The following is a 105,684-nucleotide window of genomic DNA, read 5'->3' on the forward strand; positions in this document are numbered from 1 at the left end:
TTTACCTTTCTCCTGCTTGGGAGAGCTTCCCTCTGCTCTCTTTGGCTTGTTCTTGGCGATGTGTCTGGGCAGCTCCAGGGAAGGGCTCATCCTCATGACAGCAGCACAGGAAGAGGATGGAACACCATCATTTGTTAACAGAGGCTGCTGTATTGGAGCCCCTGTGCATCCCCAGAGGCCACCACCAGCAGGTGCCAGGGGTGGCTGACAACACCAAGTGGCTTTGGGAGGGTTCTGGGGGTGGTCGGTGGGTGGGGAGGGACCCTTGGTGACAGGACCCTTGTGGATGTGCTGGTCACCTGGGTTGGGTGGCAGCGACTGGGCAGCAAGGGGGACTCAGGGACATGGCAGTGACCTGAGGTATAAGAAGGAATAGGGAGACATGGCAGGGCTGTAAAATACAGGAGATAACCTGGGAATGTGGCAGGAACATGGGGGGACAGGGCACAGTCATCCCACAGGGTGCACAAGTGCATGAGTGCACAGCCATGATGCACAGGGCACGTGGAGGGATTGCGATGCTCAGGGTACGTGGATGCACAGCCTTGGAGCGCAGGGGACAGGAAAGGACTCTGATGTACAGGGGACACGGGGGCACAGCCCCGGAGTTCAGAGGACATGGATGTACTCCGATACACAGGTGACACGGTGCACTGTCCTGGAGCCCAGGGAACACGGCTGTGCAGCCCTGGAGCTCAGGGGTCACTGGGGCACAGCCTTAGAGCACAAGGGACACGGAAGGACCCCGATGCACAGGGGACAAGGGTTCTCAGCCCTGGAGCACTGGGCGCACCGGTGGCAGCGCTGGTAGCTCACAGTTCTGGCGCTCAGCGGACGTGGGAGGACTCTGGTGCACTGGCGACAAGGATGCACGGCCTCGGAGCGCGGGGAACATGAAACGACTCTAGTGCACAAGGCACGCCCGGGTGCCCAGCCCCGGAGCACGGGGGGCATGAAACGACTCTAATGCACAAGGACACGCAGACGGCTGCCCAGCCCGGCGCTCGGGGGACACGAAAGGACTCCGGCGCACGAGGCACACGCGGGCGCCCGGCCCCGCCGCGCTCCCGCCCCGCTGTCCCGTTGCCGTAGCGACTCCTCCCGGCGGCCCCGGCCCGGCGCGGCCGCTTTAAGAGCGCGGCGCCCGCGGCCGCCCCCGCCCGCCCGCCCGCCGGAAGGGGCCCGAGCCCGCGCCGCCGCCCGCCCGGCCTGCCCCAGGTAAGCGCCGGGGCCGCCCCGCCCCGCCCGGCCCCGTGCCCGGCTCCCGGCCCCGTGCCCGGCTCCCGGCCCGCTCCCGGCCCGGCTCCCCGCGGCACCGAGCGGGGGCGGCGCGGCCGCTCCGGTCCCGCCGCGGTCGGAGCTCGGGGCCGCCCCCGGGGCGCCGCTGGCGGGACCCCGCGGGGCTCGCGGTGTGCCGAGGGGATCGCGGAGCCGCGCCCGGGGCTCGGTGGGTGCCGGGGCAGTGTCCCCGCCGGGCCGGGGTCCCCGGGGCGCCCCGGGCTGTGCGCGGCCGCGCTGGGCTCGCTCCCCGCGGAGCCGCCGAAGCTGCGGGAGCGCTGCCCGGGGCTCGGGGCAGGGACGTGCCCCGCAGCTCCGCGAAGGGACGCCGGTGCCGGGGCTTTGTTCGGCCTCTCCGCCCCGCCGGGAGCGGCCCCGCTGCCGCCCGGGGGCTCCCGCCGGGGTGCGGGTCGCGCTGCCCCGCTCCGGCCCTTCCCGCCCGTGGTTTCGGTTCCCGCAGCCGGACCCGAGCCCGGGCCGGTTCCGCGGCCCCGCCGGCGCCTGCCGGGGCTGGGCGAGGTGGGAGTGAAGCCCCGGGGCGCTGCGGTCCAGTTTGTTCGGCTCGGGTCCCGGGACCTGGTTCTTCCTCGCGGCTTTGAGAGCTGGGTGCTCGTGTGCCTCATGGCTCCTTTGCCTGGGGTCTTTCCCCTTGTGGAAAAAAAGAGCTTTCCGTTTTCCTTTTCCTTCAGCAGACCTCTGTGTGAAAACTTTGCTTTTAAACTTTTATTGTAGCCTTTGTTGGTTTATGCCACTGCTTGTTCCTTGGTGTGTTTCCCCTTCCTTTTTTTTTTTTTTTTTTTTTTTTTTTTTTTTTTTTTTTTTGTGTTGGATGTGCTGTTCCCTTGGCTGCTCTGACTTCTAAATACTCTTTAATGGCGAGGTAGGATAGGGAAAAGGTAAAATATGAGAATCTGAGACTTGTTTTGTGTCAACTTCTCTAATTGAAATGTTCTAAGCCAAAGGGGAAAGAAAAGAAAAAGTGATCAAGTGGAGCCCAGGGCATTTTGCTTTGTTGGAGGCAGAGTGAAAAAACTTATGCGGGAATGACTGAGATTTTGTTTCACTTTATTTCTCTTCTTTTGAGGCTGAAAGATAAACAAGCATTTTGAAATGCTTTGGTTTAAAATGCCGAGCTCTTCATTTTCTCTTCAGCTGACTCCATTAAAGAAAAATCTTTTCAAAAAATGTCGAAGCAGTTCTGTAGTTGTGGAGCCAGCAGCAGTGGTGTGTGTGGGCAGAGAGGCCTTGCTGCTCTTCCATCAGCCGTTCCTGCCTCGTCCCTGTGGACTATAAAATTAGAAAGGCTCCGATGTCCATTCAGTCTGATGTCTGGGTAGTGTGGGCTGTGGAAATCAAGAGGAGCTCTCTGTGAATTAGCTGCTGGGCTGCTCGTGGCTCACTCAGCCTGTGGGTTCTGGCCTCTGGTGTATAATTAAGAAAGTAATTGTATTTTAAGAAGCCTTAAATCTATTATCCAGGTGTGTGCTTGTCCCCTGGGCAGGTATCAGGTGGTGTGAGCTTTCTTTTGCTGTGAGCGAATGATCTCTTTCCTTCTGATGGTTGCAGGCTGCAGTCTGAAATTTGCAGCATCTTAGAACCACTGAGTTTGAGCTGGAAAGGATCTTTGACGCTCTTCTGGTCCAACCCTCCTGCAGTGAGTAGGAATATCTTCAACTATCCCAGGTTGCTCCAAGCCCCTTGTCCTACCTGGCCCTGGATAGTTTTAGGGGTGGGGCAGCCACAGCTTCTCTGGCCACCCTGTGCCAGGGCCTCACCACGCTCATTTCAAAAAACCTGCTTCCTCATCGCTAATCTAGATATCCCCTCTTTTAGTTTGGAAGATTTACCCCTTGTCCCACTTAAAAACTTTAAGACCTGAGGCTCTCTGTGCTTTTCATGGAAATGGCCCAGGTCATCTCCTCCTTCCCCCAGAGCTGTCTCCTTGCCTTTCCAAGGAGCTTTTGTCTTTCCAATTCCAGTCAGTGTCCAGGAAGGCTTTTATTTGTTGCATCTTGCCTGAATTTGCTTTATGTGCACACTGAGAAGCCCAGCCGTGGAGAGTACAGGTCTGTGGTGAGGGATGGAGAGCCAAGAACAACTCCAACTGGCTGTAATTGAAAACTGTCAGCTTTGCAGCAAAGGAGGATGTTCAAAGCATGTGGCTTGGGGTAGCTCCTCGGATAACGCCGAGTGGAGGACTGGATCTTCTGTTCTAAAGAAAGGCAGAATGTCCAAATCCCGGGGGGCCCAAAGGTGAGATGGCAGGAGGGCTCTGGATGGCTTTCCTTCAGAGGTGCTGCTTGATGCTGTCCTGCACCATCTGCTGTGGTTGCTGTTGTTCTGGAGATGCCCTAAAGTGACTTAGAGTAGCTGAAGTATCCAAGTATCATGGTGTATCGGAGAGCTCTGCTTGTTCCAGGTTCCTCACCCTTCCTTCCCTTCAAAGTGACTGTTTTTCCTGGGGGTTGGGTGCAGTGGGGTCTGTGCCCTGCAGGGACTGGCAGAAGGTTTTTGGGTGACCAGCAGAAGGTTTTTGGGAGACAGGCCCAAGAGGAGAGCAGTGTGCCCGCCCAGGTGTCGGGTGCATTGGGAAACTCTTGGCTGGGCTGAGGCAGCACGGGGCAGGTGAGGGCATGGGAGAAGCCTGGGCATCCAGGAGGAGATTGGAATTTGGGAGAGAGGCAGTTCTAACAGGAAGCAAATGCTCACTGTAGCAGTAGACAGCACAGAATAGCTGCTTCTGCCCAGTGTGGGTGAACTTGGGGCAGTTCCTTGATGAGCTTGTGGGTAAAATTCACTGTTTCATTCCCCAGTATGCTGCCATCCTCCTGGGCTGTTGTATCTGCTGGGGTTTGCCAGACATTGCCTAAACTGCTCTTAAACGGCAGCTGTTTTTGCAGGTTCCCAGTTACTGCACAGTTGTTCTTACTGTGTTTATTTTAGTGGTTATAAACTGATTTTTAAAAAGGACTTGGAACTTGAGCTGGAAAGTCTCCTTTTTCTTTCATGATTTGGTTGAGAAGCTGCACCAGAGGAGCCAGCAGCTGAGCCCTTCAGTATTACCCCCGTCCCTTTATACTTTGAATTTTCTGAGCTGGGGTTTTCCAGGAATTTGGGGGCAGTTGTTCTGTACCTTGATTTTAGTAGTGAACATCAGTTTGGAGGTGGGGTGAGGGGGGTGTCTGCTCTTAATCTGGTAAAATTAGGAATTTGGCTGGAGAGTAAAAAGTTTGAAGGAGACTTTTTCTTCCCCCATAACATTTTGTTTAGCCTGAGTGTTTGCAGTCAGAGCTATGTGTTTCTTAAAGACACAGGAAGCATAAAGCTTTTTCAAGGCAGTTATTTCAAATTGCTGTGAGCTTCACAGTGTCATTTGGAGCTGGAAGGTGCCACCATTGACCAAAAAGCTGCAGCATGACTGTGATCCTGCATTGTCCAGGGCAAAGTCCCTCACTCTGATTTCCACAGTGGCATCAACAACTATGGGCTGAGGTGTTTGGAGTCCTTATGCACAGGAACTTTTGTAAAGAAGTTACTTCACATGTATAAAGTAGCTTTTGTACGAATACAAATTGAGGGAGAACCCAGTGTGATTAACTTTTTCCTCTGCTCTCAGGATAATAAATGTGTGATGCCTGTTCTTTGTTGCCTTCTGTTTGTTTCAGAAGAGTTACTTCTGCAAGTTGAACTGAAAATAGGTGCTGGAAAGTGGTGAATAATCCAGAGCTGTGAAGAGCCAGGGGCTCAGTCCTCCAGATCTCCTTTGTTAGAGACAGGCTGGCTTTCCCCCACTCCCTCCTGTGTTCTGCTGAACATTAAACAGTGATTTCTATGCAAGAATTTTAAGCAAAATCTTTCAAAGCACTTGAATGACCAGCGAGGGGCAGCTGGGAAAGGGTTGCCTGGGAGATGCTGCTGGGAGCAGCTGAGGCAGGGTGTGACAGCATGGAAGGAAGTGAAGAAGGCAGGATGCTGCTCTGATCTTCCCTCCCTCCCTGCTGGGTGCAAGAGGGGTGGTCCTGCTCCTGGCAGCTCGGGGGATGCAAATATGACCGAGTGTGTGAGCACAGGACTCATTCCGCTCACCACAGTGCCCTGGAGAACCAAACTGGGAGTGCAGCCTGGGAGTCAAGGGCTGCACTTTGTCCTACACTCTGCAGTGCTGTTTCCTCAGGGTTTGCACTGGGGAGTCAAAAAAGGTGTTGCCATCTGGGCGTGTTGTAGCACAGGGAGGATGTCGGGCTCCTGGAGGCTCCTGCGGCATCTCCAGAAATTCAGGTAAAATTCTGTTACATCACTTTGAGCAGTCTTAGGACAGAGCTGGGATTCCAGGGAGTTTATTGCTTGTTCTTTACTCCTCTGCAGAGCTCCCACTGTACTGGTTTTCCTGTCTTCTGGTGCATGTCTTGGGTCCCTGTGAGAATTGTGAGGAAATGCTGAAATACACATCCAGAAATTCAGAGAATATTCTGGTTTACACACAGAGATGATCACTGTTGCATGTTTCATGAATTGCTTTTCTGGATGCTGCTCAGCTTGCAGCTCTGAGTTTGTCCTTGCACTCTTTCAGTGCCTGCTTGAGATGAGTTTTGCTTGAGAATGTGAGTGTTTTCAGGCTATGGAGAAAGCCAATAGGATGCTGCAGTTAGGTGTTGGCAAACTGTCCTGTCTGGAGCTGTGTGGGAGGAGAAGTGGTTTCTTGGTTGTGTGACCCCAATGGGGAGAAGAGCAGCTGGGGTTTAACAAAATGGTTAAAACTATATAGGCCCCCAAATCCTCCAGAGACTTCTCTCCTTTCCTAGAAGCTTCCTTTAACAAGCTGATTTCTCAGGCTGATTGCTTGCAGATGAGATCATGCAGTGTGTTTTGCAGGGAAAGAATCTGAGCTTCGACTGGTGAGCCAGGAGGTTTTAACACGCAAGTCACATGCCCGGTGTCCTCATGGCACACACCAAACCCCAGGGTCGGCCACAGGGTGAGCTCAGGGTGGCTTTGTGCTCCAGCAGGAGCTTTCTGAGCACAAAACACCCGGGGATGCTCTCTAGTGCTGGGGCTTGCTGCTTGGACAGCCACGGGAGATGATGGCAAGGAAGTATTTCATCTTTCCTGAGCTCTGTTTCTCTCTTCAGTGTGTGTGGGGTTGGGATAAGCCCAAGTTGAGGGAAGGCTCTCATCTGCCTTAATTCCACAGACGTTTTGCTGCTGGCTTCAGCAAAGGAATTTATGTAGAATTGATGGTGTTTTTTCTGCTAATGCATGAGAACATTCTGAACAGGGAAGATTTGATGGTAAAGTTCTGCCGCAGAGGATCCCAGCAATCTCTCGTCTCACTCTCAGAAGGGATGCTGGTTTCCATTTCTCTCGCTAGCAATTGGGTTACTCTTCCAAAATAACCACAGCCATCGTTTGAGAGTGTTGAAAATTTAGCAAAGCTGTTCTGAGGTGATGTTGGGTGGTGTTCCCAGCATAGGGAGCTTTTGTTGCCAGTAGCTTTAAAGTACAACCTGTTCTCACAGGCAAGGTAGGAAGGCATCTTTCTGATGCCAGAGCTTCTCTGTGCCTAAAATCACTTCTTGCCAATCACGAAGGCATTAATTATGCAAAAGCGTATTGGGGGTAGGTGGAGCTTTTATTGGCTGCCGAAATAGGAGCCAAAGAGCCTCTTGATCCCAATCTCTCTTTAAAAAAAAAACAAAACAAAACAATGGAGTCAGACTAGGAGGGGAAAGTTTCAAATCCCAAACTTTAAATCTATCAGCGTTTTCTGCAACTTGAAGATGGGAATGTGTAAGGCAAGATGTGTTAAAACCTCTTACTACTCCATAGCTGTGCTCTGCCTGTAGTCTCCTCTGGGTCACGCCTGTGAGGTGTCTTTTTGAAACAGATCATTGAAAGTAGAATTTACAGATGAGCACAGGCTTGATGGTATTTTTTTTCCCTGTCACCTAAGCATGTTTGTTCCATGGGAGTTTATCAGCAGCTTCTTCCAATGTTTAATTTCACACAGGTTGGAAAGTCAAGCGCATGAAAGTGGAAAACTCCTGTATGTAGGTTATCAAACTTCATTTGGCTTCCTTGAGAGTGTGTACTAATGCAAGTACTACACACAGCAAATATCTTCTTTTTATGTGATATGATTTTATTCTTTAGGTAAAATGGTGGTGAACACAAGTTGCTTTGGTTCCATGCCCTTACTGGCTAATGATTCTTTCTTTTGATGGAAAGGACTGGTAGAACACTAGCTGCTCTGATGGATGGCAGTGAGGTGGTATATTTTTTGTAGCTGCTCCACCATTTCACCCTTCACTCTGCTCCCGGATGGGATCCTGCTGAGTGTGTCCACCTGGAGCCTGGCTGATGGTCATCCCAGGCCTGGCAAGGGTACACGTGGGAGGCGATGATCTGTGCTCTGAAATGTGCTGCCCAAACCTTGTTTTGTCCATGACGTTTCAAGTGTGGAGCTGTTAGAACCCCAGCCCACTCAGAGCTAATGCTTGCAGAATGCATGACCGAGGAATTAAACTGGGTGGAGTCATTCCAAAATTTGGATTTGGGGCCTGTCTTCTCCTAATGCAGCAGCTTTGGGTGTTTGCTTGGAAGCGCTCCCAGCATGGATGATGCTCTCCTGACCTGATCTGACTTTTCTTTCTTGGTGTTTGGGTGCTGTGCCCAAATCTGTCTGCAGAGCTCTGCTGTGCAGAACTCCGATGCCTAATGGACCTGAAACAAGTCAGCTCCTGTCAGGAGGTGATGGCACAGAGATGATCGGCTCCTGTGTGCCCTGGGGGAGGGAGGAGGGACAGACAAGCAGAGTAAACAGTTGTGTTTCTTCCCCGGCACTGTCCTGTGTCCTGAGGCTGCCAGCTGCAGTTTGCAGGCCAGAGGAATAGGGCGGGGTATTTTCTTCCAACCAGATGAATCTGTGCTGTGAAATTGAGGAGTTAGTTCAGTTTCTCTGGGAATAGCATTTAAGGTGTTAAAACGTCCCACCCATCAGTAAGAAAGAGCTGCTCAAGAACAAGCAGATACAGAGATGGAGCTTGCAGGGCACACCGCCTTTGCAGCTCTTCTTTCTCCTTGGAGAATGAGAGTTTGGGCATGTTTTTGTTGCATTTATGATTTGATCGTGGTGTCCGTCATTTGTGTTACCCTCCCAGGGAGAGCTGAACTAGCCAAGCGTTGGGTTTTGTTGTCCATCTTGATTACTGTTATGTTATTTCACTTGTGCTTGTTTGTTTCTGCCTGTCAAAAGGTAAAAAAAAAATAAATACTGTAGCAGAAATAGCTGGAGTATCAGTGCTCTCCAATGGGAAGATGTCAGCCTATGATGAGTGCTTTTCCCTGAGCTCAGCCTGTTTCTGCTTTTCTGCTGCTCCTGACAAGCTGTCATCTCTTCGTGCTGGGTAATGCGATCTTCCAGGAATGTTTATCTTTCATTTCTGCATTTGTAGTGGAGCTGAGCTGGGGCTGCTGGGAATGTGCCTGCAGTGCCCTGTTGTTGTTTGGGCTGAAGTGCTGCCCATGCGCTGCTGAAGGGAACAAATCAGACTAGCAGAGTTGCCTCACTTTTCCCTGGATGAGGGTCCCAATGCTGTGAATTCATCCTGGGGACTTTTTGTTTTTAAGTGCATGTGTTCTGCCTTTCTCTGGATGGTGATGGATATTATTGTAATAACTTCACAAAGTGTCCTTCCTCTTTCCATGGGTTTGGCGCCTTCCATCTGCAAACTTGGCTAGCAGCAGTCTTGTATTTCTTTTATGTTTTGGGGCAACCTGGACAGGGCTTTACTCTGAGAAAATGAGCTTAGCTGGCCAGCAGCATGTGTGGATACAATGGGTGGACATCTGGAAGGAACAGTACTGATTGCAGCTCCTCTGGTGACCAGAAGCCCTCTTTCATCTCAGTGCCAGCAGCTGCTTCCCCATCACCCTCCAGCCAGCACCTCATGTAGACACACTGCCTTCTTCCCAAGGACTGAACCCACCAGTGATTAGTGTGGTTCAGTCTCTGCTACAGCATTTTTTTTGGCCTTCTCCCAGCACTGGAAGGACACCAAATAGCAGCAGTGCTGTTGAGACCTCCCTAGAGTAAAGACTTAAAGTGGGAAATGAATTTTCTAGTTGCTTCTAATGTCTTGAGAGCTATTGGTTGTCTGGCTTTTAACCTGTGTTCTTGGATTATTGCAGGCTATTTTGTTTGAATGCATGGCTGAAGCTAAATTACCAAAAAGGAATCTCTTGTGGTGGGTGTTAATTGGAGCAAGGGCAGTGTGACGCAGTGTGCTGACCCTGTTTGAGACCCATGCAATATGTCAAGGCTCAGATCCTGGCGCTCCAGTATTCCTGCCAGTACAGAATTAGCCCTCATTGTGTCAGTGCTGAGGTCTCTGTTAACCAAGCTTTTAATATTATCTAGAAGGATCTCTCCAGACCAACTCGATGCAAGCATTTCTTGTTGGCAGTAATTGCTCTGCCTCTTCTCATTTGCTGCCACACAAGGATGGAAGCACTGGTTGAAAGGATATCTGGAGGACTCTGGCCTGACCTCCTGCTTGAAGTGGGACTGTCTCCAGCATGTGAGTGATCAGCTCAGCCATGGCTTTGTCTGGCCAAGTCTTGAACCTGTTGGGGATGGAGCAGGGTATCACACCAGATCAGCTTTTGTTTGCTTTTGCTTGGAAGTTTTACCTAGTGAGCCACCTTGGAACCTGGGTTAGGCATTTAGGCTGGAATGACCTCATCCTGCAGGTTTGAAAACATTTAAGTGAGCTGTGGGAAATGTCCCAGTAGGGCTAATGTAATGTGTAATGGATCCAAATCCTTCTGTCTTTTCCGTGCTAACATGGGAAACATGAGCAGACCCTCGTGCTGTTTCTGCAGGAAAAGGCAGGGATCCTGTTAGGTGGTTTTCCTGTGTTAGCATGGGGAATTGCAGGTGAAACAGTGCCTGTAGGACATGTGCTCTTGCTGCACTGAGCTCATGGGTGTTTTCCCATTGGAATTCTGTTTGTCAGGAGGCACAGGATGAGCACCCCTGAGCATCCTTTGCCCCAAGGCCGTGTGTGGGATTGATGTTGCCCAGACTGAGGCCACACATGCACAAGGCACACAGTTGCCTTTTATCCACCCTCCTCAGCCCCTTGCCATGGGGGGGGGAGGGTTTTCCCCAGAGCCTGCTGCAGTTCTTTCAGACAAACTCCCATGAGATGAGTGTGTGCACATCTGAGTTACCCATCACGGTCCTGCGTGTTAAAGGGAGCAGAGCAGCAATCTGCATCTGAGGAGTAAACTTGCCTTCTGACATGCCACGAGCTTCTGGACACAGTAGGTGTCCAGGGATGGCACGTAGTCAGGCCAGACCAGAGGTTTGCTGCTGTGTCTGGGCTGGGCTGGATTTCTTCAGACTGAGTTGTGGATTGCAACACCCCTCGTGCTTGTTTCGGCCGGGAAGCCTTGCTTGGAAGGGAAATGGCTGAGATGGAAAGAGCTGCTGAGGTGGTGGAAGCTTCCTCAGCCAAAGCCTCTTTGCTAGACTCAGCCCTGGATCCCTGGGCCGTGCATCCCCTCGTGCAACAGGAATTATGTGAATGCTTCATGGGCACTGAAAAGGAGAGCTCCTGTGGTCTGGTCCTCATCCTGGCACTGCCATCTGCTCTGGAGATTTGTGTTGTGCTCCTGTTTGAGTGCAAACCAATCCTTGTGTAGGATGACTCTGTTGTTGTGGAGTGAGCAGCAGTGTCCTTGGGTGGGTTACAAATTCTCACTTGCAGAGGGGCCCTTTGGTATCTTGCACATCTGAACTCCTCCTGCCTTTTGTTTCCATGCCAGAAAGGGCAGCCAAAAGGGCTGGGAGCAGGGGCTTCTGCGTGCTCTGGTTATTTGAAGATGAGGGTCCTTGCTGAGGAATCACAGAAATGTGGGGATCACTGTTGTCAGCTGCTCTCCACGTGCTCACTCTGGTCCAAAGTGCAGAGGTCAGGTTTGGGGTTATATGGCCAGAGGGTCCTGGAGCAGCAGCTGTAAAGGGCTTCAGGGGGGTCAGGGACAGCCTGACGTTGGCTGACAGCTCTTTTGTTACCACCAGTTTTTCCATGCACCGTTTATTTTTGCAGAGGTCTGTCTTTGTGTGCTGCAGGGGGAGGAGCTGTAGGGGCATTGCTGCCACAAGCTGAGCTCTGCCCATTCCATGGTTCAGTTGGGTTGGTGTTCCTTGCTGGGAAGATGACATGGCTGCTGCTGAATCTGTCCCTTCCCTCGTGCTGTTCCTCCTTGATGAAGCTTGCTGCCAGTGCTTATGGTTTGCTTTGGTTTTTCTGCTGTTGTTTTCCGTGTACCTGCAATAAAATCTCTGGTGAAGGATGCTGATTAGTTTTTCTCTGAGCTGGATGTGGAATTGTTACTCAGACATTGATCTCCTCAGATCCCCACAGCTTGTAGTTTTGAGATGTGATATGCCAACATAGATTTATCTGGGAAACTTCTGGGAGAGAGGAGGAGATGTGAGGAAGTATCACTGTAGGAGAGACAGCAGGACTTTGTCCCCAGCAGTCCCAGGACCTGTGTAGCTCTGCTTTTCAGAACACCCTACACCATCTCCTTGCTCCAAACTCCTGACAGGGATGATGGGCAGAAAGAGCTGCCTGCGGCTGTGGTGGGAGGAACATGTGAAGGATAATGCTCAGAATGTCAGATAATACCTAGTGCTTCAAGAAGAACGGCCAGCTTTGAAAGAGGCCATGTGCCTGCTGAATACACCAACTGCTTCCAGAGACTAGGGGTCAAAGCCCCAGAGCAGAGGTTTTCTGGCTTGTGGGAGTTGAGCCCTTCCTTGATGTGGCAGTGATCCTCATCTGCAGCCAGAGGGGTTTTGGCTCAACAGGCAGACAAGAGATGTCTTGCTTGGGCTGGTCCCGGTGTCCAGGGACAGGGAGGGATGTCTGTTTGCAGATAATGGTTTTCTCTGCCCCTTTCTCGTGCTTGCGTCAGCGACGATGGCCAGGGAGAGTGTTTACAAGTGTGTCCTTGCTGAGCACTGCTCTGTGCCAGCAGCTCAGCCCTCGTGGATGACGTGTTCCCTGGGCCTTTGTCATTGCAGCAACTGAGGCTGAGCTGAGCTCGCTGCCCTGGTCCTGACCTGGGGTTACCCCTCCTCACCTTCAGCCTATGATGGGGACCCTGTTGTTTAAACAGAAGGCAGATGGGAGGCTGCTCCTCTTTGGGGCTTTCCTGGGAACATTAAAGCTCTGAGAGAGATTTTTGGAGCTGGGGAGGACTCGTTGTTCTTCTGTTGCCACCTCCCTAGCCATTCTGACGCCTGGGAGAGGGAGCTGTGGTGGCAAGGGGGTGCTGAGGCCTCTGCCCCCACCTCCCAGCAGGACAGGGCTTTGCCTGTGTGCCCAGGAGCAGGGAGCTTGGCACAGCTGGGGACATGAGGATGTATCTGTCCCATGGCTGGGCCAGAGGTTGTCCTGGTGATTTGAGAAGTGACTGGGAGGCAAAGAAGTTCTGCTCTGGTTTTTGCCCTCTTGAGGACTCTGATCATCTCTCTTGAGAGCAGGAAAAGCTTCCTTGGGACAGGGTGAAGGGAATCTGGTGGAAGGGAAGTGCTTCCCTCGCAGCCCTTGTTTTGCACCCCTTGGGAAGGGTGTGTCCCACATCAGGTGTCTGTAATGTCACCATATGCTCTGTCTTGTCAGCTCTGAGCCTTACCTTACCCTGCAGAGCAGCTCTAGTCAGCACCTGGTATGTGGAGATGGTTTGTCAGGATGTCTTGGAAGATGTCATGTCTCAAACTTGCCCTCCTTATCATGCCAAACCCTGCCCCACTTCCCTCTTCTCCCAGGTTTATGGCTGGAAATGGATTTCTTTGCAGTGGAAGGACAATTACAGCAGGGCTGGGCTGAGCAGATGTTTCATGGGGCAGTGGGAGTGAACACACACTGGGTAAAGACAGGGCAGGGCTGCAGGGTGTAAACAGAGCACTTTTTACAGCAGCCTTCTGCCTTCCATCAAAACTTCCTGGAAAGGTGAAGGCAGGAGCTGGCTTTCACCACTTCTCACTGAAAGAATAAAAAGCTTTAACATTGTGCAGGTCCAGCCTCCACAGCGGGGCTGTCCTGTGTTCCTCAGCTGTGTCTGTGTTTGGCCCAAGGCCACCTAGGTGATGTCCTGGTCCTGTGTGACAGGAGATGTTGGTGCTCACAGGACCTCCAGCTCCTGCTGGAGCCTTCCTGGGATAAGGCATGTGGGGGTCCTGCCACAGCTGGGCTGGGTGGGAGGTGTGGAGTGCAAGGCCCATGAGCAGAGCTCCTGGGGAGGGACTGGAGGTTTTATGGACCTGTTGTGCTGCAGCTGCAGGAGAGACCTGGCAGAAGAAGCTCTTGGGTGCTGTTTCATGATGTTCCTTGTTCGTGCTTGGATGTGTGTTTCCTTATCACTGTTGGTAACTGGGGAAGCTGTCTGGTGCAGGTCTCCTGACGTCTCCACGGTGGGATTTTGTCACTTTTCCTCTGCAGGAGCCTTGTGCTGGGTACAGAGGAGGGATCTTCTAGGCCATCAATCAGTCTTGAGCTGTTTGTGTAGTTGCCTTCACCCCAGTGATAACATAACCACAGGTGTTCACTCATTTATTTCTCCCAGTGCCACCTGACTGGGGGTGACTTGGGGTCAGCAAAAGGCAACTGCCCCATCCCAATGTGATCAGCTCACCAGTTCATCACCCACAAATTCCTAATTCCTGCTTTGCTGCTCAGCATCGCGGGTTATTTTTAAGCGCTGGGAGAAAAAAAAAATTGGAAACCCTTTCAAGTCATTATTTTGTGTTTTGTGAGTTCACCTCTTATCTCTTGGAATGCCTTTGGAATACTTCTGGGATTCACATTTTCGTATAGATGCCTTAAACCCAACGAGTTTGGCCTGCATTGGGGTAAACAAGCTTTTGTGTCTAAATTTGTATGTGGAATTTAGCGTGTGCTAATGAGTCTTCATCTGTTAATTGGATGGATCTTTTCCAAGGCCGAACAGAATCTGTTGGAGAAACAATCCCGGTGCCAGCTCTGGCCTGAGCTGGGTCCTGTTCCTGTCTGCTCCCTCGTTAGGAACCTGCTCGTGCTGAGGAAAGCTGTCCTGTGCACAACCAAAACAGGGCCTGTTGATGTTATTCCTGGTCCTTTGAGAAGATGACTTAGTGGTCACATGTGCTGCTATGAGGTCATTAGGAAGTCTCTCAAATACCCAATTTGAGAAGCAATGATGCTATTGCAGAAGTATGCTCCCTCTGCGATGTGAGATGCAAAACTCTCCCAAGTACTTGAGTTTGCAATAGCTCTGAGTGGGATCTGTTATTGTGCATATTTGGGTTCATTCCAGTAAAAAAAAAAAAAAAGAAAAAAGAAAAAAAAAGACTGTTTTCTGCTTTGCTTCATCCCTCGATTGATTAGTGGATGTGTACTGTGGGATCAAGTTACATCTCAGAGGGCATCCAGCAGAGAGCCTTTTTCTGTGCTGAGCTGCTCAAGTCAGTCTGACTGCAAGGTCAGCAGTTTTCCAGCAGTGTTTTGTGCCTCCACAGCAATGTCCTTCCCCAGGGAAAGGAGCGCCTCAGATCTGTTTGTGAGTTGAGCCACTGCTCTTCCCAGCACCACAGGGAAATCGGGAGCTTTTCCTGGACCCTTGATGTTGTTTGTGTGATATGCATCTGCTTTGGTGCTTTTATTGATGCCACTCCTGGACTCCCTGTTCCTGGATGTCCAACGTTTCCTGCTGCCACAATCTGCCCTGTGTCTTGCAAAGGGAATTGTTTGATGCCAGTTTACCCCAGGGGCCTGTACCCAGCTTGGTTCCCGTGTACCATTATGTTCTCAGGGCAGGCATCCTTGTTTTGGGAGGAGAGTGCCATGGAAGGGCATTATCAGAATGAGTAACACCCTTCTGGAGCAGGCAGAAAGGGACCTGATGTCTTCCCATGTCCACCCTCCTGCTGCTCATGTCCCAGCCATCCGTGAGCCTTAGGGACTATCCCATCCCTCTGTGCTGAATAACTCACTGATGCATGGAAAAATTACCCTGGGGTGAAAGAGAAAATAGTTTTCTATGCTCAGACCAGAGGGGGATTGTGTGACTGGGATGGGGCAGGGAGGAAAATGGGAGCAAGGTGGCACCTGACTGCATCTCGCAGCTCACAGCTGTGTTTTCCAGTTGGGACTTAGTATGGGCACGGTGTGCTTCATGTCTGCTTGCTTTTCTCCTTTGGGATACCCCAAATACCTGCTGCTTCTGTTGAGGCTTTGCTGGCATTCCTGCTGGAAGCTGGTGCAGCCTGTGGGGTTCTGCAGGATGCGCTGAATGGATGCTGTCCCCTCTTCACCCTCCTGCTGCGGAGTTCCCGTGAGTCCTGTACAACGCTGGCGTCACTTCCCAGCCCTGCTCTGCTGGCTCTGGGAGGAGTCCTACCCCTGCCAGGTGTGTGAGTGAGAGATTGCAGCCCTTCCCTTGCCGAGCAGCTCCCTGGCAGGAGGCAGGCTGGCACCTGCATTTCCCCAGCAGGCAGGGTCAGCACATTCCTTCTGCTCTCTGGTCTCCTGTGCTGCCGTGGTTCCTGCTGGCTTTTATCCTGGTGCCCTCAGAGGTTCCTCTGAAGCCCCAGTGCCCTTCTCATCCACGTGAGCGTGGCCCCATCCTGCTGTGCCCTCCAGGGCTGTCCAGCAGAGCCCACACGGGTGCTGGGGGTGGAAGGGCTGTGCAGCCCAAGAGCAGTTCTGTGGCCCCTGAGGTGTGTTTGGGTGGTCTCACAGTGTCACAGCCTGCTGGCCCTGTGACCAGCTCAGGGTGTCCCGCTGCAGTCCCGCTTGTCCTGTCACCATGGAGCCACCCGCTCACGACATTCCTTGGTAATTCCTGTCACCCTTGGTAATTATCTCCCCTGGAATGCCACAGCCTGGTTTGCGTTCTGTATTTCCCCTCCGTTTCTGTGTTTTTAGAGGAAAGGCGCTGAATGTGATGTGCTGTTCTCAGCCAGCTGCACTGGTGACCTCCCCTCCTGTGGGGCCCTGACCTGAGGACAGCAGTGGGGTGAGCTGTTGTGACGAGCACGCAGAGAGCCCTGGTGTCACAGCTGGCCTCTCCCTCTTCCAGGAGAGACTTTTGGAAGCAGAAGTCCAAATGTCCGAGAAGTGCCCGGGGTTATAATAATTCTGTCGGCTGGACTGGCTAATAAATGACTCGTTGTGTTGTTTTTTTTCCCTTTCCTCGCGGATGGCACCGCCTGGGGCGGGATGAAGGTGAGGGGTGCTGATGCTCCTGCCGGGATCCTCCTGGCAGCTGTGTTGAAGCAGAAGGTGCAGGCTGGCTCTGCGGTGCCTGGCCTTGCCCCTGGGACTACACGGGCCCTGCTTCCTGAGCAGGAGAGCTGCTTTATGTTGTGGTTTTACTAAATGAATTCAAAGCTTGGCCTTCCTCCAGGCAAAGTCTAGGCCAGGTGCCAGCGGAGCAGCCCCCAGGGAGAGCACTGGAGCAAGGAGGGGCCAACAGCAGGGAAGAGCCGAGGAATCCAAGAAGGCAGATTTGCCTAGAAAACAGCTCTGTTTCCATCTGCTGGGTCAGGAGTTGCTATAGGAACCGGGATGATAGAGGCAGGGCCATCTCCTGGGCCTGTCTGTGTGTGCGGAGGGAGGGAGGAGGGAGGAGTCGCTCAAGTTTGAACATATCATGTGTGTGCTGCTGGAAAGTTGCGAGGAATGTCGAAACGACAGCCTGGCTCAACCTGTGGAGCTCCAGAGAGACACAGCAGTTGTTCCCCGTGCTCGGCAGGCCCTGGCAGAGGCAGGTAGGGTCCTTCCAGCTTCACCTGGCTCTCAGCTTGGCGTCAGCTCTCTCCCTTCTCTCCCCTCCCGTTTCTGTCCTTGGGTGAAGCCGTGCTGGGAGAGGTGGAGGGGCTTCGTGGAGGTGGCAGTGCCGGGAGGAGGTGAAGGCTTTTCTGCCCGGGCTGCTGGGCTCAGGGTGGCTCTTGGCATCCCATTTTCCCTCCCGCAGCTCTGGGGGGGTTCCCAAATCATGGGTGTTCCCTCAGGGATGTGTGCCTGGGCACCTCTGGGACGTGCAGGGTGTTCTGTGGGCGCTGCCGAGGTGCCGGCTGGGGGGGTTCTGGGCAGAAGTGCTTTTGGGGGCTCTCAGTGCAGTGTTGGAGCTCTGAGGTGCTGCTGAGATGTGCCAGGGCTCAGGCTGGGCCAGATGTGCAAAAACTGGAGCTGGCAGCCGGTTCTTGTGGACAGAGGGAATGTGCTCCAGTGCCCTGAGCCGCAGCAGCTCCTGCCCCGCACGGGCTCTGTGGGTGAGCATTCACCTCTCCTCCCCAGGAGAGGCAGACCCTGTCCCCTCCTGAAGCACCTACTGCGATTTTGGCCACTGTTAAACTCTCCCTGAAACATGGGAGGATGAATATGCAGGAAGGTGCTCCTGAGAATCTTTATTGTTAGGGTTAATCATGGGGCTCTCCAGTAGCAGCCCCTCCGGATAAAATCTTATTTATTTCCTCAGTAAACCCATTTTTTCAGGTGCTGAGAACTTTCTGAAATAGCTGTGTTTCCACCAAGAGCGTTCCAGGGTCGCTCACTGCTCCACAGGTATTTCTTTAATAGGTTTGGCTGAAATTTCATCTGCTCTTTTTGTGTCACAGAGGATAATCTCTTTAAAAAAAAAAAAAAAAAGGCGGGTAGTGTTGTTTCTCTTTTTGAGAAGCTGCACAATAAGCTGCTGAAAACTGAAATGTGATCTCTGTCCATGGAGGCAGAGCCTGCCAAACTGGCTGGGATCACAGCCCACCTACTCAGGCACCCATCCTATCACAGGCACAGGAAAGCCCCAGAGTGCAGCCAGCTGTGGGATAACCTGCCCGAGCAGGAGCAAACTTTCTGGTCACATTAGTTACTGGTTTGCTTATGCCTGGCTAGAGGAACATTTATCTCCAGTGTGCTCTTGTTCACTCTGTTAATGGAATCGCAGATGTTCTTATTATGGAGATCTACTTCCAATATTTTATTGAATTACTCCCACATTGCTCTGTGGCAATATGTCCCAGAGGCTCGATGCACATGGTATGCTGTGGAATTTCATTTCCTCAGTTTTAATTTGTTGTTCTTTAATTTCAGTTCCTTTTCAATATGGGAAAGAGGTAAATGGAGTCCTTTTTTTTTTTTTTTTTGGTTTGGCATCATTGTTTTACATGTTTCTTTTTTCCCTTCTCATCTCTCCTGTTCCTCTTGCCTTTGCCTCTAACAATACCATGATTTTTCCTATCTTACATGTAATTGCTAAATCTTATTACGTCTCTGTGGGCTTCTGTTTTTTGTTGTCTCAAGAAAATTTAATCAGAATTGGTCATTCTGCCTTGCCCAAGCTGTGAAATACTGCTTGAGCTTTTTTTCCTGTGTTCTTGGCTTTGCCTTTGTTTATAAGCAGAACATGTGCTTTGATTGCTTGAAATACATTGTGGTAAGCAAAGATCTTCTCTGAGCTGTCTCTAGTCATTGTAGGTATTTTGCTGGAATGTTAAACTAATGACAACTTCATCTCTGTACATGGGAAGTTGAATTTTATCTTGCAGAGCTGTACTAGTAAATAGTAAACCCAGTGGAACATGGCTGGACTTGCCTGGAAATCCTCGCTGGGGTCTCCAGGCTTGGTTCTGTTTTTCAGGTGATGTGTGAGTGTTGCCACTCACTGCTCCCATCTCTGCCAGGCACTTCATAAATTAAACTTTTAAACCACTTTGGGCCATAAACAAAGTTTGCTCAAGCCAAACGCAGCAGCTGTGTGTACCCAGGGTTGGCTGCCTTGGCTGGAGGTTGTGCTCAGGCTCTGGAGAAATGGTACCCACTGAGGTCACAGCCTGTGTTGTCCCCTCTGGCTCCTGGGGTGCTGTGGGAGGGCTGGAGCACTTCCCACCCCCTGCATTTTGGTGTTTGGAGTTATTGCAATCCGTGGAATGCAGTGAAGGATGATAAGTTATGCTTCTTTGTGATATTGGAAAGGATTCTTGCAGTCTGGTATCTTCCTGTGGCTGTAGGGCATGGCTCTCCATTTTTATTAACATTTTTTGGTCCTACTGGCACAGAGCCCATAGTGCTCCTCAGGGGAAGGGGAGGGGCTCTTTGCCAGCTACAGGTGCTCTGAGTTTTATTTTTACAAATATGAAGAGAAATTTCAAAACTCATAAAATGTAGCTTTTGATAATATCAGCATTTGTCGTGGTTTGAGGGAGACTAGATGGGCAGCTCAATTAGTAGATGTTCTAAAATCCTGTTTCTGGTTTGGTTTTAACTGAACTCTCTCTTGGAGTTTGGCTTCCACCCTTGCAAAAATCAGCACTTCTCAGGTACTATGTGCAGCTCTATGTGAAGGTTTGCTTCTCTTCTGGTTTTGCAAAGAGCTTGCCTCAGTAATCATGTTTTAGCTTTTAAATAGGCTCAACTACGAGCAATTTGCAAAACAAAGGTTGTAGATAAGGACCTGTTACTGTAAAGTCGGTATTTTTGAAGGTAGGCAGTTGATAAGTAAAGCTAAAGATAACTGAAAAAGCACAGCAAATGTATCATGGGGCAATGAAAAATATTTTAATATCTGTAAAACAAAATAAATTTCATCAGCGGTGCTTGTATTGTAGTGAAAGATTAAACTCAACTGATTGCTGATAACAATGCAGAGAAGTAAAACATTTCATTCCCATTTTTGTGGAGAAGCTGGATGATACTCTCAGAATACCTCCTGTTGCACGGGTAACCAGGGAGGGTGTTAAACCCAAGATAACATTTCAAAAAGTCTTTTGAAACCTGAGCAACGCTGTAACCTGTTTGTTTAAAACAAATTGGCAAAGCAGCTTTCTGAATCCTGGCTGCCAATTTGTAATAAATCTGGGAAGACCAAAGGAGTCCCAGAAGTTTTGGGAAAACATAAATGTTGTAGCAGTGTTTTAAAATGGAGAAGGGAGCAGGTAACCAGCAGGCAGTGGAGACCAACCTCTGTCACGTTAAAGCAGGAGCATGCTCAGCGATCCCTGAGCTCTGATGGAAAGCAGACCACGTCCAAAAACAACCCCTCAAATTGTGGGTTTAATGAGATTCCAGCACTGGTTGCCAAAAGTAGCTGCACTGACATCATATACCTGGATTCTGGGGGGTGCAACCCTGCTGTCAACCAAAGGCTGCTGCTCCCAGGAGGCAGAAGAGGTTTGCTTTGGGAGCAGGACTGTGTTGGATCCCCTGGGCAGGAGCTGATCCCTGGCATGTCCCTCATGCTTTCCTGCATGCCTCAACACTGCTGGTGGGCTTTGAGCTGAGGAACACCCACCTGAGCAGTTGTGGTGGGCTCTGAGCTGAGGAACGCCCACCTGAGCAGTTGTGGTGGGCTCTGAGCTGAGGAACACCCACCTGAGCAGTTGTGGTGGGCTCTGAGCTGAGGAACACCCACCTGAGCAGTTGTGGTGGGCTCTGAGCTGGCAAACGCCCCCCTGAGCAGTTGTGGTGGGCTCTGAGCTGGCAAACACCCACCTGAGCAGTTGTGGTGGGCTCTGAGCTGGCAAACACCCACCTGAGCAGTTGTGGTGGGCTCTGAGCTGGCAAACACCCCCCTGAGCAGTTGTGGTGGGCTCTGAGCCTTTTCCCAGCCCCTGCCCTGTGCCAGGGTGGCAGCCCCAGTCTCCCTGTCGCTGCTCGGCACCGTGTTGAAGAAGCTGATTTAGAAAGTGCCACCTGATACCCCTCAAAAATAGTTCCCAGTGGGAATGTGATCCCTGCTCTCTGGAAGCAGAGGGCTGAGGAGCTGTGCTCTGCCACACTCTGACATCACGGTGGGATAAACTCAGTTATTCCCTGGGCTCCCTGTGAACAAGCCAGTGGGAGTCATGGCACAATCTGACTGGAGCTGTCTCACTGCTTGGAGGAAGCCTCTGTCTCACCGGGGATAAACTTGGGAGAAAATATTAAGTAAATTAATACAGAATCTTGGCTTCCCTGAGCAGGCTGATGGAGTCAGGGTGGTTTAGTTGGGACCGGAGGAGGCTCTGGAATACCCAAGAGCAGATTATCAAGGAGGTGCATAGCACGAGGATTGACAGTCTGATGAGATAACAGGAGTTTCTGCCTTGTGATAGAGGGATAAAGTTTTCCTTCTTCAGACAGCTGAGCAGTGGGAGAGGTTGTCCAGAGAGGTGGGGGGAGTCTCCATCCTTGGGGGCTTTTAAGACACAGCTGGACAAAGCCCCAAAGCCCTGCTCTGAAATTGGTGCTAACGCTGCTTGGAGTAGGAGGTGGGATTAGATGCTCTCCCGGGGATCTCCTCCAGCCCAAATAATTCTGCGACTCAGCAACCTGATCTCCTTCTGAGTGCAAGTTTGAGCACAGTTAAGTAAAAGGTTATGGTGGAGCCCCCTGAGAGCAGGGAGGGAGGAAGGTGGTTTAGATTGAGTGCTCTTAATACCCCATCTGTCATCTCTGTGGTTAACATGTCGTGGGGATGGTTGCTATGTGAGACTTTGCAGTGGAAGATTGTAGGTCTTGAGAGAAGTATTGCTGACTTTTAGTTGATATATATTAAGGATTGTCAAAAAAAAAAAAAAGAAAAAGAAAAAAGCTGGAGAGAGATGCCAGTGTTTAGGAACAGTGAAAATGTCAGTGTGCTGAGTGCTCTTTGGGCCTGTCAGGGTGGGAAGGAAGCTCTGGAAAGGGACAGGAAGGGACACTGCTGCTTGGGCAGGGAGAAGGGAGGTACTTGGAACTGCTGGTTTGTGCACAGTCTTGTTTTCCTGCCACTTCTGTCCTACAGAAACAGTGGCACTGGAGCCTGGAGCTGGGAACTGGAGTCTCTGCAGCTGAGGGGCTGTGTATTTTGGAGGGTGTGCTGGAGGCTCCTCTGCCCCTGCTGCTGGATGGAGGGTTCCTGGGGAATGGCCATGTCCTGAGCAGGGCCCTGGCAGGTCTGGCTGCGTGGTGGGAAGTGCTTCCAGGTTCCTCAGTTGAGATGAGCACAGAGTTTCCATGCCCTGGGTTAGTGGGAAACCTTCGGTCTTGGTTTAGCTGATCTAAAACCCACCACTGTGGTGCAGTGAATTTGCATTTCCTTATCTTTGGCTTTGTCTTTCTAATGGTTTCTAATTTTGGCCTTGTTACTTGGCTGGATTAAATGATATTTAATGCATATTCATTTATTCTCCAGTCTGGTTTTGTGACAGAAGTGCTCTGGGCACTTTCACAAACTGAGGACACCCCACTCCTGTTGGACTGGCTAACAGGCAGTGGGAAAAGTCTGGAGGATTTATTGGTCTTGTGCAGAAAGAGCAGCAACTCTCTGGGCTGCAGGTAAGGCACTGCCTCCTGTTTGAGTCCACGGGCTGAAGCTCCTCCCGGTGTTAAATGCTCTGGTGTGGGTGTCTGCAATACTGGTTTGCTCCTGAAATCCAGCAGGAGTGAGGTGTCACTTTCCTCATAACCCCATTAAGATGTTTGGCTGCAGCATGGAGAACAAGGCTCAAACCCTCCTCGGGGCAGACCTCCCCCCCACCTCTCAAGAAGTACACCCAGGCCTTGATGGGTCCCATTCTGCTGCTGCCTCAGACTCAGCTCTGTGGTGTCCCTGTCCCCACCCCAAGTGTCACTCCTGAATGTTGTCCTTTTAGTCCCACATTCCTGTCTCTTGTGACAGGTCTCCTAATGCCACCTCAAAGATGATGCTGGAGCCTATTCCTGTCTCAGTTTCCCTGTTCTTGTGACTTCTCACGTGTATCTTGATTAACCCAACCCTTCCACTGAAAGTCTGTTTGCTTTTATCTGTCCAGCCCTGTTGCTGCTCAGGACATCACTTAGTGGTGTCACTATTTCTGCCCAATGTCCCCCACTGTGTTCCTGACATTGCAGTGGGCTTTTCCTCTTTCTGACCATCTCGGTTGGTGCCTAAATCCCAAATCTCCTTTTGTAGCCTTGCGCCTCATGCCAGGAGCTTGCTGGCCCTGCCCAGCTCCCCTGTTCCTCTCACACAATGATTTTTGGTGTCACTGTTGATACTTGGTTTGTCCAGGTGCCATCCACGTGTCATGTAGAGACCTCTCCACTGCTGCCTAATCGAGGGAGAGAGACATCACACTGAGTTCTCCTGAGGGGAAATTTGGTGCCTTATTTTCACAGGGCTCCTGCACAGGCAGCACAGGCTTGGTCCATCCTTCACTCTCCAGCAGTTCTGCTGGAGTGGGTGGCCACATTCTCTGCTCAGCAGGCCTGCTCTGTCTTTTCACTCTTGTGCCAGTATTTGAATTGTAAACTAAGCAGAACATTTTAAAAAGTGATCAGAATTCTCTCTGCTAAGCGTTTTCATCACCAAATTCTGTTTGGTCCAAGCTGGAGCTTTGTGTGCTCTAGGGGAAGACTGCTGGGGTCTCTCAGATCAACTCTGAGGCAAAGAGAAATGCTCTACCATTGTTTTGGAGCCAGAAAAATTGAAATCACACTCCCCAGCCTCTTATTTCTTCAAGCATCAGCTATTGCCCTGATTATTAGCTTTGCTTCTTCCCCACTGAATTCCTTTTGGAATGCTAGGAGATGCCATCCAGTCCTCCTGATTGTTCCTGGACCTCTTCTGAGGATGCTTTGATTCAGGACAGCTCCTCCTGTTGCACCCAGAGCTCTGTGTGTGATACGCTCTGTGTCTTGCCCACGACAGTGGAGTTTCTTGGTGTGGCTCTGGGCACCTGGAACAGGATTCCTGCAGCAAACCCTCAGGTCTCGCTCCGGGGTAATGATCTGCAAAGAAACCAGTTAAAACAAATGCCTGTTTCAGTTGGGATCTAAAGAGGCTTGCAAACATGCCAGACCTCCGTAATGGATCTCTGGAGGGAGAACAGCACCTGGAGGAGCTCCAAGTCCCACCTTCTTCATGCACATCACTGAAGAATAGCTCCCTCCTGTGCTCGCTGAGCCTTTGCTGTGCTGGGGACAGCGCTGGGTCACAGCCTGCTGCTTCTCTGTGGAGGCATGGACTGGCTTTCCAGGCGTGGTATCTGCTGGGTTTATTGGGGAAAAGTGCCCTCTTTTGCATTTCTTGGTGAGTTTTTCAACAAGTAGATTTTTTTATTCGCTCACTCTCCCAATGATTGTAACAGGATTTTATTCTCCTGCAGCCAGCTGTTAGCAATTAGCAACTTGATCCAGTCGGGCCTGGGAACAGAGTTTAACACTTTCTTGCCTCTCAGAGGATGTTGCTAATCCTGTTTTTGCTGGTTTTGGGCCTGTGCTGTAGTTTTGGCACTTGGTGTGTATGTGTGGGCAGGGTGGGAAGATAGGCGCGAGTACAGCAAAGGTCTCTAATGCAGCTGAAAGAAAAGTATTGAGCCATTTACACAGAAAAAGTCCTTAGTAAGATGATTCCCAAGCAGTTTGTACAGAGGGTTGTATTTAGTAGTAATTTCAGTGTGTCCTAGCTCTGGGAAGTGGGCAGTTTGGGAATCCAGTCTGCTCCTGGATGAGATTAGGAGTCAGCACCAATCAACATCAGTAGTTCTTCAGTGATTTCTGCAGCTGGAGCTCCTGAGTGGGGCTGAACCTCCTTCAAAATGTTTCACCCTCTGAAGGTGTGAAAACACTCTTGTTGCCCTTGCTGAGAGCAGCAGCTGCTGTGGAGCAGTAGAAGCTGGGAAATGCCGTTGTTTGCCCCCTCTGGGCATCACCTCTCCCGGGACTCACTGACAGGCACTTTGGTGATCCAGGACTGAGAACCAAATGTGGTGGGAGAAACAAACCCAGCAGAGCCTGAGCCAGCTGCTGAGGTCCCTGTGCAGGGCTGAACTGCTGGGAAGAGTTCACCTCTGCCACGCACAAAGGTGAGAATTCATGTTACCAAACTGGGAGGGACAGGACTAGTCCAGACCAGCCTTTTCCTCTGTCAACAATGGAGACACATCCAGAGAGGATTCATCCTGCTTGTCTTGGATACTCTTTAGGTAAGGGCCCAATTCAAAGCCAGCTTTTGCCGGCACAGAGCTGCTGACAGGTGAGCTCTCGATCGGCTCTGGAGCTTTCCTTTCTTCTCCTGGAGGCCAGACTCCTCTATGGCCACATCTTCCAATTCTGGCTTGCCGTTCCCCCAAGCCATGCTGTTTTTGTGGAGCTGCAGAGGTCCATGTGCCCATCAAGCCCTGAGAAGCCCCTGGTTCTCAAGGTGGCACCTGCACCTGTCTGTGCCCCAGTCTGTACCTTTTCTCTAATGCTGGTTGCTGGCTCGGGGGCAGGAGCTGAAATGGTGCTTGGGCATTTCTGTGTGACTTCCCTCGTCCCCACACCTCATTCCTCCTTTCCTCCTGATATTTTACATTCTGATCATCGCATTCAGGTGTTTAAGTGATGTGGCTGGCTCTGTGGCAGTACAAAAGGTGTCATTCAGAACATGGCCTGATATTTGCATAAAATATGTTATGTTATGGTGCTTGTTCAGATGAGATAATGGTGATTTTTTGTGGTGCATTTATTCAGTTGCTGTGACATTGGTGGCTGTGGTCATTTTCAGAGCACAGGGGGCACAGCACAGCTACTCTGTTGTCAAAGGAAATTCCTCGTGTTAAGTCTCAAGGTGACCCCCTCACCGGTGCTTGCAGCCCATCCAGCTGGGCTGTGAGTGCTGTGCTGATGGCAGAGGATGGATGATCCCCCTGCTCTTGATCCTTCTTTGCTGGGCTTTTGGACCAAATGGGAAACGGAGGCATCTGAACGCTTACTGCTCTCTGGGGCTGCTCTAATTTCTTTGTTTCAGCAGTGGGCCTTGGGCCCTCAACTGAACCATAATCCCTATTTCAGTGCTTTCCAGCCGTCCTTATTCCTGGACAAGTTAGAGAGAAATCCCTGCGTGTTTTGGTGGAGCCAGCCTGAGTCTTGAAGCTCACCGAGTTTGCCAGGCTCTGGAGGGAGGATGAGGGTGTGCAGTCCGTGGGTGATGTCATTGGCCATTTGAGGGCTCCTTGTTGGGAGCTGTTAAACATGCAGCTCAGAAGTCACCTGGGACATGTCTCCAAGCTGCTGTTCTCCTTCCAGGGCCTCCTCCACAGCTGCAGCTCTGGTCAGTGGCTGGTCCAGCTTGGGCACCCACAAGAAGGATCTATCCTGGACTTCACCCTTCTGGTGCAGCTGATCTGGGTCATGGTCAGGGCACCACCAGACAGATCTCTGCTGAGTTCCCATCCCCTCCTCCAGGAAGGTGGTTCAAGTTAAAGCCTTGATGTTGACAACAGGTCCCTTTCTCAGGTCCTGTGGCAGGACTGCCTCCCCCAGCACTGAACTCTCTGCAGTTCCCTTTTCAGGTCCAGCTTTGGCAGCTGCCAGGACACCTTAGCACATCACCTGCAGAAATGAGCACCCACCAAGTCTGTCTTCAAACTCTGCCCCAAAACTTCTTCACAAAGTCTCTTCTCTGTGAGAGTTGCAGTCTGCCCTGGGATGGTGGGAATCGACGTGTTTTCAGCAGCCATCACTTCCTTCCGTTCCAGGGGTGGAGGATGACCTTGGATGCATAAACAGCTCTAGAGTGCTTGGTCAAAACCTCTTCTGTGGTCACCGGACCCTCCTGCTGAGATCTGGGCTTGTGCTTTGCTTTTGCAGGCTCACCACAGGGGATGCCACAGCCCCTTCCCAGCCCTGGCCAGGGTGTTCATGTAGGGAGCCAGGAGGTGGCTGAAGCAGGAGGGACCTGGTGATTTTAAGGGGTTTTTTGGTTGCCTGGCTGGGCACAGCAAGGCACAGCCACCCAGCATTAGCTCCCCCTCCTGCCTGCGTGTTTGGCTCCCTTCCCAAGAAGGCCCTTAGTTGTTTTTCAGGCTCAGAGCCATCTTTTCTGATGGAATCCAGCAGGGACAATGGCCAGTAGCATATCCTTAGGAAAGAGAATAAAAACAGGGCAAGCTCCAGTGATTCTAACCCCGATTTAGCTTCTGGGCGTCCACAAATCTGCAGCTGGGGGATTTCCCAAGCCAAAGGTTTTACCTTTGGATTTAAGGAGCTGTGGTGTATCTGTCTGTTGTGAATATATCCAGTCCCCTGGGCATCCACGGCAGCTCAGGCTGTGACTTGTACAGTTTAATTATGTTGGGTGGAAGAAGAGAGCCTTTTGTTACCAATCTCTGAGCTAATGGCATCTGATGCTCCTGCATGCATGCATGAACTGGCACAATGATGGGCCCTTTTATAGCCTCCCCTCCTTCACTAACAAATCCCAGCATTCAGTGTTGCCTTTTTACTAAAACTCCGAGGATTCTTGAGCAAACACCTTCTGGTCCTGGCAACTTTACGTTGATTGATTTGTTCTGTTTTCTTTTCTCCGGGCATTCCATTACGAGACAGAGGCTCTAACGTGCCTTCTGTGAAGTTATCCTCCAGGACTGGAGCCTCCCAAGGCTCTTTGTAGTGAATGTGGACACAAAGAATTCACATAACTGCTGATCTGACCTCCTGTTCCTTTAGGTGTTATCCTGGAATTGCCAGTGTTTAGGCCTTTGCTATTTTCCTTGTTTCCAAACAGGAAATGAAGCGTGCTCACCAGTGTGAGAGCTCATGCACTTCTGGCAGCAGTGTGGACGTGCAGGGACAGATTATTTTCACCCTGTTTTGGACCTTTATCTTAAACTTGTGTGGCAAGTCCCAAGGTGCCCACTTGGCTGCTTGGTGCCAAGGTTTAGGTGGATAAAGCTGCTTGGGGAGCCTGGTGGGACTGCCCAGGTTCATTTGTGGCTGCAGTTTCTCTACTTGTTAATTTAGTAAGGAAAGTGAAGTATTGAGGAGGGAGAGATTACTTTGCACTGAAGTTGTTTAAGAGCAGTTAAGAGGGTACATCCATCCACTCAGGAGTCATGGCAGCTGAGGGCCTGGAAGATGGACTGTGCTGGTAGCTGTAGGGGTGGTGCAGACAGTCCAGTGATCATTGGTTCTTCACTAAGCCTCTGATCTGGTGATGAGCAGAGCAGGGCTGAGGTCAAAGACTCTCTTGAAGGCAGGGAAGATTGCCCAGCCTGTCACGAGGCAGTGACACACAGCAACCCTGCAGCACAGAGAAGTCCTGGCTCTGGAGGACTCATCCTCTCTCTTTGCTTTGTCTTTCAGAGATGTAGATGGCAGCTGCTGCCTTTGAAGGACTCGTCTGACCCTGTGCAGCACCTCCAGTTGCTACCATGATCTTCTGCATGCTGCTGCTGGCCTCCCTGCCTGAGCCCTCTGGTGCCGAAGTCAACCCTGGTAGGGAGCTGCCAGGCTGGGAGAGGACTCTTCTCCCTCCTTTTGTGGGCTCCTGCTCACCTTTCTTTGCCTCTCATGGGGATTGAGTGTAAAGGTTGCATGTGGAGATAATCACTGACATATTTCCCAAATGTCCTCTGGACTGCGACCTGCCTGGACAGCTGTGCTGGAGTGGGACACTCTCCTGCCAGTGCCGGGAAGGCCCAGGCACATGGACATCCTCCTTTCTCTGCCCACCCAGGCCTGTCTTGAGCTCTGAATATCCTTCTATCACTTTGACTGTGGGGCCTGCAGGACAAATCTCACTCCAGACAGGCTCAGAGGTTCTGTGCTTGCTGTGGAGAACAAATTACCAGTGAGCGAAGCATCAGGCACAGCTCTCCAGCCAGCAAGGGGCATTCTGGAGAGAGAAGTGTGGAAGGACAGATAGAAAACCTCACCTGTCACAAAGATAGGGCAGGGATAGGGATATGAGCCTGTGAGTCCCTGTGGAGGGCAGGACCTCTTATCCTACAGCATTTGGCAGGATACAGTCATGATGGAGATGAATGAGATAATGGTCTGCAGTGTGTTGCAAAAATTCCTGTAATGAGGTGTTTTGAGCTGGAGACAGTCTGTGAAATCAATGAGTTTAATCCTTTTCCAGCTTGGCTGAAGGTGTGGTGAGGCAGCAGTGCTACCCTGAGGGCCTGTGCTGGCTCTGCTGGGGCTGACTGTTTGTTTGGAGCCCTTTGTGGCTGGCTCTGATCCCGCTCTGGCCTGTGGATATTTGCAGAGGTTTGAGGTTGTGCTGCTACCAGCCAGAAGTGAAGTGAGGGTTGTGGGAGAGCTCAGCAGCATTCCTGTGCTCCTGTTCCACAGCATTCCCTGCACCCCACCACACACCCAGCGTGGAACTGGGGCTGCCATCTGCTCCTGATGGTTAAACCTCACAGAAGAGGAGGGATGGCAGCTGGAGGGTCAGACCCATGCAGATTCCTTTTGATAGTGGTTGGTGCAGGAACAGCTCCTCCATGCCAGCTCCAGGGAGGTGAGTGGGCTCTGTAGCAGGGTCCTGGGGAGTCCTCTTGTCTTGCAGCAGTTTTGACCTCACTGACAGAAGGGCCAGGTCACCTCTCTGAGCCCCAGTGTCTCCTGAGTGCACAGTAAGGGGTCAGGAGTCCTGGTGGCTCCTAAACAGAACCCAAGATGGTTTTGCTCGAGATACGTGCATTTTGTGAGAGCCTCATGCTGCTGGTTTTGGTGGGAGCTGTGGCCACCCACAGAGTGCATCCCTCAATGCCAAGGACGCACTGGGTTCTGCTGCCAACCCTGGGGTTGTGAGCAAATGGGTTTTGTTCAGGATTGCAGGAAGACTCAGTCCCCCAGAGTCCTTCCCACCTTGCTCTCCATCTGGCATTGCTGGCCAGCAGTGTCTGGCCTTTAAATAAGGTGTGACCACACAGGACTCCCACTGCAGCAGCACAGAAAGCACTTTCTGCTCTCAGATGGTGACCCCAGCCTTTTGGAAAGTGTCCATGTATTTACTCATAGTTCAGCAGCAGATCAGGTTGTACTGGTCTGTGGTGGGATGGGTGAGAGTGAAGACAGTCAAGGCTGGTTTTGTTCCCCAAATAACCTGATTGTGCAGTGTAAGAGCAGCAGTTGGAGCTCTTGGATTGCTTTCAGCAGGCACAATTGTTCTTGATCCCAGGCAGACACCAGTTTCCTCCCAGGGAATTCAGGCCTCTCGACAAACCCCAGGCCTGTCAATGTTGTGGGTGATACCAGGGGCCCACCCAGCTCAGTGGCCCGGGTCCAGCAGGGCTCCATCCCTCTGATTCTGAAAAGGTGTGCACAGATGGGCTGGCACACAGCAGAGCTTTACCCCAGGGACATCCTCAGATCACTGCAGCTTCCAGAGCCAGTGCTTGGGTATTTATTTGCTTGTGGTGACTGTGAGTTTGTTCAGCTGGTTTTTTGAACCCATGGGAAGCTGTGGCACTGGAGTGCTTAATAGGTTAAGGATTTATATTCTGGTTTTGAGCTCTCCTACCTGACCTTTAGATGCCTCCTGGTTCTGGTGTTTTGAGAAACAGTGAGGATATCTATGGTTCAATATAAATTATCTTTGTCATACTTCAGTAAAGATGAGGCTGCTGATCTTTCCTTCATCATCTGTGTTGCCTTCTCTGCCTTTTGATGGGGGAAGGAAGGAGCAAGAGCTCTATTCCTTATCTCCCTGGCATCTGACCATAAATACAGGTAGTGCTGTAATGCTAATTCTAGTTTATTTTATAGATATTCCCGCGATTTTTTAAAATATTAAATATTTTTAAATATAAATAACCTGGTATCATTAGCAAATGTTGTCACCTCACCAGCCATCTCCTCTACCCAGTGATTTAGGAATACTTAGCACATCACACATTCACTGATACCGAGCCTAACAGCTGCAGGCAAACCCTATTGAAGCACCACCCTGTGTTTGCAAACATTTCTACATCAGATCTGTCAGGCAGTCATTCAGCCTGAGGTGCTTTATTCAGTGTAGTGATAACAGCAAGGTGGTTTTCATCCCTCTGTCTTGTCTTGTAGCTTCTGAACCTGCTGAATGGATTTCATGGAATCCCACAATCTCCTGAGTTGGAAGGGACCCACGAGGATCCTGGAAGTGCAACTCCTGTTGAGCAGTATCCAGGTTTGGTACGAGGGTGGCAGGAGATCATCTCCGAGGTCCCTTCCAACCCAGCCCATTCTGGGATTTTGGGAGACCAGGAGGACACCCAGGGCAGCCCTGCCTGAGGGAGAGGCAACAAGAACTGTTCCTGTGGCTGCAGCAATGTGGCAGTGATTACATTCAGGTTTAGTGTTTTCCCAAACATCTCTAATATTCCAGGACATGTTTAAAAACTTGTGTCAGGAGAGAGAGCCCCAAGGCCAGCTAGGATTTGTCAGCTGCATCTGCAGGGTGCTGGTGTGGTGCTCTTGGACATCCATGGCTTGAGCCAGTTGTGTCTGTGCTCCCTGGAGGCACCAAGTTTGAGAGTACTCCCATGCTGGGGAGAAATGCCTGCTCCACTTGAGGCTGCAGGCAGGAACAGGCTGGGATGAGGCAGGATGGATGGACAAGGGCTCATGGTCAGGTGTGAACTCCAGGCTGCAGTGACAGGACAGAATAGATGTTTCCTTGATTTGTCATCTGTAATGGATGTTTGACTTCTCCCTTCTGTCTGAACTGGTGAAGGTAATAATTGTTCCCATTTGAACACAAGTCAAACATCCAGTTTATTGCAGGGGAAGAAAAATCTTGAACAAAAGCTTCCTTTTTATGTCACATCATAATTGATGAATAATTTGTCATTGTAAAAGGGGCCCATGCAACCAGTAACAATAATATGGTTTGGGATTTTATGCTCTTAAAATGTTCCTTTGTGAAATTTTTGCCTTGCCTGAGCTCTGCTGAATGACTCTGTAAGTCTAATGCATTACTTATCATTTCAGTTTATGATAATGATGAAGTATTTAATCCTTTTTTTTTTTTTTTTTTTTTTTTGCATTCTTTATTTTAGCATTACCATGTTTATTCCTTGGGCAGGATAGCCTTTTAATGAAACTTTCCCGGGGATTTTAAAAGAAATGAGTGCTGATCTTTGCTGTTTGCTTGCCTGTGTTCCCAAATTGCAGCAATCTGTCGTTACCCCCTGGGGATGCACGAGGGCACCATCCGGGATGAGGACATCACTGCCTCCAGCCAGTGGTACGACTCCACAGGGCCCCAATATGCACGGTGGGTTCACCTCTGAAAACAAATTTAGTCCTTTTTTTCCCCCCTAGATACCCAATATGTGGTTGAGGAAGATGATTTCCCCACCCTTAAAACCTTGTTTGCTGCGTCCATGTTCTGGGTAGTGCACAGTGAAGGGCCAGGAGGCAATGGCAATGGTCACAGCTGTGAAACAGGAAATTCTGGTCAAATATTAAGAAAAAAAAAAATCCTTCTCCTTGAGAATGAAGTGGTGATACAGGGACCCAGAGAAGTGATGATGTCTCAGTGTTTGGGGACTTGGCTGTACCAGGCCTTGAGCACAGGGCAGCCTTGGAGCTGGCCCTCCTATGAGCAGGGGATGGGACTGGGGACTCAGAGCTTGCCTCTGCCCCTCATCTTTCAGTCACTCTGTGAATAAATCTCCAAAGGATTTGTGACTTACAGCTCAGCCAGGGACCGTGCCCCTGGGATTCTTGTGGAGTGCTTTAAACTAAATCATAGGAAATCCTTTACAAGGATGAACTTTTCAACAGCATCCTATTGAGGAAATGGGCTGTGCTTACTCTGCCTCAAAAACCTTGGAAATGCAGAGTTAAGGAATTTTTAAGCAAGCAGCTAAATGATTTTCTTTACTGTCAAGAAGGCCTACAGTCTTTATCATAAGCTTTGCTTTTCATTTTTTTTTTTCTTTGGTCATTTTATTTCTCTCAAAGCCATTAACTGATGATTCACAAAAGAGTTCCAAATGTGAGTTTCCTTAGAATTGTTCATAGTGCTGTTATCAAACATTTCTACAGCTTTGGTGCAAGTCAGATAGGAATTCCAGGTTAACTATGATACTTATATTTTTATGATGAATTCAGGCAGTCCAAAATCATAAAATTCTCCTAGTGCTCAAATATTATTTTTTTCTTAGTCTGTGGTAGAGCAGTGATGCCTGTGTGTTGTTTTAATAGTGTTTGAACAGGCCTGTGAGTCTGAAAGCTGGGAGATTTTCCCTCTGAGTATGGCTTATGTCCAGTGCTGCAAACACTCTGGGCATCACTGGCCATCTCTCTTTGTGGCAGCTGGATGCCCACAGGGGGAAGGCATGAAGCTCACCTCATTTGCTTAGAGGTCAGAGTTGTCCTATGCAGATGTCTGTCCCTGTCACTTCAGTCATCCCTTCTGCCTTTTTTAGAGCTTCTTTTACTGTTATTCCAGTGTTAGAAAGTCCTGCAGGAATAGCAGAGATTAAAACCAGCCAGAGATTAAAATCTTCTTTGGCCTGAGCCTTGACTCAGTGTCTCCTCCTGGATGCCACCTTTCCCGATGCCCTCACTGATCCTATCAGCTGGAGGTGAGGTACCTGTCTGACACTTTAAAGGTTTGCTGTTGGCTAAGAAATCCCTGTTGCTAAAAAACCCACAGTTTTGGTGTGCAGATAAATTTTTCACAACTACGGCTCTCACAATGCTCAGCTTAGGAGCAGACACCTTGCCCCCCCTCTCCTGGCAGCATCCTACACCAGCAGCTCTGATGACTGCAGGAACTGTGCAATATGCATCGAAATGACCCAGAATAATTTCAAGTAGAACTTTTCTCACTAAAATGTATTTTAAGATGGCTCCTCTTTGAGCTTCGTAGACCTGCAGGAGGTGGTCAAGCAGAAGTTCAGACCTTGTGTGGGGTTTAGCAGTGAGGAGTTCCCTATTGAGCAGCAGGGGTGTTTCTGATCCATGTGGAAATTCACATCTGGGGAAGAAATTACTCCCAAGTAGTTAAAAAAAGATATCTGGAACTGAGGAGCTGTTCTGCATAGGGCAAAACTGCCTGTAGGATTGGAGTCTCAACTACCCATCATCCCAAAGGGCAGAGGTATTTGGTAGCCATTGCTGGTTTTGTTGCTTCCCCCCAATCCTCAAAGCTCTGGGTGTTTCCTCAATTAATCATTAGAAATCTGGTTCTTTCTAACGCGTGTGATTTTCCCCTCAGGTTACAGAGGGAAGAGGGGGATGGGGCCTGGTGCCCAGCTGGTTTGCTGGAGCCTGAAGATGTGCAGTTCCTGCAGATTGACCTGCACAAGCTCTTCTTCATCACCCTGGTGGGCACCCAGGGCCGGCACGCCCGCGCCACGGGCAAGGAGTTTGCCCGCGCCTACCGCATCGACTACAGCCGGAACGGGGAGCGCTGGATCTCCTGGAGGGACCGCCAGGGCAGGAAGGTGAGCCCGGGGACAGCTGGGTCTGCTTGGAGAGCTGCACTCTGCAAGGCACATCCTCCACATCCTGCTCAATGCATCCTACTTCATCCTGGCTCTGCTGGAGCAGCGTGTTCTGCCTCGGTTCTGTGCTTGCTGTGCAGCATTTGGTGTTATCCAGCAGTGCTGCAGCATTCCTGACGTGGGGAGCACTTGGATCAGCAGTGGCCAGGACTGGAAACTGCTGCTGGGTTTGTCTCCCACACAGCTGATTTGGGTTTTCTGGCCCTGAGTAATGGCATGCTCAGGAGCAGCAGCTGCAGGATGTGGAGATGCTACACCAGGTGCATCATCCCCTTTGCTCCTCTCAGAAGTTGGGCAGGATTCTCAGCTCTTCTGCTGTGGGGATGAGGGGATGTCAGAAGTTTCCTTTCTTTATCCATGCCCCCTGACCTGATCCCCCAAATCAGGAAAACTGTGACTCTTCACTGCCTGTCTGTGCATGTCCCAAACATCACGTGGGTGTCCTTCTCTTAGACACTTGTTTCTGAATTGGAAGCTGTCTAGCAGATGCCTGCTTTGGGATTTAAAATTGGAGGGGGTGGCAGGGAGTTTCTGGGTGTCTGATAGCAGTGTTTGGTGTACGGATGTTGAGGAGGAAGGAGTTTAGAGAGTAGGAAATGTGCTGAGCCCACACACTCAGAGGCTTCCCTGCTCACTACAGTTGTCTCATGCTGTCTCCAGGCCTGAGCACAGAGCTCTGGGCTGTGTGTTCATCAGCCTTTGTTAACTTCCCCTGGGAAGGAATCCCCTGGGAATCTCACCTGCAGGTCTGCAACTTATCTGACCTGGTCTCCCTGCCTCAGGTTGGCCTGTGGAATCTGAAGACCTAAGCCAGACTAGAGAGGTACTGGGTGTGGTGATGCTTTCTTGCACAGAGGGTGCTTTGGAAGTCCCAGCAGGGTCTTCAGTGCAGTGTTTGGTAACAGTTTTTATCTTGTTAATGAATTATTTGCTCACTTAGACCTTTGATCAGCTTTTTGGACATTACCATGGTATTGCCCAGTCCTCACGTTTTGGTGTGTGCTACAGAAGCTGTTTGTGGGATGGGATGACAAAATACACAATGGTGTCATTTGTAAGGACCGTGGTGGCACTGAGGGTGAAGGGTGAGGGTCCCTGCCCTGTCACTGCAGTGCAGCAGGATGGGGTGACTGTGGTGATACTGAACACCTCAGTCCAAGATGCCTCCTGTGCAGCACCAAACACTGCAGCACCTCTGGAATTGTGTTGGCTCAAAGAGAAAGGACATCAGGACCCTCCACTGGTGATGAGGGCAAGCTCCGTTACCTGTTGCTGGAACCCACAGATGCCTTGAAGGAAGGGGTTCCATCCAGTAACTGGAACTCTCTGCAACATCCACTCACACCTTGACCCCCACCTGCCTCTCTCTCCTCTGTCTGTGCTGCCTGGGGGGGTCTGCAGGGGGCAGGAGGTGAAATGGCAGCACCCCTCACACCCCACCAGCCACGGGAGGAGCAGCAGCAGCTCCTGCCCTGCAGATTCCACCTGGGGAAGCTCCCCAGTCTCAAACGAGGGGGTGCAGGAGCAGCACTCTGCAGCCCAGCAGCACAACAGGGAGTGTCACAAAGTGGGGGTGGTCACAGGGTCCTAAAGAGCGACTCGAGTCTCTGAGTCTGTGATCACAGGATTATGAGGTGACCTGGTTTAGGGCAAATTCAAGAGAAAACCTCCGAATGGGGACCCTCTGGGGAGCAAACCCAAATGGCCCCTCCTCCAACTAGTCCGGGAAAGAATTTCCTTGGAGAAAAGTGGAAAAAACTGTTTATTTAACAAATAAAATGCCCACAAGCACAAAAAATGAATAATATGAAACAATAAAACCTCTCGCTGTTCTGAAGAGAGATGGCAAAATGGAGCAAGTCGTTGGTGTGGGTGTAGCTCAGCTCACATCAGTCCCTCCAGCACTGGAAAATGCCATCCTGGACCCCAGTGGACCACAGGTGTGAGCTCCTGGTGCTCCTATGGGTTTTCAGTCCAGAGCAGGTTTGAACAGTTCCAAGAAAAAGGAAAAAAAAAACCAAACAGTCCAGGGAACTTCTCTGCCTCAGCTAGCTAAAAACTAACTAAAAGCACAGGAGATCTGTCCTGCTGTCTGTCCGTGCTGCAGACAGCACAGTCCAGGAGGAGAATGCGGAGGAGTGAGTGCAGTTTCTGAAAACAAACTCAGCGCTTCTCTTTCTCCTCTCCTTTTTGCTCTCAGAACCAATCTTAAAGGTACAGAATATAACATCCAACATAAACAGGACAGACAGCTGGGGATACAAGCATCATAAAGTCACCCCGGGACAAGAGGGCACTACTGTAATGGCGCTGGCGAAGCAGGGAAGGGACGGGTTCTCGTTTGGATATCCCAAGGCTGTTTATTCGGGAACACAGGCAGGGATAGCGAAGGAGTCCAGGGACAAGAACGAGGAGGGGGCCAAGGGCACAGGGTTATAAATGAGACAAATGGGGCGGATCTGAGGATCGAGGTTCAATAGGGAAAGGGAAGAGTGGTGCAGAGGGGTAAATGGGAGCGGGGGGCAGCCAACAGGGTAACAGGGTTACAGGTTACTGCGGCAAGACAGAGCCAGTGGGGTTCAGGGGAAGGAAGAATGTTGTAGGAGGAGTGCATATATATGGTGAATGGGGGCTGAACAGGCTGACATAAACTTAACGGAGCAATAATATAACAGAACTTAAAAGATATTATCGTGTGGCTGCAGAGGCCCAGGGGAGGGAGGCTTTTCTCACCCTCACCCAGAGGAGTGTTTCTGCCTGTCTGCAGCGGCCCCTCCAGGGCTGAGGGACAGCTGCCCTGGCGGCGGGCGCTGGGCCTTGCACAAGGGAGGAGCTGCTGCTGAGGCTCTTCCTCCTGCAGGTGATCGATGGCAACACGGACACTTACGACGTGGTGCTGAAGGACCTGCGGCCGCCCATCATCGCGCGGTTCGTGCGGCTGATCCCCGTCACCAAGGCGCCCATGACTGTGTGCATGAGGGTGGAGCTGTACGGCTGCGTGTGGCACGGTGAGCCCCGGCCCGGAGGGAGCCCGGGGCCGCGGGGGCAGCTCGGGCTGCCGCAGCTCCAGCGCGGAGCCCTGGGCAGGGAGGGAGGGAATGCTGAGGGAAGCCCTGCTGCAGGGGAGATGTGCCCCCTGCGGGGGCAGCACAGCTCTTGTGTCCCCTCCTGGGCCGGCAGAGCAGCCCCAGGGATGCAGGGCATCTCTCCTGCCATGTGCCCATTCCCTGCTGGCCAGGGCCTGAGCGCCGCTGCCCTGCGCTGCTGCTGCCTGGGAGGGGCTGGGCAGGGAAAGGCTTCTCCTCAGGGCCCGGCGCTCTCTCTCCCCTTGCCTTGCCCAGGTGCTGCTGGCATTGCTGCCGGGCTCTCTGGGAATGGCAGCTCCAGCTGCAGGCTGGGGGCTCCCCTGCATTGCCCCCGTGCAGGGGGAATCCCCGGCCCCTGGAACTGCTTCTCTTGGTCCATGTCGTAAATAAAAGGGTCACGCAGACACGGTGATGGGAGGCTGCTGTGTTTCTGAGGTGTATGGCCTTCCTTTTTAGATGGTTTGGCATCCTACAGCATCCCTGAAGGAGGGACAATAGCAGCTCCTGGCTTCCCCATCGTTTATCTGAATGACTCGACCTACGATGGCTACCAGGAACGCAGGTGGGAGAAGTTGTCCTGTTCTCTCTGTCACTGTGCAAATTCTTTCCTACTCACCCTGTCACTGATATCTTGTATCCCAAACACTTCTTCATGCTTGTAGGATGTTGGAAGATGCTGGGTAACAATGTCTTTATACATTAATATCTGATGGTTTCAAGCTGGGCTGGCACACTAGAGCTTGGATATTTTTTAAAAAGAGGTTTTTATTTACAGAGTAGGTGTTGCACGTAGCTGTCCACCACTAACTTAGGAACCTGTGTCTGCTGGGGAGTGTCAGGGGGCTGCAGGTGCAGGCACTAAACCCAACCTGCTAAGCCAGGACTCTTTGAAACTACTTAACCTGTAGTTCATGTGTCTGCCTGACCTAGAAGTAGGAATCTGCTTCTTCCAGCTGTTAATCCTGGTTTGCAGTTCAAAGGCACGTGTACCTGTGTTCTAGTGAAAGGAGCGCTCACCTGGGGTGGACTTGTAGAGCCAAGGACTTGTAGAGGAGATCAGAATTGTGCCACACTGGCATCTCCTACTCTGGAACAGTGCTGGAAAACTGTATGAGGGGCTCTGCACCCTCACGTGGGAGTGGAAGGAGGCAGGGTCCTGGCAAAGAGTCCAATCAGCCTTGGAAAGAGCCAGTAACACTCTTCTCTTAGGAGCAGTGCCAGAAATGATCCTGGTTAGGCCTGGCTGTGGCTCATGAGCTGCCCATGGTCTCACTTCCCACCTTCCTGCCTTTCTGTGCCTGCCTACAGGATTTTCCCCACAGCTTCCCCCAGCACAGGATGGAGCAGTGTTCCTGCCATGCAGCTGCTTGGTGAGATGCTGCAGTTCCAGCTCTGTTGGGAGAACACACAGTGTCGTTTTCCAGAGTGTCTGGTTTTGCTCTCCAGAGGCTCTGCCTGTAGCTCATCTTTGCTGTTGGTTCTTGACACCAATGCAAAAACTTCTGCCTTTTCCCAAGCTGGGAATGATGCTAAAATTCCAGCCCAAACAACATCAAGGTGTGCTGTATAAGAGCAGTGAACGAGTTCTTGTGCAGGATGGGTCAAGAGGAGGAAAATGATGTTTTGCTGGTACCAGTTGAAAGACACATGTGATTTCCCACTGGAGCTCTGGCTGACTGTTGGTTCTCCTGCCCAGGCACCTTTATGGAGGGCTGGGGCAGCTCACAGATGGAGTTCTGGGGCTGGATGACTTCACCCAGAGCCACCAGTACCGCGTGTGGCCGGGCTATGACTACGTTGGCTGGAGGAACGAGAGCTTCAGCACGGGCGCTGTGGAAATGGAGTTCCAGTTTGACCGCCCACGGAACTTCACCTCCATGAAGGTAACTCAGCGTGTTCCCTCTCCAGGGGGACAGGCCTTGGGTCTGAGGGCTTCCAGATTGCCCCTTTGGGGTATTGAATGGGTTGGAAGGGACCTCGAAGCTCATCTCGTTCCGCCCTCTTCCACAGGCAGGGACACCTTCCACTAGAGCAGGTTGCTCCAAGCCCCATCCAACCTGACCTTGAGTACTCTTCCCAAAGCAGGAGGATACAGGAAGTGCCTGGCAGCAGAATTTGAGCAGGAGATATCCCAAGTTTTCCAGTGTAGAAAGGTGAAGCAGGTGAGCGCTTGCTTCTTCAGAGCTCAGACTCTCCTTCCAGTATTTGGCTTGAAGAAATAAAAAGCAGACACCTGAAGCAGTGTTTAGGCAGCTGAGATGGATTTAGGATGTAGGATTTACTGACCCCTGAGGTAAAGGAATGTGGCTGTGCTTCCATTTTGACCAAACATTTCTCTGGATGCTTCAGCCTGTTCTTGTGCTGTGGGAAGTTATTTAAACACACGGGAAAATCATAAGCTGAACTTTGAGTCTGTAGTAAACAGCAGAATCTTTTAAAAAAGGATTGGTGGCTTTTCTTGTAGAGATTTCAAATGAAGGAGAACCCACCACATCCTTAAATAAATTGTTTTGGTGGTTACTTACTCTGGTTTTATTTTGTCTATTTTTAACTTGCAACCGTTGGCTCTTTGCCTGTTTTTGCTGGCAAAAATAAGAGTCCTGCCTTCTCAGAAATCTTCTGCTTCTAAACCATGATTAAAGCACTCTCTTAATCTTTGCTTCAGTAAACTAAGTTGGCAGGACTTCAGTGCCTTCCTGGTGAGACCAAGGGTCATTTTTGGAGCAGTCACCCAATCCTTCCTTTCTTTGCTGATTACCCTTTTAGAGGTACAGAATCTAGATCTGGATGCAGGCTTTCCATCAAATTGCATAAAAGAATGGTACCAATTTCCTGCTTTTGGACGATTCCTCTTTGTTTGTGAATCTTGTGATGATATTAATCCTCTAAGCCAAGAGAGAGGGAGCCAGTGGTCATTAAGGCTTTGGGATCATGCTAAAAATCAGTTCCAAGTTATTAGTGTCCAGGATAAAAGTCCAGTGTGGAAAGCATCATTTAGATCTTGTCCCTGAGTTCACTACCCTGACATGAGTCAGTCCTTGAGAATATTTTAGGAAACTTCCTCCCTCCCATTTAGTTTATTTTATTGCTAGTGATTCTGCTGTCTCCCTCAGGTCATTGAAAAAAGTAGCAAATAATTTTTATTTAGGAATGCATTCCTCTTAGAAAAAGAGAGAAGAATTCGTGCCTTAAAATTTGAAAGACTTACTACTTTATAATGTTTAATCAAATTAATATAATACACGAGCCCACACTATGCTAATTGGGGACAGATGCCTTCCAAAAATCTGTCTGGTAAACACAACCATCCTGATAACCAAACACATCAGATCATAAGAACAGCTACTTCATCTAGCATCTAATTAAAAAGCTGTTCTGATTAGCACAAATTAATCTTCATTATTTATCAAATGTTGCCTCCTTCAGCTTTGCATTTCTTTTGTATGGGCCAAGTGGTCTGTGGATAATTTTTGCATCCTCTTACCTGTTAGCTTTATCCCAGTCCTCTGTTCTTTCCCAGCATTCAAGAAAGTATTAAAAATAAATGTTAGCAACATTGCAACTGCATTGCCTGCTGTAAAATTGGACTTTAGTAGGAGATGTTTGCAATAGAAAATGTCTCTGTATCAGTCCAGGATGGAAACACATCCAACTCCTGTCCAAATATGGCACAAATTGTATATTCCAGACATCAGGCTTTCTTGCCTGGTTATGAATGACTGTTTCTCCTTATTGAATAATGTAGTCTAAGCTTCATCTGGTCATAATTATATGCAAATACGCTCCTTTTGTCTTTTTGCTGCTCATCAGGCCGGTCGCCCTCATTAGTGCTTCACTGCTTTTCACTGCAGGACCTGGCAGGGGCCAAGCAATTAATAGAGTTCAAGGCTGTAGGTGGTTTGGAAACTGTTGCTGTCACAGTGGCAAATACCCCACAGTCACTAGGAAATGGTTCCTGGGGTGGCTGGGGAGGATTGGACCACCGTGGCTGTGAGAATGGAGCAGGCTGAGGGATACTGAAGGCTTTGAGTCACCTGATTTCTCCTGGTTCCTGGTGGGTGGCCACAGTGCTGAGAAATTGTGGTCCTGAGCTTCAGGTGTTCGTAACAGAGCTCAAGATGATGCTGAGCCACCAGGAGAGCCTGATGGATGCAGGCTCAGGTGACGTTTTCCCTAAAACTCAGATCCTTAGTTGTCTTCAAGGTGCAAGCAGAGCAGGTGTATGTCAGGGGAATATCTGCCTGGCTTTGTCCCGGTTTGTGGTTTTTGCGAGGAATTACCTGAGACTGCAGCTGCTAAAAGTTTCTAAATGGTAAGAAATTTGGGACCCAATTCTCATCTAATGGCAGAGATCAGTTGTGGTATGCCATAGCTTGAGCTGATGCCTCAAAAGAGGGGCCAGGGACAAAGAAATCCCTGGGATCCCTCGTGCCAAGAGACACTGAAGAAGAGTTCAAGAGCAGTATTAGGCTTTGGATTCTCCATGCTCTTCATTGCTTCACTGTTTCATTACCAAATGTCTGCTGTGCCATTGTTTCCACACCAGCCTCTGAGACTGGTTTCTGTGGGGGTTTTGGTGGGTTCAGCAGTTTGTTTTTTTACCATGGTTGTTACAGTTCACAGGACACAATCTATGGGCTGTCTACTCCAGCTATTGATCTTTGAGTAATATTTAAGCTGCAGCTTTGTCTATTCTAAGTATTATTAATGATCAGATTGTTACATACAAGTTTCGCTACAATCCATCTTTACTATTATTAATGATCAGGTTATTAGCTCCAGGGTTCACTCTAATCCATTTTTGACTTGCAGAACAGAGCCTTGTAGTTCACATAAAGTTCAATTTGTGGCCTAACAATTCCAGCTACTTATGTCAAGCAATTCAAATAATACCAGTTTTTTAACACTGAGAGTTTAGATGTGTTTTCTCTTTCCCTTCTTAGGTTAAATATCCAAAGAGAATTGGTCTGCCAGGCTTTAGATTTAGTACAGGGTTTGCTTGGTTGATTTTTATATGGGCCTTTTGAAGAGCCTGCCAGAATCTGACCATTAATGTAGCTTTTGCAGGTAAAACTCAGAGCTGTTTCAGAATAGCTTTTTGTCCAGTGTTCTCATTGCACACTGGAAGAAATCGCTCATTCTGCATTCACACAGGGAGATAGTGGGAATGGAAAATTTTTGTGGATGGAACATCCTTGGGGCTTGATTTACGTGCCAGTAAATCTCCTCTTCCCAGGTGCACTGCAACAACATGTTTTCCAAGGGGGTGAAGATTTTCCAGAGGGTGGAGTGTCTGTTCAAACCGCGGCTGATCGCAGACTGGGAGCCCGAGCCCGTGGGGGTGGCCACGGTGCTGGATGACAAGAACCCCAGTGCCAGGTTTGTGACCGTGCCCCTGCAGCAGCGCGTGGGCAAGGCCATCCTGTGCCGCTTCTTCTTCGCCGACACCTGGATGATGATGAGCGAGATCTCCTTCCAGTCAGGTGAGTGCTCCTGCGGTCAGGCACGCCTGGAGAAGCGCAGGGAGCAGGAGAGCTGGTGTCGGAGCGCAGGACATGAGGGGTTGACAGGAGAGTGGCACTGTGGGCTGCACAGTGGGAAGGAGGAGGTTGTACAGGTGCTGAAAGGGCAATAACGGGGCTGAAAAGTCCAGTGGATGCTTTCCAGGCTGGTACTGATGCACATGAGCAGAGGCATGACCAGGGCAACCAAAAACTGGACTGTAGAGCAGTTGTTCTTTCTGAAACAGATCACAGAATAGCCTGAGCTGAAAGGGACCCACCAGGATCACCCAGAGCAGCCCCTGTCCCTGCACAGACCCCCCAGCAATCCCACCCTGGGCATCCCTGGCAGCGCTGTCCAAAGGCTCCTGGAGCTCTGGCAGCCTCGGGGCCGTGCCCATGCCCTGGGGAGCCTGGGCAGTGCCCAGCACCCTCTGGGGGAAGAACCTTTCCCTCATCTCCAGCCTAAACCACAGCTCCAGCCATTCCCTGGCTCCTGTCACTGGTCACCAGAGTGAAGAGATCAGTACCTGCCTCTACTGCCCCAGCTGCCTGCTGGCTATGACACTGATTTTTGCTTCTCTTTACCAAGTGTTTTTTTTAGGAATAATTCAAGTCTATCTAGAGATGATGAGATCAAGTTTAGGAGATTATTAAAAAATAGATGTTGACTTTTTTTTTTCCCTTAAGTCTTACCTATGATGGAGACGTCAATGCCATGAGATGCTTTAAAAGGCTCTGGAGGGAAAAGGGCAAAAATCTTGGAGAAAACCACCAGGGCTGACAGGGAAAGGTGTGGCTGTAGCTTTCTGCTCCGAAGTCTCTAATCAGCTGTAGTGAGAGGACATTCCTTAGGGAGGTATTCTCTGGGTGCTGCTTGTTGCTTATCTTGCAGACAGCAGCAGCCCCTCCTGTTCCTGATCTGCTGGGGTTGGGATGGCAGGGACTGCTGGCAGGAGCGGGGAGCTTTTGTTGGGCTGACACTCTGCCTTTCCTTCCACAGACATGGAAAGTGTGAATCCCAGTTTTGTTACAGTAGCCACAAGCACCACGGATCTCCTGGAAACGGAGCACAATGTTACTGAGGGCACCTGGGGTAAGGACTTCTGCCCCCTGGCCATGCCAAGGGCTCAAGTGTTGGGGAATTTCACAGGAACATCCCAGTTAACATGATCTTTCCCTCCATTTCTGGAGATCTGGGGATGGCCTGATCAGTGCCTTGTGCACAGGGCAGCCTGTGGCAGTCTCCTGAGCCTCAGCTGGCCAGGGCTGCCTCAGAGCATGGGCTGGAGACTTATGTGGAGCCAGTGAGACCCTGAGCACTGTCTGCTCTGGGATGGATCCACTGCAGGAATCTGTTCTGCTCACAGCAATCTTTGATTGTAGAAGTTCTCTGCACAGTTCTTAATTCTTTGAGCCTCCAAAATGAGAATTTCTGGTAAGAGCAAAATGTGAACACAGCTGGTGTTAATGTTTAGGGAGCTGCCCAGGATCTTTTCTCCACCAGACTGTAGGAAGTTGGCTGGCACAGAAAACCTCTGGTGCTTTAACCCCAGATTCTCCTTCTCTGTGATTGCAGGAACCACATCTTCTGTAACCAGCACCTGGATAGGGGAGAAGGCAGATGACTCCAACACCTCCATCCTCGTGGGCTGCCTTGTAGCTATTATTCTGCTGCTCTTGATGATTATAATCATCATTCTTTGGAAGCAATATGTTCAGAAAAGGTTGGAAAAGGTAAAACAATGGGGCTATTTTGTAGACACCAGTTCAGAATCAATCATTAACCCTAATGAGTTCAGAACTATGTGGAAAGCACAGGGTTTCCCCAGCTCCATGGAGTAGCTAAAGCTGCTCTCACAGCAGGGGAGGATGCCAGCCCTGTCCAAGATATTACTGGAAGTTGCTGTGGTTGCAGCCAAGGCATTACTTAACAATGGAGCATTGCCTCAGTGTTCTGGGGGTTTTTTTCCCCTCTCCTCTGCAGGCCCCACGTCGAATCCTGGAGGAGGATGCCACTGTCCGCCTCTCCTTCTACAGCTACACCATTGCCAACAACCAGACCCAGATCCACCAGTCAAATCCCACCTATGAACGTGCTTTCCCACTGGATTTGGAATATCACCAGCCAGCTACACTGCTCCAAAAGCTTCCAGAGCTCTCCCAGAGTGCAGAGGATTCAGGTAATGTCTTCAATGTCCAGAAGCTGCATGTTTCTTCTTTTGTCATTTCTGTCAGATTGTAAAATGTGCCATTTGTCAGTGTCTGAGTTGCCATCTTTGGCTCCTGGGTAATGCAATAACCCAGGGACCTCAGGCTGTATTGTGGAACACTGGCACTTCTTGGCGTGGAGCTGTGACAGCTGGAGTAGCAGTCCCACTGGAGTGTGGTGGCCTTTTACTGTTTTATTTGAAGACTGATTATGTATTACCCAGGTCATCGTTTAGCAGCTGGTTTGGGCAGTCAGAGCAACCACACATCATTTGTGGAGTTGCTTCCTGTGGCACTCTTGGGAGAAGACCTTTAACATCTTTTTCTGCAGCCAGGGCTCTTTGGAATTCCTGTAGAAAAACCAGAAGGAAATAGAGCAGGGAATTGTCCATGGTGTCCTGGCTTCCAGCCCCCGGGGAGCTTTTGGGCCCACACAGAAGGGAATGTTTCCAACAGGGTTTTGTGCTCATCAGTGAATAGAAGGGCAGTGCTGCATTCCTCACACTGACAAGTTGCTAAGATCCAGCATTATTCTACACAGGGAGACTGATTGGATTGAGCCAGGGTGTGAATCTGAAGCAGAACAAATATTCTGTGTAATACTGACCCTACGGGGAGTTAATGCTAAAGCATTATCCCATATTTATGTGAAATAGCTGTAAGAGGGAGAGGAGTTTGCTACCTGAGGACATGGGAAGTGGAAGCCTCGATCAGTTCTTGTTGCAGGAGAGAATCCAGAGCAAGTTTGACGTTGCAAACAACATCCCTGTGTCAGGTAATGCGAACTGATTGTACTTGGGATGAATCAAACAGAAAGTCACTTCAGACTTGCTTCCCTGTCTGCACAGGAACTGTAGCTCTCATGGCTGGCTAGAACAGGCTGTGTCGAGCAGGAATTTGCTGGCAGCTCACAGGTATTGTTCTGGTAAAAGCAGAACAGTGTGTCCCATGCAGGTGTCCCTCAGTACAAGGCAGCACGTGGCCGCATTCCCAAAGCCGTGGGACTGGGAGGCATGCAAACTGGGCCATACTGGTTCTGAGGGAGCGAGTGTGTGACTCACCTGCCTTTGCCTCCCCTCAGTGTGCAGTGGGGACTACGCTGAGCCCGACCTGACCAAGTCCACCCCTCACCAAGGCTTCCAGAACAACGTCCCGCACTACGCCGAGACTGACATCGTGCACCTGCAGGGCGTGACCGGCAACAACATGTACGCGGTGCCGGCGCTGACCGTGGACTCCCTTACCAAGAAGGACATCTCCGTGGGGGAATTCCCCCGGCAGCAGCTGCGCCTCAAGGAGAAGCTGGGGGAAGGACAGTTTGGAGAGGTACAGCCATTCTCTGCTGCTTGTCCTTCAGCAGAAAGGAGGTGCCTGGCAGAGAGGAACCTTCTGAGGTGTTGCTCGGTGGGACTGAGGGTTCTGCATTCCAGTTTTAGTTAAAATGTGTGCTTGCCCTTGGGAAAAGCTGATGTCCCAGTGAGCCTTGTGCAGCTGTGAGGCTCTGCTCAGTACCACTGGGGTCTTTATCAGGAGATGAACTTGCAGACATTTTCTGTTTGCTCTCTTTATCTCTGTTAATTCCCACCTAGGGTTAGGAATCCAAACTTTCACATCTTCCGTGGACATCTTAAATGTGATGGCTGTCGCCCACCTTTGGACATGTGGGTTTGGAGACTCTCCACAGTCCAGCTAACACCGATCCTAGCTGCTAAAACAGCTTTCCCAGTCACGGTTGGAGGTTCTGGGGGTGCTCTTCACACTGACCCAAGCAAAGACAGACACTTCCCAAGCACTGTGGCACCCTCGTATTTTCTGGCATTGCTGCTTGCTCAAGTCCCAGTTTGTCAGCAGCCTCAGGCAGAATGATGCACACATCTGTCATCTGCCAAGCTTTCCCTTTGGTCCTTGAGCTCCTTTCAAGCTGTCAACATTTTCACCTCGCCTTTTCTTCTCTCACTGCTTCACTTTCACACCATCTGTAGCTCCATCCTGAGCAGGTCTTTCTCTCTCCTGCTCTCACTTTCCCACTGTCTTTTTTCTTCCCAGCTTTTGTTCACTTAGAGCCTTAAATTCTGCTTCTCTATTACGTTTTGGCAAACACTGACTGCTTCCTGCTCTGTGATGTTCCCATCTTTGTGGTTCTTCCATTCTGACACTCCACCTTCCCTACCCCAGCCCCTCTCCTGTCCCCTCACTTCTTTCTGACTCACTGTTTTCTGGGGAGGTGCTGACATCTTCAGCCTCCTCACCTGGCTGTCAGTGCAGCCCCTTCTGCTGTTGCCTGCATCCTGCTGTGTGCTCCAAAAGTGGGACAGAGAGGATTTTCTCATCGGTTTGCCTCTGGTTTCTCCTTTCCTCTCATGCTGTCCTTCTAATAACTGTAATAACTCCTCCTCTGTATTGATTGGAGATGGCTCTCCCATCGCCATTTTCCTTGAGGATGGATTCAGAGCCTGTTCCTTTCCATGTATCACAGGCTCTTTTGCAGATGTGCTGCACTGCCTTTTCCTATCTCTCCTTCTCACCTCCTGAATCTTTCCCAAACTGGCCATCACGTGCTCTGCTCCACTGCTCTGGCTCTGTGTGCTCCTAGAAACAGGGCTCGTTGCTTCTTTCTGGTCTCCACTTTTCCTTCCTTTCAGTCTTTTGTTTTCCTTGCTCCCAAGAAAGCAGCACCACTCCTCCCTGGTGACACATCACCTGGGAATTGCCAGTGCTTAGTCCTGTGGCTCTTCCCTGCCCCAGGTCTCATGACTGTACTTTCCCCACAGCAGATTCTTTCTCTGTGGGACTGCAGCAGCATCTTTGTACCTTCGTTCCCGTTCTGCAGGTTTGTCCCATTTTCTCTGCTGTCTCATTTTTCTCCTCACCATGCTTGTGACATAAGTTCTTGCTGCTCTCTTCATACAAAATTCATTATTTGCTCCCATTACATTCCCCTCACTGCTGCAAGTCCTTGACTGACGCATCCAGTCTGCTCCCCCTTTCCAGTCCTTTTTCCTATCCACACCCTCAGGTCTGTCTGCTTTCCCCACCCAGTTCTCCATTTGGATGCACGTTCTGGTAACTTCTTAAACAAGTGTCTCGTCACTCCTTCTTGTACAACCTTTGCAGTAATTTTATATTATTAATCATTCATTTATTGGAAGAAATTTGGAATTGTGTGTAGTCATTAGAGTATTTATGTATTTATCTCTGGGTATATGTACAGGTGAGGTGTTCATATCAGGGCCACATATGCACACATTTTTCTCCTTTTTTTTTTCCTCTGGAATTTGAGGATTTTGGATAACTAGCTGTTGTTCTCGGACGTTACTTAGTGAAGTCTGAGCAACGCCTCAAGCCAGGCCATGATTTGATGGTTCTGGGGTTGTGTGAGATGCTTTAGTGCAGAGCAGACACATTGAGGCTCAGGGGCCTTCCTGAACATCCCCAGTAGGTGCTGGGTGAGCTGGGCTGCCCCAGTGCAGTAAATCCAGTGTGCTGGGGACTCCTCTGTCTTTGATCCCTGTGTGCTCCTACATCCTGGACATGTTATGTCAGGATGTAGGGCCAGCCCTTGGGTCATTTCCGGTCACAGCTGTATCACCTTCACCAGATCATTCACTTGTTCATTCTGCCAGCAGTGACCAACCAGTGACCTGGCTGCGATGTTGTTTTCCTCTGCTTTTCTGCCTGTGTGTGCTTTTACAGCTGCCTCTGCCTTCTGCCCTACAGGTGCACCTCTGTGAAGCTGATGGCCTGCTGGAATTCCTGGGAGTCTCATCCTCAGAATTCACTCACCAGCCAGTTCTTGTGGCAGTGAAAATGCTGAGATCAGATGTCAACAAAACAGCCAGGTAAGTGCACCTGCAGTGCCAGCCAGCTGGGGAGGAAAGCAAATACTCCCCAAGCACAGGCTAACCCTGGGGGCTGCTGTGGCAGTGTTGTGTGTCTGTGGTGTATATTCCATGTGCTCATGGGAGGAGCAGGACACAGCAGGGAGAGGGGGGTAGGGGAAGCTGGAGTGTCAGCCTGAAGTGCTGCATTAATCCTGTTTGCTGGGAGAGGTCAGTGTTGAACACGAGCTCAGAGCCAGCTGCACACCTGTGCATGCAAAGTGTAAATTACTGTGCACTGAGAACACCTTGTGCTGTCCTCAGACAAAGGAACAGTTGAGGGTTCAAAGGTGTTTTCTGTTCTACAAGGAACGACTTCCTGAAGGAGATCAAGATCATGTCCCGGCTGAAGAACCCGAACATCATCCGGCTGCTGGGCGTGTGCGTGCGGGACGACCCCCTGTGCATGATCACAGAGTACATGGAGAACGGAGACCTCAACCAGTTCCTGTCCCAGAGGGAGATCTACAGCAAATTTGCCATTTCAAACAACATCCCCTGTGTCACGTAAGAGAAACTGCCTGTCCTGTTGGGATAGATCAGAAATACAGAGCTGCCAGTTTTATCTGCTGTGCCTTCCCAGCAGGGACCTTCCTGCAGCCTGGCCATTGCTGTGTCACATGGACACCAGTCCTGCTTGGTGTGGGGCTGTTCCTGAGGCCTCTGGAGGTCTGTGTACCCCTGAAGTGTCCCTGAGAGAGCTCTTCTGGTCACAGAGACCATCTTAGGTGTATTTGTTGAGGTGACCATCTCTTTATGTTAGTGGGCTTGCATCAAATATTTCATTGGTATGAAAATCAGTTGCATTACAGCAAGAATTTTGGGATAAAAATCAAGACTGTCTCTTAGGCTTTTAAGAAGGTTCATATGTTCTCTGGTGTCCAAAAAATATTGCATGAGAGGAGCTGAGTGTGGAGCTTCAGTAAGGAGAAGATTTCATCAGCCAACAGAAGGAGAATATTTGGCAAAGAAAACTACTTTTTGTCAGCAGTGGCACTTGTCTCCCTCCTCAATGGAAGGATTAAATCACCCATAAAAGCATCTCTGCTATTGCAGAAATGCTTTCCTCAGAGGAGAGTCATGTAGGACTAATATATTCTGCTTGATAAGGAGCCCTGCACTGACCAGAAGCTGCAGCATTGCTGAGCCTTTGATGTGTTCACCCCAAAGGATTTGTGGTTCAGGCACAAGGCAGGCAGGCAGAGCCAGCTCTGATGTGCTGGTTAGGAGGTGGCTGCACCTTACCATGGCCAGACAACACCAGCCCTGCTCCCAGGACCCGTCAGTGGTCCTGTCAGGAGTGTTAACCTGGTGTCCTGCAGTCAGGACATGCCAGGAGCTGTAGGAGGAAACAGGATTTGCATCTGAGTAGAAATAGATTCCAGCTCTCTCCAGTCTTCTGCCCTTTCTACCCACCTGAAACCTCATTCACCTCTAGACTTGTGGCTTTTTTTTCCTGGCCAAAGCCTCAAAATGTTCTTTCTTTATCTCCTCTTTGCTTCTTATCTGACTTCAGCACTGTCACACACATTGTTCTTCCTTGCTTTCCATTACTTAGCTCTCACCGATCCTTCAGCCTCCCCTTTTATCCCTCCCAGGCAGAGAGTGTCACACAGAGGCAGCTCTGAAGGGGTTGTGTCCTGGCAGTGACAGGAGTCCCCCTGCCCAAGGAGCAGCTTGGCTCTGCTGGTGCCTGTCGGATGTGACGGGGTCCAGCCACTCCAGCTGTCTCCCAGAGCCAGGATTTGCTGCATCAGAGGTGGTGACCAGCCCTTTCATGCACAGGGATCACACATCCTTAAGTCCTTATGGCTCTTTGGTATTTGAAATGCATCTCCCTGCTGTCTCTGGCTGTCTGGTCACAGGATCATTTAAGTTGGAAACGCTTTCTAAGATCATTGATGTTCTCCCAGCACTGCCAAGGCCACCATGTGCCAAAAGTGCCACATCTACATGGTTTCTAAATCCCTTCAGGAATGGTGAGTCCAGCACTGCCTGTGCTAAGACCTGACAACATTTTGGTGAAGAAATTTTCCCCCAATATCCAACCTAAACCTCCCCTGGCCCAGCCTGAGGCCGTTCCCTCTCCTCCTGTCCCTGTTCCCTGGGAGCAGAGCCCAGCTTCCCCCTCCTGTCAGGGAGTTGTGCAGAGCCACCAGGTCCCCCCTGTGCCTCCTTTTCTCCAGGCTAAGCCCCCCCATCTTCTTCTCCATCAGCTTTGCTGCTCTTCCAAAGGCAGCTCTGCTCCTCTGCCTTTGGGGTGCTGCCCTGAGGCACCACAGTGACTCTGCTGAGGAGTCTGTCCCATCCCATCCTGTCCCTCTGCTCATGGTGCTTGTGTGGGGTCTTGGGAACTCCCTGAGCAGGGGGGCAGGAACCAAGAGGAAGCTGCTGATGGGACCCTGCAGGGTTTAGGTGGGACAGGAAAGATGGGACTGCTCAGATGGGGAGAGCAGCCCCAGGCAGGGGGGGAGCCACAGCGGAGCAAGGGAAGGGAAAACCTGGGATCTTGGAGGCTGTGCCCATTCCTGTGCCACAGGCCAACAGCCAGGCTGTCAGGGTACAAGTGAGCGGAAGAGTTACTGCTCTGGAGCCTATGAAAAGCAGGAAGAGGGACTTTTTATACAGACAGATAGTGACAGGACAGGGAGAATGGTTTTACACTGCCAGAGGACTGGGTTACATTGGATTTTAGGAAGAAAGTCTTTACTCAGAGGATGGTGGGGCCCTGGCTCAGGGTGCCCAGAGAAGCTGTGGCTGTCCCATCCCTAGAAGTGTCCAAGGCTAGGCTGGATATTGGGGCTTGGAACAACCTGGGATAGTGGAATGTGCCCCACCATGGCAGGGGTGGAACAAAATGATCTTTAAAGTCCCTTCTAACTCAAACCATTCCATGATTCTATGATAGTCTCCTTTTTCTCTGAGTTCTAGCGGCAAAGATCTCTTTTTCTGACCTTTACTGCAAACATACAAACTGTGAGATGTTTATCAGGTATGTTCTGATGAGCACATGGTCGTGTGAAGCATTTGAGCATCAGCAGTGGGAAACAGGCTGAGCAGCACAGAACAAAAGTGTGGGAAGAATGCTGAGAGTCTGATGGCCCAAACTCTCCCTGTATCCTGCAGCTTTATTAATCCATTTTTCATTTAGCTAATGGAGGAATTAAAATTAAATTAGATGGAAAATGCATCTGTTTCTATTTTCAGTAATCTTTAGCATATTTAAAACCAAGTCAGCTCTCTTTAATGTGAAGTGACACACTTATGTTGATATAAGCATTCAGTAGTGGTGTTGTTTGAAATATCAGGCTAAGTGGTTTTTGAGATATGAGACTCTGAGCTTAATTTTTCATGTCTCTCTGCAAAAAGTTGGTGCTTTGATGCATGAACTCTTTGAAAATCTCGAGATTAATGTTTGATATTGAAAAAAAATAAATCTAAAGGATGTCACGTTGTGCAGGCCTGAATTTCAGGGACAGCCTGTCTGTTCCTGCTTAGTCAGCTCAGGATCCTGGCTGTTCATGCCCTGAAATGAGACAGTTTAGTTCCACTGTTATGGCAGAAAATAAAACAACAGGTCACTAACACATCAAATACAATAAAGTCTTGACTGTGGGGGAACTCCACTGATTTTTCTTTGTTAAATTTTCCTTTACTGCAGCCACTCCAACCTGCTGTACATGGCCACCCAGATCGCCTCGGGGATGAAGTACTTGGCTTCCCTGAACTTTGTGCACAGGGATCTGGCAACTCGCAACTGCCTGGTGGGGAACAACTACACCATCAAGATTGCAGACTTTGGCATGAGCAGGAACCTTTACAGTGGGGATTACTACAGGATCCAGGGGAGAGCTGTGCTGCCCATCCGTTGGATGGCCTGGGAAAGCATCCTGCTGGTAGGCACTGCACAAAGCCTCTCTTTCTTCCTTCCTCTGATCTTCAGTGTGCCCCTGGAGCAGTGACACAGCTGTGTGCCAGCCAGTCACCACCAATGTCTGTGCTGCACGTGGCCCCTGGTGAGAAATCCATGGCGTTGTGTTGGCCATAACTCATAACCTGGGAAAGGAGCATGCCCTTGGAAATACTCCTGGAATGTCATGGAATGGTTTGGGTTGGAAGGACCTTAAAGATCATCCAGTCCCACCCCTACAGGGATGGGCAGGGACACCTCCCACTGTCCCAGGCCGCTCCAATCCCCAATGTCCAGCCTGTCCTTGGACACTTCCAGGGATCCAGGGGCAGCCACAGCTGCTCTGGACACCCTGTGCCAGGGCCTGCCCACCCTCCCAGGGAACAATTCCTTCCCAATATCCCATACAGCCCTGCCCTCTGGCAGTGGGAAGCCATTCCCTGTGTCCTGGTACTCCAGGCCCTTGTCAATCTTCTCTCTCCATCTTTCCTGTCAGGCCCTCCAGGCCCTGCAAGGCCACACTGAGCTCACCCCAAAGTTTCTCCTCTCCAGGTGAACACTCCCAGCTCTCCCAGCCTTTCCTCCCAGCAGAGCTGCTCCATCCCTCTGATCCCCCTGGGGCCTCCTCTGGATCTCTCCAGCAGCTCCAGGTCCCTCCTGTGCTGGCCCAGGGCTGGGGCAGCTCTGCAGGTGGGGTCTGAGCTGAGCACAGGGGCAGAGGGGCACAATCCCCCTCCCCTGCTGCCCAGGCTGGGGCTCAGCCCAGGGCAGGGGGTTCAGGGCTGGGGCAGGTCCAGCTCTCACCCCCAGCAGCCCCAGGTCCCTCTCCCAGGGCTGCTCCCTCTGCTCAGCCCAGCCTGGATTGATCCTGGGGCTTGTCCTGACCCAGGGGCAGCTCCAGCACTGGGCCTGGTGAAGACTCCTGAGGTTCCTGTGGGCCACTGCTCGAGCTTGTTCAGGTCTCCCTGGACGACATCACATCCCTCAGGCCTCATCTGGGCATTAATGCCTGGCATTCCTGCTGGAATTTTAAGGAAGTTGCCTTTGTCTGCTTACTCCCCCAGCTGGGAAGCTGAGAGGGGCAGGGACAAAACTTCCTGAGTTTCAAGTGCCAGGTCTGGTTTGAGGTTGTGGGGTTTTTTCACATTTAAGTGTCCTGCTGTCTCCCCTCAGGAGATTGTTCCACAGCCCAAATACATCCAGTCTAGAGGATATTTAACCATTTTTTTTTTCCTTGTAGTAGTTGGTAAGTTACCTTCTTACAGCATGGTCTCCAAGTACCCAGAAGAATTGTAGCTACCTCTGCTATACAGGCTGCCAGGCCCAAGCTCTCCAAAATCCACCCTCTTTTCCTGGTTATGTCTGCATCTAAACCACAAATCACTCCCATCTTCCCTGAGTGAACCTCTTCCAAACCTCGACAGACTGCAAGGGTTGCCAGATAAGGCTGAGTGAAGTGGGGCTGGGAGGTTTTCTGCCCAAACAGGCCCTCCAGCCCCTCAAGTGTTTTGTGTTATTTTTCTGAGCAATCATCTTTTTATTTCTCCAGAAACACACTGTTCCAAACACAGCCAGTTTGGGCACATTTTTTGAAGACAGAAAGCAGGGACAGCAAGAAGATTGTCACTGGCTTCTTACATGTGCAAAAATCAAAATTATCTTGTGCCTTTCTCTAAGAGTCTGGAGTCTGCTCCGGCTCTGCTTTCACCCTGAGGGCTTTGCTTCCCTTTCAAAGGCTTTTCTGTGAGCTCTGGTGTTTTGGGTGGAGGTAGGCAGTGACTATCCCCCCTCCCTCAGTTTTTTATTCTGCTGCAAACAGACAGGGACAGGAGGGACAGAAGCCCTTCTGTCTCAGGAGGGACAGAAGCCTCTGGCCTTCTCTGGGACCTGCCCCTTGGTACAAAGCTTTTCCCCTGTGAAAACTGCACCTTCTTAGGGCTTGTGGGACCCCCAGGTGCTACTGCTGCCCTACAAACAGCCCTGTCACCGCGGTGTGTGTGGCTGGGAGCAGCTCACCTGCCGTGCTGGCTCTTTTTGGAGCATTTCCCCAGGTGCATCGTCGTGCAGGCTGAGGGGGTTTTGCTGAGTGGACCCCTGGGCTGAGCAGATCCTCTCTGTCCACAGGGCAAGTTCACCACGGCCAGCGACGTGTGGGCGTTTGGGGTGACGCTGTGGGAGATGTTTGTGCTGTGCAAGGAGCAGCCCTACAGCCTGCTGACGGACGAGCAGGTCATCGAGAACACCGGGGAGTTCTTCCGCAGCCAGGGCAGGCAGGTGAGGAGCCAAACCTTCCTTCACTCGGCCATTCCCATCCAGCAGGGCCTCCCTGCTGCCCTCACCTCACCTGCAGCAGTCTCTGCTTCTGCTCAGCTTCTCACCTGTCCTGCCTCTCCTCGCCCTTTCTGGGGCTCACTGCACCGGTTTTCCTCTCTCGGAGTCGCACTGGAAGAATCCCTTGACCCTGTCCTGCTTATTTCCTGTTCTAAACCACTTCATTCTGCCCTGTCTTCAGCTTTTCCAAGCTCTCCCACACAATCCTCTGGCTCCTTTCCTCTGTCAGCACTCTCCCACCAACATTCCCTGTGAAAGATGAGGAAGCAGGAGGGAGCTGTGGTGGGAAGGAGCAGTTGTTAGTTCCCAGGGGTTTAGATTCTCCCTGTAGAATCTCCACACACGCCGAGAAGCCTTTGGCCATCTCCAGCTGCTGAAGGGCTTTTGTGTCATTTTGTCCCCACTGCTGCTGTCCTCAATAGAGACCAGTGATGGTGCAGGATACTCCATCTCCTCAGTACCCAAAGCTGTGGAGTACCAGTTCAGAACAGTTCTCCCCAAAATTCACCTTCAGCACCAGGGAACTGAGGGAAATAAAATGATGAGGGATTTACTCACCATCTCCCAAATACTAATGGTTAGCCAAGAGCCTAAAAGAAGTGAGCCTGAAAAATGAGAGGGAGAAGTGAAATCATTCTGCCAAGCTGTGCTGTAGATAAGCTCTAAAAGGTGTTTTTTCTGTCTCTGCTAACAAGCTGTCACGATGCTTAGAAAGCCTCATGGGTTGTCTGCGGTGAGTTGAAAGTACTTGGATTTTATTGTGGTAAATTTGGTTTTGGTTTGTGTTTTGCTGTCTCTTGGAAGACAAGTCCCTCAGAAGCATTCATGTTTTCTGGGGGACAAAGGCCTGTTTTGTGACCAGCTCATCAGACAAGTTGGCAAAGTGTCCGTGGTGCTGTTTGAGAGGCTCCATCCAGACTCCACTGCCAGACTGGGCTGGAGGGATTCCAAACACTGCATGGTGGCTGTGTCTTGCAAACCTGGAATGAAACTGTCCTTTGATGTTAGGTAAAAGTTCGGCTCTTTGGTGAGAACCCCACTGAAATACTGTGACTCTCTTCCTTTCAGATCTATCTCTCCCAGACTCCTCTGTGCCCTAACCCTGTGTTTGACCTGATGCTGAAATGCTGGAGCAGGGATATCAAAGATCGTCCCACTTTTGACATGATCCACCTGTTCCTGCTAGAACAAATGGAATCAAACATTTGACTCCAGGAAAGAGGCCAAGTGTCGAGAACAGAGTGACTTTGGGGTCTCTTTGCCTGTCCCTCACAGTCAGGCCACCTCGCTCCCCTCCCTGACTGGGCCCTATTTCAGTTGGGACGTCCATGGCAGCTGCTCATTCTCTTGGCCATGGTCTGACACACAGGACCAGAGGATCTCATTTGGTTGAAAAATCATCTCCTCTTCTGAATCATTTCCTGGGAATACTGTGAGAGGGGTTTTATTGGATGCCCACACACCTTTGGGCAAAAGGAATGAGTGAAACTTGGAGGGACTCGGAGCTCTCTCCTGGCTGGAAGAGAAGGCGCCGGTTGGTGAGAGTGCTGCCACTTGAGAACAGGTTTCTGGAAGGAAAGACTGCAGCCTTCTAGAGCTATTCCATGGAATCTGATGGAAGTCTTGTGCACATGAGCAAGTGTTTCTGTGTGCTCTCGCTACAGACAATGGTGAGAGGCCAGAAACATCTGGAGCTGGGAAATGGTTTAATGGACTTGGGAACTGACGGAGCATTTAGGAACCCTTTGGGAGTGACACTGCCAGGGTCCACAGAAGATGCTGAAACAAGAGTCCAAGATGATGTTCTGTTTTCCTGTGGTTGTTAAGCACTGCTTTGGTTATATATGTGCGTTTTCCCCACACTGGATTTTTTTGTTTTGTTTTGTTTTCTAGAAAAAATGATTTTAAAATGAATGTTAAAGGTCATTGGGAGGTCACTGTGTTAGAAGGTCTTCCTCTGACCTACAAATTAAGGTTAGGGTAGGGAGTTTGTATTGAGAAGTAGCTGATACTGTACTACTGTCACTATGTAGATTTATTAACCTAATGAACTTGTAGCCACAATGGACTGATGTGCAATTAATCCTGTATAATTACCCATCAATATGAGATCTCTAAATCAATGCTGTTACGTGTGAGAGGGAACTTAGATTTGGTGGAACCGGGTGGCTGAGAGCAGAACCCTCTTTGTCACTTGTCACAGCTCCCACGAGAGGGACAGGAGGAGCACACAGGTCACAGGTGTGTGTCTGGAGCCAGAGGTTCCTCTCCAGGTGTGCAGCAGGTTGGTGCCAGGCTCTGTCACTGCTGTGTCACACGAGTCCCCAGGGCTGGGCTGGCACATCCCCTGCTGTGGCCTGTCCTTTATCTCAGTCCGGGCCGGTTACTCATTGAACTTGGGGTTGCTTTTTGTGTGTCCTGTCACAAACAGCTCATTCTCTGGAGGGTTTTAGAGGGCTCTGAAATCCATTTGGAGTGAGTTAGAGAATTCAGTGTGTTTCTACAATAAATCCATTGTGGATTTACCAGGTGCCTGGGGAATACTCTGCTATTCCCTCTCTAATCATTTAGCAAGATACTTAGGACCAAACCAAATATTTCATAAGCTGGGAGAAGATGAAAGCTCAGCACTTGGCTTTTTTTTTTTTTTAAGTAGAATCCAGCATAAAATGTATTTCCAGTAAAGATTATAAAGATAATTTTCATCTTAGCCACAAGCATAGATGACTGGCTGGCTGTGCTGCAAGAGGGCACTGCTGAGAGGGGAATGTCTGAGTGGTTACAACACAGGGATAATTGTGCTAAAAGAAAAACTCTGCTTCTGAATGGGCAGATGCCAGGCTGGAGCGTGGCATGGCTGTGTCTGCTCCTTGGGAAGGCTCCAGCCATGCCTGGGCTGTCCTGCTGGGGGTGTCCCCACCCCAGCTGCTCCTCTGAGCCCTTTTAGGGCTGAGGAGCCAGAGGGCCCGAGTGCTCTCATGTCTCTGCAGGGATTCCTGGAATCTCACCCCCAAACAGGTTTTCTTTTCCCCCGCCTGTGACTGGAGGGGCTTGGGGTGAGCTGCCCTTCCCTGTGGGAGTCAGAGCCAGCAGGTCCCTGCTGCAGCCCGCTGGGTGCTGTTGTCTGGTAAACCACTCAGCCAAGGTGTTTCTGGAGCATTCCTGCCCCAGGAATTGTCCCCAGCGCCACCCAGCCATGTGTGTGGTCTCCTGTGCTCCGGAGCTGGGAGCTCCCAGGGCGTGGAGTGTCCCTGTGCCTCTGTGACATCTGGACGTGCTGTTCCTCCATTGACATGGTGACATACAAAGTTTGTCTCATATCAATAAATTCTAACGATAACCTTGACAAAAATGAATTTCCACTTCTTTTTATGTCTGCCCTGTGAACTGCCATTTTGGTGTGGCTGTTCAGGAGCTCTTCAGGGACTGTGTGACCTCTGGGTTTGGAGGGAGCAGCCGCAGACCATGAAAAGAAGAGAGTTTTGAAGGGAGTTTCTGGACATGCTGGAAAGGTGCCAGCCCAAATCCCCTTGTGCTGGTGGGGCCTGGATGGGCCTGGGGTTGTTGGTTGGTGCTGCATTTCAATAAGCAGCTTTTTCATCTCAGTGTTAAAAGCGGATGCTTTAGGCTGGGAGGAGCCCTTGTAGGTCCCTTACCAACCTGTCCACTTAAAACTGAGCTAATTTCAAAGTTCCCTTGGGCTGCTCTGGGCTTTGAAAATTTCCAAGGTTGGAGATGCCATCCCTGACCCCCTCCCAGAGCTGCTCCATGCCCATGAAGAGCTTTTTCCTTGTGCCTGCCTTTCCCTTGCATCCTCTGCCTGTTGCCTCTTGGGCTTTCACTGTGCCCCTCTGAGCTGAGCCACCGTCCCCTGCCAGAGCCACCCGCCCTGAGCAGAGCTTGGGGATTTGGGCAAACTCAAATACATTTTAGGCTGAAAATACCACATCTCTCAGTTTAGCCACCAAGGACCGGAGTCAAGGCAGCATTTTGATCGTCTCAGACATAACCTTGAGGGAAATTAGGCACCTTAACAGCATCTGTGGGTGCCCCATCCCTGGAAGTGTCCCCAAGGCCAGGTTGGATGGGGCTTGGAACACCCTGGGATAGTGGAACAAGATGATTTAAGGTCCCTTCCAGTCTGAGATTCTGGGATATTTAATCAATTCCATACAAGAGTCAGATATTCATTGCTTTATTACTGCCTTCACTGGCTGCAAATATTCTTGAAAGAGGAAAGGTTTGGCCAGAAAGAGAAGCTACAGCTGCTCCATCAGCAAATCAGTCAGTATTGCAGGAATTCTGAAACATCCAAAAAATCCCAGAGAGATTTTATAGGTTGAAGGACCTGGGCCAGGCTCAGCAAGTGAAGTGTTTCAAACTTTACACCTCCCAGACTGGATTTCAATCTTTCCTTCCCTCCCCCTGTGCCAGGTGCCCTCATCTTCCTAATGCTCTGCCCCTCAAAATTCACTTTGTTGCTCTTGGAAAACCTGTACTGAGGCAGGTGTGGCTGGAGTTGTTCTGAAACAGAAGCATCACATCAGAAATCACCTTCAGCAGCTGGGAAAACACCTGAGCACAGCTTGGGGACTTTGCTGCCTCCAGAGCAGCTCCTGTGGGCAGTGTTTGGAATTTAAACCACCCTGGGATCCCTCATTCCCCAGCTCTGGCCAAGCCACACCAAGGCAGGGCTGCCTTGGGCTTCCCCCTCAGCCCCAGAGGAGATAAAGCTCTCCAAGCACACAGAGGGATTGGGGAGTTTTCATCTCCTGAAGGAAACCTCTAATTCAATCTTTTCTCCTTCCTGTGACAGTGAAATCACAGTAGGGTTGAAATCATCTCCATAATTCCCAACTGATCCTGAGGCTGACACTGCTCACACACCAAAGAAATAAAACCTCCAGGTCCTGCATGTGACAGTTCTGAGTTCAGACCTGAGGAAGTGAATCAACACAAATTCTCCATCCTTTAAAGCTGTTGTCCTGCAAGAACCACACCTCCACAGCAAACAGTTACCACAGAATATTACAAGAAGACCCAAGATTGATGGAAAAACTGGTTTGAAAACTTACCTAGTGAGTACTTGATAATTAGATAGTCTCATTATCCCATATATGACAAACAGAATAACTGCTTCAAGTAGCAGCATGGCTGCAGCTCCAATTGCAAGTCCAGTCAGCTGGGAGGGGAATTTAGGGAGGAAGAAGTTAATAATTTTCAACTTCAGAAATTACTCCATACTTTTTGGAAATGCTGAAGAACATTCAGCCCAGTGAGATATCTAAAAGCCAAGCACGTTCATAAATACTTAATTTTTAATTCAAATACCACATATGCAAGAAGTTTAAACTACATTGGTGACCACTGCTAAGCTCACATGTGAAATATTCCAAGTTTTTCCTCCTAAAAATCTGAGCATCTGAGCTGATCAACTCAATGTACAGGAGGTGCATGAGGGCATGGAGAGACAGAACAAGGAGGAATGGCCTTAAGGTGATAGAGGACAGGGTTGGATGGGATATTGGGATGGAATTGTTCCCTGGGAGGATGGGCAGGCCCTGGCACAGGGTGCCCAGAGAAGCTGGGGCTGCCCCTGGATCCCTGGCAATGTCCAAGGCCAGGCTGGATGGGGCTGGGAGCAGCCTGGGACTGCTCCAAGGTGTCCCTGCCCATGGCAGGGGGTGGGACAAGGTGACTTTTATGGCCCCTTCCAACCCAAACTGTGCCTGGGCTGTTCAGCAAACAGGAGCCCCAGTTCTGGGCCTGCCTTCAGCTGGGCAGGGAGAAATTCAGCAGCTGCGAGGCAATGGGATGTTGGGGATGGGAACACCCTTTATCCTGCAGGAATCAGGCAGTGAAGGATCATCCCAGCCCCAAACAGCCAGGCCGGGAGGGCAGCGAGGAGCAGGCACGGGAGGGGTGGCTGAGCTTCCACAGCAGCCCAGGACACCCCTGAGCCTGTGCCTGGAGCCGTCCCTGATGGCAGCAGGACGTGGCCTGGGGACAGGCACAGCCAGGCTCTCCAGAGTCTGTGGGGTGGGGACCACGGACACGTGTTTGTGCTGGGGCCACTCACGGGGAGCATCTGGCACCGCTGTCTGCAGGGCCGGGAGCCTGACAAAGGCTGGGGATTCCTGTGCTTGCCCAGAACTTCCAGGTGGGGAAAGAGCGAGCTGTGTGCAGGAGAAGCTGAGGGGTTTTGTGCTGCAGGTGGAACCTGCTGGGGGCTGACATCACAGAGGCTCCCCTGGTGACTGCATTGAGCTGTGTCTCCTTGCCCCCCTCCCCACCACGAGCTGTAACAGCATGGCAGGCTTCAAGGGACACTGCACCCTCCCTCAAACCCCCTACCACATCCCTGGGTAAGTTCATCCCAAACATCCATTTCCAATGCAAATGGCTCTGGTTGGGATCAATATTTACGACTCAGGATATTTTGGGGTTTTTTTAAAGACACTATTCAGTATTCCACATAACCATGCTCCGAAGGAGAGCGAGCTCCAGGAGAAACAGCCCCTTACAGAGGGGTAGAGCTACAGACCGTGTCATAGCACATGGAGAGCAAAGCCAAAATGGTTCTTTTCCCTCCTTTCCCCCCTTTCTTTTAAGCTGCTGAGTGTCACCAGAGCAGGGTTTGGCTTCCAAACTATCTCAATATTTGTATCAAGGATTTTTAGGAGTCTTCTTTGACTAAATGGTCGTACGGCTGTGACACCCTCTGGTCACTGGGCTGGAGCCCTGTCCTGCTGCTGGGTCAGGGACTGGGAAGTCTTGTGATCTACTCCATAAGTAGTTGGATTTCTTTCCAAAGCTGTTTGTGACCCTCTCCTCTAAAGGCTTGGAAAGAAGAAACCCAGGATATGAGGCAATGAGTTACAGGGGAGAAGGTAAGATGTGAATGGGAGGAATCAAGACGTCGTGTGTGGGGTCCTGTGGTGAGACCTGGTCTGGGAAGTGCAAAGGGGCTGGGAAGGGCTGGGTGGCCCCCAAGGGAAAGCAGCTGCTGTGGGTATGAAATCCCTGGGATTAGCCCAGGCTGAGGTGAACCAGGCTGTGAGCCCTGGCACAGGGAATGCCGGCCACGTGCTGTGGTGCAGGGCAGGCCTGGGGAGGCAGATCCCAGCCACAGGGAGAGGGTGGAGCACGTTTCCTTAAGGCTGCTCCTGCCGTGATGAGGGAATCAGCCCTTCCCCACACAGTGACAGGCAGGATTTCCATCACTGATCTCTGTACCTTCCCTCTTACACAAGCTCTGAGGCTGAGGGGTTTTAACTCATTTTTGCGTTGCTGTGGCCATCTGCTGTGACATTCCATGTGTGCCATCAAAGCTGTGCTGGCAGCGGCTTGGGGAAGACGAGGGACAGCAAGGAGGGAGCTGTGGCTGGAATTGCAGCCCCTAAAACCTCAACACCTTCCCTTGATCAGCCCAGCCTGCCTGCAGCTCCTTTAGGAGCAGCTCCAAGCCCTGGCATGGACACAGCAGCTGGGGCTGCTCCTCTCGGGAGCTGCTTTCACCTCTGGAGGCAGGAGGAGGAAGCAGATCCTGCTGCTGTTTCTGTGGGTGCTGTGCAGGCTCAGGGCACCCCCTGAGCCCCCGTGGGTGCTGAGGGTGCTGTTTTGCATCTGCTTTGGGTACTGAGGGTGAGGAGGAGCTGCCTGAAGGGCATCACCAGCAGAGCCCTGCACTGGGCTGTCACAGGGGGAGGGTTTGTGTCCGGGATGTCCCCAGGTGCCCCATGTGCTGCACCTGCCTGTGCCAGTGAACCTACAGACATCATGAGAGCACGTTGTTGTCACTCAGGCCAGGCAATGGTCACAGCAGGAGTTTGAAAAGCCACCACAGTGCTCCAGAGTACTGGGAAGCCTTAACCCAACGAGTGGGATGGCTTGGGAAGGTCTGGGCGGGCAGAGAAGGGGTCAATCCATGAATCCTGGGCACAGCCTGGCTCTGCAGAGCTGGGGAGGCTTTGGAGACAAGTGAGGATGGGCCCAGGGCCAAGGCTTTGCTGGCGACCAGGGAGGCAGAGCAGGTTTGGGTGGCAGCCTGGGAGTGCTGATGGAGGAGATAGGGCTGAGCAAGGGAAGGCTGAGGTGGGCTCAGCCCCAGGCCAGCGGGTTTTCACTGCTCACCTGCCTGAGCCCCCAAACAGGAATCCCCAAAAGGGGGTCCTTCATCAACACCCCAGCACAGGGGCACAAACAGCCCTGCTGAGGCTGATCCCTTCCCCAGGCTTTTACCAGCAGCACTTGTGACTCCCTCGATGGCAGATCCCTTCTTGTGCACCCAGACTGACTCACTCAGGTGGCCTCGTGGTTCACTGCAGGGGAACAGAGCCCTTTCTCAGCCCAGCCATTATTTTGTCCATGATCAAAATCCCTCCAGCCATCCTGTAATTATTTGGGCTGTGTCATTTGTGCCCTTGCTCAGTTTTATCAGCCGTGTTGCAAGACTCATTGAGAATCCCTGAGGATGAGCCACTGAGCTGCTCCAGCGGCTGCCAGGGAGGAATCCTGCATGCAGAGTGGGGAAACCTGCCAGGAGTAAATGCACAGCTCTGCTCGCTGTTGTTTAAACCATTTGGAAGGGAAAGTACTTACTCATCATCTTATGATCCTCACTCATCAGCTGGCTTCATCCCCGGATCCACGCTGGGCTCATTGATGGAATATTTCTGTCTGTCCATTGCAACTGGCTGCTCTACCTTTCCTCAGTGCTGGAATAACATCACCATTAGGAAATCTGAGACTGGAACAGCTCGAGTTTCTCATGGTGACTCGGAGCAGAGCCAGAGCTCCAGCACCTGCCCTGCCCTTGGCCACCTACTAGTCACAGTGTGCATCCCAGGGGCTGGAGGGTGGAGAGATCCCAAAAAAACAGAGCTGTGTTTGTTCCTGGGACTGACCAGCTTCCCTGTGCACCCCCTGTGCCAGGCACAGCCTGGGTGGGCCCATCAGCCCAGGCCCACTCCTTGCTGTGAGCGGAGAGAGGAGGGTGCAAGCGAGGAACTATTCTGATTTTTGAGCTTCAATACTGAACAAGAGGCACTGGGGTTTTCTCAGTTACTCACAGTGTGTCAGAGCAGAGAAGCGCCGCAAACTTCAAACTGGGGCACACTGAACTGGAAGTGGTGTTTTACTGGGGGATTGTGGATGTTGGTGCTGCCAAAGCCAACGCAGCCCAGGCAGTGCTGGGAGTGTTCCCATCCACAGGTGCTGCTCCTCATCCCGTGTTTCTCCGTGAACCAAAGGCCTGTGCCTGTACATGCCTGTGAATTGATGAGCCAGTTTTCATGCTGCCAGAGGAGCGCACACATGTGGAACACAGACACTCCCTCCTGGCCTCCTGTGTAACCACTCCTGTGGTCTCAGTTTCCCCCCCGTGCTGCTGCTCCACCTGGGCTCATCCCATCCATCACCTTCCCTGGCCTCCTGGACAGGGCCTTTCCAGGGTACAAATGCTCTGCAGCAGATTTGCACTGCCAGAGGGCAGGGATGGATGGGATATTGGGAAAGAATCATTCCCTGAGAGGGTGGGGAGGCCCTGGCACAGGGTGCCCAGAGAAGCTGCAGCTGCCCCTGGATCCCTGGAAGTGTCCAAGGCTGGGTTGGACAGGGCTTGGAGCAGCCTGGGACAGTGGAAGGTGTCCCTGCCCATGGCAGGGGGTGGAACTGAATGGGCCTTAATCCAGTCTGGGGTTCCATGATGACCCCACCAGTGGACATCTCCCTCTGCCGTCTCAGTGATGGCTCCTTTTTGGTTTCCTCCTCAGCTATGGGGGCTACATTCCTCAGCTCACCTTCAGGTTTGGGGACACCTATGGCAGAACCACCCACAAACTGCTGCTAGACCCCACCATCAGTAAGAGCCCTCGCTCCCTGCTGGCACCACTGGACAACAAGGAAAACCTCCTTGAGCTCCGTTACCAGATCGATCACCCAGGTGAGCAAATGGACCCTGCTAATGAGCACTGTGTTAATTACCAGCAGTGGGGTCTGTGCCCACCTGTCCTGGGTAGGCTGCTGCATGAAGGGGGATATTTTCCTTGGAGCAATATTTTCCTTAGAGCAATCACAGCTCTGGTGTAGGAGCACTGACACCTGGAGAGCAGCAGAGTGAGGAGCTGGAGCTCCTGGCCTCAGCTCATGAGGATGGAGATTCTCATGTTGTGGACAGGAGAGTTTCAATTCCCAGGTTATCTTCAGTTAGATGAAGATAACTGATTTTATGGCATATCATTAACTCACTCCCCAGTTCTTCCAGAATTCCTGTTGTGGTTTAACCCTGGCTGGCAACTAAACCCCGTACAGCTGCCTGCTCTCAAACCTTAAACGTGGCCTGTATTAGCTGCTGTAAAGAAAACTACCTCTCCTATCCCAGCCAAACCCAGCACAATTCCACAGGTTAAAATCCATCTTTCTGGGGAAGATCTCAGAGCAGAGTGACCTCACCTGCCTGGTGCAGAGCTCGCTCTGCTCTGAGCTCCGACAGCTTGGCATTGATTCTGCTTCTTGCAGCTCCTCCTCAGCTCAGCAGAAGAGCTCCTGTGCTTTCCCTTTCCCTCCTTTCCCTGTTTTCCCTTTCCCACTTTGCTGACAGGCCCTATCTCCTCCATCAAACACTGAGACAGGCTCAGGTGGATTCCCAACGCTGGGAATTTGCAGGAATCTCCTACCAAGTCCCAGCCCTTGGGCAGAGTGCCTGGTCCCTGCTGAGCAGCCCCAAGGCAGGCACAGCAGGGCTGCCCTGTGACCCTGATCAGCCCATGGGGATGTGCCATCCTTTGGGGACACATGTGCCACGTCCCATCCCACGGCTGAGCCGTGGCTGCTGTGGATGCCCTGGACGGTGGGAGTGAGTTTCCTCCAGGCTGAACACGGGGATAATGTGCCCATGTGGGATCTGGGTCTTTATTTCCCTGGGGATGGCCACACTGAAGTGTTGCTTTCTCATTTCTCACTGGGAATTTGTGCCGTGCAGCTTCTTGCAAACTTGTGGCAAACTCTCTGCTCCTCCTGGCCCTGTTCTCCAGGATCCAGGTCTCCACTACACAGGTGGTGTTTACAGGCTTCATTCCTGGAGGTTTGAATTTGCATTTCCTTGGTCTAAAACACAGCTTGGACAGAGCCAACTAACCAGTTGACTGAGTTGCTCTCTCATTTTTCTGGTTCTCTCCTTGTTGCCAATGCCAGAGCTCATGTTTGCTGCTTGTTGTGAGGTCCTGAAGAAACACCCCTGGCTGTGCTGATAAGGTCACCAACAGCCCCTGCTATCCGGCTGGTCCTGTGCAACCCCTTAGACCCTCCCCAGGTGCTGCCTGCTGTCCTTCTGGGTGTTTCATGGGACGGTGATCAAAGAATTCATGGCAGGGTCGGGCCTGTGGCTGCCTTTAGCAAACTTGGTCTTGAGATTTTCTCTCAAGGCCTGGCTTTGATAAAGTCTCATTGATGGGCACTTCGCTGGTTTCTATCAGTTGAATCCCATTTGTTTTCTTGCTGGAAGTGAAATCAAGCTCTGCTGTTGGGGATCTCTTCCTTCTGGTGACCAGGGAATGGCTGGAGCTCTGTCTGGGGAGTTTAGGCTGGAGATCAGGAAAGGTTCTTCCCCCAGAGGGTGCTGGGCACTGCCCAGGCTCCCCAGGGAATGGGCACGGCCCCGAGGCTGCCAGAGCTCCAGGAGCCTTTGGACAGCGCTGCCAGGGATGCCCAGGGTGGGGTTGGTGGGGGGTCTGTGCAGGGCTGGGAATTGGACTGAATGATCCTGGTGGGTCCCTTCCAGCTCAGGATATTCTGTGATTCCATGAGATCAGCCAGGGATGTGCTGAATTATCCATCAACCATGCTGGAACTGGTTGTGGTACAGGCCAAGTGTGCAGGCAGCCGCTCCCCAGGAACCTGGCCTGAAAATGTGGATATTTACTCAAATCAGAAGCACTGTGCTCTCCTGGCTTTTCATTTCATGCCTCACTGTGCAGCCTTTCAGGATCAATCAGCTTGCAAACTCCAGGGTCATAAAAAGGAGCTCACATGGATTTCTCAAGTATAGAACAACCTAAGTTTCCTTTTCCTTTGGTTTGTGGGAGAAAGAGTAGATTCAACATTCTTATTAATAAAGCAGTAAGAATAAACCTGCCTTAAAATTTGCACATTGGATTGAAAAATCATTTTAATCAAGGATTTTTCTTTATTTTGGTGCCTGCCTGGGCACTTGATAATTCAGTTGTATAGAGCATATTATATATATTTCACAAAGTTGTATACAGGATATATACACATTGTTATGTACTTATGGGCAGACTGCACACCTAAATACCCACCAAAAGTTTATACTCGTGCAGAAAAGGGCAGATGTTGCTGATTTCTGCAGATCTGCAGAAATCATGGAATCATTCAGCCTGGAAAAAACCTCTGAGTCCAGCACTAATCCAGCGCTGCAGATGAACGGACTGTCTGCAGATGGAGCCCTGCTGGAAGACGGCGCCTCATTCCCCGGGCTCAGCCCTGGGATGCAGATGTGCTCCCAAGGGGAGCTCAGAGGAAGGCTGTAATGACCTGGAAAAAAATGACCTGTGAGCACAAAAATGGCAGGAATTCGGTTTGTTTTAAAAAGACAGGGCTGACATAGTAACAGTTTTCCAATAAGGAAAAGGTGACTGGGGTGCAGGAGTAATCCTCCTCTGGAAGTACAGATTTTTAAGGGGAAATCAGACAAAAGTTGCCAAGCTCAGGAGTCCCTGCAGAATCTCAACTCTCAGGGCTCTGTCCCTCGTTCACAGTGGAGATATTCAGTATTTGCTGGATGTAAGATAATTTTTTTCCAGCCAGCGTTACAGATCCTTTCCTTGGTGAGCAGCAATGGTGCCAGAACAAGAATTCCTTGGAGGGGGCTGTGTTTGGGGTGGGCTGACACAGCCACGTGGAGTTAAGAATTGAGGGTTTTTTTCCCCCTTTATTACTTTTTAACTTGCCTGATGATATTTTACCGTTTAGGTGGCAGCTGGAATTAATGTTATTTAACTTGGATTTGTGCAGGTTTTCTGTACAGGTTGGTTTATTGATGGGGCTGATGAACAGCCATGGGACGTGCATGGAGTGGATCTTTGTGGTCTCTTCCAACTCGAGCTGTTCTGACTCTACACCGTTGACCTCCAGCCTCCCTCCCATCCTCCCAGAGGGGCACGGGGATAACGGGAATCCCTCATCCTCTTTGGGCCATGCCTAACTCAGTGTCTGTCCTTCAGGATATGTCACCTACCAGCCCATCGAGAGCCCTCCTGAAATACCCCTGGGGCCACAGCCTGTCCCCGCGCCGGTGCCCAAGGAGCCGATGATGACCCCCCTGGAGCCCAGGCAGTGGCAGGGCGCCCCTGGCACGGCTGTGTCCGGTGCCCAGCAGAGCTGGATGGCCCCGGAGCAGCGGTGGGGGCTGGCCCTGCACCCCGCGGCCGAGGAGATGGAGAGGGAGGTGGCCAAGCCCCCCCTAGCCGGTGTCCTGGGAAGGTTGATTGGAACAGGCCAGTGTAACTGTGGAGAAAGGGCCCAGTGTAAATGTGCAGGGAGCAAAATGGTGAGTGGCCCTGGGGGGGAGCTTGGGGGGTGGTGGGTGTGAGGGGAGAATTTCACACACGTGGGAGTGGCAAGGGCACAAAGAGTTCGTGCAGAGAAAGATCAGACGCACAAATGTTTCCAGCAGCAGCAAATCTACTCCATCTTCAGGAAATGGTTTTGGTCGTTAATTACGCTTCCCAATCAAAAAGGCTTAATTTCTCATTTGGGTGGGTTTGGCTGCAATCCCAGCCCCTAAAGTTGTGTTATGCTGTGCTGGGCAGCCAGGCTTGTGCTTCCTTAGGATGTCCTTGGAGCCCTGGTGCTGCCTTCCTCCTCCTCCCAAAAAGAGCAGTCCCAGCACCTTTGGTTGGGTTTCTGACCCTATATCTGCCCTCATCTGAATTTCCCACCATCATTACCTCTCCTTTGAACACCAGTACTGAGATTTGCCTGTGGAGCTGGGGGCTCTTGGCACAGCACAGCCAAATACCTCTCCAGACCAGCATGTTTTTTATGGGTTTTTAATTTTTTAAAAAATTATTATATTTATTACTTTTTAAGAAACCTTTTATTTCATCCGGAGCCAGCAACAGCCTTTGTCACATTCCTGCAGCCATGGCTCTGCAAATCCTCTGAAGGCAGAGATTAGAGGTTTGACGCATGGAGTCAAAAGCTGGCTTGGATGTAAATCCCAAGAAGGGGCATTCCTGCTCCTTGTCCCCAGAAAGAGATTTGCACAGGAGCTCAGTACCCAAAGCTCCCCTTGCTCTCCGTGGGGATTTTGCAAACCCCTTCTGGGTCTGCTACTTGCTCATCTCGTAATTTGATTTTCCCAGAAATCGTTGGGATAGCTGTTAGTGTAAAGCTGGGAAGAACTGGAAATGGCAGTCGCCATTCCCAGGTCTTGCCAGTGATTTAAGCAGCGGAGCTGGGGGAAGAAGCAGGTTTTACTGGTGCTTTATTTTATTTCTCTTTTTGTTTTTAGCAGCTAGAAACGGGAGGTGTGACACTGCCAGGAGGGGCAACAGCAGATTACCCATTGCCAGTGCTGCCTGTCCCAAATGCCATCCAACAGAAAGTCGTTACAGGTAAAACACGGGGAGGGCACGTGCAGAACCAGGGCACCTCTGAGGAGATGATGTGACCCTTCTCCTCCATGAGGAAACCTCATGCCTAGTGGCTCCAGCTTGCTTGGGATGGAAAATATCCCTGCTGCTCTCCCAGCAAGGGCGTTTCTTTGGGATGCTGTCACCCTGTGGATGTCACCCTGTGCCCGTGGGCAGTGGAAGGGATTCAGGAACCACCTCAATTCCCTGCAGCTGTGGGGCCAAGCTCCAGAGGGTGAGGAGAGCTGGTCCCCGGGCTCTGCCCCACCCTGCCGGGCTGGTTATTCATCTCCTAGAAATCAGCTGTTTTCCTGAGTCACCAAATCCACACACAGGGGTGTATGGCACCATCGTAAAGGCATAAGCTCTGTCCTACAGGGGGTGTCCTATAACTTCCCCCTTGCTCTGAGAGAACATTCCTGTCAGCAGGAGAGCTGTGATGGGTGATGGGCTGCGCTCCCACCTCAAGGATCCGACTGCAGCGATCCTTCACTCTGTGAAGAGTGAATGTGTGAGTGCAGGGATCCTTCACTCTGCACTGGATCACAGGAATACAGGGATCACGCTATTTCAGTTAAAATGAGAGAGTGCCCATGCTTTAGGATGCAGAAGACAAAGTTCTCTCTCCAGAGCATTCCTTTGGAAAGAGAGAGTTTGGGCTGCTTTTAAGTTCTACCTTGCTAGGTTTTATGTAGTTTTAAACTTTATAAAGTTTCTGTTGTGGGAATTTGTTGGGAGGGCGGAGCAGATGAGGAAAAAAGGTTGGACATCCCATTGTTAGCCCCTGAATGAGTATTAAACTGGGAGAAAACATGAAAGAGCTGTAGATGTTAAAAAAAAAAGGACTGAGATAATGAAATGGTTCTTCCATACCACATGCAGACCAACAAAAACCAGTTCAGGCCATTGTGTTTTCCTTGGGAATCTAAGAAAAAAGCCTCTTTCAGAGGAGATACCTCACATGTAAGAGTTAATTTTACAATTTAAACAGATTAATTTTTCCTTCCTATACTTTAAGGTTTTATATTCATCCCAGGCTCCTCCACTCTCAGAGTGGTCGATCTTTAAATGATCATTGTATGTTCTCAAGAAGAAACTGTTCTCCTTTGCCTCCACCAAAGGGTACGCTGGATTCGTCCCCTGCATCACCGACACCGTGGGCATGACCTTCATCCCATCTGTGAACAAAGCCATGAAGGAATTTGACCAACACCAGGTAGATTATAGATTATTATTATAATTATTGAAATAAGAATGTGTATAATGCTGATCCACCTGAATTTTCAATAGTCGGATTAGAACTGTGGTACAAGTACAAGCAAAATCAAACTCTGTTAGGTAACACTGAAAAAAAACACCAGCAATTAAATTCTGTAGCTTGTTTCCTTGGGACATTAAGGGAGGGTGAATGAGTTCATAAAAGGATTAAGGAAACCTATTGAGGGCTGGGTCAAGAGTGGCTGTTAAAATGTTGCTCTGGGTGCAGAAATACAGGATGCAACTATCTGCACTTCCCTTATGGAATACATCTTCTCTGTCTGGTTGGCAGTGCTGGTGGCTTCCTGTGATACGTCTTTTAATTGGTTGTAAGGCTTTTTTCCATTCCTAACACAATTTGTCTTAAAGGAATCTCGACCTTCTTTCTCCTCCTTTCGGGAAAGATGCAGAAATATCCCCCCGGAAAAGCTGTTGTCCCCTTGCTGTAAGAGCTCCCATATAATGACACATAATCCTCCGGCACGGGAAAACGACATCCCTCCCGCAGCAGCTGATAGTTTGCATTCAGAGCTACACGTCCCTCCCTGCCCCCAGGATGGCGTGAGATCCTTGGATGCGGAGATCCCCGGGACGCAGCAGCCTCGCTGGTCCAGCGGAGCAGCGCGTTAAATACAGGCTGAGACATCCCAGCCCTTCCTGCTCCCCGGGACACACTGCCGTGCCTTCATCCCCGAGCGTATGGGGCTGATGTAGGAAAAACGCCCAAGACTGAGGACCCCCAGCTCAGAGAAATCAGCTGGGCAGAAATGAGTCAGCGGGGAGAGCAGCGGCGTGCCTTGGATGAAATGTAATTCCCGTCTCCTTCCCTGCTGCCGTGATTCGGGATTGAGATGGAGCAAACAGAACAAAACCCGGGCGGGTATCCCCGCATGTGCTGTTTGCCAAGGCTTTCTGCCCCGATGCCTGCAGACACGGCTGCCATGCCGTGAGTCAGCCAGGGATGTGTCCGTCCGCCGCGGGATTCAGCCGAGCCCGGGCTGGCAGCGCTCGCAGCAGCGGAGGAGCAGACGCGCTGAAGGGAGAATCACGGCACGTTTCTAGCTAAGATGGCTTCTGACTTCAAGCCACTAATCTCCTGCCCTAAATCTTTGTTGTCCTCGGTTACAGACGTGCCATGGATCACTGCTCACTGCCTGCAGCAGGCACGGCAAAAATCCTCTTGAGGAGCCGCAGCCTGGGCTCCATCCCAGGCACAAAGGGCTCCGTGACCCACATCCCAAGCACAGCTCCAGGGACACCTTTGGGGCTCTGTGGCTGCAGAGCTGTGACACCCAGCTGTGACACCCACCCTGCTGCCCAGCCCCTGGCCTGTGTCCAGCCTCAGAGGGCAGGAGATGATTCACGCTTTTCCTTCAGTTAACACTCCCAAAGCCTTCCTGTTCTTCCTGGCCCGGGAATTCCAGGCTATTCCTGTTGGTGGGACTCATGGAAACACAAAGGGGGTCAAACCCAAACAACCACAGCATAGGAGCAGGCCCAGCTCCAGGGACAGCAGAGCAGGAGCACGAAGCCTTTGGGACCCGGGGATGATCCCCAAGGGAATAAATCTCTTCACCAAGGACAGCACCTGGGCCCTGCTGTGGGCATGGGGGATGAGCTGGCAGGGACTGCTACCCACACCTGCCAGAGAAAAATTTATGGAGTGGAAAAAAGGACAATGCAATGTAGCTCTTAATTAGAAGAAAGCAAGACTGGAAAGAGAATTGCTTTATGTTGGCTTAAATATTTTATATAATGCAGAGTCAAAGCACATGACTTTGGTAAAAATAGTATGTTTTAAAATAAACTGTTCCATGTTGTTGTGGGGGGTTTTTTGTTTTGTCTTCCAGCTTTTGGAGAGAAATCCACCTTATACATTGGGCACAAGATTCCCCCTGACACACTGGCCAGACACCAAAATTTACAGCCGTGCTGGACTCATATCTACCTACGCGGGCCATGTTCCACGTAAGTTCATCAGCTGAGTGAAAACGAAAGTCACTAATACTAATTACTGGGTTAAGTAGTGCTATTACTGGCTGGAGTAGCATAGAAGTGAACAGTCACTGAGATTCCAGTTCCATATAGGTAGTAGGGTTTTTTCTGGTCTGTGCCGAGATGCTGGAACTCTGCCATGCTCTGGCTGCAGGAGAGCCCAGCATTCGCACTGCCAGCCTCTCCCAGGCTTCACATTTCCAGCCACCATCCCCCACCGAGGCAGGGGAGGCTCAGTGACATCCCACCTGTCACATGTCAGGAAAGGGATTTGTTCTAAAAAGCTTGAAGTCTGATAAAAAGGAAAAGGTAGATGGTACGAAGGGGTGGAGAAAGCACAAAACATGTAGGGAAATGGTATTTGCCATCAGGACAGGTCCCTGCCTGAGCCCTGTGACGTCTTGGGCTGCCTAAAAGGAAAGGTCTGGAGGAATTCTGTGTGTAAGGGGAAGGTGTGTCCATGCACCTGAAAGCACAAATGTACCAGGCTAAAAAAAATCTCAACAAATCAGCAACTAATGCATTGCTGTGTTTGGTCACAGCTCAGTAATGTGGGTGGGAAATCACAGAGCTCAGCTGGGAAGAGCTGAACTCGTTGCTTGTCCTTGCTGCAGTGCAGAGGGGGAAAATGGGAGAAGATATAAAAAATGGCAGGATTGAAAGCAAAGAGTGGGAAAAAAACTCTCCTGGCAGGGCTTGGCTGTGACTGATGGGGAAGTTGAGCCCAGAGAGCAGAATGTTGAGTACAGGTCTGACACTGGGCCCTGTTCCTGCAGACATTCCCACTTCCCTGCCTCTGGAGCCACCAGTCAGCACAGTTTTAACTGCTCCAACCAGTCCAGCTCTGGGTGGAGAAAATTAATTAAGGCAGAAAACCTTTAAACAAAAGCAGTTATAAATTAGAATGCTGAAGAGAATTTCTCCAGCAGGGAAGGAGCCGGCTCCCTTCTGTCCAGCTCCTCAGTGACAGCTTTGTCACTTCAAGTGACACCGAACGTCTGAACTGGTTCCATTGTAAAAACCTGCTGTTAATACAGGGTTTTAATGAGACAAACCCAGTGTCAGAAACTTGTCAGGTGCCCAGCTCACTGCAAAAGCAGAGGCTGCACCAACACCTGACAATCAAAACCTCTGCTGTGATTTCTGAAATCAGTGCAGAAGGGCTGTGTGACTGGACAGCTCTGGTGTCACCTGTCACAGCTGTGCCCAGCACCCCTGGGCCAGGCCAGGGCTCCCTGCTGGGTTTGTAGTGCTGAGGAGCTGCAGTGGAGCAGCTCAGCTGCTGCAGCAACACCCAGGGCTGGGTGGCAGCTCTGTGGCACCATTTTGTGCCCAGGCAGCTCAGAGCTCCTGTGGGCCCTGGCTCAGCTCCTGCCAGGCCAGGATGCAACGGGCCACAGGCAGGTACCTAAATTTAGATACAGTTTGGAGTGAATTCCACCCTCCCTGTTAAATGTGCCCCCCATCCAGCAGTACCTGACTGTAAGACAACACCAGGGAGTCTTTTCAACCCCCACACTGGCAGGAACAGGACTGCCACAGCACCAGTGACACAACAGGCATCACCTGGCAGAGGGCAGGAGAGAAGGGTGGTTGCCATGGACAGGGTGGCAGAGCTCGTGCCAAGCCCATTGTTTTTCCCTTCCAGACCTGCAGGACATCTGCGGGCTCACTTACAGGGACGGCACCCTGGAATCGCACCGGTGTGAACAGAGGAGACGGGGACGTGCACTGTGAAAACTGCTTTAATGGTGCCTGTACAGCATTGGGAGTGACTTGGAAACAGCAATAATAACACAACACAAACAGAACTTTTGAATGAGAGAGTTCATACAACTTTAAACAAAATTTACAGGTGTTCAACTGCATAGCTTTACTCTGCCTCCTCCTCAGCCTCCTCCTCAAACTCCCCCTCCTCCTCAGCTGTGGCATCCTGGTACTGCTGGTATTCAGAGACCAGGTCGTTCATGTTGCTCTCAGCCTCTGTGAACTCCATCTCGTCCATGCCCTCACCTGTGTACCAGTGCAGGAAAGCCTTTCTGCGGAACATCGCAGTGAACTGCTCAGAAATGCGTTTGAACAGCTCCTGGATGGCCGTGCTGTTGCCAATGAAGGTGGCAGACATTTTGAGGCCGCGAGGTGGAATGTCACAGACTGCTGTCTTAACGTTATTAGGGATCCACTCAACAAAATAGCTGCTGTTTTTGTTCTGAACGTTTAGCATTTGCTCATCCACCTCTTTCATGGACATGCGGCCCCTAAAGACGGCGGCCACCGTCAGATAGCGGCCGTGACGAGGGTCACACGCCGCCATCATGTTCTTGGCATCGAACATCTGCTGGGTGAGCTCTGGCACGGTTAGAGCCCGGTACTGCTGGCTCCCACGGCTCGTGAGCGGGGCAAAACCAGGCATGAAAAAGTGCAGACGTGGGAAGGGAACCATGTTCACCGCCAGCTTCCGCAGGTCAGCGTTGAGCTGGCCCGGGAACCGCAGGCAGGTGGTGACACCGCTCATGGTGGCAGACACGAGGTGGTTCAGATCACCGTAGGTGGGGGTCGTTAACTTCAGTGTTCTGAAGCAAATGTCGTACAGCGCCTCGTTATCGATACAGTACGTCTCGTCCGTGTTCTCCACCAGCTGGTGCACCGACAGCGTGGCGTTGTAGGGCTCTACTACAGTATCTGACACTTTAGGGGAGGGCACCACACTGAAAGTATTCATAATTCGGTCTGGGTACTCCTCACGGATTTTGCTGATGAGAAGGGTACCCATGCCAGAGCCTGTGCCACCACCCAGGGAATGAGTAAGCTGAAAGCCCTGGAGACAATCACAGCTTTCTGCCTCCTTTCTTACAACATCTAACACAGAATCGACTAATTCAGCACCTTCCGTATAATGGCCCTTTGCCCAGTTGTTTCCTGCTCCGCTCTGACCTGGAAAAGAGCCATTTTCGTATTAGATTACGGTCACTGCTTCCTGCTTATTGCTTGCAAGCAAGGCTTAAGAGCATCAGGCTCCACGAAAGCTTTCATCTTATCGAGCGCAGGCAGGGCTGTGGTTTCACACAGGCACCTCTGCAGTGGCTCGGCAGACACAGGCAAAACATTAATTATCAATGATACAGCAGCCACTCCATTTCTCCCTGTGGCACGCACGGAGGCGGTAACGAAAAATCGGAAGAGCAACGACCTCTGGTGCCACCTCGGAGCTGCTCCCAGCCGCAATCCCGGTATTCCACGCCAGGATTAGCCCCGTCCGGGCCGGTCCCTCAGAGCATGTGCGGCGGGGCAGCCCCGCAGTGCCCTGCCCGCCCCACCCCGCGGCTCCTCCCGCCCCCGCGCACTCACCGAACACGAAGTTGTCTGGCCTGAATATCTGCCCGAAGGGCCCGGAGCGCACCGAGTCCATGGTGCCGGGCTCCAGGTCCACCAGCACGGCGCGGGGCACGTACTTGCCGCCTGCAACACAGGGAGAGCCGTGACTACCGCGCCGGGGGGGCCCGGGGGGAGCCTAGGGGGGCGGGTCCGGGCCCTACCTGTGGCCTCGTTGTAGTAGACATTGATGCGCTCCAGCTGCAGGTCGCTGTCCCCGTGGTAGGTGCCGGTGGGGTCGATACCATGCTCGTCGCTGATCACCTCCCAGAACTGCCAAAGAGAAGCGCGTCAGCGGCGGCCGCGCCGGACCGGGCGCACTCCCCTCCTGCCCCCGCGCCCTCTTTCCCCGCCCGGACCTTGGCTCCGATCTGGTTGCCGCACTGCCCGGCCTGCAGGTGCACGATCTCCCTCATGATGGCGGCGGTTCCAAGCGCTTTCTACGACCCCAGCCTTCCCCCAACCGACTCTGACTGCGTGAGGCAACCGCCAGTCCTTATATAGCAGCGGAATGCGCGCGCAGCCGTCTTCTCCCCGCCCAGGCAGTCACTCACAGCAACGATTGGATGCTTATAGAGAGGCTGAACAAATCAGAGAATCTGATTGGCTCTGCCGCTGTCACTCAAGCTGACGGCTTCTGTTCGCCCCACCCGCCTGTCTGTTGGCTTTACAGTTAGGCAACCGGGAGCCGCGAGTGCCCGCCCCAGCTCGCTCACGGCGCTCCCGATTGGCTCAATTGAATGATTGATGTCGAAGCCGATTGGCTGCCGGCTCTGGGGGATGAGCTAACGCCGTTTGATTGGCGGAGAAGGAAGTGCCCTGGTAACCGTCGCAGTGACTCCGCAGCGGGCTCTGGGCGGTGGCCGCCGCAGCCGCCCATTCACGGAGCCGAGTGCGCGCTTAGCGCAGCGGAGGCGGCGGCTCCTCCTCACTGCGGGACAGGGCGGGTTCCCCGCGGGTCCCCAGCGCTTCCCCCCCACCCCTCGCCTCCGTTCCTCCAGGCAGGTCTCCCTGCTTCCTTCCCTGCCCGTCCCCCCTTCCTGCTCCAGCCGGCGCCGTAGCGCTGCGGCGGGTGGGGGAAGGACCCCGCGCGCGCACGCGCGGGCTGCAGCGACGTTCCAGCAGTTTCTGGCGCGCGGTCCCGCCCGAGGGTGGCGGGGCCGCGCGCGCGGGCGTTGTCATGGCGACAGCGCGGGCAGGTGGCGGGAAGGGGCGGGGGCGAGGGGAGTGTGAGGGCTGGGGAGCCTGAGAGGGGCTCTGAGGGCTCAGGGCGCCTGGCTCCTGTGAGGGCTCGGGGGATCCTAAGGGCTCAGGGCGTCTGGCAGCTGTGAGAAGACTGTGAGGGCTCGGCGATCTGTGAGGGCCTGGGGGCGCTGGAAGGGCCCCGAGGGCTGTGAGGGAAGTGTGAGGGCTTGAGGGGCTGTGCGGGCATGGGCAGCCGTGAGAGGGCTGCAAGGGCTCAGGGGGTCTGGCTGCTGTGAGGGCTTAGGGCTGCTCTGAGCCTTGCAGTGGCACCTCTGTAGAGGCCCCTGTGCTGTGAGGGGAAGGCCCCAGTGAGGGGCTCCCTCCTGTTATGAGGTAGATGTTGCTTTCCAAGGCTTCCTCACATGGACACCTCCATCCTGGGCTGTGTGTGGGTGCTGCAGCCCTGTCATGAGGCACCCAGACGCGCCATGCTGGATAAATAACACCCTCGCCTTTCCTTGTCCCTTATTCTACCTCCCAGCTTTGTGAGCACATTCTTGCCCAGACAGTGCATCCATTGGTCATAGTTTTATTAAGCATATTTGATTATTGTTTCAGCAGAATCTTTTTATGGTTGTATGTCTTCATTGTGATCTTAGCTGGGTCTACAAGTCCCAGCATCTCTTCTTCTTTCATGCTGTAGCAAAAATTTGAAAGAGGCTCCTAATGGAGCTCCCAAAGCAGGGAGCCTCATCCTGCTGCCTTGCCGTGGGGTGGGCTGAGGCAAACACAGCCATGACCTCAATTCTGCTGACACAGGCCAGCTCTGTGTGACACACAAACGGCTTGTACACATGCTGGAATCTGTGCCTGGATAACAATAATCCAATCCTGTGGCTGGGTCAGGTGAGGAGGTGGCAGGATATAGAAGCCCTGTGAAGGCTTTGGCTGGAGCTTGAATGGCCTCTGGTAGTTGGCTTAATATAAAGATTATGACGATCGATATTTCTGGCATATAAACAACACACTCCTGCAGAGGTGCTGGAAGGAGTCCAGGAACACTTGGAGCAGCCCCAGAGAGCCTGGGAGGAGCCCCAGAGCATCGGGAGTGACCTGAGAGGGTCTTGGGAAAGGCCTGTGTCAGCCTCCGAGGTGTCTGGGGAGACACACACGGCTCATCCTCCACATCTGCAGCTGGAATGCAGGAGATTTCTGCAGTTCTTTTTGAGATAGCTGAGCAATGCAGAGGCATTAGGGTCCAGATTTATCCCACTAATTACAGGCATTGATTGAATAGTGTTCACACTGGAATCAGTGGAAAGGGACGGCTTGGCCCACTCCAGCTCTGAGCAGTCCTCTGACAACACCTCCCTGTTCTCTCTGATGGTGTTTGAAGGGACCAGTTCCAAAAACTGCAGCATCATTTAGGTACCAAAGGCAGCCAGGATGAATCTGGGTAGGACTTGCTCAAGATTTCACACAAGGCTGTGCTAATCAGTAAAGACAGCCTTTCCTGCAGGATGTGATGCCATCTCTTCAGACTAATGTACAAAATGAATCCTGGCTTTTTTCTGATTAAAACCAGGGAATGTAGAGTGTGTTGCCTGTGTTGTGCTGTCCAGCAGGGTACATTCAGCATCAATCTCATCAGGTGTGCTCAGCACAGCGTTCACAGGCACGTGTGCTCAGGGAACCCTGGAAAACCTGCCCTGAGATGGAGCAGGGGAGCCACTGCAGGGCTTGGGGGAGGTTTTCTGGCACAAATGCTGCTGTATTTAATGCAGATACAGGTTTGGGTTTTTTCAGCCAGGGCTAGAAAGCAAAGGCCTCTGCATTATTGCCATCCATGTCCTCACTGTGTGAGCAGTCCTGAGCCTTTGTGCTTCCCTCAGCCTCTACTCCAGCCTGCACTGCCTTTCATGTTTGGGAAGCTGCTCTGTAATGTGTGGAGTGAGCAATTGTTGCCACCCCCAGCATTCCCAGAGGGAGTGTGAGAGTGGAAATGCTCTGCTGGGTTAAGGCTCCTGTACCTGCCTGCTGAACACCAGTGAGATTGCTCCCAGTGGAGCAGGGCTAGGACCCTATGGAGGAGCTAAACTTTGCTCTCTGAGCTTCCAGAGGTTTCCCCAGGAGCTTCAGCCACATGAAAATCTAAAGAGGAGGCATTTCAAGTTATTTGTGCAACATTAATTTTTGCTAATTCTAACCCAGTCAGTATTTCTGTTCTTAGCTACATGTATATCCACAGGAAATGACAATTCTCTCTTAAATATTTCTCCATTTTTTAAATTGAAGTAAAATGCCAGTACTTCTGAGATCTCTGAGAAGGAACACAGTCTCCATGGAGAGCTGCTGGAGCTGCCGACCATGTCAGCCCTGCTATTTCTAACGCTGTGGCAGGCCAGCATTAATTAGTGTGCGCCAGGAGGTGAGCTGGCAAGTGCCATGGCAGGTCTGTGCCAGAACCCTGGCTCACACAGAGCATTCCTCCCATGGCAAACCTCTGCATGGAATACTGAGTGTGAAGCAAATTCTGGGAGAAAAAGCTGCACATTCCATGGTCCTGCCTGAGCCAAATGCTGAAGTGCATTTCTGATGGCCCTTGGTTTAGTGGAGGGGCTGCAGCTTGCCAGAGTAGGCAATGCTGGAAAGCAGTTTGGGAGGACAGAGAAAGGATCAGCACTGAGGTGGGATGATTGTGGCTCCCACATCGTGTTTTCATTGCAGACATCTATCTTAGCCGGTATTTAAGTACTTTGAAAGCTCTCCTCAAAGTCTGCTGCAAGTGACAAGCAAGGAGGTTTCACCTCCTTTAGGGGCAGATCCCATCTGTAAGTGCTGCATAAATTAATGCAGTAAGGGGGGTCCTAGAAAACATTGGGGCAGCGTTATGTGGCCAAAGACCCTGGGTATAACCCCAAAGATAGACACAGGGAGGTTAAAACAAGTTGGAAATTGCATTTCTGCTTTGATAAATTATGTATTAGAGGTTTTTTTTCACTTTTTATTGCTGTTGTTTTGGTTTTGTTTTGCCTTTTGTTACCTGTATTGCTTTTGGCAACAGATTGCTTGGAAACAGATTTTACTGTAAACACAACTGGTTTGAACAGAGTGGGGAGGGACTTCTACTTTTGCATATTGCCTTCCCCTTTTGCCGAACCAGTGTTCTCTGCGTGTGTGTACAGAGCTGATCCCTCCCCTCAGCAGGCAGCAGACAGCGATTGTCGATTGTCGTTCTTCTCTTGGTGCTTAACCAGCGAGATTGCAGCCTGTGTCTCTGAAGCAGGATCCAGTCTGAACTGAGCCTCTACCGGGGGCTGACAGGAGCCCAGACAGAGATCACAGAACTAATTCTGTTTCTGTAGGTAAAAACCTGAAACCCTGAGTTAAGGGAGGGACACTGGAGGATGAGTGTGGGTGGGAGCTGCCTCCAGAACCAGAGGGCTTTTGGTGTTGGGGTCATTCCAGGTTTATGGTAACACTGAAGTGAGACGTGGGTATGTGCAGGTGTTTTCTCCTTCTTGTCTGATTGTTACTTCTAAGGATAAACAGTCTTGTTTTCCAGAAATTACTGCTCCTGTGATATTGAAGTTATGGAGGTGAGAGGCTGCTTCCAGAGACCAGTGAGTGAGAGGTACAGTTGTGGGATTCTTGCCTAAGGGAAATCAGAACAGCTGGATGGGCTCAAGCCACAGTCTGCTCAGGGCAGTGTCTTGCCTCTAATGCTCTGCAGCAGTTACCAAAGAGGAAGAGGGCAAACAGATATGGATGTGGCAAGTGGTTCAGGCAGTTCTTTAGCTGTGAGCAAGTAACTGTTTAATAGCCCCAAATGGGTTGTTATGAATTTATCTAATCACCTTTTGCAGCCATGTAAACTTTGGCATAAACAGCTTCCTGTCCCGATGAGTCCTGTGGTTTAACCATGATCTGTATGGAAGAAGAGCTCCTTCTATTTGGTTTGATGATTTCCACTGAGTAACTCCATTCACAAGGCCATGAGTCTGTCCCTTCAGAGCTTTCACTTCAGGGCTGTAACATTTTCCGTGATACTGTGAGACAAGGTAATGCTAAACCAGCTTTTACTTTATGTAACGTTCAGCATTAATTGGCCATTTACATCTCCTTCATGTTTGAAACCTGTGAACTTTGAACATTGCTCCCATGAAGGTTCCACAGCTCTGCTGCTTTTCCTTGTCCAGTGATAAGCCTCATAGCTGTTGCCTTCTTCCACGTGGAGGATTTATTTCTCCTGAGACTTTCCACCAAGAAGTGGTGACTAATTTGGTCATGAGGTGCACATATGGTGACACCCCTGCTGTGAACAAAAATAAGCTTTCCTTCACACAAAAGTTGATTTTATCATTCCTCTGTCTCTCTCAAACCTCCTCTTCATTCCCAGGGCACTCCTCTTCCTGGTAGGGATTATTCTTTCTCCCTCTTGTTTCCAAAAGAGCCTTCATCCATATTCCGTGCTGGTGCCTGTCTCTCTGCATAGAGGACTTCTTCCAATGCCATGGCCTGTAAAATCCCTGCTCAGAGTGGCTTTCACATCCCACACAGAGTTTCCACACTGCAGTGTCTTTCCCCTGCATCCACGACACGTTCCCAGAGAAGCCTCCGTGCTAATTGATGTCATTTGTGGTGGGAGAGGCTACTGACTGTGTCAGAGATTTCCCGAGGCTTTCCAAGGAGTGCTCTGCCAGCTTCCCTCTTGTGACTGATCCCTGGCATTGCACACTACTCCAGGGAGCAGCAGTTCCTGTTCTGTGTTTATCTGACTTGAACAGGGATCTGACAGCATCCGACTGCAGGAGGGCTCTGAATATCTCACACGGAGGGAATCTGGTCACCTCAGTGCGCACAGTGATGTCTGCACTTGGAAAACACCAGAACACTGAGACTTGCCTGGGTTTGATGGCATTGTGAAAGGACTTTTATAATAAGAAAGCTGTGGCAAAAATTGCAGGTTTTCTGATCCCAGTATTCCTTCAGGCCCGTTCTTCTTCAGTATGTTCAGAATTAGCTCTTGAAGTAGGAGTGATAGCCCATGAGGTAGGATATAAACATCATATGGCTGCCTGCTTCTCTGGAAAGACACTCAGATACAGGATCAGAGGCAGCGTAGAAGAACAACATAAAATACATTGATACTAAATCCAGCCATCCATAAAAGGCTTTCCTCTCATCTTCTGCTGAATTTACACCACAACTGGTTGTGGATTCCAAGGCCTCAACTTGGGTCTCTCCTACCACAGGGAGCCTGGGTATGTCAGAATGGGAAGAAAGAAACAACTCAGGCCCTGTGGGTACTGCAGAGTGGAACTGCAGGCAACAAACTATTTCCCTCAATATTCATGGGAATTCATTGAGACAACCCAGGTGGGATGTAAAGGCTGACAATCCATGGTGCTCTGGGATGCCGAAGTGACAGTTCAGCCCCAATAGCCAGGAGCAGGTCAGTCACCCCTTTTTGTGTCTGGAACTAAAATAGAGAAAGTGCTTTCTGGTGTCAGTTTTTGTATCTAATACTTTTTATTTCCTTCTTATTGGTATTTGCTGACAGCAGCAGAACTGCAGTTGCACATGAGCAGACTTCATTATCTGCCAGATCTCTGCCATAGTTCAGCCTGAGTGAGAAGTGAGGACCCTGTGTATAAACATAAAGAATTTACAGACAGTTAGAAAATCCTCCTTATTTATCATTTCCACAGTTGAATTGTAACCAAAGGCCTGCAAGCATCTTTGTTTCAAAGGGAGAGTTCATCTAGAATCTCCTTTTAAGTAGATTTCTGCTGTCCAGGCAATCTGGGGATTTATTTTACAAACTTATTGTGAGGCTCACATGAACGAGCTGCTCTATAGAGAGCCAGGAGGAAGGAATATGTTACCAGTATTAATCTCCTTTCTTCTCATAGGTTCCCCATTTTGTTATTTTGTCTTTTTTATTACCAAAACATCAGTTTTAAAATCTCAGTCTATCTTTATCATCTAGTAAATATATCTATAAATGTTTTTATCTGTCAGAAGAAGAAGTGAGTTGTGGGTTTTTGCATGGCAGAACAGTGGTTCAGTGTCAGGGTGGCTCAAGGGGCAGGGATTTAATTCAGTGGCAGGTGAAAGGTGAAGTGTCAGGAGGCCACGCTGAGCTCTTTGCCTAATTACTCACTTATTATCTGCGTTGAAGTCCCAATGCTTCTAAACAAGACCTTGGGGAAGTTCTTGATGATACCCTTTTCTCTTGGACCCTGTGATCTGTTCCAATTGAAGAAGGTGCAATGACTAACAGGCCAGAGCACCTGGAGTCCAGGAGTTCCTGGCATCTCACTGGCTTGTTTCCATTTCTGACAGTGGTAGGATTCATCCTCAGCAGGTTCCAAATCACAGCCAGGAATCCCAGAGCTCACCTCTGTGCTGTCAGGTCACCGAGCCAGAGCTCTGTTAAAGGATGGCATTTCCAGGTGCAGGATGAATGAAGTCTCAGGAATTTCCCTGATATTGCTGACTCCATGATAACCTCTTCATTTTTTCTCTGCCACCTTGCCTGGATGCCTCCTACCTTCTTCAGATGGTTTAAGCAAAGAACACATCAAAAGGTGCAGGCATGTCTCTCATCAACTAAATACCAGCAGTCAGGTTATCTGAAATCTTTTTCATTGGAAAGAAAGTGCCTTCAGGGGTTCTCATTGTGTACCCCGAAAAGTACACAGCAAAATAGCTCTTGAGTAGAGGCAGCAGCAGCACCCCCATCCTGCTCACTGAAACACTCTGTGTTCACAGTAACCCCCCTGCTTTGATCTCTTGCCAAGAATAACACAGACAGTCTATTAAAACATCTTTAATGACATGATATAATTAAAAATATCTAACGTGCAACTCAAAGAAATGAATATGAAGCTTGTTTAAGTCTGTTTCCACACCCCTCTAAACTTGACTGGCAGGTTCCAAACCTTCATTAATTGGCCTGAAAATGCATGAATACCCTAATATTACGGGGTGTGTGTGTCCTATATTATCAGTTGGGAGCACAAGGGACGAATAATCAGATTTGAAAGGATTTAGGTGCCATGGTAGCTTTAAAAATCCTGCAAGGCACATCACTGCATCTGTGAGCATTTACATTTCTGTTTAAAGTGGTCTGTAAAGCCTTGGAGACACTAGTCCCTGAGGCTCTTCACAGTCCGTGTGTTTTAAGTCTCTGAAGCAGTTGAGGAGTGAGCTCTAAGTGCCTTAGTCAAATCAAAGGACAGTGTGAATCGATCCCTTTTCTTCACAGTAACACAGAATTCACAGAATTCCTACAGCACCTCATCTTTCAGACGTGCAGAGCAGACCAGAGGAGCCGGAATGACTGCCAGGTCCCAGGGGAATCCTGATTATTAGATCATAAAGTAACTCTGGTCATGGACTAATATGAAAGTGACAATTAGGAAAGCTTCTGTTCCTGAGTCTGCTCTGGTCTAAAGGACAGTGTCAGCTGAGACACTTCCAGAGTCAGCAGGAGAAGCAGGTCAGTGCAAATGAACAAACAGGTGAACCTCAGCCCAGCATGAACTCAGCTTTAGCCAATACGAAATTAAATGTGTTAATTTGAGTCCTTGCTAAAGAGTTTAAATTGGCAATTTTAACGCTGTGTGGCTGTGACTCAGCTGAGAGACAAAGACTCACCTGTGCATCTGTGCCCTTTGTTTCGCCTTTGATCCTCGGCACATTTTGTAGAGGCCAAGACTAAGAAGGATTGGTTTTGAAGGATTCCTGGTCAGCAGGAGCATTCATTGGAAGGGAGACATGACCATCATCACTGAGATGGAAGCACAGACAGATCAGGCAGAAAACACCTGCATTTTCCCTAGAACATGGAAGCAGTTGGCTGTTATATTCTGACTATTTTAATGCCCTTCCAGTCTTCACTAATGGCAATACTGCACGTATCATCTCTCGAGAGGCCACAGAAGAGGACAGAGCACTTTTTTGAGACACCACCTCTTCTGATTTGACAGGATTAGACAATATTAACTTCACAATAGCTCAGGGCCGGCCGGCCTGCCTGCAGAGGCATCATTTCATGTCTGACATGAGTAATCCCAGCTGTAGCCCAAGGAAGAGCCATGCAGGCTGTTCTTGTTTGGAGAATGAATAGCTTGCCATCCACCAGGAATCACAGACTTCCTGTGGAGCAGGATCCATTGTCTCAAAGTACAGTAGTGCAAGTACCAGCAAGTTGCTGGGAGCCCTGCAGAAAAATCACTTGCATCCTCCAGTGACTTATACCCCTGTGATTTCTGTCTGGACCCTGTTAGCTGTGCTCTGACAAGAGTCTTGAGTGTCAGAAAAGTGTCAGTCATCAAACACACTGCTGTTCCTGTGGCTGGAGCTGCTCTCCTTGACCATCACTCGGTATGAGATGCGCATGAAGGAGCCCATGAGCAGCACAACGAAGAGGACCAGGAGCAAGGACCAGACCCCCGGCTCAATCCCCTTGAGGAAGCTTGGGCTGTCCTGGGGGATGGTGCTGGTCAGACTCAGCAGGTACCCAAGAGTCCAGCCAGATGATCTGTCACCCATCTGTTGAAATAAAAGGAGAGGTCAGAAGAGAAGGAGATGGCCTGGACCCTAGCTGTGTTTCTGTGCATGGGCCCAAGGCTTTGTATGTGTCATCTGAGGCTGATCCAAGGATTTGGCTTGAAATGAGGAGCTCTCCCAGTCTCAGCGCCCTGAGTACACCAATTGGCCTTAATGGCACTTCCACCCACACCTCTGCCCACGGGCACTCCATGTAAGCTCCGGCCTGGGCAGCCCCCTCTCCCCTGAGCTGTGCTGTAGAGGAGAGCTCTTCTCTGCTTACTGATGGGTTTTTCTAGTAGATCTTAAGTCTGCAATGTGGATAGATGTCTCTCTGACCCTGGCTGAACCTCAGACCTATGGTTTAGGTTGCTTGTCTCTGTCCTCCCAGGCTGGGCTCCCTGGGGGTCCTGGACCTACCTCATTACCTTGCCTTTTCTGATTGTCACTACTTGGCCATGCTTAGTGGGACCATGGCTGTGACTGTCAGTGGTGAAGAGGTCTGGGAACAGGCTTTCTTTTCTTTTGTGAAGGAAATACCTGAATCAAATCCCCCTGTCCTTAGGACCTTCAGATGGAGGAATCTAAAACCTTATTAGAGGTTAGGTTAGATTATAGACATTAGGAAGAAATTGTTCCCTGGGAGGGTGGGCAGGCCCTCGCACAGGGTGCCCAGAGAAGCTGTGGCTGCCCCTGTTTCCCTGGCAGTGTCCAAGGCCAGGCTGGACAGGACTTGGAGCAACCTGGGATAGTGGAAGGTATCCCTGCCCATGGCAGAGGGTGAAGTGAGAGGAGCTTTATGTTCCCTTCCAATCCAAAACCAGTCCAGGAGTCTATGATGTCAACCCTCATGAGTATAAAGGTGGTTGCAAAAAGGTAGGGAAGCACCTTTTGGCTTGGGAAATGTTATCAGCAGCTTGTCCTTAGCATTAAGTGGAGATCAAGCTGTACTTCCTTCCCTGCCAACACAGATTTCTGAAGATGGTGTTGGTCCAGAGAAGTTTTTTTGATCCATGTGTTTTTCAGAGAGGACAAATGTCATCTCTGGCTCTCCGACTGGTTTTCTTGTTTACCGCAACTGTGATTTTGCAAAACCATCCTGCTGGAGAAGCCCAGCTGGTTAGGGCTTGTCCATGTGGGAACAGGCTGGCTGTACTGGGAGCAGCCTTCCTGGGAACACTGTGCTGTAGGAACTGACCTTCTGGAATGCAGTCCAAGCAGGCCGGTCAAAGTCAAGTGTGTATCCTGTTGTACTGAGATGGAAGATGAAGGCAGACACAGTGCAGTAATCAACAAGTGTATCCAGGCTTGCTTGGGACTCCCTAATCAGCTGGTGCCATTTTCAGAAAAAAAATAAGATGGGGGAGAAAAGTAAAAGAAGTAAATACTCTGTAGCCGAATTTCAGGTCTGCTACAGTTTCTCCTTTCCTGTTCTGAGTATGGGACTGAAGGAGGGGTTTGTGTCCTGTGCAGATTGAAACCACATTTCCTGCACTCACTGGGCTGTGGGGTAGAAATCAGTGTCATCTGTTACTGCTTTTCTTCCCATCTCATTAAGCCAGATCCAAGAGCAGCAGGACTGACAGCCAGGTTGCCTTGCCGGTGAATTGCTTGGTAGGATTGATTCCCTGCTCTCTAATTAGGTTGAGCTGATGCTGCTGCTGCTTTCTCCCAGCTGGAACATTGGGATCTTTCTCCTCCTTCCAGAAGAGAATGCTCTGGGGGACTGCTTATGGGTTCATTAACAAACCCTGGAGAAACTGTCCCATTTGAACGTTACTGTGGATGCTCCATCAGTGTAAGTGCAAATGAGGGTGACCTCATAACCACCAGCTCAGGGAAAGAACTGACAAACTCCCCCTGGCTTGGGCTCTGTGGGCCCAGGTGAAATGGGAACAACCCTGAGTGGACATGTCCCTTGCACTTTAGGACAGAAGAATTACAGCAAGACCAAGGTGATGTTCAGGAGTGGGTAGACAGCCTTCCTGTTTACTCCTTAAAATACTGTAAAAGGTATTTGTGGCTTTTAATTAGGTTGAGGTGTTACCAGCAGCAGCTGGGATTTGAGAGGAAGGAAAATAAGTGGAGCCTGTTTCCTTAAAGTTAAAAAAAAAACCCACAGAAAAGCCCCACAAAAAACCAAAACCCATAAAATCCAGACAAATCCAAATTATTCCCTGAGAGAGCCAGTAAGTTACAGCTCTGTCAGTCTGAGCTCTAAGGGCTTTTGCAACAAACTGTTCCTTGCTTCCCACTCTCCCTGCACACCAAGTTATTCCACAGTTACCTCTTTGATGGACATCCCACACAACCTCTTGACAGCCTGACCCAAGTCAGGAGAAGGCACAGTTCCTCTCATGAAGTCCATGGCCTCAGAAATCACCTACAACAGCAGCAGAAATAATCATCGGGTGGGACTGTGCTGTGTCCTTGCTCTGCACACCAGAAATTACCCCCGGGGAAGTGAGGGGCAGTGGCTGAGCATTGCCAGGGTGCCCTTGGTGTGCAGGGTTGGTTCCAGTGCCGTGGAAGGGCTCAAGGGACACGAGCAGAGCTGCTGCTGTGTGGAGATGGAAACAGGTCTGTTCCCACTGTGCACCCAGCAGCCTTCCTGGCCCTGCCTGGATATGTAGACTGGTCATAGAATCAAAAAATCATATTGGTTGCAGAAGATGTCCAAAATCAAGTTCAACCATTAACCCAGCACTGCCAAGCCCACCACTAAACAATGTTCCCAAGTGCCACATCTACACAGCTTTTAAATCCCTCCAAGGATGGTGATTTCCACCACTGCCCTGGGCAGCCTGTGCCAGGGCTTGACAACCCTTTTGGTGAAGGAATTTTCCCTAATATCCAGTCTAATCCTCCCCAGGCCCAGCCTGAGGCTGTTCCCTCTCCTCCTGTCCCTGTTCCCTGGAGCAGAGCCCGACCCCCCCGGCTGTCCCCTCCTGTCAGGAACTTGTGCAGAGCCACAAGGTCCCCCCTGAGCCTCCTTTTCTCCAGGCTCAGCCCCTTTCCCAGCTCCCTCAGCCTCTCCTGGGGCTCCAGACCCTTCCCCAGCTCCATTCCCTTCCCTGGACATGCTCCAGTCCCCCAATGTTCTTCTTGCAGTTGAGGGGCCCAAAACTGAGCACAACACTCATGGTGTAACCTCACCAGTGCTGAGGGCTGGGAGATGATCCTGATGCTCCTGGGCACCATGTCCATGGGAGACTCAGGAGCAGGGAGCTGGGGAAATTTCCATAGTTACCCTCCCTGGAAATGCACTCAGCTTGTCCTGGGATCTTGAGCTACCCCTGGCTTAACAATCCAATGACTTTGGGCACTAAATCCAGGTTCTCAGGTAGAAGGGTGCTTGTGGTGCAGCATGACCAGAAGTTTGCTAAGAAAGGGGCTGAGGATCTCCAGCTTTACCACAGACCTGGTGTGGGAAGACCTGCTCAGCACACAGCACCTGACTGTCCCATCCCTGCTGGCTCCATGGAGCCCCAGAATTGGCTCAGCAGCAGACACTGAGGAGACATAGATGAAAAAAGCTTCCCCACAGTCACTGTGGGAAGCCAGTGGTCCATGCTTGAACAGCTGTGTGGCACTGAGGGGGATAGGGCAGGAGTGTCATGGTCTGGATGTTCCCACTCTATTTATTAATGGTCAAACTGGCCCCATTTCATGGATTCCTCATACCACTGGCTTATCCCACTGTAAATGAGAACTCACCAGAAACCTGGTCTGAGGGGGCTTGAGACCACTGCTGAGGGAAGGCTTGGAGAAGCTGCAGGAAGACGAGGAATTGAGCAGGCTTTGCACGAGGCTCATGCAGGCTGCGGGATTGCTGGAGCCCATGATGTTGAAGACCTCCTTGGGGCCAGGGATGTCCCGTGTGTCATCAGTGGCAGCACAAGGCCCATGCACTGATTGCCACTGTACTTCCTGGGAGTAGGTGAGGGGCCAGCAGGGATTGGACACGGTTTTAGCACTTCTCTGATCCTGGAGACAGAATAAAAAACAAGGACAGAGGTAGCGACAGAGGACATTAGCATCCCAGGGCTTCACACAGGAAGACAGAATGTAACACGGCTAGGAAGGTTACAGAATGTAACATGTTTAGCAACAACTTTTCCTCAAGCACCACAATGCTGAATTCAAGTAGGGATGCTGTGAAACCTTTGCCAAATCCTATGGCATCGAGTCAGCCATGAGGCCCAGCCAGGTCCCAGCTCCTGCTGAACTCAGGGTCAGTGCAGTGACTGGACCTGCTGAGAGCACAAATACAGTTTCATGCACCCTGTTCTCTTTCTAGTCGCAAGAAAAAGGCTGTTCTGATCTGCCTTCCAGATGGTTCAACCCCACAAGAATCTGTGTTTCTTATCTCTAGCAAGTTCCCAATATAACTGTGGTGAAGTTGGTGTGACATTCAGGCCTCAAATAAGGGCAAGTGGGGTTTATAGGGAGGAAAGCGAATGGGCAGGGTGCAGTTAATTCCTGAAAAACACAGTTTTGATGAGGACTAAGGTCATTCTTGAGTTTGTACCATCCTATACCACTCTTTTCCTCTGCCCCATTCCCTAAGTGAAATAAAGTTTGGAAGAACCAAAACACTTGCATGTTTTCAAAATGAAGTATTGCTCTTTTAAAGATGACTTTTAAAGTCAGCAAAGGAAATACCCCAAATGGAAGGTCCCAGTTGGTTCCTGGGTGCTCCCATTCTAGGATGGAGGAGCAGTTCCTAGGAACCAAGGCAAGCCTTGCCTCTCCTCACCCTGAAGGTGATGTTGACACCCCAGGAGAGTATTGTGTTTATGTGTTTTAAGTAGGAGCCAAATATAATCTGTAAGTAGGAAAGCCTTGAATTGGTGCCTGTGTGTCTGCTTGGAGGGAGAGAAAGTTTTACAAATGCGTTGTGTTTTTCTAATATATGCAAACAGCCTCTAGTAAAGAGGGATTGACTTTAAAGTGATTGACACTTTGCCCATTACCACACCTGGTGCAGCTGTCATTTAGTGATGTTGTGCCCCTGAGCACTCACCTGGATGAGCACAGAGAGCAGCCTGCTGCGGAGCTGCTCTGTGCCGTGGCAGGGGCACTGGTGGGTGTGCACCCTGTGTGTCTGCCCGTAGAGCTGCAGCCTCACTCCCTCCTTTGGGGCCTGCTTCTCTTCTTGCAGCTCAGAAGTGAGCTGTGCTGAGGTTCCTCTCATGGACAGGACTCCTGCCGTCCCCCTCCTGGAGGGGACCAACTGTCCTCGCCAGTCATACTGACCCAAAAAGAACAGGAGAGGTCAATCCTTGAGACTTCTCCATCTCAGACACAGCCAAGTGCCAGCATTAGTGCAGAGAGAGAGAAAGCAGCTCGATGGTGCCCCCAGCCCACCTCCTTTTTGCCCACAGTACAAGTTGCTGAACCAGTGGCTTCAGAGGGAACAGAGGAGCCATTGTACAGGCACTGCCACCTGCACAGAGCCTTCCCACAGCCTGTGGGGGCAAACAGGGCTGCCCAGCCTGGATGGCTGCACCAGGCAGTGGTCTCAACAGGCAGGAGAAGGGGACAGTGGAGATGGTGGTGGGGAGTGGCAGGGATGTTTCCAAGAGGGCAGATATGTTTCAATACTTCCTTAATGCTAAAGTGATCCTTCTGTCAGAAGAACTCTGTGGCATCATCTCCTGCAGTCCTGCAGAACTGACTTTGGCAATGCTGAAGTTGGCAGCACAGGCAGGAGAGTTTACATGGGGTAAACACTCAGTGCCTGGCTGGGGGAGGCTGTATTGCTGTCAACAGGTCTGACAAATCCCTAACCAGTGTGTTTGCTGCTGGTTATCAGAGCTGCTTTTCACATCTCTGGCGAGGAATAACTCGGTCTAACCCACCTTTCTCTTGCCCTCTGAGTTCTTTTTGAGACCCTTTGGCTTGAGAAGTGATGGGTGAAACAAGAAAAACTGAAAATACTTTTTTTTGTTTAGCAAGTGCCTTCTAAATACAGAGCAGGCCTCCCTGGTCTCACTGGTGTCTCACTGAGAGAGGCTTTTGCTTTGGCAGCAACAGAATCTGCTTCTCTACCATCCACAAGACTCCCCGTGGGACAGCTGGATTCCAGTGGCAATCCCACAGCACTCCACAAACAGCAGCAACCCTTGTTTGACAGAGGCACTGAGCTACAGCTGCAGTGGAGTTCTTGGTGATGCCCCATGGCCAGCAGGTAAGGTCATCTACCTGAGCATCCTGGGTGTGCTGGCCAGAAAGCCTCACAGCTGTTAGAGCAACTGCATGGATGTGCTCATGGAAGGCCAGAGCAGAGGTTTGGTTCTTCTAGTTATGACCATAGAATATTAAAGCTCACCTCATTCCAACCCCCTGCTATGGGCAGGGACACCTTCCACTATCCCAGGTTGCTCCAAGCCATGTCCAGCCTGGCCTTGGACACTTCCAGGGATCCAGGGGCAGCCACAGCTTCTCTGGGCACCCGGTGCCAGGGCCTCACCACCTCAAACAGCTGCTGCTGCATCTAAGCTGCCTCTGAAAGGCAGTGGAAGTTGTGCTGAAACATTGCTCTAAGTAGAGAGTTTTACCCATCCCACCACTTGTCTTGGTGGCTGTTAACAGGAGCTGCTCAGCCCAGCTCTGTGTGCCCCAGGGAGAATAGAACCATCCTTTACCTTGAAGAAGTTCTCCAGGACATAGTTAACAGCAACCCAATTGAATGCTTCTTCCTCTGGGCTGGACAGGATTTGTGCCCCTTGAAAGCTGAAGGGGGATGACTTCAGGGTGCCAGTCAGAGCTGCAAGGAGACTGTCAGAGAGGATGGGATGGGTGAGGCTAAACACAAAAGAAAAAGAAGACACATTTGATGTTACAGTATCCTGCCAGGAGCAGCCTGCAGTGGGGGCACACTCAGGGCTTCTGCTGTGCTCCCTACTTTGGGTAGTAGCCCAGAGACACAATGACAATCTCACTCCTGCTGCTGCTGCTTCCCTCTCCCCTCGCAGGGCACTGGAGGCAAGAACAGCATGGTTTGAGCAGTTGTGCCATCATTTAAGAATTTAGGACCTTAGTACCCTCTGTCACTGTCACCATCCTCTGGCCCTACCCCACTGGCCTGGTCCCCTTCAGACCTTACTTTTCCCCAGTGTCTAAAAGGAGATAAAGGTCCAGTAATGTGGTGACTGAGAAGAGGGTCCACAAAACAAAACTGTGTGTGATAAGGTGAACCTTCCCACCACCATGTCCCATTTGCTGACAAGAAACACTCCTGCAAGCCCATGTGGGCTGTCACACAAACTGAAAACACTTGAGCTTCCAGACTGATGGGTGTTTTCCCAAGCACAAATTGTGAAAGTGTAATTGTGAAGGAGACACTACCAGCCTGGCAGCAGTTGCAGAACTGTCATTTTCATGGCTGCCTGGGGCGACACATGGAGACACAGCCATGCCATGCTCCTCTCTTCAGGGCCTGAGGAAGGTTTACCCGACTAGCAGATTAGGATTGGCTCACATTGCAGAGCAGACAGGGTGAGATGCCTGTACACAATGATCCTGTGATGCGTGCTCATCTCTGGGTGTGAGTTTGCAATATTCACTCACTTCAGCTGCCTCATGCTGGCGGTGGCTCCCAAGTACAGGGGAGTTTGGCTGTGCTGCTCTGCTGGGATCTCGTTCTGGGCCCAGTTCAAACATGGCTCCAAGCTCTTCCCAGCTTTCTGAGGAGAATCTGAGTAGCTGGAGACTCCTGGACCTGAGGACCATGGAACAGAATGGAATTTTAAGGGAAGTTATGGGAGAACTGTGAGAGCTGCTATCCTAGGACATTGTTAAGACAGAACCTGTCACAGGTGGAATGAAGGGGGTCTTCCAGGTATCCACTCTGCTCAAATATGGAACAGGGACCAAAACACGTGTGTATAGAAATCCCAAATTGCACTAAGACTCCCCTAGCTCTGCAGCTGAGACATCTATATCAGCCACATGACTGCTGCAACAGCTGAGGCTGTCTCAGCCCACAGAGGGAGAAATGTGGCTGTAGTTGCTATAAAAATAAGCAAAGGAGATGCAGAGGCTGATGTGTCACCTCTCTCCTCCAGCCACTGAGCCCCTGCCAGCAAGCAAGACATCCCTGCCCTGGAGGAAGCCAGTGCTCTGCAGAGGGAAACTGTGTGCCAGCCTTGACTCATTTTTCCAGCAGTCAGTGAGGTCTTAAATGTTGGTTTTGAGCTACTACCCAGGAAGAGCCTCCCTTCCCCATCCTCCTGATCCCCTCACCACGTGCTTTGCTGTCTGGGGCCCTGTGCAGGGCTGAGCTGCAGCTTCCCTGCAGCCCCTGCAGGGCTGTGGCTGTGCTGCCATGCAGACAGGGCCACTCACACACGGGCTCCAGAGCTGGCCAGGCCTCTTGTGCTGCTGCTGATAGCAAACTGCCTCCCAGGGCTGCTGCTTAACCCAGCCGCTGAACGAGGGACACAGACAAGGTTTCAGGGAGCCCTCTGTGCACCTTGTGTGTGATTTGTGTTGTTTACAGCCTGCAAGAGCACAAACCCTGTTCCCTGCTTGCTGAGCAGCTGCCCTCCCACAGCTGAGGGCTCAGTCCTTCCCAGCATCCCGCTATAACCAGGCTTTAACATCAAAGCAAGATGAGGAGATAGGGAAGGAAAACCCCATGCATTAATGCATGAAACCCACTCAGCTGGCATTGGCAGGGCCAAACTGATTGAAATCCGTGAGGAAAACCCCCAGATTCTCTGAAATGTGACACCTAAAGGCAAGCTGAACTCGTGCTGTGAAACACCACATAGGGGATTGGAGCCGTGTTGTGCTGGAACTGCCCCACTTAGTGCCCAGGGCACAGTCAAGAGGAGGCAGAAGATACCAGGAGTCACCCTGCAGTCAAATTAGTCTCCATTGCTGTTCACTGCCTCTCTTGGGTGAGAAGCTCCAGTAACCTTGGCTCTACCACTGATCCATCTGGACATCAGGACCAGCCTCATCCTCTCTGTGTGCTTCCCTGCCTGCAGCAGCCCCCAAATCCTGACATCTGCTACTGATGTCCAGCTGTGTGTGGCTAAATCTGCCCAGTCGAGAAGAGCCATGCTGAAAACAAGCAACCTGTGCTTCACCATTTCCGTGCACAGCTGGGTGGTGGAAGAGCCAAGGAATTTGTGGCACTGGTTCATGCACAGGTCTCGGTTTTTCCATCTCTCCCATGCCAGTCTCACAGACCATTGAGCAGGAAACGGGCACCTTACCTTGCACAGGACAGGAGCTGCATCCTGTGATCACCCCGGTCTTGTCTGCCTTGGTGGTTGTCCACTGGTAGATGAACAGGATGGTGCGGGATGGGCTGGCATCCAGAACAATGCCATACTGGAAAAACCCCAAGATATTCTACTGAGAAACACTTCTGAATGCATGCTGATTGACATTTTAGGGTTACCCAGCATATGTACGTATTCTGGGTGACCCCTGGGCCTGCACTGCAGCATTTGAGTTTGCTTGTTACATTCAAAGAGCAGGCAAAGCCAGAAGATGACGAGGGTTTGCAGGGATCTGCATTTCTGAATATACATGAGGAACAGCAGGAGTGGAGAAACGCCCAGAAATGCATCAGCCCTACAATGGCATGCACTGGAGCTGCTCCTGAAACCAGGCAGAGGGCTTCCCCTGAGAGCTGAGCCACCTGGAACTCAGGAAAAACAGGTCCTAAAGCAGTGGGAGATGGCACTATATGAGTTCTCCACTGATTCTGGGACTCAAAGTGCTGCTGATTGGCTTGCTCAGGCTTTTGTGCAGGAACTGAAGGGCTGCAGCTCGCTTGTCCTGAGGAACCTGGGACTCCTGTGTCTCTTTGATGTCTCACTGCAACGATGATGTGACACAGGCTGAGTTTGCCCTGATGTGTGCAGAGCTGTGGGAGCTGCAGCAACCAGCACAGACACTATACAACACAGCAGCCCCTCAGAGACAGAGTTGATGTCTTGGCAGGAAAAACAGTGAACATGACCAGCTCAGCCCCTTGTCCCCTGGCAGCTCTGCTATTGCCCAAGCCAAGGGCTCTCTATCTCTGTCCCCAGTGTTTGTTTGCTGGTGACCAAGCTTTGCTGCTCCCAGTATATGAGGGTGAGCTAGTGGAGGCCACTGGATTACCCTGCAGCACAGCTCTGGATGTGCCCACACCCAAAATAGCTCCAGAGCTAGCCTAGGGTTCCTCTGCCCCCTGTAACAAACATGACCCCAGTTTGGGATATCTCCTACACAGACAGGAAGGAAACTCATGAGCTCCATGGTAGTGCGTGGTCAAAGCTGTATCTCATGCACAAGCAGAGCTGTGACTGTGTGGGAGGAGAAACCTCCTGAGAGGTTGATGTTAATGCCACCAGAAGGCCTTCAGCACCAGACAGAGCTGGCTGCAGCCTCTGAGCGAGGCTGGCTGCCTGCTGCCCTCCTGGAGCTCCCAGTTGCTCCAGTCCTGGCACCCAGGCCAGAGGCTGGTGGGGCTGGGCTGGAGCAGCAATGCGGAAGGAGGATGGAGCTCCCTGCCCGAGCCTGCTGGCACCCTCCCATCAGTGACAGCTCAGATTTCTAGCAGGGACATGTTGGCTGCTGCAGAAGAGGAAGAAAGGAATGTCATTGGTGGAGAAACATGGCTTTTTTTTTCCTCCTTCAGAAAATTAGAGGCTGCTGCTGGGAGCACAAGGGGGAAGGGGAGGGATCACCACATTTATGTCCAGCTCGACACCAGGAAAGGACAGAACAAGGACCAGTAAGGGGGTTTTTAATCCAGTTTTGTTTCTGAGAGGAACACGGACGAGGGGTGCTATCTCTAAACATGCAAGATAACTTCGTTCTGTTGGGTTAAACCATGGCGTGCCACTGAGCTCACCTCAGGAACAGGAGCATCAAGAGACAGAGCAGGTGGGCATTAACCCCCTCCCCAGACCTGACCCAGCTATGAGGAGCATGCTGGCTCTTTGAAATCAAGGTAAGACCAAAGAGAAGAAAGCATGAAAGATAATTTGTTTTTAAGGCAGAAGCAGCAGTTCAGGGGCACATTCCTATTGACTTTTGAGAGGGACCTAGCTCTTTCCCTGCACTGACACCACTGATTCCTTGTTCCTCTGGGGCAGCTCCTGACATGGGCTGCCTCCCCTCAGCCTGCCCTGAGCATCTCCACTGATCCATGGACCGTATCCTGCCTGTATTCCCTGACCAATCAAAGGGGTGGGCTTGTTTCTGGTTCGAAAACCTACAGCATGTAGAAAGATGCCAACCTGTCCTGATAGTCTTGTTCCAGCTCCCTCCTCGGTTTGTAAGTAGCTCAATAATAAAATAATGTCAAAAGCAACAAACCAGCCCAGTTTAGCTGCCTGTCTCTCCCCTTGGGAGCCCTTACCTTGGTCCTGAGCGGGGCCATGGGCACATCTTTGGTGGAGACACAGAGCAGCACGATGCCAGTCAGTCCCGCTACGATCACCAGCCAGGGGGGAAGGAGCTCACGCCAAGACATGGAGAGCTTTCTCCTTTCACGAAAGAGGAAGCAGTGGAGCAGCAAACTGACACCGGCTGCTTTAACAACCTTTAAAAAGAGCAGAAAGGCGTGGTCGGGGCCAGGCTCTGACTTCAGCCCAGCCCCAAGCCACAGGGACCACAAGGACGCGTGGGCTCGGCCGGGATGTGTCAGGCAGCGCTGCTTTCCCTTCCATCACTGCTGTCCATAAATAGCAGGAGGGCTCCGTGCCCTTCCCAGTGAGAGCTTTGCGACGGCACCGCTGCAACCTCGAAACTGCCCCAGGCAGCGGGGCTGAGGTAAACAGAAATGTGGGGTTAACTCAGCTGTGTAATAAAAAGAAAGCAGGCAGAACTCATCCCTTTGGTATTCCACATCTGGCAGTGTGAGCTTCCAAGTTAGAAGTGGGGAAACTGCTTGCCACTGGATTGACTTAATTTCTGAGGGCATGAGCCCCCCTTCCTGAGAGCCTCCTTGTGGGAAATAACCAAGGCTCTGACTTTATGGAACACATGCCTGCTTTCTCCTGATGGTGCCACAAAGTCTCATCCCTGAAAATGGAAATTCTGAAGAAAACTCCATGGCTGCTCACACTGAGGCAATTGGATGATTGCTCGTGTCTACAGATTGGTCATGGATCTGAAAATCAAACCAGCCATGGGGAAAAGACCACTTCTGTGGTTTTGGTGATGTTTCTTCTTTTCATTGCTGTCTGCCCACGATTGGAACCCTGTACGCCAGGAGCCCCGAGTTTTGCTGCATGGAAACATGGAATCACAGAATCTCCTGAGCTGGAAGTGACCCACAAGGACAGAGCCAAATCCCTGGCCCTGCACACCCCCAAGAGTCCCACCATGTGGAAGCTCCTGGAGCAGGTCCTGTGGAGAGCTAAGTTGGTCAAGGTTCTGGAACATTTCTCTTGCGAGGAAAGGCTGAGGGAGCTGGGCCTGTTCAGCCTGGAGAAGACACAGCCGAGAGGGGACCTCGTCAATGTGTATGAGTATCTAAAGCATGGGGTCAGAGCATGGACCAGACTCTGCTTGCCCAGCCCAGACGAGAGGCAGAAACTGACACCCAGAAGTTGCACCTCAACATGAGGAAGAATTTCTTTCCTGTGTGGGTGACCAAGCAGTGAACAGGCAGCCCAGACAGGGTGTGGAGTCTCCCTCACTAGAGATATTCCAGAACCGTCTGGACACAATCCTGTGCCGTGTGCTCTGGGATGGCCCTCCTTGGAAAGGAAGGTGGGACCAGACCACCCTCTACGGTCCCTTCTGACCCAAACCATTCCGTGATTCTGTGATTCCGTGTGCCTGAGAGCGCTGTCCAAAGGCTCCTTGAGCCCTGTCCGCCCTGCCCGGCGCTCAGCCGAGCCGCACCGAGCTCCTCGGGCCGCGGGGAGCCCGGGGACACCCACGGCAGCCGCCGCGGAACCTTGGTGCGCCGGAACCTTCGTGCTGCGGCGCGGGGCCCGCGCGCGGCCGGGGCGGGTTGGGGCGGACCGCGCGGAGCCGGGGCGGGAGCTGAGGCGGGACCGGGGCCGGGAGCGGGATCGGGAGCTGAGGCGGGATCGGGAGCAGGAACTGAGCCGGGATCAGGAGCGGGAGCTGAGCCGGGAGCGGCCCCGCGGCCCCGGCCAGGCCGAGATGTACGCGGGGCTGCAGGAGCTGGGAGTGGCCAACGGCGAGGACCTCAAGGAGACCCTCACCAACTGCACGGAGCCGCTGAAGGCCATCGAGCAGTTCCAGGTGTGTTGGGCGTCGCGGAGGTGCCGTGTGGGGCCGGGCTGCGCGCGGACAGGGCGCACGGGACGGGCCCCGGTGCTGTTTGGGTTTTTCCTGGCGTTGTTTGTTATCCCGAGTGCCGTTCCCAGTTCCCGCTGCGGGTTGTGTTGCAGACGGAGAACGGGGTGCTGCTGCCCTCGCTGCAGTATGCCCTGCCCTTCCTGGACTTGCACGGCACCCCCCGGCTCGAGTTCCACCAGTCCGTGTTCGATGAGCTGCGGGAGAAGCTGCTGGAGAGAGTCTCTGCCATCGCTTTGGAGGGGAAAGTCGAGGAGAGGTTTGTCAGCAGTCTCCTTGGTTCCTTGGAGTGAATTCTGGGAATTTTGTGTGAAAATGCTGTGGATGGGTGACTTTTGTAAAGGGCAGTTGGGTTCCTCGGGGGCTGAGTTCCCGTGGCTTTGAGGTGGCCACTTTATTCCTTTGCTGCTCCATGGTATTTAGTCTTGTATTTTTCCCTGTGTTCAGGTACAAGAAGCTGGAAGATCTCCTAGAGAAGAGCTTTTCCCTGGTCAAGATGCCCTCGATACAGCCCGTGGTCATGTGTGTCATGAAGCACTTGCCCAAGGTGGGATCACTGCACTCTCTGGCCTGGTGTGATGTGGTGTGTCACTGGTGTGACATGGTGTGTCACTGGTGTGACATCTCTGTTGTGCCTCTGGAGGTGGGCTCTGCTCCCTCTGCGTCTTCTGCAAATGTGTTGTTCAGTGTCAGGGACTGAATGAAGATTCAATACATTCTTGTATCTGCTAACAATTCAGTGGACTAATTCAAAAAGCATTTTACATTTTCATAATCAGATGAGGATAATTCCCCATTTTTTTTCTAAGTTTGCTGATAGGTGAATTTTTCCACAGCTGATTTACAAATCTCTGACAAGTGGGAGGTAAGACTTGAAGAGTGCAATTGAAAGTAGGCAGGAGGGAGAATCAGATCTGTGAAACAAAAATCTGTAGGAGTGTCCTTAGTAAAAGCATCATGTTGCACTCAAGGTAATGGATTCAAAACACTGCTGGAACTTCAGTAAATTACTGAATTTGGGAACATCAGCAACAAATACCTCAAATCTCAGCACTGGAGATTTAAATTAGACCTTTTTTTCTTCTTTGAAGAATTAAGGGTGTGTGATTTGGTTGTTGAAGAAGTCTCTTAGGGCTGGTTTACTGCTGCACCAGGTGGGTGAATGCCCAGACTGCCTGAGGTGGGGATGAGGGCATGGAGAGGATTGTCCTGCTCTGCTCTGTGCTGGGGCAGCCTCATCTTGACTCCTGGGGCTGTTTGGACACAAGATAAAAAAACATCTAAAGCTGTTGGAAGATATTTAAAGGATGGGGAAGGGTCTGGAGGGGCCCATGAGGAGCAGCTGAGGGCACTGGGATTGTCCAGCTGGAGCAGACTGAGGGCAGAGCTCCCCGGAGGCTGCAGCTCCTCCCGAGGGGCAGCTCCCATCTCTGCTCTGGGACAGGGACAGGAGCCAGGGAAGGGCTGGAGCTGGGCCAGGGCAGGCTCAGGCTGCAGAGCAGGGAAAGGTTCTTCCCCCAGAGGGTGCTGGGCACTGCCCAGGCTCCCCAGGGAATGGGCACGGCCCCGAGGCTGCCAGAGCTCCAGGAGCCTTTGGACAGCGCTGCCAGGGATGCCCAGGGTGGGGTTGGTGGGGGGTCTGTGCAGGGACAGGGGCTGGGCTGGGTGATCCTTGGGGTCCTTTCCAGCTCAGGATATTCAGTGATTCCATGGTTTAGATGCCTCCTGCAGCCAGTTATGTGTTACATGGACAGTCAGGCAGGTGAGCTGCTGCTCACTGTGTAACTGCTCTGTGGATTGCAGGTCCCTGAGAAGAAGCTGAAGCTGGTGATGGCTGATAAGGACCTGTACAAGGCCTGTGCTGTGGAGGTGAAGAGACAGATCTGGCAGGACAACCAGGCTCTCTTTGGGGATGAGGTGTCACCCCTGCTGAAGCAATACATCCTGGAGAAGGAGAACATTCTCTTCAGCAATGATATTTCCTTCTTGCAAAATTTCTTCAGTCCGTCTCCCAAAACAAGACGCCAAGGAGAGGTGAGGACAAGGAAACCCTCACAATGTGCTGGTGAGGGGAGTTTATCAACTCTCAGTCAGCCATCACATCACTGGGGCTGTTTCCCATGCCCACCTTTGCTGCTGAAGTTATTTAGCTGGACAAACTCTTTGCAAGAAACACCAGGCCGTTTTCTCCTACACATATTGATGAAAGCAGCAGGAATTATTTTAGTTGTTATGTAATAATTGGTGAATGTTCTAAACTCTTTATGCATTTCAAACACAGAAAGGACAGATTTTTTTTCTCTGTTGTTCAGTCTGGCTTTAATACACTTCAGCTGTTCTGAAGGCTGAACATCTCTGTCACATCAGTTGGAGTATGCTGATATGTTAAATCTGCTTTCTTGGGACCTTTTTTAGTGGACATAGTTCAACTCAAGTTGCTTTTTGTAAAAAAAAAAACAACTATATAGAAAGCTGTAGTTGATCGGCATCCAGAAAAGTTGATCTGTTTTGCTTTCAGAATCATTTGGTCTAAGTGCCCTGGTGCAATTTACTCCAGGTTTGCACTGCAGGGTTGTGCTTTAACCCCAGCTGGCCACTCAGCAGCACACATCCACTTGGTCACTCCCCCTGGGGGTGTAGGGAGAGAATCAGAAGGGTAGAAAAAAGAAACTTGTGGGATGAGACAAAAACATGTTACGGCTGTTGAAGATTTGATGAACATCTCTTGAACAAATGCTCTTGGACATCTTGGAGTAAACAGTTCCTTTTCAGGACTTCATGTCCCTGCAGATGCCTCAATCGTGGTAAATCACCTAAGATCATTAATTTCCATTTGTGTGTGAGCAGAATGAGAGCATCTCTTGGTGCTGAGGCCACGTTTTCCCCCTCTGAGCCCAGGTGGTGCAGAAGCTGACGCAGATGATCGGGAAGAACGTGAAGCTCTACGACATGGTGCTGCAGTTCCTGAGGACGCTGTTCCTGCGCACCAGGAACGTCCATTACTGCACGCTCAGGGCAGAGCTCCTGATGTCACTGCATGACCTGGAGATCAGTGAGATCTGCACCGTTGACCCCTGTCACAAGGTACCAGTCACGTGGGACAGATGGGGGCATTTAAGGAGAATTTTCTGGAAAAAGCCCAGAGAAGATGAGTCCTTCCTGTAAAGAGAGAGTTCAGACCTTGAACCTAAGTGCCACCTTATATTCCTTGGACCTTCAGGTGAAACCTTCATCTTGGTTAACCAGCAGTTTGCTTTCATTTCATAACCCAGGAATCATTTAAATTTGGGGTACTCTGGCAGTGTTAAAGGCAATGTCTAATCTGACATCTCTTCTATGTAGATGCTGCAAAAATAATAAAAACCATCAGCTGGCCCCAGGTTCTTACTCCAGGCTTCCCTCTTGGTTATGGATGTGTGCCATCTGTCAGTAAACTGTGTGTGTAACAGTAAATACTTTGGATATTGAATTATAAGAAAATAGGAAACTGTTCAAATATTGGGAAGTGGCAGATGTGATAATGTCACAGCAGGATCTTGTTAGTGGCCCCTTGTTCATGGTAGCATCACTCTGACCTGGAACAAGGCTTTTTCTCTGAAGTAGTTGTTAAGTTTTACATGTATTCCGCCTAAAAAAATAGTTCAGTAGTAGAGCTCTAAAGCAGGAACACTTCCACTGTCAATATTTATTTAGAGAGTGGGAGTGCTATTGCAGTGGCCAAAATAAACCCCGTTTCATTTCTAAGTGATGCTGCTTCTTTCTTAGTCTTCTACTTATGCAAATCCACAGGTGTGCAGGGCAGTGATGGATTTAATAAATGCCTGCTGCTTGGTTCCTAGGGAATGCCTTCCCTGGAAGTGGAGAAAGTGACCCCAGGTTAACTTCCCTGGGCGTTCCTAACCTCCTTTTGGGACGTTGGCCTTTCTGCCCCCTGTGTTTGTCACCAGTGTGGTGCTATGCTTAGGTGCATTAATGAAGCATCTCAATTGCAGAGATTTCGAGGTCATTCTGAGCCTGTTTTCTCTGACATCATGTGGTTTATTGCTGGTTTAATGAGTTCATAAAGCTCCCTCCATTTGGTGACAGTTCACCTGGTGCCTTGACGCCTGCATTCGGGAGAAGTTCGTGGACAACAAGAGAGCTCGGGAATTGCAAGGATTCCTGGATGGGGTGAAGAAAGGACAGGAACAAGTGTTGGGGTAAGGCACTTGGGCAGTTTATTGGGAAACTGAAAACGGCTTCCTAGCACTCAGAGCATCTGACAGGTGCTGTAGGTGTTAACTCCTCCCTAAAGGCAGCAAACCTCCAGCAGCCTCTCTGTGCAGTCACATCCCAAACATCCCTCTGTGCTGGGACACAGCCAAGCACATCCTGGTGGCAGAGCTTGCGCTGCTTCATTTGCCACTCTTGAGTCTCCCCTGTGGCCTCATAACAAAATCCAGGAGCCTTTTTTAGGGAGTCAGAATAACTTATTATGAACGACTTGTCTGGATTTAAACCCAGAGAAAATGGGCTGGTGATGTTTGTCAGTTGAAGTACTTCATTAGCTTCAAATGACACCCCTGGTGTGATCTGGTACACGCTGGTGCCCTCACAGTATTTTATTTAGCAGGTACTTTCAGATTTTGTCCACTGCTATTTTAAACTATTTGAGAATTCACTTTTACCTGTTGTTTTTCAAAAGCCCCTGAGACCTTTCTGTCCTCAGCACTCTGGAGATGGTCAAAACCTGCCAGCTCAAAGGGCTCCACTGCCTGTGGGCTGTCACCCAGCGGATCTTCAACTGGCTGTGGGAGATTTTGTGCTTGACCTCAGTGCAGAAGACTTCCAGCAATTGGTTTTTTGTGGTCTTTCACACCAAAATCACCATGAATGTTACTTCTTTATAAAGCAGGAGGAGGTTCATCAGGTGCTCACAGCTGGGCTTGGACCTGTACGATGGGGTTGTTGGTTAAGTATGACAAATGTTTGATTTTTACTTCTTCTCAGGGACTTATCCATGATCCTGTGTGATCCCTTTGCCATTAACACCTTAGCCTTGAGCACCATAAGGCACCTGCAAGACCTGGTTGGGCAGGACACCTTACCCAGGGTAAGCATTGCAGCTTGTGTACCTGACCTGAACTGTGGTTTTTCGCTGACTGACAGCCATCAGGGAAGGACTGGCACTGTCCAAGTCTCATCAAGTTCCCAAACGTGGCTGTTGGAACAAGGAAAACATGATTCCTGCACCTGCTGCAGAGCTCTGCAGGAGCTGTCGGGACATGGGCATTTTGGAACTCTCCAAACTGACCGTGAATTCTCTGCATGGCTCATTCTGCCTGGCAGCTGTGCAAATACAGAATAATACGTAGAATCTGTGCCTCCCTGCTTTGTCCCTCCATCAGTTTGTCTGACAGAGCACCTTTCTCCTGCCACGGTGCATGCCGTGGGTTTGTTTGCACAGTTCTGGTCTGGTGGCTGAGCTAAAACACAGCTCCTGCAAGTGGAGTCTGCAGGAAGTGCAGAACTGTTGAAGAAGGGCACCCTACAGGTGTTTGGACAGTGGGAGCCACTTGCTGGGTTTATCCCTGAATTATTAAACGTTACTGTTGCATGGAGTAACTTCCTTGTGGCAGTTTAAGACTGAAAGTCATTTGGGTTTCAGGACACAATATAAACAAAAAAATCTGTTGTCGTTCTTACACACCCTTTCTCCTTTCTTCTGCTGAGATGACTTGGTTTTTCCTCTCATACATTATAATTTAGTGCACTAATTGGGCTGGACACATCTTAAAAAGATGTGCTCAGATGGCTGCAAACTTCCTGGTGCATCATAAATTTAAATCCACAAACCCTGAGGTGTGGCAGTTACTTGATGCCCATTTGAGGATCAGTTTTCAGTTAACTTGAACTGAATGCCTTTACCAGTCTTG

At 50.8% G+C, this 105,684-nt stretch overlaps 5 protein-coding genes across 7 annotated transcripts in view; 3 read left to right on the plus strand and 2 right to left on the minus strand.

Moving 5' to 3' along the window:
• Positions 1–1,170: 1,170 nt before the first annotated feature.
• Positions 1,171–58,809, plus strand: LOC136299454 (discoidin domain-containing receptor 2-like). 3 transcript variants are annotated; one of them, XM_066201099.1, is made up of 17 exons: positions 1,171–1,218; positions 28,398–28,529; positions 32,196–32,298; positions 34,252–34,480; positions 37,401–37,548; positions 38,083–38,188; positions 39,323–39,509; positions 42,863–43,109; positions 44,131–44,223; positions 44,707–44,864; positions 45,115–45,310; positions 46,420–46,664; positions 49,056–49,177; positions 49,526–49,723; positions 52,878–53,112; positions 55,251–55,400; positions 56,526–58,809. In XM_066201099.1, exons 2-17 carry the CDS (start codon positions 28,466–28,468, stop codon positions 56,664–56,666), a joined length of 2,622 nt encoding a protein of 873 aa, XP_066057196.1. In that variant the 5' UTR covers positions 1,171–1,218; positions 28,398–28,465; the 3' UTR covers positions 56,667–58,809. The 3 variants fall into 3 exon arrangements, with proteins under 3 accessions (XP_066057196.1, XP_066057197.1, XP_066057198.1); XM_066201100.1 differs by lacking the exon at positions 1,171–1,218 and adding an exon at positions 16,712–17,101; XM_066201101.1 differs by lacking the exons at positions 1,171–1,218; positions 28,398–28,529 and adding an exon at positions 31,165–31,214.
• Positions 58,810–61,766: 2,957 nt separating this feature from the next.
• On the plus strand, positions 61,767–75,100 carry CIMIP2A (ciliary microtubule inner protein 2A). Its single transcript, XM_066201189.1, has 7 exons — positions 61,767–61,822; positions 65,231–65,400; positions 68,699–69,024; positions 69,991–70,093; positions 71,233–71,327; positions 73,219–73,336; positions 75,012–75,100. Exons 1-7 carry the CDS (start codon positions 61,767–61,769, stop codon positions 75,098–75,100), a joined length of 957 nt encoding a protein of 318 aa, XP_066057286.1.
• On the minus strand, positions 75,091–77,217 carry TUBB4B (tubulin beta 4B class IVb). The gene is made up of 4 exons (XM_066201188.1): positions 77,095–77,217; positions 76,900–77,008; positions 76,712–76,822; positions 75,091–76,297 (listed from the first exon to the last, which is right to left on the minus strand). The coding sequence occupies exons 1-4, from the start codon at positions 77,149–77,151 to the stop codon at positions 75,237–75,239; spliced, it is 1,338 nt and encodes a 445-aa protein (XP_066057285.1). The 5' UTR covers positions 77,152–77,217; the 3' UTR covers positions 75,091–75,236.
• A 7,522-nt stretch (positions 77,218–84,739) lies between these two features.
• Positions 84,740–98,010, minus strand: LOC136299583 (ectonucleoside triphosphate diphosphohydrolase 2-like). The gene is made up of 9 exons (XM_066201332.1): positions 97,854–98,010; positions 95,710–95,827; positions 94,055–94,205; positions 93,130–93,289; positions 91,506–91,733; positions 90,197–90,466; positions 88,767–88,862; positions 87,678–87,809; positions 84,740–86,482 (listed from the first exon to the last, which is right to left on the minus strand). The coding sequence occupies exons 1-9, from the start codon at positions 97,965–97,967 to the stop codon at positions 86,255–86,257; spliced, it is 1,497 nt and encodes a 498-aa protein (XP_066057429.1). The 5' UTR covers positions 97,968–98,010; the 3' UTR covers positions 84,740–86,254.
• A 1,494-nt stretch (positions 98,011–99,504) lies between these two features.
• NELFB (negative elongation factor complex member B) overlaps positions 99,505–105,684 on the plus strand; it is an 11,532-nt gene continuing 5,352 nt past the window's right edge. Inside the window, exons 1-7 of the mRNA XM_066201331.1 lie at positions 99,505–99,715; positions 99,865–100,028; positions 100,217–100,316; positions 101,573–101,803; positions 102,668–102,853; positions 103,856–103,968; positions 104,759–104,861. Of these exons, the coding sequence (XP_066057428.1) occupies positions 99,614–99,715; positions 99,865–100,028; positions 100,217–100,316; positions 101,573–101,803; positions 102,668–102,853; positions 103,856–103,968; positions 104,759–104,861 (999 nt within the window). The 5' untranslated portion in view covers positions 99,505–99,613. The remainder of the gene's footprint in view (positions 99,716–99,864; positions 100,029–100,216; positions 100,317–101,572; positions 101,804–102,667; positions 102,854–103,855; positions 103,969–104,758; positions 104,862–105,684) is intronic.

The sequence above is a fragment of the Chamaea fasciata genome, unplaced genomic scaffold (assembly GCF_029207755.1).
Source record: "Chamaea fasciata isolate MVZ Bird 193981 ecotype frontalis unplaced genomic scaffold, bChaFas1.0.hap1 SCAF_20, whole genome shotgun sequence".
NCBI lineage: Eukaryota > Metazoa > Chordata > Aves > Passeriformes > Sylviidae > Chamaea > Chamaea fasciata.

Excerpts from the sequence above, each read along its gene's own strand:
- CIMIP2A (XM_066201189.1), top strand. The coding sequence starts at position 61,767 with ATGGCAGGCTTCAAGGGACACTGCACCCTCCCTCAAACCCCCTACCAC. Across the intron at positions 69,025-69,990 it reads AATGTGCAGGGAGCAAAATG|CAGCTAGAAACGGGAGGTGT; the intron begins GTGAGTGGCCCT and ends TTTTGTTTTTAG. Across the intron at positions 73,337-75,011 it reads CTACGCGGGCCATGTTCCAC|ACCTGCAGGACATCTGCGGG; the intron begins GTAAGTTCATCA and ends TTTCCCTTCCAG.
- LOC136299583 (XM_066201332.1), bottom strand. The coding sequence starts at position 97,967 with ATGTCTTGGCGTGAGCTCCTTCCCCCCTGGCTGGTGATCGTAGCGGGA. Across the intron at positions 95,828-97,853 it reads TGGCCCCGCTCAGGACCAAG|TATGGCATTGTTCTGGATGC; the intron begins GTAAGGGCTCCC and ends GGGTTTTTCCAG. Across the intron at positions 88,863-90,196 it reads CCCCTCAGACCAGGTTTCTG|GTGATTTCTGAGGCCATGGA; the intron begins GTGAGTTCTCAT and ends CTGCTGTTGTAG.
- TUBB4B (XM_066201188.1), bottom strand. The coding sequence starts at position 77,151 with ATGAGGGAGATCGTGCACCTGCAGGCCGGGCAGTGCGGCAACCAGATC. Across the intron at positions 76,823-76,899 it reads CTACTACAACGAGGCCACAG|GCGGCAAGTACGTGCCCCGC; the intron begins GTAGGGCCCGGA and ends CCTGTGTTGCAG. Across the intron at positions 76,298-76,711 it reads GCCAGACAACTTCGTGTTCG|GTCAGAGCGGAGCAGGAAAC; the intron begins GTGAGTGCGCGG and ends GCTCTTTTCCAG.
- LOC136299454 (XM_066201099.1), top strand. The coding sequence starts at position 28,466 with ATGATCTTCTGCATGCTGCTGCTGGCCTCCCTGCCTGAGCCCTCTGGT. Across the intron at positions 28,530-32,195 it reads TGGTGCCGAAGTCAACCCTG|CAATCTGTCGTTACCCCCTG; the intron begins GTAGGGAGCTGC and ends CCCAAATTGCAG. Across the intron at positions 49,178-49,525 it reads GATGTCAACAAAACAGCCAG|GAACGACTTCCTGAAGGAGA; the intron begins GTAAGTGCACCT and ends CTGTTCTACAAG.